Here is a 128647-nt window from a genome sequence, read left to right as displayed (position 1 = left end):
GAGCTTGTTTTTTTCCACTAATGTCTTTATTGATCCTCTTTGGGGCATATATGACGTTTTGATGACTTCTTACTCCGTTTTATTGGAAGATTCTACTTATATATCGCCATTACTTCCACAGCGCTGTACAGACATCGCCACCACTGTCCCCATTGGGGCTCACATTCCCTATCAACCAGAATGAATGTTCAAACCAAGCACAGGGGCTCGAAGCATTATGGCGGCCAAAATATTTACATGCACCTTCCCATCTGCTTGTTTTCCCTCAAGCTCCAGCTTCTCCTCTTCTTTGATTGACAGCTTTGGCTTCATAGAGCAGAGAATAGAGGAGCTAGATGGAGAACAAGCAGGTGGATTTAAAGGGTATGCTCACATGAGCGCATGACTCGCGCGATTATCGAATCGCGTCACCCGGCACAGCCGCATACACTCCTGACAGGAGCTGCGGCTCGGCTGCATGTATTTCTATGCAGCTAACATGCTCCTGTCTGAGGAGTGTGCGGCCGTGTTGGGTGACGCGATACGATAATTGTGCGAGTCATACCCTCGTGTGATTGTACCCAAAGGGTATATCCAGGACTTAAAGAATAAATGTGTATGAGCACTAACAGGCAGCTTATGCCGGGCACCATTCTTCACCGCCACACAACAGTCACAGATTGCTCCTGCTGGAGTTTCAGCTGTTTCTGAGCATCCGTAAGGTGGGACAGCCGACATCACACTGATTGGCAGCCGAATCCTCTAGTTAGGCAGTGGGGAGCCTGCTGTCAATCAGCATGATGTTGGCTGTCCAACCGCCATCTACAGAGCCAAAAAGAAGTCTCCGCTCTGTTGATGAAGCCACGGTATCATTGGTAAGAGCCATATCTGCTTTGCATCGGCGGTGAACGGTGCCAGTCACAACAGGCAGGTAGCAACTACCTGTCTGTTAGTGCTTAGGCACATTTATTTTTTCCCAAAAGTCCCAGATATATTCTTTAAAAATTGCCAGCCCTGATACTTGGATTTAACAGTAATTCTATAATGAGAGAACCTTTAAAGTGTGGGAGGAAAAACACAAGAGAAAACATACACTCTCCTTACAAATGTTGTTGGGGGTATTTGAACCTTGGCCCCCAGTGTTGGCAAAGTAACAGTGCAAACCCTGAGCCACACCTGTCACACACAGAGATAAATCTTTGGCAGATCTGTGGTTGCAGTGAAATCATGGACATATTTTTCCATTTGTACACAGCCACAAACCTGGCACTGATTGTCCACAATTTCACTGCAACCACAGATCTGCCACAGATTTATCTCTGTGTGTGACGGGGCCTTTAGTCAGCTGTTCTTAGAGGCAGGTGCTGGCTGTATAAGGCCGGTTTCACACATCCGGCTTTTTGCCGGTTTGCCGGATCCGGCGCTCTCCAATACAGTGACTACAGTACAGTGACAGCGCAACAAGCGCCGGTCACGTGCTGTCATGTGACCGGCGCATGTGACCCGGAAGTTACAGCGCTGTCACTGTACTGTATTGTCTGTACGGGAGAGCGCCGGATCCGGCAAACCGGCGAAAAGCCGGATGTGTGAAACCGGCCTAACACAGCTGGCATCCACAATGCATGGAACAGAGCACCACAGCTTCATCACACTTTTTAGGATGTCCTCACATGGCTGGTAGATTCTCTCGTGAGCGATCGGATTCACTCACTCTGATCAGAGTGTGAATCGAGTGTCATTTTACTGTGATCTGTTTGTCTTGTATGCGAGAATCGTCTCAAAAGAGTGGTGATGACAGAGAACTTAATTTCTCCACCTTTTCCATTGTGTTGGTGTAAACCGGTCTACACGCGGATGACATCAGTGCAGTGCAATGATTTCCTCACCTCCCAATCGTGCCGGATTCAGCAGGACTGTCCCGATTTGAGAGCTGTCTCCCGTAGTCCTGCTGGTAACTGCTCTTGTCCCGGCTCCTCCTCTCAGTGCAGTGAATAAATAAACTCATTTCAATGCATAAATACAATTCTCCCCCGTTCTGGTTTCCAGGACAGGACTAGAACACATGAGCTTTTTTTGTCCATAGGCAGCAGCTCTACCAGTGAGCCACTGCGTGTACTGTGAGAAAGAGTAGGATTTGGTAATCTTGACCTGTATTTTAGGCTGAGAAGCCAGAAGTAGATTATTCAGCTACATAGAGATATAGATAGATATATATACTGCATCTCTCTGCATATAGATGAAGGAAAAAGTCAGAGTCTTTTGTTCCCATAAAAGTACTATAAAGAAATGAGAAAAAAAAATTACAAATATATATATAAAAAAATCTTTATTTTCACCTGCCCCTGGAGTCAAACCAGCAACTTTCAAATGTGTCCATCAGCCCTAGCTGTTGAGCCACAAGCCCTGATGATGTCAGAGGAATGGTTTTGTATAGATCAAGCTGCAATACAGCCTCTGACTCAACAGCACATCTCACAGGACATAGGGATCCATTGTCCAGAGCAGCATCTCTGTGTCCTGTGTTCTAGAGGGAGAGGAAAAGAGATTTTTTTCCCTTCTAATAAAATTACTAAAACTAATAAAAAAATTGGAACAATGTAATTTTTATTGCGCTTTTTTATAAACTTATAAACATCACAAATCAGTAAATAACATGGACATATCTGGTATCCCTGTAATCGTAACGACCTGCACAACAAAGCATTTAGATTATTTATGGGGATTGGAAAATGGCATAAAAACATGGCGCAATTAATTAGTTTTCTGTATTAAACCCATAAAACATGTAATAAAAATGTATTGCTGACGCCATGTTCACACGTAGCGTAAATGCTGTTTTTCCTGCAGGTGTCCGCACCACACAACGCAATAACAATCCTCTCTGATTATTGCGTGTTTGCTGCTCTTTATATGCGTTTTCCCTAACATTTGATACATACTTGTTGCAGATGAGAATACAGGTTTTTTAATGCTTGTTTAGTACTACAGAAAAGCATTGATTCTGTGTTTAAAAATGCAATGGCATTTGTTTTGCTTGCTTTTTTTCAGGCTCCACAAAGATGTCTATAGAGAAAACCCACCAAAAGCACAGAGTTCAGCAGCATCTTTAGACGCACCAAGGGCGGAGATTTCATGACGTCTCATCAACGCTGCTTGGACATTTAGTCCGTGTTCACATGCTGCATTTTTTTCTGCTGTTTTTTTTTGCACATATATTCACATGTATGCACATACAGTGGAACCTTGGTTAACGAGAACAATCCGTTCTGGGACTGTGCTTGTTAACCAAGTTACTTGTTCAGCAAAGCAAGATTTCCCATAAGAAATCATTGCAAGGCAGACAATTCATTCCACAACTTGTTAAATGTCCCATCCTGGTCCCCTATTGTGCCATTCCACACACGCACAAACACACACAAACACGCATATTATGCTCACCTTACCTTCCGTTCCATCGCCGGCCTCCTGGGACTTGCAGTTCGCCAGTACAAGATGTGTATTGGGTAACCATCACGACCGATGCCGGAACGTCCGCTGACAGAGCGCTGACGTCAAAGGCAGGAGTCACTTGCCTCTGATTGGCCAGCGTGCTGCCTTTCAGTAGCGGCTGACAGCTGTGCAGTGCTAACCACTGAGTTACTGTGCCGCCACTGTACAGTGCTTACCACTGAGCCACCAAGCCGTCCACAGCACAGTTCTACCAAATGAGCCACTGTGCCTTCCACAGTGCAGTGCTAACCACTGAGCCACTGTGCCGCCCACTGCAGTGTGAACCACTGAGCCACCGTGCTGCCCACTGCGAACCACTGAGCCACCGTGCTGCCCACTATACAGTGCTAACCACTGAACCAGTGTGCTTTCCATAGTGCAGTGCTAACCACTGAGCCACTGTGCCGCCCACTGCACAGTGCGAACCACTGAACCACCGTGCTGCCCACTATACAGTGCTAACCACTGAACTACTGTGCCTCCCACAGTGCAGTGCTAACCACTGAGCCACCGTGCCACCCACTGTATAGTGCTAACCACTGAGCCACCGTGCTGTCCAATACACAGTGTCTTCCACTCAGTCACTGTGCTCTACTGTAGTAACATCTGTAAACAGCCCCAGTGTCTGATCTTCAGATGAGTGTGATGTAACGTTCTCCATGGACAATACAATAAACATGTGCTTTTGTTCTTATTAGGTTGTCATTAAAGTTTTGTCATTTTGAATGCTCTTTCCGTTGTTTAAGGCGACGCTACTTTGATTTCCATGGCAACCCGGCAGCCGCAGTTTAAGCCGGGACATACGCTCGCCTGGTCTCGCGCTGCATGCCGGGAAGCCTCTACCTAGGTTGATTAGCGCCTGCGCAGCTCCTCCTCTTCCTTTTCGCGAGCTGATAGTCGGAGAGATGGGTCACCAGCAACTGTACTGGAGTCACCCGAGGAAATTCGGCCAGGGGTCCCGCTCCTGGTGAGTGCGCGGCAGCGCGGGGGGTGGTGGAGGGTCTGCTGGGCCGGAGGAGGAGGCTGAGCATCATGGCGGCGGCTCTGCGGGGAGGGTGTGAAGCAGGCCGCATGGGAGAGCATCATGGCGGCTGTAGCGGCCTGCCGTACTGTGTCCGGGGAGGCCTGGAATGCAGCGCTGGGAGCAGTATACATCTGATTCTCAGTGAAGGGCACTGTACGAGGCTTACTAATCCGCAGAAGGCCCTGGTGTCCTGCGCTCTGGCGGCCGCTGTGTCCATCCTCCCACTCCCTGTGTACAGCTCTGGTGATGGCTCTGTATACAGCAGCAGTATAGACCCTATAGGATCCCGAGCTCCTGACCTGCACTATATACAATGCAGTAGTATAGGCCCCTGGCCCCATGACATGCGCTATATGCAGCAGTATAGACCCTATAGGATCCCGAGCTCCTGACTGTGCTATACAGTGGTATAGACCCTATAGGATCCCACGCTCCTGACCTGCACTATATACAATGCAGTAGTATAGGCCCCTGGCCCCATGACATGCGCTATATGCAGCAGTATAGACCCTATAGGATCCCGAGCTCCTGACTGCGCTATACAGTGGTATAGACCCTATAGGATCCTGCGCTCCTGACCTTTGCGCTATACAGTGGTATAAACCCTATAGGATGCTGTGCTCCTGACCTGCACTAAATGCAGTGATATAGACCCCTGGCTCCATGACATGCGCTATATGCAGCAGTATAGACCCTATATGATCCTGTGCTCCTGACTGCTATACAGTGGTATAAACCCTATAGGATGTCGTGCTCCTGACCTGCACTATATGCCGTGATATAGACCCCTGGCTCCATAACGTGCGCTATATGCAGCAGTATAGACCCTTATGCTCCTGTTGTACACTATATGCAGCGGTATAGACCATAGGCCCCTGCACTCCTGACCTGTGCTATATGCAGCAGTATAGGTCCCACGCTCGTGATGTGCTGCTATATTTTGTGGCAGATCTTCTATGCGGTCACATACTCCAATGTCTAAACTGAATGTCCAGGCACAGGGTGGTGTGAATAATAAAAAAAAGACAAATTTAAAATGTTTATGCCTGAAAGCGTGCAAACATTTTGCAACCTTACAATGTACTTTCCCAAAAAGTGATTTCACACCAGGTCCACCACATTGGAGTAATGTGTATTGGGGTTTACCAATGATCACATTAACAGGTGTTAATATCAGAGAACCTCAGATTTATTCTTGAATTTTTTTACAGCCGCGTTTGCTCTAATAGACACGGACTGATCCGTAAATATGGACTGAACATGTGCCGCCAGTGCTTCCGGCAGTATGCGAAGGACATTGGCTTTATCAAGGTGAGCGCTTACTAAACCCACAGGGTGCAATTCCATCCCATTGTGGAGAACAATTGGCTGCAGTTTACATGGTGGTTTACGGGTGCAGCTGTGTAATCAGTCTGAAGATGGTATCTGGCCATGGGTCTGTATCCGCCCGATAGGATAAGAGGCTGAGGTCAGGTCTGTGGCCGGTCTGAACATTGCACCATTTGGGTCACGTTCACACCACTGTTCAGTCCCAGTGCTGCCCATGAAAACATGCTTCACTATAGACAAGTGTTATTCAGTGAATTTTTTTATTTTGTTTTTTTTTCCCTGATAAACAAAATCTGCCCTTGTTAAAAAAAATAAATAAAAATAAAACAACAAACTGCATCACGTGATTGTTTCTTCAATTTGAATCTATGGGTGCAAAAAGACTGCATAGCATCCAATTTGTACAGATGCATTTTAATTCATTAACATTACAAATTTAAATGCTAGTTTCCTAATTGCAGATTGTATAGATGACAAAATGAGGGTTTGGTTTCCTTTTAAACCCTTTTTATATGCTTGATCTATTCTTTTCTTTTGTTCTGTCTTAGAAAAATTGCAGTACAAAATGTTGACTTTTTTTTTCTCTCCCCTCTTGCAGTTGGATTAAGCAATTCCCCTTTGGAAGATCTGTGACCATGATGTGAGACCCCCTTCTGAAGAATTACAGACACTCACCTGATTGTACATAAACCAATAAACTGGTGCAGTCATTACTATGTCGTGGTCCAGCCCATTTATTAATACCAGTGGCAGTCGGTCTTGCTTCATCAGGGAGAATAAAAGATTCTCTGCTCCATTAAGTGTAAAGGCCCAGTCACACACAACGACTTGCCAGCGATCCCGAAAACGATGCAACATCATAGGGATCGCTGGGAGGTCGCAGGTGAGATGTCACATAGTAAGATCTTACCAGCGATGCAGGAATACAGGTCGCAGTAGCGACCTGTCTAACTATCTCTGCTGTCATTGGGACCCAGTCACACCGTGCCAAACACAGCGATGGGTCCTGCCCAGCAAGACATCGCCTTTGAAGAAAATGGCCTGGACCATTCTGCAACGACTAACGATCTCACAGCAGGAGTCTTATCGCTGGTAGGTGTCACACATAACGAGATCATAGTATCATAGTTTTTAAGGTTGAAGGGAGACTCTAAGTCCATCTAGTTCAACCCGTAGCCTAACATGTTGATCCAGAGGAAGGCAAAAAAAAACCCAATGTGGCAAACAGGTTCCAATGGGGAAAAATTTCCTTCCTGACTCCACATCCGGCAATCAGACTAGTTCCCTGGATCAATACCCTGTCATAAAATCTAATATACATAACTGGTAATATTAAATTTTTCAAGAAAGGCATCCAGGCTCTGCTTAAATGTTAGTAGTGAATCACTCATTATAACATCATGCGGCAGAGAGTTCCATAGTCTCACTGCTCGTACAGTAAAGAATCCTCGTCTGTGATTATGATTAAACCTTCTTTCCTCAAGACGTAGCGGATGCCCCCGTGTTCCAGTCGCAGGCCTAGGTGTAAAAAGATCTTTGGAAAGGTCTCTGTACTGTCCCCTCATATATTTATACATTGTGATTAGATCCCCCCTAAGCCTTCGTTTTTCCAAACTAAATAACCCCAAGTTTAATAACCTGTCTTGGTATTGCAGCCCACCCATTCCTCTAATAATCTTGGTCGCTCTTCTCTGCACCCTCTCCAGTTCAGCTATGTCCTTATATATCGGTGACCAGAATTGTACACAGTATTCTAAGTGCGGTCGCACTAGTGACTTGTACAGAGGTAGAACTATATTTTTTTCATGAACACTTATACCTCTTTTAATACATCCCATTATTTTATTAGCCCTGGCAGCAGCTGCCTGACACTGGCCACTAAAGTGAAGTTTACCATCCACCCATACACCCAAGTCTTTTTCTGTGTCTGTTTTACCCAGTGTTCTACAATTAAGTACATAATCATAAATGTTATTTCCTCTACCCAAGTGCATGACCTTACATTTATCTACATTAAACTTCAATTGCCACTTCTCAGCCCAATCCTCCAATTTACATAAATCTCCCTGTAATATAAAATTATCCTCCTCTGTATTGATTACCCTGCAGAGTTTAGTATCATCTGCAAATATTGAAATTCTACTCCGCATGCCCCCAACAAGGTCATTTATAAATATGTTGAAAAGAAGCGGGCCCAATACTGACCCCTGTGGTACCCCACTATGAACTGAGACCCAGTCCGAGTACGTACCATTAATAACCACCCTTTGTTTCCTATCACTGAGCCAGTTTTTAACCCAGTTACACATATTTTCCCCTATCCCCATTATTCTCATTTTATGTACCAACCTTTTGTGTGGCACCGTATCAAAAGCTTTTGAAAAGTCCATATACACAACATCCACTGCATTTCCCTGGTCCAGACTTGAACTTACCTCTTCATAGAAGCTGATCAAATTAGTTTGACAGGATCGATCCCTCATAAACCCATGTTGATACTCTGTCATAAGGTTATTTTTCTTGAGATACTCCAGTATAGCATCTCTCAAGAAACACTCAAGGATTTTACCAACCGTAGAGGTTAAACTTACCGGCCTATAATTTCCCGGCTCAGTTTTTGTCCCCTTTTTGAATATTGGCACCACATTTGCTATGCGCCAGTCCTGCGGTACCGACCCTGTTATTAAGGAATCTGAGAAGATTAAAAATAATGGTCTATCTATCACAGAACTCAATTCCTGTAGTACTCTGGGGTGTATGCCATCCGGGCCCGGAGATTTGTCAACCTTAGTGATTTCGAGGCGGCGGCGTACTTCCTGCTGGGTTAAGCAGGTAATATTCAAGGGTGAATTTATGGTATCACTGGTCATGTCATCTGCCATGGCATTTTCTTGTATAAAAACCGTAGAAAAAAAGTCATTCAGCAGGTTGGCTTTACCCTCATCCCCTTCCACCATTTCACCAAGACTATTTTTAAGGGGGCCAACACTATCGCTTTTCAGTTTTTTACTGTTTATGTAGTTAAAGAATATTTTAGGATTATTTTTACTTTCTCTCGCAATGAGTCTCTCTCTCAAACTTAGCTAACTTAATTTGCTTTTTACATATTTTATTTAATTTTCTATAATTATATAATGCCTCATCACTACCTACCCTCTTTAATTCTTTTAAGGCTTTCTGTTTTTCTTTTATTGCTTCCCTTACAGCTCTATTTAGCCATAGGGGTTTCCTCCTATTTCTAGCATGTTTGTTCCCATAGGGTATATTTTCTGCACAAGCCCTATTCAGGATGCTCATAAAAGTCTCCCATTTGCTTTGTGTACTTTTATTACTTAGTACATCATCCCAGTTTATTGCACTAAGATCATCTCTCAACCGTTTAAAATTTGCTTTCCTGAAGTTTAGTGTCCTTGTAGCCCCTCTACTAGACATCTTACTAAATGGAAACTGTGACTCAGCAGCGATCTCGTTATGTGTGATGGTATCTTAAAACAGATGTTAATTGGGTGTGAGACCATACCCACCATTAATAATCCCCTGCGCACCCCACCTAAAGTTACATTTATAGCCAACTTGATACTGTTTGCCCCACAGAAATTGATTTATTAAGTCTTATAAATCTGCTGCTGGCCCAGACTCTTATTATCCAATGTCTTGCTTCATCATTTGCTAATTATATCTCTAAAGATGCAGTGGAAATAAAGTTTTGGGTCTTGAACTCCCACTATTGGAAAAACGCGAGATTGGCCTTACCTCCTATAATAATGCACTCTCCACCCCAAAATAACAAACTGTGACCCACTATTCAAATTTATGCTGGTGATTATTAAAGTATTTACTGCTAAATGTGACCTCTGTAAAGAGTCCCACAGGTTTACATTCTCCATACAGGCAGGGTATAAACTGCTGTATTTTTTGGATTATAAAACACTTTTCCTCCCAAAAATGTGGGAGAAAAATGAGGGGAGCATCTTAAAATCCAAATATAGCTTACCAGGGGCACTCTGTGCAGTGTTCAGGCGGCCGGGTGTATGTGGCTGCATGCGGGCCGCTGGGTGTCTGTCCTAGACGCCGGCTACCTCTCTGGGCGGGGGCTGGCTGTGTGGCAGGTGCCCCAGTTTCAAATGATGGTGCCGGGAGTTAGCGTGTGTGCAGATGGAGCCCTTAGATGAGAGCTCGAACCATGATTTAAACCAGGACCGAGGACAGACGAGAATATTCGCCCAACCGCTGCTACCAGCACAACCGCTGCACCCTTTGACCCCACTTCACCACTGCTGCCCCCCTCCAGTAAGACACCAGAGTATAAGACACCCCATTTTTATTTTTTTATCTTTAAATTTAGGGTGTCTTATAAAATGAGAAATATGGTACTTAAGCATAAAGCACAGACTTAAGAATCAATGATTCTGGTACATATGTGCCAGAATCACTGACATACACAGACCCATTGTTATCAGTTGGTCTGTGCATACCAAGTGATTTTTTTTTTTCCTATGGACATGTTTGTACGCCACACAGACATGTCTGTCTTTTCTGGCATCACTGATGTCCCATGGACCACACTCCGGTGTGATCTGTGAAAAGTACCAGAAAAACAGACATTGAAAATAAAGATTTTTATACTCTCCTTCTCCAGCAACGTTCTCTCATATTTATGTATGCAGTAACAGCAGACCCAGAACTAGTTGCAGAGGTGAGACAGCGGCGGCTGGTGAGTTTCTCCATCTGCAATCACAGATGACTGATAACACATCACGGCTTGCACATGAACAACCCATGTGTGCCGTGAATCACAGCACACGGAGGGACATACGAGTTTTTGTCACGTCAGTGAAAAAGTCTCACTGATGTGTGAAACAGGCCTTAAAGAGGTACTCTCGGCTCCAAGATCCTATCTCAATATGTACTAGGTTGCTAATTTGCAAATTGGGATTCTGATCTGGCTTATATATCCTGAGTCATATTGCAAAGGATTGTTGAAAATCCACTTGTGACTTTTAGGATCGCTACTTCCAATAGGTGGCGCTGTGCTAGAGTTTGTCTCCTTTACTGGAGAGACAATTTGAATATGTACTAGGTGTAATAAGATTAGCAAATGCTTCAAATTAGAAATGTTCTCCTGATAAACAGTGTCTTACCTCGTGCAGGCATGGCAGTACCTTAGATATTCATAGTTATGACCACTAGCGACTAATTTGGATACTGGAGGTAAGTGATACAGCTTTTCAGAAAAATTACTATGTTTCTAATTGGAGGTATTTGATAATCCTATTACCCCTACTTCATATTGGGATAGGATCTTTGAGAGAGACTCCTTTTAAGGTTTATGAAGGGAAGAATCCCAAGAACATCCTCTGTCCTGGCAGAGAGGAAAATTGCATAGGAACCCTTACATCTGCTGGAATCACACCAGCCTGAGGCACTGAACAGCGATTCAGAAAGGGCAGGAGCAGAGGCCAACATAGGGCGATGCTGGTAAAGTATAAAGAGGGATGTCATTATCCTGCCACAATACATGGAACGGGTAACACCTGTAGATTCACAAACCAGGCAGGATCCTGGGTACAATAAAAGCAGTATACTTTGATATTTAAGGTCCTCCAGCTTCATACTGCTGTGCTAAAACAAGTGTTACAAACAGCTGGCCGAGCACACTATCAAGATGTGCCGGCCGAAATCAAGACCTATGTCCCCAGTGGTCCTCTCCAAATTAGAAAGGGGAAATTGTGTGTTAAAAAAACCCCCTTCTCATAGTAACACCTACCCCTATAAACATGGCTTATGCAGAAATGAATATTAAAGGGATTATCCACTATTTGGACAACTTTCTCATTCCCCTTGTAAAAAATAAACAAGCCTATACTTGCCTTTGGTGTGGCAACATTCCCAATCGGTGCCGGCTTCCTTCTCCCCACCTTCAGACATTAGAGCAGGACTTCAGCGCAGTGCTCACATCCTACTCAAATGCCCTAAAGCCCCCGTCACATTTAGCAACTTACCAGCGATCCCGAAAACAATGCTACCTGATAAGGATCGCTGGGAGGTCGCTGGTGAGATGTCACACAGTCAGATCTTACCAACGACTCAGTAATGATACAGGTCGCAGTAGCGACCTGTATAACGATCTCAGCAGTCACTGTGATCCTGTCACACAGCGTCGCGTCCTGCCCAGCAGGACATCACCTTTGAAGAAAATAGTCCCAACCATTCAGCAATGACTAGAGATCTCACAGCAGGGGCCTGATCGCTGGTAGGTGTCACACATAACGAGATCGCTGCTGAGTCACGAAAACTGTGATGCAGCAACAATCTCATTCGTGTGTGACGGGGCCTTAAGGCAAGGAGGACACTTGTTATGGTGCCTGTGTGCTCTAAGAATGCACAACTTCAGATATCGTTGGAACCGCGGCCGCACAAGACGAAGTATACAGGATTACCTATTTTCTTCGGCGCTCCATTGGGAGACCCAGACGATTGGGTGTATAGCTACTGCCTCCGGAGGCCACACAAAGCATTACACTAAAAAGTGTAAGGCCCCTCCCCTTCTGGCTATACACCCCCCGTGGGATCACGGCTGCTCAGTTTTTCAAGCTTTGTGCGAAGGAGGTCAGACATCCACGCATAGCTCCACTGTTTAGTCAGCAGTAGCTGCTGACTATATCGGATGGAAGAAAAGAGGGCCCATACTAAAGGGTCCCCAGCATGCTCCCTTCTCACCCCACTTTTGTCGGGTGTTTGTTAAGGTTGAGGTACCCATTGCGGGTACGGAGGCTGGAGCCCACATGCTGTTTTCCTTCTCCATCCCCCTGAGGGCTCTGGTGAAGTGGGATCTTACCGGCCTCCAGACTCTGAGGCCGGGCTCCATCCACAGACCCGGAGATCCTGCTGGATACGGAGCTGGGTACCATCAGGGACAAGGCCCTGCAACATTCAGGTACTCTGTGTCCCCGTGCAGACAGGCACAGACACACTCCAGCGTTGCTGGGTGTTCTAGTGCGCCGGGGACAGTAGCGCTGTGCGCCTGGGTTTTACTCACTGCAGCTTAGCTGAGTGAGTTTATGTGGGGAACTACCGCGCCGGCCGCCATGGAGACAGCGGCGCGGCTGAGACTTGTGGTGCGCCGGGGACTTCGCGCCGACCGTGCTTTTACGACGGCGGCGCTGATTAATCTAGTCCCCGGCTTCTGCGGCCTAGTTACGTTCGTTCCCGCCCCCAGCCCTGTCAGTCAGGGCAGGGGAGAGACGCTGTACAGTAGTCAGCGCCGAGGGCTGGAGTCTTATTTACATACTCCAGCCCTCTCACTGGGCACAGTGGGACGCCAGTTCCCGCTCTTTGTCTGCACACGCCCACGGCCCGCCCCTCTTCACTGGACGCCGGCAGCCATTCCTGCACGCAGTCTGAGCTGGAGAACGGACATAGCCCTGGGAGACCCAGACAGGGGATTCTGGCGACCACACAACCGCTATTAAGCGGGTGGTAAGCAGCACCTAAGTGCTGACCCCACTAGTGCCACAGTGTTGTTTTGTGTACTTTTGTTTGTACATATATATATATATATTGCACTGTACGGTCGCTTCTTGGCTTATACCCCTATATTGCTCTGAGGAGACAACAGCATGTCATCCGCAAAAAGCAAGGGTGCCAAGGCACGGGCTTTATATACTGCCTGTACCGCGTGTGGGGCTGATCTACCGGCAGGTTCCACTGACCCCCATTGTGTGCAATGTTCGGTCCCTGTGCCACTTCGTCAGCCGGAGTCTATGCTAGTAGTGGCCCAGGCAGAGACGCCTGTGAACCCTGCCCCGGTGACGGGGACAGAGTTTGCAGTTTTTGCTGATAAGATGTCTGTGACTATGACAAAAATCCTAGAAACCTTGCAGTCCAGGCCGGTCACTCAGACCATGGGCACTGCTGATTCAATGTTTCCCGGTCCCCCTCAGTTGGAACTAATACGTGCTCCAAGGGGGTCCCAGGCATCACAGGCTGAAGGCTCTGACTCGGACGACAGTCCCAGGCAGCCTAAGCGAGCTCGCTGGGAGAGACACTCGGCGTCATCACGCTGGTCAGGGTCTCAGCGAGAGGATTCTCTGTATGATGAGACAGAGTTAGTTGATCAGGAGTCTAATCCTGAGACTGCTCTCAACCTGGATACCCCTGATGGTGACGCCATGGTGAATGATCTTATAGCGGCCATCAATAGACTGCTGGATATTTCTCCTCCAGCGGAGGAGGCAGCAGCACAGCAGGAGAAATTCCATTTTAGGTATCCCAGACGTAAATTGAGCTCTTTTCTGGACCACGCGGACTTCAGAGAAGCAGTCCAGAAACATCATGCTTCTCCAGATAAGCGTTTCTCCAAACGTCTTAAGGATACACGTTATCCCTTTCCCCCTGACGTGGTCAAACGCTGGACCCAGTGTCCAAAGGTGGACCCCCCAATCTCCAGGCTTGCGGCTAGATCCATAGTTGCAGTGGAAGATGGGGCTTCACTTAAAGATGCCAATGACAGACAGATGGACCTTTGGTTGAAATCTGTCTATGAAGCTATCGGTGCGTCGTTTGCTCCAGCATTCGCAGCCGTGTGGGCACTCCAAGCTATTTCAGCTGGTCTAGCGCAGGTGGACTCGATCATACGTCCATCAGTGCCGCAAGTGGCGTCCTTGACCTCGCAAATGTCTGCGTTTGCGACTTACGCTATCAATGCGGTCTTGGACTCTACCAGCCGTACGTCAATGGCGTCCGCCAACTCGGTGGTTTTACGCAGAGCCTTATGGTTAAAAGAATGGAAAGCAGATTCTGCTTCCAAAAAATGCTTAACCAGTTTGCCATTATCTCAAGACATATAATACAAAGGATAAGGCTGCACATCAAACATAGATAATGGTATAATGCCTCAAGCATATGGAAAAATATTGGAATATACAATGAAAAATGCTACTTGCTAATTTGAACATGTGAATAATGAATTGCATACCTGCTATGAATATTAGGAAAAAGGAGATATTTAGCAATCGCATTGATCAATGTAACTGAGCCCCAAAGCCTCGTCAAGGCATATCTCTATATTGGGGTCCCTAGCTCTGTGACCCTAACTGTGTGTCATCTCATTGCAATTAAAAACTGCTGTGGGTGGAGAGGGGTAACTAAGGACTTTCTTATATAGGAGATGGAAAAAACATGGCCGAAAGGGGCGGAGCTGTGTTCACATTCAGAAAAAAAAACTACATATAACTGAATAGGATAACTGAAGTGAGCACTAATATATATATTATGAGTGCAAGCCAAAAAATACATACTATACAAAGGATAAGGCTGCACATCAAACATAGATAATGGTATAATGCCTCAAGCATATGGAAAAATATTGGAATATACAATGAAAAATGCTACTTGCTAATTTGAACATGTGAATAATGAATTGCATACCTGCTATGAATATTAGGAAAAAGGAGATATTTAGCAATCGCATTGATCAATGTAACTGAGCCCCAAAGCCTCGTCAAGGCATATCTCTATATTGGGGTCCCTAGCTCTGTGACCCTAACTGTGTGTCATCTCATTGCAATTAAAAACTGCTGTGGGTGGAGAGGGGTAACTAAGGACTTTCTTATATAGGAGATGGAAAAAACATGGCCGAAAGGGGCGGAGCTGTGTTCACATTCAGAAAAAAAACTACATATAACTGAATAGGATAACTGAAGTGAGCACTAATATATATATTATGAGTGCAAGCCAAAAAATACATACTATACAAAGGATAAGGCTGCACATCAAACATAGATAATGGTATAATGCCTCAAGCATATGGAAAAATATTGGAATATACAATGAAAAATGCTACTTGCTAATTTGAACATGTGAATAATGAATTGCATACCTGCTATGAATATTAGGAAAAAGGAGATATTTAGCAATCGCATTGATCAATGTAACTGAGCCCCAAAGCCTCGTCAAGGCATATCTCTATATTGGGGTCCCTAGCTCTGTGACCCTAACTGTGTGTCATCTCATTGCAATTAAAAACTGCTGTGGGTGGAGAGGGGTAACTAAGGACTTTCTTATATAGGAGATGGAAAAAACATGGCCGAAAGGGGCGGAGCTGTGTTCACATTCAGAAAAAAAACTACATATAACTGAATAGGATAACTGAAGTGAGCACTAATATATATATTATGAGTGCAAGCCAAAAAATACATACTATACAAAGGATAAGGCTGCACATCAAACATAGATAATGGTATAATGCCTCAAGCATATGGAAAAATATTGGAATATACAATGAAAAATGCTACTTGCTAATTTGAACATGTGAATAATGAATTGCATACCTGCTATGAATATTAGGAAAAAGGAGATATTTAGCAATCGCATTGATCAATGTAACTGAGCCCCAAAGCCTCGTCAAGGCATATCTCTATATTGGGGTCCCTAGCTCTGTGACCCTAACTGTGTGTCATCTCATTGCAATTAAAAACTGCTGTGGGTGGAGAGGGGTAACTAAGGACTTTCTTATATAGGAGATGGAAAAAACATGGCCGAAAGGGGCGGAGCTGTGTTCACATTCAGAAAAAAAAACTACATATAACTGAATAGGATAACTGAAGTGAGCACTAATATATATATTATGAGTGCAAGCCAAAAAATACATACTATACAAAGGATAAGGCTGCACATCAAACATAGATAATGGTATAATGCCTCAAGCATATGGAAAAATATTGGAATATACAATGAAAAATGCTACTTGCTAATTTGAACATGTGAATAATGAATTGCATACCTGCTATGAATATTAGGAAAAAGGAGATATTTAGCAATCGCATTGATCAATGTAACTGAGCCCCAAAGCCTCGTCAAGGCATATCTCTATATTGGGGTCCCTAGCTCTGTGACCCTAACTGTGTGTCATCTCATTGCAATTAAAAACTGCTGTGGGTGGAGAGGGGTAACTAAGGACTTTCTTATATAGGAGATGGAAAAAACATGGCCGAAAGGGGCGGAGCTGTGTTCACATTCAGAAAAAAAACTACATATAACTGAATAGGATAACTGAAGTGAGCACTAATATATATATTATGAGTGCAAGCCAAAAAATACATACTATACAAAGGATAAGGCTGCACATCAAACATAGATAATGGTATAATGCCTCAAGCATATGGAAAAATATTGGAATATACAATGAAAAATGCTACTTGCTAATTTGAACATGTGAATAATGAATTGCATACCTGCTATGAATATTAGGAAAAAGGAGATATTTAGCAATCGCATTGATCAATGTAACTGAGCCCCAAAGCCTCGTCAAGGCATATCTCTATATTGGGGTCCCTAGCTCTGTGACCCTAACTGTGTGTCATCTCATTGCAATTAAAAACTGCTGTGGGTGGAGAGGGGTAACTAAGGACTTTCTTATATAGGAGATGGAAAAAACATGGCCGAAAGGGGCGGAGCTGTGTTCACATTCAGAAAAAAAACTACATATAACTGAATAGGATAACTGAAGTGAGCACTAATATATATATTATGAGTGCAAGCCAAAAAATACATACTATACAAAGGATAAGGCTGCACATCAAACATAGATAATGGTATAATGCCTCAAGCATATGGAAAAATATTGGAATATACAATGAAAAATGCTACTTGCTAATTTGAACATGTGAATAATGAATTGCATACCTGCTATGAATATTAGGAAAAAGGAGATATTTAGCAATCGCATTGATCAATGTAACTGAGCCCCAAAGCCTCGTCAAGGCATATCTCTATATTGGGGTCCCTAGCTCTGTGACCCTAACTGTGTGTCATCTCATTGCAATTAAAAACTGCTGTGGGTGGAGAGGGGTAACTAAGGACTTTCTTATATAGGAGATGGAAAAAACATGGCCGAAAGGGGCGGAGCTGTGTTCACATTCAGAAAAAAAACTACATATAACTGAATAGGATAACTGAAGTGAGCACTAATATATATATTATGAGTGCAAGCCAAAAAATACATACTATACAAAGGATAAGGCTGCACATCAAACATAGATAATGGTATAATGCCTCAAGCATATGGAAAAATCTCCTATATAAGAAAGTCCTTAGTTACCCCTCTCCACCCACAGCAGTTTTTAATTGCAATGAGATGACACACAGTTAGGGTCACAGAGCTAGGGACCCCAATATAGAGATATGCCTTGACGAGGCTTTGGGGCTCAGTTACATTGATCAATGCGATTGCTAAATATCTCCTTTTTCCTAATATTCATAGCAGGTATGCAATTCATTATTCACATGTTCAAATTAGCAAGTAGCATTTTTCATTGTATATTCCAATATTTTTCCATATGCTTGAGGCATTATACCATTATCTATGTTTGATGTGCAGCCTTATCCTTTGTATAGTATGTATTTTTTGGCTTGCACTCATAATATATATATTAGTGCTCACTTCAGTTATCCTATTCAGTTATATGTAGTTTTTTTTTTCTGAATGTGAACACAGCTCCGCCCCTTTCGGCCATGTTTTTTCCATCTCCTATATAAGAAAGTCCTTAGTTACCCCTCTCCACCCACAGCAGTTTTTAATTGCAATGAGATGACACACAGTTAGGGTCACAGAGCTAGGGACCCCAATATAGAGATATGCCTTGACGAGGCTTTGGGGCTCAGTTACATTGATCAATGCGATTGCTAAATATCTCCTTTTTCCTAATATTCATAGCAGGTATGCAATTCATTATTCACATGTTCAAATTAGCAAGTAGCATTTTTCATTGTATATTCCAATATTTTTCCATATGCTTGAGGCATTATACCATTATCTATGTTTGATGTGCAGCCTTATCCTTTGTATAGTATGTATTTTTTGGCTTGCACTCATAATATATATATTAGTGCTCACTTCAGTTATCCTATTCAATTATCTCAAGACAGGCTGTTTGGTGAGCAATTGGCGGAAATCATTAAACAGTCCAAGGGTAAGGACTCTTCCTTACCCCAGCCCAGATCAAACAAACCTCAGCAGTGGAAGGGACAGTCGAGGTTTCGGTCCTTTCGAGGTTCGGGCAGGACCCAATTCTCCTCGTCCAAAAGGACTCAGAAGGAGCAGAGGAGCTCAGATTCCTGGCGGACTCACTCACGTCCAAAGAAAGCAGCCGGAGGAACCGCTTCCAAGCCGGCTGCCTCATGACTTTCGGCCTCCTCTCTCCGCATCCTCGGTCGGTGGCAGGCTCTCCCGCTTTTGCGGCATTTGGCTGCCACAGGTCAAAGACCGGTGGGTAACAGACATTTTGTCTCACGGGTACCGGATAGAGTTCAGTTCTCGTCCTCCGCCTCGGTTCTTCAGAACCTCCCCACATCCCGACCGAGCCGATGCTCTTCTGCAAGCGGTGTGCTCTCTAAGGGCAGAGGGAGTGGTAATCCCTGTTCCTCTTCTGGAAAGAGGTCAGGGTTTTTACTCCAATCTATTTGTGGTGCCAAAAAAGGACGGCTCTTTCCGTCCTGTTCTGGACCTAAAACTGCTCAACAAGCACGTGAAAACCAGGCGGTTCCGGATGGAATCCCTCCGCTCCGTCATTGCCTCGATGTCTCAAGGAGATTTCCTAGCATCAATAGACATCAAAGATGCTTATCTCCACGTGCCGATTGCCCCAGAGCACCAGCGTTTTCTACGCTTCGTTATAGGAGACGAACACTTTCAGTTCATAGCCCTGCCGTTTGGTCTGGCGACAGCCCCACGGGTTTTCACCAAGGTCATGGCAGCAGTGGTAGCAGTCTTGCACTCTCAGGGACACTCGGTGATCCCTTACTTGGACGATCTACTTGTCAAGGCACCCTCTCAAGAGGCATGCCAGCACAGCCTGAACGTTGCGCTGGAGACTCTCCAGACTTTCGGGTGGATCATCAACTTTTCAAAGTCAAATCTGTCACCGACCCAATCACTAACATATCTTGGCATGGAGTTTCATACTCTCTCAGCGACAGTGAAGCTTCCGATGGTCAAGCAGCGTTCACTACAGACAGGGGTGCATTCTCTCCTTCAGGGCCAGTCGCATCCCTTAAGACGCCTCATGCACTTCCTGGGGAAGATGGTAGCAGCAATGGAGGCAGTTCCGTTTGCGCAGTTTCATCTGCGCCCACTTCAATGGGACATTCTCCGCCAATGGGACGGGAAGTCGACGTCCTTGGACAGGAAAGTCTCCCTTTCCCAGACGGCCAAGGACTCTCTTCAATGGTGGCTTCTTCCCACCTCATTATCACAGGGAAGGTCCTTCCTACCCCCATCCTGGGCGGTGGTCACGACAGACGCGAGTCTGTCAGGGTGGGGAGCAGTTTTTCTCCACCACAGAGCTCAGGGTACGTGGACTCAGCAGGAGTCCACCCTTCAGATCAATGTTCTGGAAATCAGGGCAGTGTATCTTGCCCTACAAGCCTTTCAGCAGTGGCTGGAAGGAAAGCAGATCCGAATTCAGTCGGACAACTCCACAGCGGTGGCATACATCAACCACCAAGGCGGGACACGCAGTCGGCAAGCCTTCCAGGAAGTCCGGCGGATTCTGATGTGGGTGGAAGCCACGGCCTCCACCATATCCGCAGTTCACATTCCCGGCGTAGAAAACTGGGAAGCGGACTTCCTCAGTCGCCAAGGTATGGACGCAGGGGAATGGTCCCTTCACCCGGACGTGTTTCAGGAAATCTGTCGCCGCTGGGGAAGGCCGGACGTCGATCTAATGGCGTCCCGGCACAACAACAAGGTCCCAACTTTCATGGCACGGTCTCGCGATCACAGAGCTCTGGCGGCAGACGCCTTAGTGCAAGATTGGTCGCAGTTCCAACTGCCCTATGTGTTTCCCCCTCTGGCACTCTTGCCCAGAGTGCTACGCAAGATCAGGTCCGATTGCCGCCGCGCCCTGCTCGTCGCCCCAGACTGGCCGAGAAGGTCGTGGTATCCGGATCTGTGGCATCTCACGGTCGGCCAACCGTGGGCGCTACCAGACCGGCCAGACTTACTGTCACAAGGGCCGTTTTTCCATCTGAATTCTGCGGCCCTGAACCTGACTGTGTGGCCATTGAGTCCTGGATACTAGCATCTTCAGGATTATCTCAAGGGGTCGTGGCCACCATGAGACAGGCTAGGAAGCCCACGTCTGCTAAGATCTACCACAGAACGTGGAAGATTTTCTTATCCTGGTGCTCGACACAGGGAGTGTCCCCCTGGCCATTTGCATTGCCTACTTTTCTTTCCTTCCTGCAATCTGGTTTGGAAAAAGGCTTATCGCTAGGCTCCCTTAAAGGGCAAGTCTCAGCGCTATCGGTATTTTTTCAAAAGCGTCTAGCACGACTTCCTCAGGTACGCACGTTCCTGCAGGGGGTTTGTCACATCGTCCCTCCGTACAAACGGCCGTTAGATCCATGGGATCTGAACAGGGTACTAGTTACTCTCCAGAAGCCGCCCTTCGAGCCTCTGAAAGATGTTTCACTTTCCCGGCTCTCACAGAAAGTGGCCTTTCTGGTAGCGGTCACGTCTCTTCGGAGGGTATCCGAGCTGGCAGCGCTGTCATCCAAAGCTCCCTTCCTGGTTTTTCACCAGGACAAGGTAGTGCTGCGCCCGATTCAGGAGTTTCTCCCTAAGGTGGTATCCTCTTTTCATCTCAATCAGGATATCTCCTTGCCTTCCTTTTGTCCTCATCCAGTTCATAGGTATGAAAAGGATTTGCATTTGTTGGATCTCGTGAGAGCACTCAGAATCTACATTTCCCGCACGGCGCCCCTGCGCCGCTCGGATGCACTCTTTGTCCTTGTCGCTGGTAAGCGCAAAGGATCGCAGGCTTCCAAATCCACCCTGGCTCGATGGATCAAGGAACCAATTCTTGAAGCCTACTGTTCTGCTGGGCTTCCGGTTCCATCAGGGCTGAAGGCCCATTCTACCAGAGCCGTGGGTGCGTCCTGGGCATTACGACACCAGGCTACGGCTCAACAGGTGTGCCAGGCAGCTACCTGGTCGAGTCTGCACACTTTCACCAAACATTATCAGGTGCATACCTACGCTTCGGCGGACGCCAGCCTAGGTAGAAGAGTCCTGCAGGCGGCGGTTGCCTCCTCGTAGGAGAGGGCTGTTTTGCAGCTCTCACTTGAGGTATTACTTTACCCACCCAGGGACTGCTTTTGGACGTCCCAATCGTCTGGGTCTCCCAATGGAGCGCCGAAGAAGAAGGGAATTTTGTTACCGTAAATTCCTTTTCTTCTAGCTCCAATTGGGAGACCCAGCACCCGCCCTGTTTCCTTCGGGATTTTTGGTTTTTTCGGGTACACATGTTGTTCATGTTGAACGGTTTCAGTTCTCCGATGTTACTTCGGATTGAATTTGTTTAAACCAGTTATTGGCTTTCCTCCTTCTTGCTTTAGCACTAAAACTGAGCAGCCGTGATCCCACGGGGGGTGTATAGCCAGAAGGGGAGGGGCCTTACACTTTTTAGTGTAATGCTTTGTGTGGCCTCCGGAGGCAGTAGCTATACACCCAATCGTCTGGGTCTCCCAATTGGAGCTAGAAGAAAAGGAATTTACGGTAAGTAACAAAATTCCCTTCTTTACAGGGGGAAACAAGGGGAATGAGAAGGGGTTGTCCAAGTAGTGGACAACCTCTAAGTGCTCCACACATCCTTGGATGTTGTTTCTGATTTACAATATTCTACCATCCTATCCACCCTGATGTACCAAACATGACCAACATGTACCTCCACATTAGAAATTGAAATACCAGTAAAAACCTAATGGGGTATTCCCATCTCCAAGATCCTATCTCCATCTGTAGTAGGTGTAATAATAATAGCAAATATCAACAATTAGAAATGTAGTATAGTTCTCTTAATTAACCATCTGATTTCCTCATGTGCAGGGCATTGCAGCTTAGGTATTCATGGTTACAACCACTGTCACTGAGTGATTGTAACCATGGATACCTAAGCTGCAATGCCCTGCACATAAGGTAAGAAACATCGCTAATCAGGAGAACTATACTACATTTCTAATCAGAGGTATTTACTATGATTACACCTACTACATATTGGGATAGGATCTTGGAGGTGGAAATACCCCATTAATTCCTACTTTTAGAGCAATTCAAAGCTGTAATGGGGTTACTGCTATTCTGCCACTTCAATGGCTTGAAAAACAAAAAATGGTGACCACAAAAAGGGTTACAAAATCTTTTTGACCACATATGGGTTATCAGTGTACTCTGGAGACATTACATAACTCATCATGGAGACTATTTGCTCCTGTTACCAGTTTGGGCATACATTTTTCAGTTTCGTGGCTCTACAAGTCCAATAATCGTTGTCATGCGCCCAAACAGTAGTTTCTACCCACAAATGGGGAACTGATGAACTCTGGAGGAAAAAAAAAGGCACAAAAAAAAATTAGGTCTACTTTCTCCCGTTACCTTTGCTTACTTGAAAAATATGGGACTCGAGTAGAATTTTAGCGAAAGACTTCATTTCTTTATCGTTCCTTTGGGAGACCCAGACCATGGGTGTTTAGCTTCTGCCTCCGGAGGACACACAAAGTACTACACTTAAAAGTGTAACTCCTCCCTCTGAGCTTATACACCCCCTGGTAGCCAGTCCTAGCCAGTTTTTTGCTTTGTGTCAGGAGGCATACATCCACACATGCATTCTCATTTGATTTGTTTGACTTTTGGAAAGAGTTTGAAGAAAAGCGGGTACATGTCTGGACCCCCGGCATGTCCCTTCTCACCCCACTGTGTCGGCGGTGTTGTTAAGGTTGATTTACAAGGCTGCAGCCTTACATGCCGCGCTCCTTCACCATCCCTTCTGGGCTCTGGCTTGAAGTGGGAGCCAGCACGGTGTCCATGCCTGGCAAGAGTCCGGTCTCCATCCACAGCCCTTTGAGGATTCTGTTGGACCGGAGCATTCATCCCCAGGGACATGGCCCTTCGTCTCAGCAGCTAAGTACCTGAGACGTTTATGTTGGGGGTCCCAGTTCTTTATTGTAAGGGGAGAGTATGCTGTATGTGATTGTTTTAACTTTTCCGGCGGGTTCTCTAGCTTTTGCCTGAGAACCGCGCCGATGGTGCCTGCTTGTCGGCCTCGCCGCTTAAATTTAGGCCCCGGCTTCGCCGGAGGCCTAGTTTCATTTTCCTGCCCTCACATGTCACTCATGCAGAGGGACAGGTTCGGCTCCTCCCGGTGGCCGTTCTACACAGGGGAGGGACACTCCCCACTGCTGGGGCGTCCCTCCTTCCCTGCAGGTGTCTATAGCCCTCCAGTTCCCGCTCTTTTATAGGAACGCCCCTAGTCCCGCCCCCTCTCTTCGCTCCGGGGGCCATTTCTCAGGCAGAGTTCACTCTGCTCTGGGACATCCTGCATTCTGCATCTCTGCTGAGGTGCTGCGCACTGGGGGACCGGGCTTCGGGATCTGGAGGGCACACAACACCGCGCTCAGCGGTCTGGTAAGCCACAGCCGGTCTCCGGTTGTGGACCTCTGTATATTCTCCCTGGGGTTCATTCTCTGCAAAGACCCCACTCCAGCAGGATGTCTCACACAAGGAGCAAGGCTCCAAAGCTTTATTCTGCATGCACTGCATGTAAGCTCCTGCTGCCTGAGCCGAGCACCTATCCACATTGTGATGTCTGCTCTAACTTGGCGGTGCCAAAGCCTGGAGTCTCACCCCCAGTGGTCTCTCAGGCTGCTGCTGCACCTGTGACTGAACCCCCCGGCCTGGGTAGAGTCCTTTTCTAGGTCCATATCCCAGTCATTTGCTGAGTCCATGGGACTTTTGTCCAGGACTTTGATGAATATGCATCAGCCTCCCTCACAGGGTGCCTCTAATACTCTTGACAGAGGACTCCTATCCTCTGACCTCCGTCCATCGGAGCTCACGGAGGATTCATCATCTGATCCCAGACCCCGTCCTTCTAAGAGAAGGCGCAGGGTTCCCCCCCCCTCCCCATCCCACAGCTCTGTCTCAAGAGCTGACTCTCAAGATGAGGAGGATGCCCTCACTGGGGGCTCGGAGGCTATGTATCCCATCGATTTCTCTGAGGGTGACTCAGATCTTAGTGATTTGATTGCTTCTATTAATTCTGTGCTGGATCTCAATCCGCCAGTGTCAGAGGAGCAATCCTCTCTGGCAGAAAAACATCAGTTTACCTCGCCTAAGAGAGTGAAGAGTGTGTTCTTTAACCACTCCGGTTTTCAGACCGCTGTGACCAAACCCAGGGCCTGCCCTGACAAACGCTTTCCAAAGCGTGGTTCTGATGACCGTTTTCCCTTTCCATCTGAGGTGGTCAAGGAGTGGTCTCACTCCCCAAAGGTAGACCCTCCGGTGTCTAGGCTATCAGCCCGGACCGTTGTGTCGGTGGCTGACGGCACCTCACTTAAGGATTCCACTGACCGTCAGATTGACCTTCTGGCCAAATCTGTGTATGAAGCTGCGGGGGCCGCGTTTTCCCCAACTTTTGCAGCAGTGTGGGCTCTCAAAGCCATCTCTGCTTCTCTAGAGGAGATGCATTCCCTCACCAGGGAATCTATGCCTGAGATGGTTACCTTAACTGCTCAGGCTTCAGCTTTTTCATCCTATGCCATGTCTGCCATGCTAGAGGCTGCTCACCGCACTGCGGTGGCTTCAGCTAATTCTCTTGTTATCCGCAGGATTTTGTGGCTTCGAGAGTGGAAGGCAGATGCTTCTTCCAAGAAGTTTCTTGCTGGGCTCCCTTTTGCTGGTTCACGGCTGTTTGGTGAACAGCTGGATGAAATCATTAAAGAAGCTACTGGCGGGAAGAGTACTTCCATGCCACAAACCAAGACCAGGAAACCCGCCCAGGGTAGGAATCAATCGAGGTTTCGTTCCTTTCGTTCCTCCAACTGGTCATCCTCTAAGCCTTTCGCCTCGTCCGCTAACTCAGCCAAGGATCAGAAATCCAACTGGCGCCCAAAAGCGCGTCCGCAGAAGACCGCAGGAGGTTCTGCCACTAAGGCAGCCTCCTCATGACTCTCGGCCCGCTCCAGCCACGTCCTTAGTCGGTGGCAGGCTCTCCCACTTTGGCGACGCTTGGTTAAAGCAAGTCTCCGATCAGTGGGTGAGAGACATCATATCTCACGGCTACAGGATAGAATTCTCTTCCAGCCCTCCAAACAGATTTTTTCTCTCAACTCCCCCCTGCTCCAAGGCCGCCGCCTTCTCGCAGGCCGTGGCGTCCTTGCAGGCAAACGGAGTGATTGTCCCAGTTCCCGCTCAGGAACGGTTCAGAGGTTTTTACTCAAATCTCTTCCTAGTTCCAAAAAAGGACGGTACCTTCCGGCCCATCCTGGATCTCAAGCTTCTACACAAGCATGTCCTGGTGCGGCATTTTCGCATGGAGTTTCTGCGATCAGTCATTGCCTCTATGACCCAAGGGGAGTTCCTGTCGTCCATCGACATCAGAGATGCCTATCTACATGTGCCAATCGCAGTGTCTCATCAGCGTTGGTTACGTTTTGCGATAGGAGAGGATCATTTCCAATTCGTGGCTCTCCCCTTCGGGTTAGCCACGGCCCCTGAGGTATTCACCAATGTCATGGCGGCAGTGATTGCGGTCCTGCACCTCCAGGGGTTAGCAGTGCTTCCTTATCTGGACGACCTTCTGGACAAGGGTACATCCAGCTCAGACTGTCAGCGGAGTGTTTCGCTCACTCTCGCCACCCTAGCCCAATTCGGGTGGATTGTCAATCTTCCCAAATCCACTCTGACTCCGACCCAGAGTCTCACGTACCTAGGGATGCAGTTCGAGACTTTGCCGGCACTTGTGAAGTTGCCCTTAATCAAACAGCAGTCTCTCCGGCTAGCGGTGCGCTCTCTCCTGAGGCCCCGCCGTTATTTCCTCAGGCGCCTGATGCAGGTGCTGGGTCAAATGGTGGCCTCTATGGAGGCGGTTCCCTTTGCCCAGTTCCATCTGCGGCACTTGGACTCCGTCCGAGTCAGCCCTTTCAATCAATGTGCTGGAAACCAGAGCTGTGCTTCTAGCTCTCCTAGCCTTTCACCACCTGTTGGCGGGCAGGCACATTCGAGTCCAGTCAGACAACGCGACAGCGGTTGCCTACATCAATCACCAAGGCGGGACACGCAGCGGCCTGGCAATGTTGGAGGTCCAACGCATTCTTCAATGGGCGGAAGACTCCAAGTCCACCATATCCGCAGTCCACATCCCTGGCGTAGAAAACTGGGAGGCAGATTATCTCAGCCGTCAATCCGTGGACGGTGGCGAGTGGTCCCTGCACCCGGCAGTGTTTCAGTCAATCTGCCGCAAGTGGGGCACTCCGGACGTGGACCTAATGGCATCCCGTCACAACAACAAGGTTCCGGTTTACGTGGCTCGCTCCCACGATCCTCAGGCCTTCGCCGCGGACGCTCTGGTTCAAGACTGGTCCCAGTTTCGTCTGTCCTACGTGTTTCCCCCTCTAGCTCTCTTGCCCAGAGTCCTGCGCAAGATCAGAATGGAGGGCCGTCGAGTCATCCTCATTGCACCGGACTGGCCCAGGCGAGCTTGGTATCCGGACCTGCTCCAACTGTCCGTGGAGATGCCGTGGCATCTTCCAGACCGTCCAGACCTGCTCTCGCAAGGTCCGTTTTTCCGCCCAAATTCTGCGGCACTCAAATTGACATTGTGGCTCGAGTCCTGGATTTTGACGGCTTCTGGTATTCCTCCTGAAGTCATCTCCACTATGACTCGGGCCCGTAAGTCTTCCTCCGTCAAGATCTATCACAGGACTTGGAAAATTTTCCTGTCCTGGTGTCGCTCTTCCGGCCATTCTCCTTGGCCATTCTCGTTGCCGACCCTTCTGTCTTTTTTACAGTCCGGTCTGCAGCTAGGACTGTCCCTCAACTCTCTCAAGGGACAAGTCTCAGCTCTATCAGTGCTGTTCCAGCGGCGTCTCGCCCGGCTGGCTCAGATCCGCACCTTCATGCAAGGTGCGTCTCATCATTCCGCCTTATCGGCGGCCCTTGGATCCCTGGGATCTTAACTTGGTCCTCACGGTATTGCAGAAACCCCCTTTCGAGCCCCTTAGGGAGGTTTCTTTGTATCGTCTTTCTCAAAAGGTGGCCTTTCTAGTTGCCATAACTTCTCAGGAGAGTCTCTGATTTGGCTGCGCTCTCCTCGGAGTCACCTTTTTTGGTTTTTCACCAAGACAAGGTAGTTCTCCGTCCGACCCCGGACTTTCTTCCTAAGGTGGTCTCTCCCTTCCACCTTAACCAGGATATTTCCTTGCCTTCCTTCTGTCCGGCCCCTGTTTATCGCTTTGAGAAAGCGTTGCATACTCTAGATCTGGTGCGTGCTCTCCAGATTTGTGTCTCGCACCGCTGCGCTTAGGCGGTGCACCTCTCTTTTTGTGCTTTTTGTGCTTTTTGGGAGGCGCAAGGGTCTCTCTGCTTCTAAGCTGACCTTGGCCCATTGGATTAGATCGACCATTTCGGACGCCTACCAGAGTACTCAGGTGCCTCCCCCCGCCGGGGATCAAAGCAGACTCGACCAGAGCTGTCGGTGCCTCTTGGGCTTTTAGGCACCAGGCTACGGCTCAACAAGTCTCTCAGGCTGCCACTTGGACTAGCCTGCATACCTTTTCGAAGCACTACCAAGTGCATGCTCATGCTTCGGCAGATGCGAGCTTGGGCAGACGCATCCTTCAGGCAGCTGTCGCCCACTTGTGAAGTTAGGCTCCGCCTACTTAGTTTTTTCTGTTTATTCCCACCCAGGGACAGCTTTGGAACGTCCCATGGTCTGGGTCTCCCAAAGAAACGATAAAGAAAAAGAGAATTTTGTTACTTACCGTAAATTCTTTTTCTTATAGTTCCGACATGGGAGACCCAGACCATGGGTGTATAGCTTCTGCCTGGAGGACACACAAAGTACTACACTAAAAGTGTAGCTCCTCCCTCCGAGCATATACACCCCCTGGATGACAAATCTAACCAGTTTAGTGCAAAAGATGAAGGAGGACATCCACCCATAAGTAGAGATAGAGTAAAACCCGGAATAACCGGAACCTCTGTCTACAACAACAGCCGGTGAAAACACACGGAACAAGAAACTGCCAACAGGCAACAGGGAGGGTGCTGGGTCTCCCATGTCGGAACTATAAGAAAAAGAATTTACGGTAAGTAACAAAATTCTCTTTTTCTTCATCGTTCCTTATGGGAGGACCCAGACCATGGGACGTCTCAAAGCAGTCCATGGGTGGGAATAAACAGAAAACTGAGAAGTAGGCAAAACCTAACTTCACAAATGGGCGACAGCCGCCTGAAGGATGCGTCTGCCCAAGCTCGCATCTGCCGAAGCATGAGCATGCACTAGGTAGTGCTTCGAAAAGGTGTGCAAACTAGACCAAGTGGCAGCCTGACAAACCTGCTGAGCCGTAGCCTGGTGCCTGAAAGCCCAGGAGGCACCGACAGCTCTGGTCGAATGCGCCTTAATCCCTGGCGGTGGGGGCACCTGAGAACATTGGTAGGCATCGGATACGGCCGACCTAATCCAACGAGCTAAGGTCGGTTTAGAAGCCGAGAGACCCTTGCGCTGACCCGTGGTTAGCACAAAAAGAGAGGTGCACCGCCTGAGAGCGGCGGTGCGTGACACATAGATCCGGAGCGCCCGCACCAAATCCAAAGTATGCAACGCTTTCTCAAAGCGATGCACAGGGGCCGGACAAAGGGAAGGCAATGAAATGTCCTGGTTAAGGTGGAAAGGAGACACCACCTTAGGGAGAAAGCCCGGAGTCGGACGGAGAACCACCTTGTCTTGGTGAAAAAACCAAAAAGGGTGACTCCGAAGAGAGCACAGTCAAATCAGAGACTCTCCTGAGAGAAGTTATGGCCACCAGAAAGACCACCTTCTGTGAAAGACGAAACAACGAAACCTCCCTAAGAGGCTCAAAGGGGGGTTTCTGTAAGGCCGTGAGGACCAGATTAAGGTCCCAGGGATCCAGAGGCCGCCGGTAAGGCGGAATGATGTGAGATGCGCCCTGCATGAAGGTGCGCACCTGGGCCAGTCGGGCGATACGCCGCTGGAACAACACTGACAGAGCCGAGACCTGTCCCTTGAGGGAATTGAGGGACAGTCCTAGCTGCAGACCGGACTGTAGAAAGGACAGGATGGTCGGCAAGGAAAAACGGCCAAGGAGCATGGCCGGAAGAGCGACACCAGGACAGGAAAATTCTCCAAGTCCTGTGGTAAATCCTGGCCGAGGAAGACTTCCGAGCCTGAGTCATAGTGGAGATGACCTCGGAAGGAATGCCTGAAGCCGTAAGGATCCAAGGCTCAAGAGCCACGCCGTCAATCTGAGAGCCGCAGAATTCTGGCGGAAAACGGACCCTGTGAGAGAAGGTCTGGGCGGTCCGGAAGATGCCACGGCACCTCTACGGACAGACGGAGCAGGTCTGGGAACCAAGCTCGCCTGGGCCAGTCTGGGGCGATGAGTACGACCCGACGGCCCTCCATTCAGATCTTGCGCAGGACTCTGGGCAAGAGAGCTAGAGGGGGAAACACGTAGGCCAGACGGAACTGGGACCAATCCTGAACCAGCACGTCCGCCGCCAAGGCCTGAGGATCGTGGGAGCGAGCCACGTAAACCGGGACCTTGTTGTTGTCCCGGGATGCCATTAGATCCACTTCCGGCGTGCCCCACCTGCGGCAGATTGACCGGAACACTGCCGGATGCAGGGCCCACTCGCCGCTGTCCACGGTTTGACGGCTGAGATAATCTGCCTCCCAGTTTTCTACGCCTGGGTGCGGATATGGTGGACTTGGAGTCTTCCGTCCACTGATGCGTTGAATTTCCAACAGGGCTAGGCGCTGCGCGTCCCGCCCTGGTGATTGATGTAGGCAACTGCTGTCGCGTTGTCTGACTGGACTCGAATGTGCTTGCCCGCCGACAGGTGGTGAAAAGCTACGAGAGCTAGGAGCACAGCTCTGATTTCCAGCACATTGATCGAGAGGGCTGATTCGGACGGAGTCCAAGTGCCCTGTGCTCGGTGGTGGAGAAGCACTGCTCCCCAGCCGGATAGACTGGCATCCGTGGTGAGAATCACCCATGACGGGGCCAGAAAAGAGCGTCCCTGGGACAGGGAGAGTGGCCGAAGCCACCACTAAAGAGAGCTCCTGGTCTGTGGCGACAGAGCCACCAGCCTGTGCAAGGAAGAGGTCCGCTTGTCCCAACAGCTGAGAATGTCCAGCTGCAGAGGACGCAGATGGAACTGGAAAAGGGAACCGCTTCCATTGACGCCACCATCTGACCCAGCACCTGCATGAGGTGCCTGATGGAATGACGGCGGAGCCTCAGCAGAGAGCGAACCGCCAGATGAAGGGACTGCTGTTTGACTAAGGGCAGCTTCACAAGTGCCAGCAGAGTCTTGAATTGCATCCCTAGGTACGTAAGTTCCTGGGTCGGGGTCAGAGTGGACTTGCAAGCGTGGCGAGAGTGAGCGAGACACTCCGCTGACAGTCTGCACTGGATGAAGCCTTGACTAGAAGGTCGTCCAGGTAAGGAATCACTGCCAACCCCTGGAGGTGCAGAACCGCAACCACTGCTGCCATGACCTTGGCGAATACACAAAGGGCCGTGGCTAACCCGAAGGGGAGAGCCACGAATTGGAAATGCTCCTCTCCGATTACAAAACGTAGCCAACGCTGGTGTGAAACTGCGATTGGCACATGCAGATAGACATCTCTGATGTCAATGGATGCTAAGAAATCTCCTTGGGTCATTGACTGATCGCAGAGATTCCATGCAAAAATGCCGCACCTGAACATGCTTGTTGAAAAGCTTGAGATCCAGGTCGGAAGGCACCGTCCTCTTCGGGGACTAGGAAGAGATTTGAGTAGAAATCTCAGGACCGTTCCCAGTCGGGAACTGGTACAATTACTCCACAGGCCTGCAAGAATGCCACGACCCTCTGTTTGGCGGGCTGGATAGAATTCTATTCTGCAGCCGTGGGAGATGGTAACCCACACCCACTGATCGAAGACGTGTTGAAACCACACGTCGCCCAAGTGGGAGAGCCTGCCACCGACCAAGGACGTTGCTGGCGCGGCCAGATAATCAAGAGGAGGCTGCCTTGGTGGCAGCAGCTCCTGCGGACTTCTGAGGACGCCGTTTCATGCGCCAGTTGGTTTACGGACCTTGGCTGAGTTAGTGGACGAGGCCGAGGGCTTAGAGGACGTCCAGTTAGAGGAACGAAAGGAACGAAACCTCGACTGGTTCCTGCCCTGGACAGGTTTCCTGGGTTTGTGGCATGGAAGTACTCTTCCTGCCAAAAGCTTCCTTAATAATTTCATCCAGTTGTTCACCGAATAGACTGGTCCCAGCAAAAGGAAGCCCAGCAAGGAACTTCTTAAGAAGCATCTGCCTTCCACTCTCGAAGCCACAGGAGCCTGCGGATAGCGAGGGAAGTAGCCGAGGCCACCGCAGTGCGGTGGCAGTCTCCAGCATGGCAGACATGGCATAGGATGAAAAGACTGAAGCCTGGAAGTTAAGGCAACCATTTTGGGCATAAAGTCCCTGGTGAGGGAATGCATCTCCTCCAGAGAAGCAGAGATGGCTGTGAGAGCCCGCACTGCTGCAAAAGATGGGGAGAACGAGGCCCCTGCCGCCTCATATATAGATTTGGCCAGAAGGTCAACCTGGCGGACAGTGGGATCCTTAGAGAGGTGCCGTCAGCCACTGATACAACTATCCGGGCTGAAAGTCTAGACACCGGAGGGTCCACCCTTGGTGAATGAGCCCACTCCTTGACCACCTCTGGTGGAAGGGGGAAACAGTCATCAGAACCACGCTTTGGGAGCGTCTGTCAGGACAGGCTCTGGGCTTGGTCACAGTGGGCTGAAAACTGGAGTGGTTAAGGAACACACTCCTTGTTCTCTTAAGGTATACTGATGCCTTTCTGCCAGAGGGGGTTGCTCCCCTGATACAGGCGGATTGAGGTCCAGTACAAATATAATGGACGCAATCAAATCATTAGCATCTGCGTCACCTTCGGACAGATCAATGGTACATGAAGTAGCGTCCGAGCCCCTAGTAAAGACATCCTCCTCGTCCTGCGAGTCAGCTCGTGAATCAGAGCTGCGGGACGGGGAAGGACAGGGGACCCTGCGTCTCCATTTTAGGAGGACGGGGTCTGAGACCAGACGAAGAGTCCTCTGTGAGCTTTGCTGAGCGAGCCGTAGCAGCAGAAGCGCCCTGAGAAGGGGGCTGATGCATGCTCAGCAGAGTCCGGGACAGCTGTCCCCCGGAAAGAGCGGATTCTACCCAAACCGGGGGTTCAGCCACCGGAGCCGGAGCAGCTGGAGGGACCACTGATGAGCCTCCAGGCTGAGGGACCACTGTGTTTATGTGCTCGGTACAGGCAGTACGAGTCTACATGCAGTGCATATTAAGAACAGCCTTGCAGCCTTGCTCTGATGTGAGACATGCTGCAGAAGTGGGGGCTCTGTCCAGAATGACCCCCAGCAGAGTATACAAACAGAGTATATAAGCAGCGGCACAACCGGAGGTTGTGGCTTGCCAGACCGTTTAACATACATCTCTGTGCCCTCCAGTCCCTAAGCCCAGGCCCCCATTTGTCACAATGTGGTTATGCAGACATTGAGAACGCTGATAAAATGGCGACCGGAGCGAGGAGAGGGGGCGGGGCCCACTCTGAGAGCGGGCAAAAGAGGTCTACAGGGGAGGGAATCTTTCCTCAGTGAGGAGTGTCCGTTCCCTGTGCTGAACAGCCGCTGGGCGGAGCCGCACTGTCCCTCTGCATGACTGACATGCAGGGACAGTGAAATCGAAACTAGGCCTCAGGCGAAGCCGGGGCCTAGATTTAAACATGCGGCCAGCGTGCAGGCACCATCGGCGCGGTTCTCCAGTGAAAACTGGAGAACCGGCCGGAAATGTTAACACAGTCATATAACACACTCTCCCCAATATAAAAAGTACAAGGGACCCCTGGAAAGACCACTTTCTGTGGTAATAACGTCTCAGTACTTAGCTTGTGAGACGCAGATGCCAGGTCCCTGGGAGGTGAGCGCTCCGTCCGGCAGGATCCTGAAAGGGCTGCGGATGGAGACCGGTCTCCTGCAAAGCAGTGAGAACCGTGATGGCTCCCACTTCAAGCCAGAGCCTCAGGGGATGGTGAAGGAGCACGGCATGTGAAGGCTCCAGCCTTGTAAAATCAACCTTAACAGCACCGCCGACACAGTGGGGTGAGAAGGGACATACCGGGAGTCCAGGCTTGGACCCGCTTTTCTTCCAAATCTTTGAAATCAAAAATCAAAATTCAGAGAATGCATGTGTGTGTGTGACCTCCTGAACACAAAGCATTGAAACTGGTTAGATTTGTCATCCAGGGGGTGTATATGCTCGGAGGGAGGAGCTACACTTTTAGTGTAGTACTTTGTGTGTCCTCCGGAGGCAGAAGCTATACACCCATGGTCTGGGTCTCCCATAAGGAACGATGAAGAAAGAATTTACGGTAAGTAACAAAATTCTCTTTTTTATTTCCTTCTACTTGGCTATAAGGTGACGCTCCTAGAATATAATATAATATTTATTCATTTATATAGCGCTGTTAATTCCACAGCGCTTTACATACATTGGCAAGGTTTAGTTTTTAAAATGGGACATATAAGCTTCTCATTTCAAAAGTGAAATGGTCCATAAAAATAAGATTAAAAATTGCCGCTCAACCACAGTGCCCACCCCATAGATTTAACGGTTCTTTAAAAAACAGCCGGAGTCAAGCAAACTGCTACTACTGAAAAACTAGCGGCATAAAATGCTCCATATTTATCACACCGGCCCCATCTGGTCAAACTAACTTCCAGTTGACACATTATCCAAGAATTTCGAATCCCCCCCCCCCAAAATAAAACCCCACACAAAACAATTTTTTTTTTGTAGGGACCACATCATTTGAAGTGACTGTGAGAAGCCTAGGTGACAGAAAATACCCCAAAATGACCCCATTCTAAACATTGCACCCTGCAGATGCTAAAAACCACATCCAAGAAGTTCATTAACCCTTCCAAGGAAACAAAGCAAAGTGGAACGAAAAACAAAAAATATACACTGCCAAAAAATGTTCCTTTAGCCCCAATTTATTCACTTTCACAAGAAATCGCACAACAAAATAGACCCCAAAATGTGTTACCCACCTTATGACGCACAGATGCGGTCAGAAACCTGTTTGGACACACGGCCAGGCTCGGAGCAGCAGGAGAAATATTTGAATTTTGGAAAGCAAATTTGGCTGAAATATATTGCCGTCACCATGTCACATTTGTAGGGCCCCCAAGGTACCTAAACAGCAGAAACCCCCCACAAGTGACCTCATTTAGGAAACTAAATCCCCCCCCCCCCAAGGATTTTATCCAGGGGTATAGTGAGCATGTTGAACGCACAGATATTTCACAGAATTTGATAACATTAGGTCATCGTATTGAAAACGTTCTGTTATCACAAAAATTGTTGCGTTACAACAAATTTATCACTTTTATAATATGTACAACCAAAACGTGAACCGCACAGTTTGTTACCCACTTTCTTATGAGCAGTGATATCCCACAGTCCAAAAAGTTCTGTTTGGACACGGCCGGGCTCAGAACGGAAGGAGCAATAATGGAATTTTGGCGCGCAAATTTGGCAGAAATAGATTGCGGGCACCATATTGCATTTGCAAGGCCCCTAAGCAGCAGAAAAACCCCTCAAGTGACCCCATGGTGGAAATTAGACGCATCACGGAATTTAGGGGTGTGATGAACACTTTGAACCCATAGGTGCTTCACAGAACTTTTTAAAATGTGGATATGAATATGATAGTTTTATTTTCACCCAAAATTTGTAATTTTGACAATGGATAATAGGAGCGATTGGACCCCATAATTTGTTACGCAATTTCTCCCCAACACAGTAATACCCCATACATGGTGAAAAAACTGTTTGGGGCACATGGCAGGGCTCAGAAAGCAAACTGCACTATTAGATTTTTAGAATGCATATTTGGACAGCATGTTGCATTTGCAGAGCCCCCTGAGGTGCCACAAATGTAGAAACCGCAAGATGTAACCCCGTTTGACAAACTAAAGCCTATAATGAATTAATCTATTGGTATTTTTAACCCACAAACTACACAGAATTTTATTACACTGGTCCGTGAAATGAAAAAATTACGTTTTTTTCTGCTAAAATTGTACTTTAGCCTCAACATTTTAATTTACACAAAAAGGGTAACAGGAGAAAATGGACAGGACAATTTGTAATGCAATTATTACCAAACGTGGCAGTGCCAGATATGTGGCTGTACAGTGTGAGTACATGGCGGGGATCAGAAGGAAAGGAGCGAGACTTGGTATCTAGAACGCAGATTCCGTTGAATCGATTGTGGCCTCCATTAGCCAAGCCCGAGGTGCCAGATCGTCCGAAACCCCACAAGTGACCCCATATTGGAAACACTGCGTAAGGAATTCATCTAGGGGTGGAGTGAGTATTTTGTAGCATCCACCCTACGCTCTTACTAGAAAATGACAAATATACCAGTTTAGTGCCCATACATTGTGTCCCCATATATTATCGCGCCCCATACATTGTGTCCAGCTTCTGCTGGCACGCACCCCGTAAATTAAGCCGCTCTTCTCACTACAATAATGCCACAGACGTCACTTACTGTGGTTTAGGCATAAGAGGCTCAGAAGGAGGGGGGCATTTAGTTTTGGGAGTGCAGCGGTCACTGGATTTTATTTGAGGGGGTGGGAGCCATATTGTTTTTCCAGAGTCTTTTTTTCTACCTGTAATGTGGGACCCCCTGATATTTCCAGTTACAGACCTGAGTGGGGGCTGGGTTTATGCGGCATAATTTTGACGTTTTGTTGGTAACATTTTGGGGTACAGAACATTTTTTTGATCGCTTTTGATATAAGGCTGGGATCACATACTTGTATTCTGCGCTGAGCACTTACATCAAAGTTTCCGGATATCGCAATACCAATTATGTGGAAGCGTTTATTTTTGTTTGAACACAAAACCTGTTTTAGTACCGAAACAGGTTTTCGTGATGTGTGCACTTTATTTCTACACAATTTTTTTTCCCTTAATTTTTACTTTTTTTTTTCTTACATTGTTCATACATGATATTTTATAGAAATTTTTATACATGCTGGATTTTAGTTATTTTTTTTCACAATTTTTTTTATATATACATTTTTTTTTTTTTACACATTTTATTTTTTATACATACGATGTTTTAATTTTACAAATTATATACGGTATTCTATAGTAAAAATATATATAACATTTATATAAATAATGTGTAATAAAAAATAAAGTGTAAAATTATATTATATATATATAAAAAAATTTTTTTGAATTTTACTACACATTTTATTTCCCACTTAGTCCCACTGAGGGACATGATTGTTTTATTACTATGATCACTGATCTCATACTCGTGTGCAGCACCACAAGATCTCTCAGTGATTCACTGACTGACTTCTTATAGCTGGATCTTACAGGCCTCCGTACAGTGGGAGGGGGTCATCAGAGTATCATTGCGGGGGACCGATCCTGCCAAAAAGGAGTCTTTAACCCCTGTTTAATCACTGAGAAACCCCCCCAAAAAAACCAAAACCTACTTAGATGCCTTAATTACTGAAGTTGAGCTTCCAAAACCAGTCGGGGCCGACGCTAGTGGGTGACCGTTATCACCCGCAGGACTTTAATGAGTGGGGCGTCGCTGTTCAATAAATATCAGCGCCGTTTCGTTCCTAGTTACCTAGTCTTATTCTCCCCTCTTTAGTTTCTCTTTAATTTATAAGCTCATATTCCGATATACATAACTTCATTTACTGTATTGTTAAATGGAAATCAATAAACTCTTAAAAATTGAAGAAAAAAAAAATATCAGCGCCGTGAAAAGAAGGGAATTTTGTTTACTTACCGTAAATTCCTTTTCTTCTAGCTCCTATTGGGAGACCCAGACAATTGGGTGTATAGCTTCTGCCTCCGGAGGCCACACAAAGTATTACACTTTTAAAAAAGTGTAACCAGTCCCCTCTGCCTATACACCCTCCCGTGGACCACGGGCTCCTCAGTTTTGGTGCAAAAGCAGGAAGGAGGAAACTTATAAATTGGTCTAGGGTAAATTCAATCCGAAGGATGTTTGGAGAACTGAAGACCATAACCGAAAAGAACAGCCAGCCCAAAGGGCACAGGGGTGGGTGCTGGGTCTCCCAATAGGAGCTAGAAGAAAAGGAATTTACGGTAAGTAAACAAAATTCCCTTCTTCTTTGTCGCTCCATTGGGAGACCCAGACAATTGGGACGTCCAAGAGCAGTCCCTGGGTGGGTAAAAGAATACCTCAATAAGAAGAGCCGAAAACGGCCCCCTGTTGCAGGTGGACAACCGCCGTCTGAAGGACTCGCCTGGCGTCTGCCGAAGCATAGGTATGCACTTGATAGTGCTTTGTGAAAGTGTGCAGACTAGACCACGTAGCTAAAAACAAAAAAGTGAGCCGGAGTATGAGATGGTATACATGGTACTTGTGAGACCATGTTCACACTGGCCATGAGACAAAGAGAAACCAAGGGAAAAAAAAAAATGTGAAAACATACCCTGCTGTAACTAAATAAAAGCATAGTGCATATAAACATAGGGTACTTAGTAAACACTGTTTTTGATCAAAAAAAGCATAAAGCTATCCCACCAAACGTCAAGGTGTACCCAGTTTTTTTCCCTTGGTTTCTCTAGACCACGTAGCTGCCTGACGCACCTGCTGAACCGTTGCCCGGTGCCGCAATGCCCAGGACGCACCTACAGCTCTGGTAGAATGGCCTTTCAGCCCTGAAGGGAGCAGAAGCTCCGAAGAACGGTAGGCCTCGAGAATCGGTTCCTTGATCCACCGAGCCAAGGTCGACTTGGAGGCCTGAGAGTCCATACGCTGGCCAGCGACAAGGACAAAAAGCGCATCTGAACGGCGTAGGGGCGCCGTGCGAGACACGTAGAACCGGAGTGCTCTCACTAGATCCAAAGAGTGCACAACCTTTTCACCCTGGTGAATTGGATTAGGGCAACAGGAAGGCAAGGAGATATCCTGATTTAGATGAAAAGGAGATACCACCTTAGAGAGAAATTCCGGGACAGGACGAAGAACCACCTTATCCTGGTGGAAAACCCGGAAGGGAGCCTTGCATGACAGCGCCGCAAGCTCAGACACTCTCTGAAGAGAAGTGACTGTCACCAGGAAGGCCACCTTCTGCGAAAGACGGGAGAGAGAGACATCCCGCAGCAGCTCAAAAGGCGGCTTTTGAAGAGTCGTCAGGACTCTGCTAAGATCCCAGGGTTCCAACGGACGTTTGTAAGGTGGGACCATGTGGCAGACCCCCTGCAGGAACGTGCGGACCTGGGGAAGCCTGGCTAGACGCTTTTGAAAGAAAAACACGGAGAGCGTGGATACTTGGCCCTAGAGAGAGCTGAGGGACAAACCCTTGTCCATTCCAAATTGTAGGAATGAAAGGAATGTGGGTAAGGCAAACGGCCATGGAGGAAAGCCGTTATCAGCGCACCAGGATAGAAAGACTTGCCAAGACCTGTAATAGATCTTGGCGGACTTTGGCTTCCTGGCTTGTCTCGTGGTGGCAATGACATCCTGAGATAACCGTGAAGACTTTAGGAGTCAGGGACCAATGGCCACCTAGTCAAGTTGAGGGACACAGAATTCAGATGGAAAAAACGGGCCTTGTGACAGCAAATCTGGGCGGTCTGGAAGTGCCCACGGTTGACCCACCGTGAGATGCCACAGATCCGGATACCACGACCGTCTCGGCCAGTCTGGAGCGACGAGAATGGCGCTACGGCAGTCGGACCTGATCCTGCGTAGTACCCTGGGCAGCATCGCCAGAGGGGGAAACACATAAGGCAGTCGAAACTGCGACCAATCCTGGACTAAAGCATCCGCTGCCAGAGGTCTGTGATCCTGAGACCGTGCCATGAAGGCCGGGACCTTGAGAGATCGACGTCCTGCGTTCCTCAGCGGCCCTGACGACTGAAAAAAAATATGCTTCCCAGTTTTCTACGCCCGGGATGTGAACTGCGGAGATGGTGGAGCCTGTGGTTTCCACCCACTGCAGAATCCGCCGGACTTCCTGGAAGGCTTGACGACTGCGAGTGCCGTCTTGGTTCGCGAACGGCACTGCCTCCATAGCTGCAACCATCTTCCCCAGGAAGTGCCTGAGGCGCCTTAAGGGGTGTGACTGACTCCAAAGAAGTGATTGCACCCCCGCCTGCAGAGAAAGCTGTTTGTCCCTGGAGAGTCGCCAGAGCGACGGCAAGGCTTTGTTGACACGCCGCCTGAGAAGGGGCCCAGAGGTTCTGAAGAAACGAGCCGCAGGACGAGAACTGAACTCTATCCTGTAACCATGAGACAGAATGTCTCTCACCCATCGGTCTTGAACTTGTGGCCACCAGGCGCCGCCAAAGCGGAAGAGCCTGCCACCGACCGGGGATGCGGCTAGGGGAGGCCGAGAGTCATGAGGAGGCAGTTTTGGAGGCAGTGCCCCCTGCGGCCTTTTGGGGTCGTGACGTGGGCCGCCACGCATATGAGTTCCTCTGGCCTTTCTCCGGCCTGTTGGACGAAGAAGAATGTGGCTTGGCGGAGGGACGAAAGGACCGAAACCTCGATGGGATTTTTCTTTGCTGAGGTCTCTTAGGTTTGGACTGGGGTAAGGAGGAGACCTTTCCCTTGGATTCCTTAATAATATCATCCAATCGTTCGCCAAATAAACGGTCGCCAGAAAAAAGCAAACCAGTTAAGAACCTTTTTGAAGCCGAGTCTGGTTCCCATTCGCGCAGCCACATGGCCCTGCGAACTGCCACGGAATTAGCATATGCTACAGCCGTGCGGCTAGTGGAGTCCATGACGGCGTTCATGGCGCAGGACGAAAAGGCTGATGCCCGAGAGTCAAAGACGGAACATGCGGAGCAAAATTCCATGTGACAGCATTAAACTCCTTCAGACAAGCCTAGATTGCTTGGAGAGCCCACACGGCTGCAAAGGCCGGGGCGAAAGACGTGCCCGTGGCCTCATAGATGGACTTCACCAAGAGCTCTGTCTGTCAGTGGCATCCTTCAGTGATGAGCCATTTGCAACAGACACAACGGACCTAGTAGCCAATTTGGAGACTGGAGGATCCATCTTGGGAGAATGAGCCCAACTCTTAACGACTTCAGATGGAAAGGGGTAACGCGTGTCAGTGTGACGTTTAACCCAGCGCTTGTCCGGGACCGCTCCGGGTTTGTGGACAGCATCCCTGAAGTTAGAGTGATCAAAAAACGTATTGCGTGTACGTTTGGGGAACCGAAACTGGTGTTTCTCCTGCTGAGAAGCCGACTCCTCTACAGGAGGAGGCGGAGGAGAGCGAACCAGCACCTGGTTGATGGACGAGATAAGATCATTTACTAAGGCGTCCCCCTTAGGAGTATCAAGGTTAAGGGTGAAGTCAGGGCCAGAGCCCTGAGCTCCCCCGTCCGCCTCGTCTTCCTGAGAGTCCTCAAGCTGGATCCCTAGCAGCGTGAGGAAGTCGGGGAAGAGTCCCAGCGAGACCGCTTAGCCGGTCTTGGACTGCGGTCCGGGCAGGAGTCCTCCGCCTGAGACCTAGGGCTCAACCTGGGAGCGCGCTGCTGAGCTAACCAAGCGAGGCCTGGATGAGACAAGCTACAGGGTCAGGGCCTGTGAAAGGTCCGGTCTGGACTGCAATGCCTCAAGGAGCTTAGAAGACCATTTGATCATATGAAAATGACTGAGGGCCAACACCTGTGACTCTGTCCCTGCAGCCTGCTCAGGGGGAGCAGGGGGGTCTACATGAGCAGAGGGGCCCACCAGTGCCCGAGGCTCCGGCTGAGCAAGCGAGGCAGGAGTCGAGCATTGCTCACAGTGAGGGTAGGTGGATCCCGCAGGTAACATAGCCCCACAAGAGGTACAGACCGCGAGAAAAACCTGTGCCTGTTGTCTCCTAGGAGAGTGACCACTGAAGGTAAATGTGATAAGAAAGGGGGATACAGTCTGTCCGAACAGAAATATATATAATATATACATATGTATCCGGCACCCTAGGGGGACCAGTACCGGGTGCTGTGTTCACCCTGAGCTCCCCTGAGAAGCACCCACCGGCAGAATGCCAGAAAATGGCCGCCGGAGCTCTCAGGGGAGGAGTGGGGCCGAGGGCGGCGCCAGCAAAGAGCGGAAGTCTGGGTTCTCCACAGTGGTCAGTGAGGGGGGAGGAAGACATGCAGGATGTTCCAGCCCTCACATCCAACGTCATGTCGGTAATTCCGCCCTTACCCCTAACAGGCAGGCCCGGGGGCGGGATTTTCACGACTAGGCCGCGGTGAAGCCGGGGACTAAATTTGAGGCCGCGTCCGACCAGCAGGCCCGGTCGGCGCGGAAGTCCACCTGCCTCCTCAGTTTTACAACTACCGAGGCTTCCGGGAAGAAGGTGCGCTCCCTGTACAGTCCCCAATGGGGACACAGAGTACCTTTAAGTAGCAGGGCCCGGTCCCTGGGGTTGAAGAGGCTCCGATCCGGCAGGTTCCACCAGGGGTTGCGGATGGAGCACGGTCCCAGCAGATGGATGACCGCTCAGGTCCCACTTCTCCCAGCCGCATAAGGGATGGTGAAGGAGACGGCCTGTGGCTCCAGCTTCCGTACCCGCAATGGGTACCGTCTGGGGTCCCCACAGTGGTCAGTGAGGGGGGAGGAAGACATGCAGGATGCTCCAGCCGTCACACCCGACATCATGTCGGTAATCCCGTCCTTACCCCTGACAGGCATGCCCAGGGGCGGGATTTTCGCGACTAGGCCGCGGTGAAGCCGGGGACTAAATTTGAGACCGCGCCCGACAAGCAGGCCCGGTTGGCGCGGAAGTCCACGTGCCTCCCCAGTTTTACGACTACCGCGGCTTCCGGGAAGAAGGTGCGCTTCCTGTACAGTCCCCAATGGGGACACAGAGTACCTTTAAGTAGCAGGGCCCGGTCCCTGGGGTTGAAAAGGCTCCGGTCCGGCAGGTTCCACCAGGGGCTGCGGATGGAGCACGGTCCCAGTAAATGGATGACCGCTCAGGATCCCACTTCTCCCAGAGCCGCATAAGGGATGGTGAAGGAGACGGCATGTGGCTCCAGCCTTTGTACCCGCAATGGGTACCTCAACCTTAACAACACCGCCAACATAGTGGGGTGAGAAGGGAGCATGCCGGGGACCCCGTTGGGGGTCCTCTTTTCTTCCAACCGACAACTAGGTTATGAGAATGCATGAGTGGATGTGTGCCTTTTCCACACAAAGCATAAAACCGAGGAGCCCGTGGTCCACGGGAGGGTGTATAGGCAGAGGGGAGGGGTTACACTTTTTAAAGTGTAATACTTTGTGTGGCCTCCGGAGGCAGAAGCTATACACCCAATTGTCTGGGTCTCCCAATGGAGCGACAAAGAAAGTGGCGTTTAGGAATAAGGCTTCTGAACGACCAATGTTAAAAGGTGTTCATATGAAATATTTTGAAAATGTTAAGGTCACACTGACTGACCCTTCAAGGTGTAGGGGAAATCACAGCCCCCTTCCTTCCACAGGTTTCATTTCCCTTGAAAAATCATGAGCCTGATTTGGGCTGGTGAGAAAAGCCTGTAAAGAGTTTCTTTACCCACCCAATTTCAACACATCCCCTTTAAGAAATTCACATTAGATTATTTCAGCCAATCACCCAGAGTCTGGATGTAACCCCTTGTGCCACCAAGCGGAGGTGTCTGTGCGACATTTGGGCAGACTGCCTGTAGCCGCTCTATTACGGCTGGAAATGTGCCGTATTTTTCGGATTATAAGACACACTTTTTCCTCCCAAAAATTTGAGAGGAAAATGAGGGGTGCGTCTTAAAATCCGAATATAGCTTACTGGGGAGGTGAATTGGCGGGGGGCTGTCTGTGTGGCTCTGTCTGCAGGCGGCCGGGGGAGTGCCCGTCGGTGCAGGCGGCCGGGGGAGTGCCCGTCGGTGCAGGCGGCCGGGGGAGTGCCCGTCGGTGCAGGCGGCCGGGGGAGTGCCCGTCGGTGCAGGCGGCCGGGGGAGTGCCCGTCGGTGCAGGCGGCCGGGGGAGTGCCCGTCGGTGCAGGCGGCCGGGGGAGTGCCCGTCGGTGCAGGCGGCCGGGGGAGTGCCCGTCGGTGCAGGCGGCCGGGGGAGTGCCCGTCGGTGCAGGCGGCCGGGGGAGTGCCCGTCGGTGCAGGCGGCCGGGAGAGTGCCCGTCGGTGCAGGCGGCCGGGAGAGTGCCCGTCGGTGCAGGCGGCCGGGAGAGTGCCCGTCGGTGCAGGCGGCCGGGGGAGTGCCCGTCGGTGCAGGCGGCCGGGGGAGTGCCCGTCGGTGCAGGCGGCCGGGGGAGTGCCCGTCGGTGCAGGCGGCCGGGGGTGTGCCCGTCGGTGCAGGCGGTCGGGGGTGTGCCCGTCGGTGCAGGCGGCCGGGGGTGTGCCCGTCGGTGCAGGCGGCCGGAGGTGTGCCCGTCGGTGCAGGCGGCCGGGGGTGTGCCAGTCGGTGCAGGCGGCCGGGGGTGTGCCCGTCGGTGCAGGCGGCCGGGGGTGTGCCCGTCGGTGCAGGCGGCCGGGGGTGTGCCCGTCGGTGCGGGTGGGCGGCTGGCCTGCTGGCTGCCATCTCTGTGCGGCCGGGCAGACTGTGATGGCTGTGCGGCGGGTGTCCTAGTCTGTCCGCGGTCCCAACTTCAAATTATGGCGCTGGGAGTCAGCGCGTGCGCAGATACAGCTCTATAATGAGAGCTCCATCTGAGCATGCGCCGCTCTGGGTGCCATTTCTTTAAAGCCCGGACCACGGACAGACACTCGCCGCACCGGCCTGCTCCACCACACAACCACCTTAGCTTCCGCTGATCTGCCGCCAATGCCAGCACAGCCTCTGCCTCCTGTGATCCCGCACCACCACCGCTGCCGACCCCCTCCAGTAAGACAACACCGGAGTATAAGACGGACCCCATTTTTTTTCTCTCTAAATTCGGGATGCGTCTTATAAAATGATAAATGCGGAAATTATATGAGCAACAAAATCCACAGGACACAATATCTGTACATGGGGTTGTGCGGTTTTTATTTTTTTTTGTGTTTTTTTTCTTTTTCTGTTTTCAATTGAGAAATACATCATCTGTTTACAAAATAGCTTCTGAAAAATACAAGGAGAACGGGTACTATAAAACAAAGCAAACTCCAGTCATGAGACAATACATACATCATGCGGAAGCAACAGTCTGATCTTCAGGATGGGGGGAGGGGGGAACCAGAGTTAAAAGTTACAACACAGAAAGTGGGCAAAAAAACCAAAAAAAAAATAAAAATGAGGCCAAACATTGTCCTGGGGAAGAGGGGAAAAGAAAATATACAAACATCTTAGGTCTCTATTAAGCTGTGGACGATGAATCGGAGCGCGGGGGAGGGGGACGTATCCTGTAAACAAATGACTTATAACCTGGTGGCTGGCGTGACTACGTGGAACAGATGATAGCGGTCCTGTTTTGTGGTTTTTACACCTAGAGCGACTGTTAAAATGTAGTATGAGCTGTAAGTCGGAATTATTGCATGGGCTTAAAGGGGTGGTCCTGGACTAGGATACTGGCGACTTATGGTGGGAGCTGATCAGCGGTTTCCAAATATAGTGTACAGCACAGTGCCACCCAATGTGTAGCGGTCATTATTGGGAACTGCAGCATGACCCCTAAAGAAGTGAAGGTGAGCTGCAGTACCTATAAATGGCCACTACATTGTGTATGGCGCTGTAGAGTTCCAGTGAATTTTTGGCTGCTGTACAGGGGATGGGACTCTTCGCCTTTGTCCTAAAGTTCGGGACCATGCCTTTAAAAAAAATGGAAAACTAACACCTATGCCAGAATCACAAGCAGTTTTCAGTGTAGCCGTACAAATACTCCATATCCCTTTAAATCCGCTATAAATAAAACTGCTTGCGTCATTCCAGGATAACAAAATGCATTTGTCTTTCTAAACCCCTGAAAAAAAGGAGACTTGCAATATCACCCCACAACCACTAGGGGCGAAGTTCATTTTTTCCCCCAAAAATCTTGGAAACCCCTATAAATTAAATGCACTGCAAATGATAATGCCAAAGCAAAGTACAGAGGTCAGTTGAAGGAAAACCGAATCGGGGTTAGGGTGCCCTGAAAATCGCCCCAAGAAATAAAAAAAAAAAAGCTTCAGACTTGCTAAATTCTCCACTGATTCATTCAAAGCTACCCATGGCATTGCTACAGATCCCCTTTAATCATATACATCCCCCTTTAGTCATATACATCCCGCACCCTCTACCCATTATAGAGGACAAATCACAGTAGGAAGAGAAGGGGAAAAAAAAAAAGTTGGTTGACTTATTTTCCAGCAGGACTAAACAACTTAACACCACCCCCCTCCCCCCCAAACGTGATCTTACCAAAGGAATCCCACTTAATAGCCACGGCGGGCCACGTGAACGGCACGCACCTTTACTGCAATGCCTTGTCTCGTGAGTGGGGGGTGGATCTAAAGTAAAAAAAAAAAAAAAGGGACCCTCGCGACCGGCCTTCAGAACTCACACAAACCACGTCCTAATGAGATTACGATAAACAGTAACGCTTCGCTTTCATTTTTTTCTTTAATAAAGGTGGGGGGGGATGTCAACGAAATGACAAGTCCAGTGTTGGGATACGACATGCAAGAAAGAAAAGAGAAAAAAAAAAAAAATCTAGCACATGAATGAAACTGAAAAGAACAATTAAAAAGAAACCCATCTAGAAGTTCCTCGCTAGGGTTAAAAAGAAACGTAAAAAGTGCGTCTGCTGAGAGATTTCAGGCCAGATGTCGATTCTGCGAGAGATACATGAGCGGTCGCGGAGTACGGGCGCAGTCATCAGCACTAACTGCTTCTCCCAAGATTTCAGTCCTTTTTTTGGGGTAAATCATTATGGAACAGATGGCAACCAGTGCGTCACTAGTCATCGTATTAACCTGGGCGTCCACAGCGGGGGCTTACAGGCCCAATACAATTATCTAAACTTTTTTTTTTTTTTTTAACTATTAATTCTTTTTTTTTTTTTTTCTTTTAAAGTAACATCACGTCCTCTTCTGCTCCAGCACTTCCAGGAGACCACTGTCCATCTGGCGGAGAGATTGTTTATGGACCCTGAGGTACTAAGACTGAGGGGAAGGGACCTTTACCGGTTCAGTCTCAGTTTTATAGAATTCTTGATAACTGGGATCGGGTTCGCCGGTAGCGCAGGGATATCAGACAGATCGGTACTGGACGACCGCTAGAGGCAAGAGAAGAGTAACGGGTTACAAGAAAAAAATGCTGAAAATGACAAGTAATTTATCATGTACATAAAGACCCTACTACACACAGCTAATCTGTATAATAACATGCAGGCTCATCTAGAGAATCAGCTACAGAAAGATAAAATCTACATAAAAAGTGCAGTCACTGTGTACATACATTACTGATTCTGAGTTACCTCCTGTATTTATACTCCAGAGCTGCACTCACTATTCTGTTGGTGCAGTCACTGTGTACATACATTACTGATCCTGAGTTACATCCTGTATTATATACTCCAGAGCTGCACTCACTACTCTGCTAGTGCACTGTGTATATACATTTCTTATCCTGAGTTACCACCTGTATTATACTCCAGAGCTGCACTCACTACTCTGCTGGTGCAGTCACTGTGTACATACATTACATTACATTACTAGTCCTGTACTGATCCTGAGTTACATCCTGTATTATACTCTAGAGCTGCACTCACTACTCTGCTGGTGCACTGTGTATATACATTACTTATCCTGAGTTACCACCTGTATTATACTGCAGAGCTGCACTCACTATTCTACAGATGCAGTCACTGTGTACATACATTACATTACTGGTTACATCTTGTATTTCACAGCAAAGCTGCATTGCTGAATCCACCACCAGAATAGTGAGTGCAGCTCTGGAGTATAATAGTAAATGTAACTGTATAAAGCTTCTTTTGCCTGACTAAGCGTACTAATGATAGCATTAGATCAAATAAAGAGATTTAATTTAGTTTTTTAGTGATATTTATTAGACAATGGTCGTTACCTGAGAAGATGGCAGAGCTCCAGGAACAGGAGATGATGATTTAATTTCACCATCGTGCTCCTAAAAGAAAAGAAAACCACAATTTAGCAGACTAATCAGTACTATTCATTAGACAGCTGTGAAATGTGTTAGCTTATCCGTGCTTCATCCTGGTGTTGCATGTTAGGGCACATTGTTTTCTGATTAGCCCTATCCCTTTTAATAGTTTCCACCCACAGATGATGGGGAAAGGAGCATCAGGTGTTGAATTTCTAAGGCCAATGGTCCTGGGAGGTAAAGTGCTGCCACGGTTGTGTGGCAGTGGCTTATTTCTCCACTCTCCCATGTATTCTCGGCCAAACCAAGCATGCACGAGTATGATAGTGGGTGGGGCGGTTGAGAGACCTTCCCATCGGTGGACTGAGCACGCAGCACACGGCCATCTAAGCCGTACGTTCGCTTGGACACTGTACTGGTAACGGTCAATTAGAGGTTTATTCTAGAGGCAAATCCCCACAGAATACCGCTGTGCTGCGAGTTATGACTGTTTCAGCTTTTACATTTACCTTTATAACTTCCATTTCAACTTTTTGCATTTCCTCCACATCATTCGCAGAACAGTTATTGAATTCGTCCTGTAAAAAAAAAAAAATAAATAAAATAAGAATCCAATGCTAATTTTTGCAGCTGGACACCATTTTTTTTTGTTGGTGGTCATTACCCACACCATGGAAATAAACCACAAAAATCACAGACAACAAGCGAGCAGCGGGTCTCGGATATCCCACCTCCCCGACTGATGCCCACAGTCAGTCACTGTCACCATATCTTCATATTTGGCAAAATTTAGGAATTGGATATTTGTACTTAAAAAGGAATCTGTCACCAGGTTTTTCCGCCTAATCTGAGGGCAGCATGATGTAGAAACAGAGGCCCTGATTCCAGTCATGCGTCACTTACTGGGCTGCTTGCTGCTGTTTTGATATCACTGTTTTCTCAGTGGTAGAGGACTAGTAAACCTGCTGCCATGTAGCCCTCCATTCTCCTGGGCTCTGTATAACCCTGCCCCAACCCCCACCGATTGACAGCTTTTCTGCCTATGCAGTGTAATAACAGTATAAAGGAAAAAAATATTGTTTCTTCACGCTGCTGTGGATGTCATAAGAGGAGGCCGGATACAGACAGGATATATTGTGGCTTATTGTTGACGCGTTTTGAAGTTATCTAAACTTCTTCAGCACAAAACCAACTGTTTGAAAAACTTCCAAAAGGCTCCGTAATAAATTGCAATATCTCCTGTGTATGTATCGTCTTATGACATCCACAGCGGCGCAGAGAAGCCACGTTTTTTCCTTTATCCTGTTACTATGTGGCCGTTGGTCTGTGGATTCTGCAGCAGCTGTCAGGATACTAATCGGTCTCTGTGGCCTCGCAAAATATCCCTGCTTGTTATCTCTTATTTGGGTAAGACCCTATTGTGCGGTTTCCCATAGTTTTTTTGCTCTACACAGTAAGAGATAAAACAGGGTTTTTTGTCAAAATTGCTGCAAGCAGCTCAGCAAGTGACATGGCTGGAATCAGGGTCTCTGTCCCGAAATCGTACTGCTTTCAGATGGGGCAGAAAAAAATTGGATTCTTTTCTTGTTAAATACATTGGTCTATACTTAATTATGTGAAGAGCTCAGCATGTATTACAGCCATTCTCCCATGGCAGATCTTTCCCTGCGTTCAGACTCTTACTGGCTGCTTAGGGGGCTGGATCATGACTGGCTCCCTGCGGGGGCTCGGTACCCAAGGAGGATCTTAGGGGTCCTGAACACACATAGGGTTATGGCAGTGAACGCATACATTGCCCAGTTGAATGCATAGTATGTGTCAGCCGCATCAGAGGGCTGCCTAGTGGCCTACCTTAGAGGAGACCAGAATAATTGGCTAAAGGGGAGAAAGAATAGGGCCATAGAGGGCACATACTGGAACCAGGAGTGGATACAGAGCCGAGTGCCCCCAAGTTGGCAGACGTAGAAGATAGATAGGCGCCATGAACAGATCTCAGAAAAGAGGGGAATGACAGGGGCTCGTCTCCGCCCAAAGCAATTTGTAAAGCGCAGAGATGGCTTCTCTCCGACTCCTCCTGAGCTGATCAGGTGGGTGCAGGTATGAGAAGGGAAGCTGTGGTTGATGAGCAGATTGTGGACTACCCACGGCAAAGACGGGCTTTCCACTGATCAGACAGCTTGGGAGCGAGACTCAGGAGAGGCCAAGAAGGCAGAGGATGTCTGGGAAAAAAAAAACCCCCAAACAAACTGGACCATAGGAGCCAATTCAGATGATGTACGCGCGCACACAACTCCTCTGAGCTTACATATTTTGGCCCAAAATATTAACTAATATCTCACTGCGATATGGCACTTTGTATCTATTTTTGCAGGATGTGTGGGGACCTTCTAAATTCAGGTGGATAAATGGTGAGCCTGTCATGTGATATGCACCCATATAGTGCTAACTGACCCACCTGACCTAGTGTTGTGCGTCATTTACAGGCCACAATTCAGACACTGGGTATCTTGCGTATCCATGTGAGGTGCACTGATTAGGTTTCATTTATAGGTTGCAGTTCAGACACTGCATATCACTCATCTATATGACGGGCTCCCAGTGCAAGCCTTATCAATGTGCATGTCCTGTGCTAAGCAGCCGCTCCTCCCCTTTAGTGTGGAGATTGTGTGGCTGTATCATCAGCATCGTGCACCTCGGCTGTGGCCACCTTTATGAGGAGGGTCTACCACGTTCTGTGTGTGCCTACATCATCTGAATTGGCTCTTCTGGTCCATTTATTTCTATATAGTTGTATGTGGTTTTTCCATAAGTCTGGAAAGAATAAGGAAACCAGAAAGGCCTTTAAGTGAACAAAAGCCCCCTCAAAAATGGCACCAACCTTGCCAGAAACGCAGGAGTGTGTGAGAGTGGAAAAGCCACATAGAAATGCAGAAAAAGATGAAAATAAAATGGAAGAGGAATAAAGAAGATCCTGAATGAGGTGTGTATAGCCGTGCTGCTGTGCTACTCAATGGTAACACAAAACCCCCCAAAGAGAGGCCATTCTACGCGCACATAAAGCCGATGATAATGTAACTTCTGTCATAGAGAATAGGGTAAGTATGAATATGGATTTTCTGGAATCGCTCTCACACATAAAATAGAAAATACATCCAAAAACAGAAAAAGAGATCCATGTTATATCCATAAAGGAGGTCCTGACGAAGAGTGTGAAACGTGCGTTGAGGTGCTGGGCAGTATGGTTCTACAGGTAGTCGTCATTATCCTGTCTCTGTCTCCCGTTAGTCCGGTGCCCTTGGTCTCCCCCGCTCAGTATGGTAACACTAATGGTGATTGGGGTTAAACGGTTTTAACCATGGGCATTAAAGCACATGGGGAGTTTGAATATTACTGTGCCATGGTTTAGTGTTACTCTGTGTGACTACATGTTAGGCTGCAGTGATGCTCTTTTATATGATTTCTAAAAGTATTTGAGCAACTGATTGTCACCTCTTATGGAATACATGCACTTTAATTATATAAATAATATTATTAATTTAATGGCACTGTCACTTTAAATTTGACACCCCATTGGTCTCATAAAGGTCTTTTTGGCGACTGAGCTTGCTTACTGTGAGAATTTTGTATATTATATTTATTGATTATAACCCTATGTAATACTCTATTAACCACACTGCTCCAGGGTTTTTGTCTGTTTGTAAGGGGTAATTTTTAGACTGAGTTCTGACTTCCATTTCAATCGTGTTAAATTGTTTTTTTTTTAATTATGTTAATAAAAAATGAATATTTTTTATTTTTTTTTGCTGTCTCTTTGATGAATAAGTATTAAGATGCAAGTTAAATGTAGGTTAAAAAGATAGAAAATACCTCTTCGAGTTTGCTTTTCTTGGGACTGTCCTCTTTCGGAGAGGAGGACGCCCGCTTTACGCCGGAGATAGAGGATACCGGACTGGGCAATTTTGCTGCTATGCCTGATAAAGGCTTGGACACTTGGTTCACTAAGCGGGTAGCAGTCACGACTCTCGACACCACAGGCTTCGGTGTGGAAGAGATGGCTGGCTGCATGGCAGTATCGGCAGGAATGCTTTCGTTGAGGTTGCCTGCAAAAACATTTTTAAGAGATTACATGAGAAACCAAAACCTTTATAATCCCAGGGCTGTGAGTGACATGAAGCCTTTCCTGCCTACCCCATGAAGTATCGCAGGGATTGCTTGGTGACGCAATGACGTCTGCAGAGGCTGCGGTGGTGCCTGACGTGTTCACTGGGACCGCTGGACTGCTCCTACTAAAGAAAAGGCAAATATACAATGTAAGTTGTGCAGTCCCATCCTGGACGTGATCATTTCTGAAGAATAGACCGTTCTTACCCCTGAGACAATCCCGAGACGTTCAGGGGACTACTCTTTGTGGCATTAGTTGGAGAAGGCACAGACATACTGTTGTCACTGTCCATCGATAAGTCCAAGCTGTTGTCGTTGAGGGACACGAGCTTAACGTTGTCCATCGAATGCTGCAAAACAAACAAGAAATTGCAGAAATACTTCACTTTCCATATACAAGGGCTGCACAACCTATTCCTTGGTTCTCAACATCAGACGGCGGCAGCAGCATCAATGCCTGTTGCATAGGCTGGAGCCATGGGGTTAATGCCAGAAATGGAAAAATGGACTTTTAAGCTTTGACTTTTTATACCATGAAATCAAGATCTACAGAAAAAAGCCAGTATTGCAACAGGCCACAATAGACCCAGGGGCCCAGACTTTGCCATGGTAAGTGTCGGAACCACACAACCATGAAAGGGTTAAAGAGGAAGCTTCCCCCTCAGTTAACCATTTTGATGCTGCTCTTATTGCCAAAAGCATCTAAGGGGTTAAACGGCCATCATTAGGGCGAACAATGAGGTTGTCTGATATAGGGTAAAGCAGACATCGGCTGCATAGGGGATGCCATTCACTTATTTCGTTCTTAGTGAGCATGCCTTCCAGTGTCTTCAGAGACACCGTTCCGGTCACACGGTGCCATCTTGTGACTAAACTCTGCCTGACGGAAGTCAGAAGTTACGTATCATGTCAAAAGAAAAAGGGCGGTCTGCAGGACTCCTCTCAAGGACCAAGTCCGGGCAAGTAGCCAACATAAGGACACAGGTCCAATATCCAAGGATTCAACCTGGAGTTACCATAGATCAATGACAGCATCCAGCACGCTTGAGAAGCCTACATAGGTCGAAATGTTACACTGTGAGGGTAGGTCTGGGCTATAGGCCGTTTGTCCAGATGTAACAAGATGATCTGTATGTGTAAATCAAAATATAGATGTCGTTGCATAATTATCTGTGTGTCTATATGACAATCGCATAGAAGCTTCATAATATGATTCTAAGTTGTGTGATAAGGAATGTGTTAAATATAATGAAGCCAAATTGAACAATGAAGGAAGAGGTATTCATAACATACTGAGAGAATTCATAATCAGTTGGTTCACACCATGTGGATGTTGACTCCTTGTTCTTGCTCCAAGGTCAAAGTCGAATGTTTTATTGTATAAATTACAAGATTCTTTAATACAGGGGTCAGAGGCTAGCTTCTGCTCAAGCAGTGAACACGTTTCATTGTCTGATTTATTTATACCTGCGCAGATCGATTTGAAATCCATCTCTGTGACCCTTAAAAACTCCATTTGCGGTTTTCCCTAAATTTCCAACCTTGATAACACCATAGCAAAATAAAGAATACAGGATATTTCACCTTTGCTGGACGCTGTCATTCGTCATTGGGAAGGTCAGACGTTACGTCACAAGCTCCCAAGTCTATGAGAGCCAGAGTGAGGCTCTCATCTCTCATAGACTTGTATTGAGTTGTGACCTCCAGCACGTTCCTTGAAACACTGGAGCTGCAGGCAGGTCACAAATCACCGGAGACCAACCGGAGCAGTGGAGATAGAGGGCGAAGATGGCAGAGGGCAGGGGACTTAGATTTAAAGCAACACTCCAGCAGAATAAAATGCTTGGGTGATGTTTTAAGGGAAAAAAAGAAATAAAATGGTCCCCAACGGTGGACAACCCTAGCTATAAGAAATTAATTAAAAGCACTGGAAACTAAGATTGAATATATAGAAAGTGTCTTGTTTGTACAGGGGTCATTTACCTTTTTCTTTTTCGGCAATACGTGCGTTGGCAGGAGCTGGTGCAGTCGCTTCCTTTTCACGTGCATTGCTGCGATTTTCATGTCCATTTCAAACATCTTGCTATTTATTGCCTGCCTGTAAACTGCACAAAACATCCAAAAGTTAAAAGAGGGGAAGAAAAACTTCTTCATGCCTTAGGGTGAGTGCACACGATCAGGGTTTGCAGCATTACGGATGCACCATGTCTTCCTTGTTTGCAAAATGCTGCATTGTACAGCACAAGTACAGTGGATGGTAAGTCTAGAAATCCCACACCCACTGTGCTTGTTTTTTTCTTCCACAGTGTAAACTGACCTGATGCGCAGCTTTCAGAGCCCCAGCATTTATGCTGTGGAGACGCGAGTGTTCTCCGCAGGAAGAATAGAAGGAAATTCTGCAGCGGCCCGAGCCCTGATTGTGGGACAGGCCGCTGAGGTCTCCTGCAGAGAACACTTGCATCTCCCCTAGGAGTCACAGCGTATCCTGATCGTGTGCACATACACTAGGAGCGGCAGGACTAACCAGTGTCTGTGAAGGCCTGGATGTCGTATGTGAGGTCCACACTGAGATTTTCGGAGTTTTCCATCTTTTTGAACACTAGTCCAATAACCCACATGGTCTGGAATTCTTCCCTGTTAATAGGAGAACGTAAGTAAATGTAGAATAAAGGGCAGGGCCAGACAATACTCCCATGTAACGGCAGGCTTACTTTTCTGGGTTTTCTCCAGGAGCTGGGAATGACTGGGGGTTCACATGAGCGAGTGTGATAAATTCATTCTTCTCCAGACTTCCAACGAGGATACGGATCTTCGACTCCACTAAACCCACCCTAGAAGAGGAGGAACAGCAGGGATGAGTGCAAACGGCAGAGGATAGCGTCACTCGTCAACCTATCTCCTGCCCTTGAATATCTGGTCAGACATGGCCATAACTGCCATCTATAACTATAGGGGGCAAACAGTCGCCCCCCCCCCCTCCCTCCCCTCCGGCGACAGACTTACTGCTCGGGCCTATGCTAGCGACTGCAGCCCAAAAATACATAAGAGCGGTTATAGGAAGAGGAGCTAGATCCATTCGATATATGGTAGAAATAATGGCGGGATATTGGGACTAATCTGCAATTCTGCATCTATATAAGAGGGTGAAGGGCGACCAGATGAAAGCACTGCCCGTCGGCTGCAGAATATAAAGGGTTTTTTCTTTATTTTTAAATGAATGCATCAGAACTATCTCTTGAAATGAATCGTGCAAGGTTTGCGCTTTTTGGATGTAAAAGAAAATTGCCCAATTTGCAGCCAGCGGAGATCTTTAAGTGTGAGGGGTTGACATAAAATTTCAATAGAAAGTTTCAGAACTGGTCATTAAGCGACAATTAACCCTATCTCAGATACTGCCATATTTAAAGGGCTATTCTTATCCGAGAACATATCCTAATCTGACACCTCGGCCCCCCACTGACTAGGTCCCACTGACTACACGGCTATTTTGCTCCGCTTGCTCCTCTAAGCTTTCACTTCCGCTGATCCCATTGCATACATTTGCTACTCTCAGGATTGTTGAGGGACGCCCATGAACCAAAGTGATAGGGGTACGAATCTCACTTTTCAAAGGTCACAAGACATTGATGATCTATTGTTCGGGTACATAAAGTCATAGATATCAAATCAGTGGTCCTTTAAGGCCAATTTCACACATCAGTTCTTTGCCATCAATCCGTTCTCTCGATGGATCCTTCGCAGATTGTGGCTAAACTGATGCGACGGATCAGTTTTTTGATGGATCCGACTAACTGGGGGCTAAATAATAATTGGCGCATGCTCAGTTAAAAAAAAAGGAATCAGTCGCCGGATTCTGTCATTTGATGGATGGCAGCGGATCCTGCGCCCATAGTCTTCCATTCTAACAAGCAACGGACAGTGACAAATTCGTCGCTGTCCATTTTTTCAACAGACAAAAAAAAAAAAAAAACACGTTCCTGTGTCCGTTGTCTCCGTCCGACGGACAAATATTTTTTGACGGATCCGTGGAACGATGGATCAATTGTGAGGCCCTCAGTCGCCAATACAAGCCAATGAGAAAAGAAAATGATCCTGTGGCATCAGTCACTGGATCCGTTTTTTTCAACATTCGACGAATTGTGACTAATGGCAAAAAACTGATGTGTGAAAGGGGCCTTATAAGCAAGTGAAGCTGATTATAGCTGTTCCCTTTCTTTAATTAAGGACCAATATTTGGGAGAAAAAGAACCTGACTTGTTGGATGAGGACTTACCATTCAAGATGCTGTTTTTCGGTCGGAGCACTCGCGAGAAGTATAATATAATGCCTTTGAAGATAAAGACAATACTGTTTTATTGCAAAAGTGTAAACAATTAGTTTTCCCGAATCACCCTTCTGAGAGACAAAAGCACTAATGCTGCCAATAGGGACCCCACAGATTGCTGCGGACACCTCCAATGCACTGGTTATATATAATATACGTGTGTGTGTATATGTATATATATATTAATATAATATATATATATATATATATATATATATATATATATATATATATATATATATATATATATATATATATATATATATATAATCTCCTAATTGCAAAGTCACATTCCTGCTGACTGGTAACCCTTATATATCTGTGGCAGAAGCAGGGCCTGTGGCTTCACTAACCGGCCACGGGTCCATCTGCTGAAATAGATTTCTGCTGAGGAAATTAAAAGCTGCTCACAGAATTCTGTAATGTCACTTACTGGGCTGCTTAGTGTAGCTTTTATATAATCACTGATTAATCAGCAGGAGATTATCATTACAGGACTACTTGGCATGCTGCAGGTAGTCCAGCATATTCCTGAGCTAGATCTGCAGCAGAGAAAACATTGATTATATCAAATTTACAGCAAACAGCTCAGTAAGTGGCACATCACTGGAATCAGGGTCTCTACATTATGTTGCTCGCAGATGGGGGAGCAAAAAACCTGGTGACAGATTCCCTTTAAAAGGGGTTGTAGTTAGAAACACATGGCCACTTGCACCCCAAAACAGCACCATTCCACCAGACATGGAAGTAAACAGTGCCGTATACTAGGCTGAAATGAAGGGAATTTTGTTTACTTACCGTAAATTCCTTTTCTTCTAGCTCCAATTGGGAGACCCAGACAATTGGGTGTATAGGCTATGCCTCCGGAGGCCGCACAAAGTATTACACTAAAAGTGTAAAGCCCCTCCCCTTCTGCGTATACACCCCCCGTGCTCCCACGGGCTCCTCAGTTTTGGTGCAAAAGCAAGAAGGAGGAAAAAAATTATAAACTGGTTTAAAGTAAATTCAATCCGAAGGAATATCTGAGAACTGAAACCATTCAACATGAACAACATGTGTACACAAAAAAACAGGGGCGGGTGCTGGGTCTCCCAATTGGAGCTAGAAGAAAAGGAATTTACGGTAAGTAAACAAAATTCCCTTCTTTGTCGCTCCATTGGGAGACCCAGACAATTGGGACGTCCAAAAGCAGTCCCTGGGTGGGTAAATAATACCTCATAATAGAGCCGTAACGGCTCCGTCCTACAGGTGGGCAACCGCCGCCTGAAGGACTCGCCTACCTAGGCTGGCATCTGCCGAAGCATAGGTATGCACCTGATAGTGTTTCGTGAAAGTGTGCAGGCTCGACCAGGTAGCCGCCTGACACACCTGTTGAGCCGTAGCCTGGTGCCTCAAAGCCCAGGACGCACCCACGGCTCTGGTAGAATGGGCCTTCAGCCCTGAGGGAACCGGAAGCCCAGCAGAACGGTAAGCTTCGAGAATTGGTTCCTTGATCCACCGAGCCAGGGTTGATTTGGAAGCCTGTGACCCTTTACGCTGGCCAGCGACAAGGACAAAGAGTGCATCCGACCGGCGCAGGGGCGCCGTACGAGAAATGTAGAGTTTGAGTGCTCTCACCAGATCTAACAAGTGCAAATCCTTTTCACATTGGTGAATTGGATGAGGGCAAAAAGAGGGTAAGGAGATATCCTGATTGAGATGAAAAGGGGATACCACCTTAGGTAAAAATTCCGGAACCGGGCGCAGAACCACCTTGTCCTGGTGAAACACCAGGAAAGGGGCTTTGCATGACAATGCTGCTAGCTCAGACACTCTCCGAAGTGAAGTGACTGCTACTAGGAAAACCACTTTCTGCGAAAGGCGTGCGAGAAAAATATCCCTTATTGGCTCGAACGGTGGTTTCTGAAGAACCATCAGCACCCTGTTCAGATCCCAGGGTTCCAACGGACGTTTGTAAGGAGGGACGATGTGACAAACCCCCTGCAGGAACGTGCGTACCTGTGGGAGTCTGGCCAAGCGCTTCTGAAAAAAAAACACAGAGAGCGCAGAGACTTGTCCCTTAAGGGAGCCAAGCGACAAACCCTTTTCCAATCCGGACTGAAGAAAGGACAGAAAAGTGGGCAAGGCAAATGGCCAGGGAGAAAGACCCTGATCAGAGCACCATGACAGGAATATTTTCCACGTCCTGTGGTAGATCTTGGCGGACGTTGGTTTCCTAGCCTGTCTCATAGTGGCAATGACCTCTTGAGATAATCCTGAAGACGCTAAGATCCAGGACTCAATGGCCACACAGTCAGGTTGAGGGCCGCAGAATTCAGATGGAAAAGCGGCCCTTGAGACAGCAAGTCTGGTCGGTCTGGTAGTGCCCACGGTTGGCCGACCGTGAGATGCCACCGATCCGGGTACCACGACCTCCTCGGCCAGTCTGGAGCGACGAGGATGGCGCGGCGGCAGTCGGTCCTGATCTTGCGTAACACTCTGGGCAACAGTGCCCGCGGAGGAAACACATAAGGGAGTTGAAACTGCGACCAATCCTGAACTAAGGCTTCTGCCGCCAGAGCTCTGTGATTGTGAGAACGTGCCATGAATGCCGTGACCTTGTTGTTGTGCCGGGACGCCATTAGGTCGACGTCCGGCATTCCCCAGCGGCAACAGATCTCCTGAAACACGTCCGGGTAAAGGGACCATTCCCCTGCGTCCATGCCCTGGCGACTGAGAAAATCTGCTTCCCAGTTTTCCACGCCCGGGATGTGAACTGCGGAGATGGTGGAGGCCGTGGCTTCCACCCACATCAAAATCCGCCGGACTTCCTGGAAGGCTTGCCGACTGCGTGATCCTCATTGGTGGTTGATGTAAGCCACCGCTGTGGAGTTGTCCGACTGAATTCGGATCTGCTTGCCTTCCAGCCACTGCTGGAACGCTTTTAGGGCTAGATACACTGCCCTGATCTCCAGAGCATTGATCTGAAGTGAGAACTCTTGCCGAGTCCACGTACCCTGAGCCCTGTGGTGGAGAAAAAACTGCTCCCCACCCTGACAGACTCGCGTCCGTCGTGACCACCGCCCAAGATGGGGGTAGGAAGGATTTCCCCTTCGATAATGAAGTGGGATGAAGCCACCACTGAAGGGAAACTTTGGTTGCCCGAGAGAGGGAGACGTTCCTGTCGAGGGACGTCGGCTTCCTGTCCCATTTGCGTAGGATGTCCCAATGAAGAGGACGCGGGAGAAACTGCGCGAACGGGACTGCCTCCATTGCTGCCACCATCTTCCCCAGGAAGTGCATGAGGCGCCTCAAGGGGTGTGATTGACCTTGAAGGAGAGATTGCACCCCCGTCTGCAGTGAGCGCTGCTTGTTCAGCGGAAGCTTCACTATCGCTGAGAGGGTATGAAACTCCATGCCAAGATATGCCAGCGATCGGGCCGGTGTCAGATTTGACTTTGGAAAATTGATGATCCACCCGAAACTCTGGAGAGTCTCCAGAGTCGCGGTGAGGCTGTGCTGGCATGCCTCTTGAGAGGGAGCCTTGACCAGCAGATCGTCTAAGTAAGGGATCACCGAGTGACCCTGAGAGTGGAGGACCGCAACTACTGCAGCCATGGCCTTGGTGAAAACCCGTGGGGCTGTCGCCAGGCCGAACGGCAGTGCCACGAACTGCAGGTGTTCGTCTCCTATGGCGAAGCGCAGGAAGCGCTGATGCTCTGGAGCAATCGGTACGTGGAGATAAGCATCTTTGATATCGATCAATGCAAGGAAATCTCCTTGGGACATTGAGGCGATGACGGAGTGGAGGGATTCCATCCGGAACCGCCTGGTCTTTACGTGTTTGTTGAGCAGTTTTAGGTCCAGGACAGGACGGAAAGACCCGTCCTTCTTTGGAACCACAAACAGGTTGGAGTAAAAACCGTGACCCTGTTGCTGAAGAGGAACAGGGACCACCACTCCTTCTGTCTTCAGAGTGCCCAGCGCCTGCAGAAGAGCATCGGCTCGCTCGGGAGGCGGAGATGTTCTGAAAAATCGAGTCGGAGGACGAGAGCTGAACTCTATTCTGTAACCGTGAGACAGAATGTCTCTGACTTAGACCGCCATGGATCGGAGTTCCTCTGATCCTTCTGAGGCCTTTTGTACGAGGAGAATTGGGACCTGCCCGCACCCCGAAAGGACCGAAACCTCGACTGTCCCCACCTCTGTTGGGGTAATTTTGGTTTGGCCTGGGGTAAGGATGTTTCCTTTCCCATGGATTGTTTGATGATTTCATCCAGCCTCTCACCAAACAAACGGTCGCCAGAAAATGGCAAACCGGTTAAGCACTTTTTGGAAGCCGAATCTGCCTTCCATTCCTGTAGCCACAAGGCTCTGCGTATTGCCACCGAATTGTCGGCTGCAACCGCCGTAGGCTCGCAGAGTCCAGGACAGCATTAATAGCGTAGGACGCAAATGCCGACGTTTGAGAAGTTATGGACGCCACTTGCGGCGCAGACGTACGTGTGAGTGCGTCAATTTGCGCTTGACCCGCTGCAATAGCTTGGAGTGCCCATACGGCTGCGAATGCTGGAGCAAAAGACGCGCCGATAGCTTGATAGATGGATTTCAACCAGAGCTCCATCTGTCTGTCAGTGGCATCCTTGAGTGAAGCCCCATCTTCAACAGCAACTATGGATCTAGCCGCCAGTCTGGAGATTGGAGGATCCACCTTGGGACACTGAGTCCCGCCCAAGACCACGTCCGGGGGGAAGGGATAACGTGTATCCTTAAGGCGCTTGGAAAAAACGCTTATCTGGACAAACTCGGTGTTTCTGGACTGTCTCTCTGAAGTCGGAGTGATCCAGAAACATACTCGTTGTACGCTTGGGGAACCTGAAACGGAATTTCTCCTGCTGAGAAGCTGACTCCTCCACTGGAGGAGCCGAGGGAGAAATATCCAACATTTGATGTATGGACGCGATAAGATCATTCACTATGGCGTCACCATCAGGAGTATCAAGGTTGAGAGCGGCCTCAGGATCCGAATCCTGATCAGCTACCTCCGCTTCATCATACAGGGAGTCCCCCTTCTGAGACCCTGAACAATGTGATGAGGTCGAGGGGATTTCCCAGCGAGCTCGCTTAGGCGGTCTGGGGCTGCGGTCCGTGTCAGAGACCTCACCCTGGGATCTATGAGACACCCCGGGGGAACATTGTTGTTCCAACTGAGGGGAACCAGGGGGCAATGATTCCACAGTGCCCATGGTCTGAGATACCGGTCTGAACTGCCAAGCTTCTAGAATCTTAGCTATAGTTTCAGAAAGTCTGTCAGTAAAAACTGCAAACTCCGTCCCTGTCACCTGGACAGTGTTAGCTGGTGGTTCCCCCTGGGCCCCCCTTAGCAGAGGCTCTGGCTGAGCAAGTGCGACAGGGGCCGAGCAGTGCACGCAATGAGGGTCAGTGGAACCTGCCGGTAGCGAGGTCGTACATGCGGCGCAGGCAGCATAGTAAGCCTGTGTTTTGGCACCCCTGCCTCTTGTGGGTGCCATGCTGTTGTCTCCCCTGAGCAACACAATAGGGTATATAGCCAGAAATCCACCGTGCACCATACAGTGTAAAGTATAGCCTATAAACATATAATCTATAATTACACTTCAGCACAAGTGGGGCCAGCACCTCAGGTGCTGATTACCGCCCGCTTAAAGCGGTTGTGTGGCCACCAGCATCCCTGCCTGGGTCCCCCAGAGCTTGTCTCCCCGCTGCAGCGTCAGGGGAGCTGACAGGAATGGCTGCCGGCGTCCTGAGGAGAGGAGGGAGCCGTGGGCGTGACCCAGAAAGTGCGGGAACTGGTGCCCCACTGTGCAGAGTGAGGGGGGTGGAGTATGCAAAGCATGCTCCAGCCCTCAGTGCTGCCGTCCTGTACAGCGTCCCGCCCTTCACCTGACTGGCAGGGCTGGGGGCGGGAAGAAAAAGAGACTAGGCCGCAAAAGCCGGGGACTCGAGTTATCAGCGCGGCCGCCGTATAAGCGCGGTCGGCGCGGAAGTCCCCGGCGCACTAACAGTCCCAGCCGCGCCGCAGTGATAATGGCAGCGGCGGTCAGCGCGGCAGTCCCCATACACTAACACACTCAGCGACGCTGCAGTGTGTAATGGCACAAACGCAGTCAGCGCCGCGGTCCCCGGTGCACTATCACACCCAGCAATGCTGGAGTGTTGCTGTGCGCGGTCCCCACGGGGACACACAGTACCTCAAAGTAGCAGGGCCATGTCCCTGAACGATACTCGGCTCCTATCCAGCAGAGTCCTCAGGAGCTGTGGATGGAGCACGGTCTCATGTGCCTGGAGACCGATAGGATCCCACTTCACCCAGAGCCCTAAGGGGGATGGGGAAGGAAAACAGCATGTGGGCTCCAGCCTCCGTACCCGCAATGGATACCTCAACCTTAACAACACCGCCGACAAGAGTGGGGTGAGAAGGGAGCATGCTGGGGGCCCTGTTATGGGCCCTCTTTTCTTCCATCCGACATAGTCAGCAGCTGCTGCTGACTAAGCTGTGGAGCTATGCGTGCATGTCTGCCTCCTTCGCACAAAGCAAAAAACTGAGGAGCCCTTGGGAGCACGGGGGGTGTATACGCAGAAGGGGAGGGGCTTTACACTTTTAGTGTAATACTTTGTGCGGCCTCCGGAGGCATAGCCTATACACCCAATTGTCTGGGTCTCCCAATGGAGCGACAAAGAAATTGCAGTTTTTTTTAGATTCTCTAGACACCATTAGGAACAAAATACAATAAAGGTCACTTTTCCGCCCCGAGAATGACAAGAGGAAGCCTGATGATCATTTTTTCAGTATTCACTATGGTTAAGAATGGACTTAGAAGTTCTTTCTGATAAATGAAATTTCGTCAGTGCGTTTATTAAAGCAGCGGTGACAGCTTGTTAAATGTACAAAGTAATTTTTAAGGTCATTCTAAGGGTGCGTGCACATGTCCAGTATTTGCAGTACGAACAATGCAGCCTTTGTGGCTATTTCCACATTCACTTGATTGGGTGAAAAATGCTAAGAATTGACCTGTTGCAAATATGAAACCACTTTCACTAAACAGCGCGTGTACCAGATTCCAGAGATCTATTCACTTTGCTGGTACGGTATATGATGCGTTTCCTTCACAGCAAAGATACAATGTATGAACATACCCTAGGAGTGAATTCACACCACCGTACACCAATCGAAATATGGTTAGTCCCCTCATTTAGGGGGTCCCCGTGACACAGAGGAGTCCCCCCCCCCCCCCAACACAGAGTGTAATATACAGGCACTATGGGGTCCTACGAATACTCCCAGAAAGGAGTCCTCAGGCAGTTGTATTATGAGATATAAAATTACTAATCTCTAAGCCGGTGGTCCCAAACATTTCCTACCTTGAGAGCCCAATCCAGCTCCTGCCTCGCTCACAGTAGTGACACCCGGGCCCCCATTACCAGTATGACAGCCAAAGCTTTCCCACAAAAATCACACTTGGAATCAGGGGGATCCCTAAATTCAGTAATCTGGCATCTAGCACTTCCTTCCAACACACGGTGGTCACATCCAGCTTCGAGCCTCTCCTGACACAGTATCATCCGGTCTGCAGTTTCCCTTTTAAATTCCGTGTAAACCCCAGGCCAGAACATGGGCATCCAGATCTGCTCTTCTGTGCGGGGCTACTCACATAATTCACCATCTGGAGACCTTCTCTTCACAGCAGTTTGCTAATTCAACAAGCTGGCCGAGAGCCACGAGCCAAGCATCATGGACCCATGAGCCACAGTTTGGGGACCCCTGCTCTAAGCAGACCCCTAAGTAACACCCCCCCCCCCCACACCCCAAGGAAAATGCTACAGTATACTGGGCGTGAGGGTCAGTGCACGTCTTCACGATCCAGGCGACTTTGTTCAGTCCAGACACAAGCAGAGATCATTCTGTCCGACCCGACATCAGATGTAAAGAGGCTGCACCGAGGGACCAGTCCGGCGCGCAGCACAAGTCAGTGTGGATCGGACGTCGGCACCGCACCTTCTGGCCCGGTACAATTTACTTGAGAAATCTCAGAGCACAAAGTAAATATTCCCTATGAAATATTTAAAGCAGCGTCTCCCAAAATGTTGATTAAGCAACGTATACAAGGGACTTATCCCCTATAGAAATGATACCTGTCATAGATTTTAGCGGTGTAGATTCATGAAGGAAAAAAACCCAAAAACATCCAATGACCAAATGAAGAGGCTTTGGTGCACCCTTGCGCCCCTTGATTCACATACTAAGCAATGTCATACCTTGATGACAGCACTCAGGTGAGTACTGCCTAAACTCAGTCAGCGGTTCTGCACCGACACTGCAGGAGCCCGGCCACACTTAGTGTCTGCAGCACAGCACTGAATGGTGATAGTCTGTGAGAGGACGGCTCCTGCAGTGTCGCTGGGGAGGTGCCACGCTGCTGACAATCAAACCAGAAGACACACTGTAACAGATCGCATGTGCAGGGGCCTAAGCCTTAAAGGGAGATCCAGAGGTTATTGTAATTAAATCCCCATCTATTTAATCTAATGTCTAATATGCTTACATTAAAAAATCCCTACTGTTCTCTTAACAACTCTAACTCCTATTGAATTTTTTAACTACTTTCTGTGTGATGATGCTTTGTTTAAAAATGGGATTAGGATCATGCTGGGATAGTTAAAAGGAAGAGCCATCAGGGAACAGGGGCTGTGGTCTGGGTCACAGCCTCTGCTCCCTCCCTGAAACAAAGCGCCATCAGTGACTCATTTCAGGGGTTGGTCTGGCCCCTGCAGTGTTGCCGCCTCAGGTCCACAGAGATGGCAACAGAGCAGTGTAGAGTGCACACCCAACTGACGTCACTTGCGGTGCTGGTCTCTGAGTGCCGCTAGGGACCCTTGATACTGTGCATATCGCAGAGACCAGCCCCTGAAATGAGAGTTAACAATGATGCTTTGTTTCAAGGAGGGGCAGAGGTTGTGACAGTGACTGCAACCTCTGCCCCCTCATGACGCTTTGTTTGAGTATCCCAGGATGCACTGGCATTCTCAAACAAAGCAGGAAAAGAAAAAAAAAATACAATACCAGTTAGGGAACAGCAGGGAATTTGTAATGCAAGCATATTAGGAATTAGTTTAAATAACGGCAGTAAATACATCAGGATTTAGATTAAAACTTCTTTGACCTTGGACCACCCCTTTAAGGATGTACCAATTAAAAGACAGCAGTTATCATAAACCTCATCACTTAATGCTAAAAAACAAAACAAAAAAGCCTAAAATAAAATAAAACACAAGACATTACCATCTTTGCTTTTTTTTTCTCGTTATTTTTTTTTTGTTCATTTTTTTGTTGCATATTTTTTTTTTTTTTTATTTATTTGCTAATAACATACAGGAGATAAAAGTACAAACGGTAATAAATGCCCCCCCAACACACAACCCAACCCAAATCACCAGAACCTGAAACCTGCCATGCATGGGGGGGTAAAGTCACGGGAAAGAACAGGACTGCTGCATTTGTAAAATATACAGTTGTAATAAGCACAAGCGTCTCTGCTCCAGCACGGGGCTCGCTGGACGTCTACAGCACCTTGTACATTGTATTTTTCATGCAAACAATGAAACCAAACAGGGAATGACAATCGATAATTATTTGCAGGTGACAATCTACTGACGCATTCTCTAAATTGTGTGCATTAGTTGGTGTATGTAGGGGAAACCTCTCCAAGACGGCCCCACTTTTCAGTGCAGACTCGGACGGTCGTCTTGAGAAGGTTTTACGGTATTCATTTTATTCACTGACCCTCCCCAATCAGCAATCATTGTGGTTATGCTTGTTGCAGGCCCCTGCTCACACTGCTGCCGAGGACACGACCAGTGGTCACTAATGACAGAATAATACTGCACTCTACCATACCTGAAGGGTTACCCATCCTTACACACACAACTTGTAGAAAGCATGGTCTAACTGCCCACATGCCCCACAACAAGAGGACACTGCCCCAAGTACACACACCAAATATCCTGATACTTATGCACTATTACTTATCCATTAGTCTTGGGTGGGCGATTTCTTTATCAGCCTTCTGCCAGCACTATAGGTACTGGAACTTGCTTTACATCAATTTCCAAGCATTTAAAGCGCCTACCGCTGCCAAATGACTTGCCAGCCTTAAACTAATAAGTCCCGTCCTAAACTTTGGACACAAAAACCCACCCCCACGTCCTATATGGACACAAAACCCCACTCCCACGTCCTAGATAGCTACGAAACCCCACCCCCACTTTCTGATTGACAAAGACCCACCTCCACGTAATCTTTTGGTGTCTCTCTTGCTAGTCAAGAAGCAAAATAGAATTAAAATCTCCCCAAATATTTTACAATACAAGCTACATACAATGCAAAACAGATCTTAGACCTGATGAGGCTGGTGCCCAAACTTTGAAAATTCAGTACACAGACTTAGCTGAACTCAAAATGCTCATGTTAAGATCAGGATTATACAGCTATATGGGCCTGGATTTTCTTCGTAAGTACACCAGCCTCATCAGGATCTATTTAGTGATGTATGCGGCTTGAGTTGTGAAATCTGGTGACAGATCAGGTCCAACCCGCATCTAATCACATAGCTACAGCATCACAAGACTGCATACTCCTCCATACTAAAACCACTACAGCCACCTGATAATCCTTTAGTATCACTCCTTTGATTCAAGTCACCCAAGTGCCACCAACAAAATAAGTGGAAATACGTGTTCTTATGTATGCAACAGGTCACTGATGGGTTAACTTACTGAATGCAAACTGAAAATAAATTATAGTCCACACCTCATTAAAGAAATTATCAATGTTTTTATTTTTAAGTCCACCTCCCCCCCCAAACATGGCCGACAGATTGTAATATACATACTTGTATTTCTGAAAGAAGTTTGGAGCTTCAAAAAGTTTGGACCAATCGGCTTTTCCCAGCAAGATCTCATCTGTGATGGCCAATCCTAGAGGAGATAGCGTATAGATGTATATAAAATTACAAATGGCTTCTCAATACAGATCAATCACTGTAGAGGGAAATATAATGGAGTCAAAGAGAAGAGGAATCATCATATGTTAGTGCATGATCTGAACGTACCTTGCTTGAATTCCTCTACCATGACCATCCGAGTGGAAACTGAGACATTGTAGGTAGAGTTTTGCTGTGGGTAGGCCGGGGTAATGATGGGCATGAGGTGGTAACGATCACTGGGATTCACCTACAACAAAAAAAATCAAAAAAGGTAAAACAGCAAGTCTAGTTCTTTACTGGTGACTTCATAAAGAGGTACTCCCATTCTTAAAACTCATCACAAATGAAGGGAATTTTGTTTACTTACCGTAAATTCCTTTTCTTCTAGCTCCAATTGGGAGACCCAGACAGTGGGTGTATAGCTACTGCCCTCTGGAGGCCGCACAAAGAACTACACTTAAAAGTGTAAGGCCCCTCCCCTTCTGGCTATACACCCTCCCGTAGGAGTACAGATTCCTCAGTTTTAGTACCAAAGCAAGAAGGAGGAAAGCCAATAACAGTTTCAAAAACAAATTCAATCCGATAACACGATCGGAGAACTTAAGAAACAACATGAACAACATGTGCACCCGAAAAAACGAAACCCTAAGAACAAATAGGGCGGGTGCTGGGTCTCCCAATTGGAGCTAGAAGAAAAGGAATTTACGGTAAGTAAACAAAATTCCCTTCTTCTTTTTCGCTCCTAATTGGGAGACCCAGACAGTGGGACGTCCAAAAGCAGTCCCTGGGTGGGTAAAAAGATACCACATGAACGGGCTGTCAGACAGCCTCCTCCTACAGGTGGGCCACCGCCGCCTGAAGGACCTGTCTACCTAGGCTGGCATCTGCCGAAGCGTAGGTATGCACTTGATAGTGTTTGGTAAACGTGTGCAGACTCGACCAGGTAGCCGCCTGGCACACTTGCTGAGCCGTAGCCTGATGCCGTAATGCCCAGGACGCACCCACGGCTCTGGTAGAATGGGCCTTCAGTCCAGATGGAATCGGAAGCCCAGCAGAACGGTATGTGTGAAGAATTGGTTCCTTGATCCACCGCGCCAGGGTGGATTTGGAAGCTTGCGATCCCTTATGCCGACCAGCGACTAGGACAAAGAGCGCATCAGAACGGCGTAGAGCCGCCGTGCGAGAAATGTAAATCCTGAGTGCTCTCACCAGGTCCAACAGATGTAAACCCTTTTCAAATTGGTGAACTGGATGCGGACACAAAGATGGTAAAGTGATATCCTGATTGAGATGAAAGGAAGAAACCACCTTGGGGGAAAACTCTGGAATTGGACGCAGTACTACCTTGTCTTGGTGAAACACCAGGAAGGGAGATTTGCAAGATAACGCCGCTAGCTCGGACACTCTTCGAAGAGACGTGACCGCCACAAGAAAAACTACCTTTTGTGAAAGCCGAGAAAGGGGAACCTCTTTCAAAGGCTCGAAAGGCGGCTTCTGGAGAGCAATGAGAACCTTGTTCAGATCCCAGGGTTCCAATGGCCGTCTGTAAGGAGGAACGATATGACAAACTCCTTGGAGAAACGTGCGTACTTTAGAAAGCTGTGCCAAGCGCTTCTGAAAGAATACGGATAGCGCGGAGACTAGTCCCTTAAGAGAGCTAAGCGACAAACCTTTTTCCAACCCAGACTGCAGGAAGGAAAGAAAAATTGGCAATGCAAATGGCCAGGGAGAAAACCCTTGAGCCAAGCACCACGCTAAGAATATCTTCCACGTTCTGTGATAGATCTTAGCTGAGGATGGTTTTCTAGCCTGTCTCATTGTGGCAACAACCTCCTGAGATAAACCTGAGGCCGCTAGGATCCAGGACTCAATGGCCACACAGTCAGGTTCAGGGCCGCAGAATTCAGATGGAAAAACGGCCCTTGAGACAGCAAATCTGGACGGTCTGGTAGTGTCCACGGTTGGCCTACCGTGAGATGCCACAGATCCGGGTACCACGACCTTCTTGGCCAATCTGGAGCGACGAGTATGGCTCGATGGCAGTCGGACCTGATTTTCCGGAGAACTCTGGGTAACAATGCTAGAGGTGGGAACACATAGGGGAGTCGGAATTGCGACCAATCCTGAACCAAGGCGTCTGCCGCCAGTGCTCGGTGATCGTGAGACCGTGCCATGAAAACTGGGACCTTGTTGTTGTGCCGTGACGCCATCAGATCGACGTCCGGCGTCCCCCAGCGGCAACAGATCTGCTGAAACACGTCCGGGTGAAGGGACCATTCTCCTGCGTCCATGCCCTGGCGACTGAGAAAGTCTGCTTCCCAGTTTTCCACGCCTGGGATGTGAACTGCGGATATGGTGGACGCTCTGCTTTCCACCCACGTCAAAATCCGTTGGACTTCTTGAAAAGCTTGGCGACTGCGTGTTCCCCCTTGGTGGTTGATGTACGCCACCGCCGTAGAATTGTCCGACTGAATCCGAATCTGCTTGCCTTCCAGCCATTGTTGGAAGGCTCGCAGGGCAAGATAGATTGCTCTGATTTCCAGAACATTGATCTGCAGGGTGGACTCTTCCAGAGTCCACATCCCCTGAGCCCTGTGGTGGAGATACACCGCTCCCCACCCTGATAGGCTCGCATCCGTCGTGACCACTGCCCAGGACGGGGGAAGGAACGACTTTCCCTGTGACAATGAGGTGGGGAGAAGCCACCAACGGAGAGAGTCCTTGGCAGTCTGAGAGAGGGAGACAGTCCTGTCGAGGGACGTCGATTTCCCGTCCCATTGGCGTAGAATGTCCCATTGTAGAGGGCGCAGATGAAACTGCGCGAACGGGACTGCCTCCATTGCTGCTACCATCTTTCCTAGGAAATGCATGAGGCGCCTCAGTGAGTGCGACTGGCTCTGAAGGAGAGATTGCACTCCAGTCCGTAGCGAGCACTGCTTGTCCAGTGGAAGCTTCACTATCGCTGATAGAGTATGAAACTCCATGCCAAGATAAGTCAGAGATTGGGTCGGGGTTAGATGAGACTTTGGAAAGTTGATAATCCACCCGAAACTCTGGAGAGTGTCTAGTGCCACCTTCAGACTGTGTTGGCATGCCTCTTGAGAGGGTGCCTTTATAAGCAGGTCGTCTAGATACGGGATGACCGAGTGACCCTGCGAGTGCAGAACAGCTACTACTGCTGCCATGACCTTGGTGAAGACCCGGGGGGCTGTTGCCAGACCGAAAGGTAACGCTACGAACTGTAGGTGTTCGTCGTGTATGACGAAGCGTAGGAAACGCTGATGCTCTGGTGCGATCGGCACGTGGAGATACGCATCCTTGATATCTATTGATGCTAGAAAATCTCCTTGAGACATTGAGGCTATGACGGAGCGTAGGGATTCCATCCGGAACCTCCTGACTTTTACGTGTCTGTTGAGCAACTTTAGATCCAGGACGGGCCGATACGATCCGTCCTTTTTTGGGACCACAAACAGATTGGAGTAAAAACCGTGACCTTGTTCCTGAAGCGGGACGGAGGTCACCACTCCTTCCGCCTTTAGAGCGGCCACCGCCTGCACCAGAGCATCGGCTCGGTCTGGTGGTGGAGAAGTTCTGAAGAAACGAGTTGGCGGACGAGAACTGAACTCTATCCTGTACCCGTGAGACAGAATATCCCTCACCCAACGGTCTTTGACGTGTGACAGCCAGATGTCGCCAAAGTGGGAAAGCCTCCCACCGACCGCGGGTGTGGGAATCGGAGACCGCAAGTCAGGAGGACGCCGTCTTGGCAACGGTTCCTCCGGCTGTCCTTTTTGGGCGTGACTGAGACCTCCAAGAACCTGAGCGTCTCTGGTCTTTTTGAGTCTTTTTTGACGAGGCGAATTGGGACCTGCCCGGTCCTCGAAAGGACCGATAACCAGACTGACCCTTCCTCTGTTGGGGTCTGTTTTGTCTGTGTTGCGGTAAGGATGAGTCCTTACCCTTGGAGTGTTTGATGATTTCATCCAAACGCTCTCCAAACAATCGGTCACGAGAAAAAGGCAAATTGGTTAAGCACTTCTTGGAATGAGAATCTGCTTTCCAATGTCTCAACCACAGGGCCCTACGCAAAACAACGGAGTTGGCTGACGCCACTGCCGTGCGGCTTGTAGCGTCAAGAACAGCATTAATCGCGTACGACGCGAATGCCGCCATTTGCGAGGTCAATGGTGCTACCTGCGGGGCACATGCACGTGTGACGGAGTCCACTCGCGCAAGCCCGGCTGAGATAGCTTGGAGTGCCCATACGGCCGCAAAAGAAGGCGCTAATGACGCTCCAATCGCTTCATAGATGGATTTCAGCCAGAGCTCCATCTGCCTGTCAGTGGCATCTTTAAGTGCCGCTCCATCTTCAACTGCAACCAAGGATCTAGCTGCAAGCCTGGAAATTGGAGGATCCACTTTTGGACACTGGGTCCAACCCTTGACCACCTCAGGGGGAAAAGGATAGCGTGTATCTTTAAGCCGTTTAGGAAAACGCCTTTCAGGATAAGCGTGGGGTTTCTGGATTGCGTCTCTAAAGTCAGCGTGGTCCAGAAAAGTGCTTAAAGTACGCTTAGGGTATCTGAAATGGATTCTCTCGTGCTGCGAAGCTGACTCCTCCACAAGAGGAGCTGGTGGGGAAATATTTAACATCTTATTGATGTTAAATATAAGATCATTAACTATGGCGTCACCATCTGGTGTATCTAGATTGAGAGCGGTCCCAGGATCAGAATCCTGATCAGTTACGTCCGCCTCATCACCCATAGATTCATCTCGCTGGGATCCTGACCATTGAGATGAATGTGAAGGCCCGTCATAGCGAGCCCGCTTAGGCTGCCCGGGGCCATCGTCCGAGTCAGAGTCTTCACCCTGAGGTGTATATGCCCGTCCCGGAGCTTGGAGCTGAGGGGGACCAGGGGGCAATGATTGCACAGTGTCCGTGGCCTGAAGTACAGGCCTAGCTCGCAATGTGTCAAGAATTTGTGACATAGTGAGAGACATTCTGTCAGCAAAAGCTGCAAACTCAGTTCCTGTCACCTGGACAGCATTCACAGGTGGTACACCCTGGGACACGTCCAGCAGAGGTCCCGACTGTGCAAGCGCCGCAGGGGCCGAGCACTGCACACAATGGGGGTCCGTGGAGCCTGCCGGTAGAAAAGTCCCACAAGCGGTGCAGGAGGCATATAATGTCTGTGCCTTGGCACCCTTGCGTTTTACGGACGACATGTTGCTGGCTCTCTGCAATGTGAGAGAGTCTATAGCCAAAGGGCGACCAGCGCTATGCAATACAAAGTATTTGTAGAAACAAAATACTAAGAATAATACTGGCACTAGAGGGGGTGAGCCCTGAGGGCTGCTTACCGCCCGCTGAATAGCGGGTAAGAGGCTGCAGATTCCTTGTCTGGGTCTCCCCGGCTCCCCTCTGCAGCTCAGCGTGTCAGCAGGAATGGCTGCCGGCGTCTGTGGAGAGGGGCGGTCCGTGGGAGTTCCCAAACAAAAGTGCGGGAAACAGTGCCCCTCTGTGCCGATTGTGAGGGCTGGAGTATGTAAAAACGACTCCAGCCCTCAGCGCTGATGCACTGGCCAGCGTCCCGCCCCTCTCCTGACTGGCAGGTCTGGGGGCGGGAACGAACGGAAGCAGGCCGCAAAAGCCGGGGACTCGAGTTATCAGCGCGGCCGCCGTAAAAGCGCGGGCCGCGCTGAAGTCCCCGGCGCACCACAAGTGTCAGCCGCGCCGCAGTCCCAGCGGCCGGCATGACCGTTCCTAGACGTGGCCAGCGTCCCGCCCCTCTCCTGACTGGCAGGTCCGGGGGCGGGAACGAACGGAAGCAGGCCGCAAAAGCCGGGGACTCGAGTTATCAGCGCGGCCGCCGTAAAAACGCGAGCCGCGCTGAAGTCCCCGGCGCACCACAAGTGCCAGCCGCGCCGCAGTCCCAGCGGCCGGCGCGACCGTGTCCCAATAGTGTGCCTGCTTCAGCGAAGCTGAATGAGGCCTGGCACAAGCGCCGTAGCGCTGATGTCCCCCGGCGCACTACAACACCCAGCATGCTGCGGTGTGAGCGCCAAATGCACGGGGACACAGAGTACCTTGAAGAAGCAGGGCCATGTCCCTGATGTACTCCGCTCCATCCAGCATCTTCTCCAGGGGCTGTAGATGGAGCACGGTCTCAGTGCCTGGAGACCGGTAAATCCCACTTCACCCAGAGCCCTGTAAAAAGGGATGGGGAAGGAATCAGCATGTGGGCTCCTGCCGCCGTACCCGCAATGGGTACCTCAACCTTACAAACACCTCCGACATACAGTGGGGTGAGAAGGGAGCATGCTGGGGACACTATATGTGTCCTCTTTTCTTCCATCCGACATAGTCAGCAGCTGCTGCTGACTAAAAACAATGGAGCTATGCGTGCGTGTCTGACCTCCTTGCGCACAAAGCTAAAACTGAGGAATCTGTACTCCTACGGGAGGGTGTATAGCCAGAAGGGGAGGGGCCTTACACTTTTAAGTGTAGTTCTTTGTGCGGCCTCCAGAGGGCAGTAGCTATACACCCACTGTCTGGGTCTCCCAATTAGGAGCGAAAAAGAAAATAGCTTTCAGATTAACAGTGTTTCTCCCAACTGATATCTAAATGCCCCATTTAAGGAATACATTAACCCCTTCACGACCGGCCGATTTTTCGCTTTCCGTTTTTTTTTTTCGCCATTCTTTTTCTGAGAGACGTAACTTTTTTATTTTTCAGTCAATATGGTCATGTGAGGGCTCATTTTTTGCGGAACGAGCTGTACTTTTAAATGAAACCATCAGTTTTACCATATTGTGTACTAGAAAATGGCAAAAAAATTCCAAATGCTGAAAAATTGCAAAAAAAGTGCGATAGCACTATGGTTTTTGAGATATTTTATTCACTGTGTTCACTATATGGTAAAACTGATGTGTGGGTGTGATGCCTCAGGTCAGTGCGAGTTCGTAGACACCAAACATGTATAGGTTTACTTTTATATAAGGGGTTAAAAAAAAATCGGAAGTTTGTCCGAAAAAAGTGGCGCACGTTTTACGCCATATTCCGTGACCCGTAGCGTTCTCATTTTCTTTTTCGCTCCTAATTGGGAGACCCAGACAGTGGGTGTATAGCTACTGCCTCTGGAGGCCGCACAAAGAACTACACTTAAAAGTGTAAGGCCCCTCCCCTTCTGGCTATACACCCTCCCGTAGGAGTACGGATTCCTCAGTTTTAGCTTTGTGCGCAAGGAGGTCAGACACGCACGCATAGCTCCATTGTTTTTAGTCAGCAGCAGCTGCTGACTATGTCGGATGGAAGAAAAGAGGACACATACAGTGTCCCCAGCATGCTCCCTTCTCACCCCACTTATGTCGGAGGTGTTTGTAAGGTTGAGGTACCCATTGCGGGTACGGCGGCAGGAGCCCACATGCTGATTCCTTCCCCATCCCTTTTTACAGGGCTCTGGGTGAAGTGGGATTTACCGGTCTCCAGGCACTGAGACCGGGCTCCATCTACAGCCCCTGGAGAAGATGCTGGATGGAGCGGAGTACGTCAGGGACATGGCCCTGCTTCCTTAAGGTACTCTGGGTCCCCGTGCATTTGGCGCTCACACCGCAGCATGCTGGGTGTTGTAGTGCGCCGGGGGACGTCAGCGCTGCGGCGCCTGTGCCATGGCCTCATTCAGCTTAGCTGAAGCAGGCACACTTATGGGATCGGCCGCGCCGGCCGCTGGGGCTGCGGCACGGCTGGCACTTGTAGTGCGCCGGGGACTTCAGCGCGGCCTGCGCTTTTACGGCGGCCGCGCTGATAACTACAGTCCCCGGCTTTTTGCGGCCTGTTTCCGTTCGTTCCCGCCCCCGGACCTGCCAGTCAGGAGAGGGGCGGGACGCTGCCCACGTCTAGGACTCGGTCGCGCCGGCCGCTGGAATAGCGGCGCGGCTGGCACTTGTAGTGCGCCGGGGACTTCAGCGCGGCCCGCGCTTTTACGGCGGCCGCGCTGATAACTCGAGTCCCCGGCTTTTGCGGCCTGCTTTCGTTCGTTCCCGCCCCCAGACCTGCCAGTCAGGAGAGGGGCGGGACGCTGGCCAGTGCATCAGCGCTGAGGGCTGGAGTCGTTTTTACATACTCCAGCCCTCACAGTCAGCACAGAGGGGACACTGTTCCCGCACTTTTGTTTGGGAACTCCCACGGACCGCCCCTCTCCACACAAGCCGGCAGCCATTCTTGCCAGACACGCTGCGCTGCAGAGGGGAGCCGGGGAGACCCAGACAAGGCATTCTGCAGCCTCTTACCCGCTGTTCAGCGGGCGGTAAGCAGCCCTCAGGGCTCACCCCCTCTTGTGCTCGTAGTATTCTTAGTATTTTGTTGCTACAAATACTTTGTACTGCATAGCGCTGGTCGCCCTTTTGGCTATAGACTCTCTCACATGCAGAGAGCCAGCAGCATGTCGCCCGTAAAACGCAAGGGTGCCAAAGCACAGACATTATATGCTTCCTGCACCGCATGTGGGACTTTTCTACCGGCAGGCTCCACGGACCCCCATTGTGTGCAGTGCTCGGCCCCTGCGGCGCTTGCACAGTCGGGACCTCTGCTGGACGTGTCCCAGGGTGTACCACCTGTGAATGCTGTCCAGGTGACAGGAACTGAGTTTGCAGCTTTTGCTGACAGAATGTCTCTCACTATGTCACAAATTCTTGACACATTGCGAGCTAGGCCTGTACTTCAGACCACGGACACTGTGCAATCATTGCCCCCTGGTCCCCCTCAGCTCCTAGCTCCGGGACGGGCATCTACACCTCAGGGTGAAGACTCTGACTCGGACGATGGCCCCGGGCAGCCTAAGCGGGCTCGTTATGACGGGCCTTCACATTCATCTCAATGGTCTGGATCCCAGCGGGATGAATCTATGGGTGATGAGGCGGACGTAACTGATCAGGATTCTGATCCTGGGACCGCTCTCAATCTAGATACACCAGATGGTGACGCCATAGTTAATGATCTTATATTTAACATCAATAAGATGTTGAATATTTCCCCACCAGCTCCTCCTGTAGAGGAGTCAGCTTCGCAGCACGAGAGAATCCATTTCAGATACCCTAAGCGTACATTAAGCACTTTTCTGGACCACGCTGACTTCAGAGACGCAATCCAGAAACCCCACGCTTATCCTGAAAGGCGTTTTCCTAAACGACTTAAAGATACACGCTACCCTTTTCCCTCTGAAGTGGTCAAGGGTTGGACCCAGTGTCCAAAAGTGGATCCTCCAATTTCCAGGCTTGCAGCTAGATCCTTGGTTGCTGTTGAAGATGGAGCGGCACTTAAAGATGCCACTGACAGGCAGATGGAGCTCTGGCTGAAATCCATCTATGAAGCGATTGGAGCGTCATTAGCGCCTTCTTTTGCGGCCGTATGGGCACTCCAAGCTATCACGGCCGGGCTTGCGCGAGTCGACTCAGTCACACGTGCATTTGCCCCGCAGGTAGCACCATTGACCTCGCAAATGGCGGCATTCGCGTCGTACGCGATTAATGCTGTTCTGGACGCTACAAGCCGCACGGCAGTGGCGTCAGCCAACTCAGTTGTTTTGCGTAGGGCTCTGTGGTTGAGACATTGGAAAGCAGATTCTCATTCCAAGAAGTGCTTAACCAATTTGCCTTTTTCTCGTGACCGATTGTTTGGAGAGCGTTTGGATGAAATCATCAAACACTCCAAGGGTAAGGACTCTTCCTTACCGCAACACAGACAAAACAAGCCCCAACAGAGGAGGGGTCAGTCTGGTTATCGGTCCTTTCGAGGACAGGGCAGGTCCCAATTCGCCTCGTCAAAAAAGACTCAAAAAGACCAGAGACGTTCAAATCCTTGGAGGTCTCAGTCACGCCCAAAAAGACCAGCCGGAGGAACCGTTGCCAAAACGACGTCCTCCTGACTTGCGGTCTCCGATACCCACGCCCGCGGTCGGTGGGAGGCTGTCCCACTTTGGCGACATTTGGCTAGCAAGCGTCAAAGACCGTTGGGTGAGAGATATTCTATCTCACGGGTACAGGATAGAGTTCAGTTCTCGTCCGCCAACTCGTTTCTTCCGAACTTCTCCACCACCAGACCGAGCCGATGCTCTGTGGCAGGCGGTGGCCGCTCTAAAGGCGGAAGGAGTGGTGACCTCCGTCCCTCTTCAGGAACAGGGTCACGGTTTTTACTCCAATCTGTTTGTGGTCCCAAAAAAGGACGGATCGTATCGTCCCGTCCTGGATCTGAAGTTGCTCAACAGACACGTAAAAGTCAGGAGGTTCCGGATGGAATCCCTACGCTCCGTCATAGCCTCAATGTCTCAGGGAGATTTTCTAGCATCAATAGACATCAAAGATGCGTATCTCCACGTGCCGATTGCACCAGAGCATCAGCGTTTCCTACGTTTCGTCATACACGACGAGCACCTACAGTTCGTGGCGTTACCCTTCGGTCTGGCAACAGCCCCCCGGGTCTTCACCAAAGTCATGGCAGCAGTAGTAGCTGTTCTGCACTCGCAGGGTCACTCGGTCATCCCGTATCTAGACGACCTGCTTATAAAGGCATCCTCTCAAGAAGCATGCCAACACAGTCTGGAGGTGGCGCTAGACACTCTCCAGACTTTCGGGTGGATTATCAACTTTCCAAAGTCTCATCTAACCCCGACCCAATCTCTGACTTATCTTGGCATGGAGTTTCATACTCTATCAGCGATAGTGAGGCTTCCACTGGACAAGCAGTGCTCGCTACGGACTGGAGTGCAATCTCTCCTTCAGAGCCAGTCGCACTCACTGAGGCGCCTCATGCATTTCCTAGGAAAGATGGTAGCAGCAATGGAGGCAGTCCCGTTCGCGCAGTTTCATCTGCGCCCTCTCCAATGGGACATTCTGCGCCAATGGGATGGGAGATCGACGTCCCTCGACAGGACGGTCTCCCTCTCTCAGACTGCCAAGGACTCTCTACGTTGGTGGCTTCTCCCCAACTCATTGTCACAGGGAAAGTCGTTCCTTCCCCCGTCCTGGGCAGTGGTCACGACAGATGCGAGCCTATCAGGGTGGGGAGCGGTGTTTCTCCACCACAGGGCTCAGGGGACGTGGACTCAGGAAGAGTCCACCTTGCAGATCAATGTTCTGGAAATCAGAGCAATCTATCTTGCTCTGCGAGCCTTCCAACAATGGCTGGAAGGCAAGCACATTCGGATTCAGTCGGACAACTCCACAGCGGTGGCGTACATCAACCACCAAGGGGGAACACGCAGTCGCCAAGCTTTTCAAGAAGTCCAGCGGATTTTGACGTGGGTGGAAAGCAGAGCGTCCACCATATCTGCAGTTCACATCCCAGGCGTGGAAAACTGGGAAGCGGACTTTCTCAGTCGCCAGGGCATGGACGCAGGAGAATGGTCCCTTCACCCGGACGTGTTTCAACAGATCTGTTGCCGCTGGGGGTCGCCGGACGTCGATCTGATGGCGTCACGGCACAACAACAAGGTCCCAGTTTTCATGGCACGGTCTCACGATCACCGAGCGCTGGCGGCAGACGCATTGGTTCAGGATTGGTCGCAATTCCGACTCCCCTATGTGTTCCCACCTCTAGCATTGTTACCCAGAGTTCTCCGGAAAATCAAGTCCGACTGCCAGCGAGCCATACTCGTCGCTCCAAATTGGCCAAGAAGGTCGTGGTACCCGGATCTGTGGCATCTCACGGTAGGCCAGCCGTGGGCACTACCAGACCGTCCAGATCTGCTGTCTCAAGGGCCGTTTTTCCATCAGAATTCTGCGGCCCTGAACCTGACTGTGTGGCCATTGAGTCCTGGATCCTAGCGGCCTCAGGTTTATCTCAGGGAGTTGTTGCCACAATGAGACAGGCTAGAAAACCATCCTCAGCTAAGATCTATCACAGAACGTGGAAGATATTCTTAGCGTGGTGCTTGGCTCAAGGGTTTTCTCCCTGGCCATTTGCATTGCCAATTTTTCTTTCCTTCCTGCAGTCTGGGTTGGAAAAAGGTTTGTCCCTTAGCTCGCTTAAGGGTCAAGTCTCCGCGTTATCCGTATTCTTTCAGAAGCGCTTGGCACAGCTTTCTAAAGTACGCACGTTTCTCCAAGGAGTTTGTCATATCGTTCCTCCTTACAGACGGCCATTGGAACCCTGGGATCTGAACAAGGTTCTCCTTGCTCTTCAAAAGCCGCCTTTCGAGCCCTTGAAAGAGGTTCCCCTTTCTCGGCTTTCACAAAAGGTAGTTTTTCTTGTAGCGGTCACATCTCTTCGAAGAGTGTCCGAGCTGGCGGCGTTATCTTGCAAATCTCCCTTCCTGGTGTTTCACCAAGACAAGGTAGTACTGCGTCCAATTCCAGAGTTTTCTCCCAAGGTGGTTTCTTCCTTTCATCTCAATCAGGATATCACTTTGCCATCTTTGTGTCCGCATCCAGTTCACCAATTTGAAAAGGGTTTACATCTGTTGGACCTGGTGAGAGCACTCAGGATTTACATTTCTCGCACGGCGCCTCTACGCCGTTCGGATGCGCTCTTTGTCCTAGTCGCTGGTCAGCATAAGGGATCGCAAGCTTCCAAATCCACCCTGGCGCGGTGGATCAAGGAACCAATTCTTTACACATACCGTTCTGCTGGGCTTCAGATTCCATCTGGACTGAAGGCCCATTCTACCAGAGCCGTTGGTGCGTCCTGGGCGTTGAGGCATCAGGCTACGGCTCAGCAAGTGTGCCAGGCGGCTACCTGGTCGAGTCTGCACACGTTTACCAAACACTATCAAGTGCATACCTACGCTTCGGCAGACGCCAGCCTAGGTAGACGGGTCCTTCAGGCGGCGGTGGCCCACCTGTAGGAAGAGGCTGTATGACAGCCCGTTCATGTGGTATCTTTTTACCCACCCAGGGACTGCTTTTGGACGTCCCACTGTCTGGGTCTCCCAATTAGGAGCGAAAAAGAAGAAGGGAATTTTGTTTACTTATCGTAAATTCCTTTTCTTCTAGCTCCAATTGGGAGACCCAGCACCCGCGCTATTTGTTTTTAGGGTTTCGTTTTTTTCGGGTGCACATGTTGTTCACGTTGTTTCTTAAGTTCTCCGATCTAGTTATCGGATTGAATTTGTTTTTGAAACTGTTATTGGCTTTCCTCCTTCTTGCTTTGGTACTAAAACTGAGGAATCCGTACTCCTACGGGAGGGTGTATAGCCAGAAGGGGAGGGGCCTTACACTTTTAAGTGTAGTTCTTTGTGCGGCCTCCAGAGGCAGTAGCTATACACCCACTGTCTGGGTCTCCCAATTGGAGCTAGAAGAAAAGGAATTTACGGTAAGTAAACAAAATTCCCTTCTTTCGGGATCTTAGGCTCAATGACGGCTTATTTTTTGCGTCTCGAGCTGACGTTTTTAACGGTACCATTTTTGCGCAGATGCTACGTTTTGATCGCCTCTTATTGCATTTTGCGCAAAAGTTGTGGCGACAAAAAAAGTCGTTTTGGCGTTTGGAATTTTTTTGCCGCTACGCCGTTTACTGATCAGGTTAATTGATTTTATATTTTGATAGATCGGGCGTTTCTGAACGCGGCGATACCAAATGTGTGTATATTTTTTATTTTTTTAACCCTTTAATTTTCAATGGGGCGAATGGGGGGTGATTTGAACTTTTAGGTTGTTTTGTTTTTTTTTAATTTTTTAAAACTTATTTTTTAACTTTTTTTTTTTATTTTATTAGTCCCCCTAGGGGGCTATTGCGATCAGCATTCCGATCGCTCTGCAGTATCTGCTGATCACAGCTGGAAGGCTGTAAACAGCAGATACGCTGTCTTTCTCTTTTGCTGTGCCCCGGGCACAGCGAAAGTGAAACCAAGTCATGTGTAGTACAGGAGTCATCACATGACCCTGTGCTACCATGACAACTATCGGGAGTCACGTGATCGCGTCACGTGACTTCCGGTTTCGGGCGGTAAGTAAATGCTTACCGCAATCGCGCTTATAATGGCGCTGTCATGTATTGACAGCGCCATATAAGGGGTTAATCGGCACGAGCAGATAACGATTCTGCTCGTGCCTAGCAGGCACACATCTCAGCTGTGAAAATCAGCTGAGATGTGTGCCGATCGCGGCATGCTGCCGCCGGAGGACCGCGGGCAGTAAGATTATGTCATTTAGGACGTAATTTTACGGCCCGCGGTCGTTAAGGGGTTAATGGCCGATTATTCCCAAACACCCCCCTATACACTGTCTATGGGACTGCCGGTGATGGGATCAGCACCCTGTATTTTTTGAGCAGTCCTATAGAGAATGAATGGAGCAGTGATGAGCAAGGACAGGTGATACTTTTCACATAGGGAATACCCTGTAAGGTCATCATGTTAGAGTTGCATTTCTGCTCCATTCAAAGTATCGCACTGATGAAAATTGCCAAATACTGCGATCAGGACTTCAAATGTGGCAGGAGAACACATGGACGACTGCCACGTTATTCATGATATGGCCTCGACTCAATCTACAAAGACAATACCTGCTGAGCATCAAACGGCCGGCCTCGACAACTATCCCACCCAGAGGACAGCAATGTGTCTGCACACTCAATATCATCAGATAGTGGAGGAAGAAGTGCTGCACACCGCCATGAACACACAACTATCCAACCATTCATACTGACCCTTGGATCCCACACGGGCAGGTTAAGGTTACACTCCTCAGGCTGCTTCAGCAGAACAGGATTTGGCCATTCCCTTTAAGAAAAATTGAGAAAAAAACCAAACCAGAGCAGATTAGCATACACTATAGAAACACACAAAGCGATTCTAAACAATGCAATGTGAACAGAGTGTAACGTTACAATTTCTTTTTAACTTACCATTTGGAAAACACCAGGAAAAACTTATGGACAAGTGTGGATGCTATTGCGTTTGGATACAACTGGCATGTTCTTGCCACTAACATCGCCCAGGAGACTCCACCAAGAAATCCTAGGATGTTGGAATATATGTTATGGCCTACAGAAGAGGAGCAGACATTAGTGAGGTTCCTAGGAGGCAGTAAAAGGACATTAAGGGTTAAGTTTGGCTGAGTGACTTACGCTTGGCCCATAGTTTGATTGCTCTCAAAGTTAACCTGAAGTTATCAATGTTCGGTACTAGATGGAGGATTTCATCGGTTACTCTGCAACCTGGGGAAGAGATAATAAAATCGAGACGATGGCTGTGAGGACGCGGGCGACTACAGTCAGTGTGTTCTAGTGGGGTTTACAAAATTGTGGAAAAAAATAAATATTTAAAATATTAATCAATTTAAGTAGGGAAAGGATGAAATTGTAGAGATAAGGCCTCCGGTGCATACACGTACCCAGGCAAAATCTTGTGCCTGTGCAGAGACATTGCCGGCCTTATTGTGGGCAGAGCAGAAAGCATTGGTGCGCGTGCACGAGCCGGCAATGTCTCTGCACAGGTTAGAGGTTTTGCTCAGCTACTTGAATAGCGCCAGAGGAGTCATCCACATCAATCCTCAGAGGAGGACGGCGATCAGCACTGAAAGGAGGCACAAGAGCAGCAAAATAGGACGCCCATCGGACCGGACCCAACGATTAGCATACATGGTGGGAGGAGATTTTATAAAGGTATTTGTGGGGTCTACAGGGGGAGTCCGGGGACAACATGCACCTTTACAGAATGAAGCACAGGTGCTGATAGTTTTGGTTTGGAACACAAAAATCTGGTTCCCTATAATTCTACCAAATAAAACTGATCTGATGTGAAGAATTTGCACATTAACTGCAAGTGCAGTGGGACCTAACAAAGAATTCCCAACAACAGCGTCAACATTTGATTGACAGCTCAGTGCAGCCTCGTCTGTCGCCCCTGACTCAGATCTCGTGCACGGATGCAGACCAGGCACTTGTGTTACATCTCAGTGAGGGGCGGCAGATGACAGAGGCTGGACTGACCTGTCAATCAATGGCAGGAGCCAGGCAGGGAGGGCTGCACTGCAGATAATTTGCATATAACTACAATACAAGAAATGTATGGATTGAATCCGGGTAAAAGTGACTATACAGCCAGTTAGTAGAAATATCTCCTGACTGATTCCCATTAAAAAGTTATTATCTGGTATCTGAAGACATGAGGTCATTGGAATAACCTAAGTCCTAAAAGCTAAATGGAGGACTATGTAGCATATTCTATCACATTAATGTGGTGTTCCCATACTATAAAGTGATGACCTCTCTTGGCTATGTACCACTTTATAATCCGTGGGGGAAGGGGTGTGGGTCCAAACACTGGAACCCTTAGGCTAGGGCCACATGGGGATTACGGCAATCCCCTCGCATGACACTAGGCTCACACTGGCAGTACAGCAGAGCCGAGTGTCATGCGAGTATCCCTGCAACTGAGGTGCGATCGGACCTCAGCTGCCGGGGGCGGGTCGGCACTGAGGAGGAGAGGGAGGGATTTATCTCCCCCTCTCCTCCGTAGACAGCTATTGCCATTCTCACCCTGCACTCGCGGTACACCGGTGGACTGCGAGTTCAGTGCGATTTTTCTCTCGCACTATAGACTTGAATGGATGCGAGGGAAAACAGGATCGCATTACAGTCGCAGCACGCTGCGATTGTTTTCTGCGATTAGGGCTGAGAAAAAAATCGCTCATGTGTGCCGGCGAATATTGGTCCGAGTGGAATGCGATTTTTTTATCCCACTCCACTCACACCGATTTTCATGCCGTGTGGCTTAGGCCCTATGGTGCGTGCCCACAATCAGTGTTTGCAGCATTTTGGATGTAGCGTCTTTTCGCTGCGTCCAAAACTCTGCATTGTAGAGTACAAGCATAGTGGATGGGATTTCTAGAAATCCTGTGCCCACTGTGCTTTTTTTTTTACGCAGCAGACACTGACCTGCGGAGCGTCTTTCCAGACCGCAGCATGTCAATTGTTTGCAGCGGATTTGCATGCGTCCTCAGTAGGGAGAACACAAGCGAGAGACCGCAGCGCACTGAACCCTGATTGTGGGCACATGCAGCTGCGTCTCCTGCGGAGGAGGCTCGTGGCCCCGCAGGTCAGGACCCACTGCGTCCAGAACGCAGTGAGTCCTGATCGTGGGCACATACCCTTATTAGAGAATGAAGGTGCTGTAATACTGTATCCCTGTCACCATTCTTACCCCTTCACTTAATTATAAAATGCTAGAACTGTTTGGTCAATAGTGATGAGTGAGCGTGCTCCCCACAGCTCGTTACCCGATCGAGCCGTGAGCACCCGAGTTTGAAAATGCTTGTGTTTCCCATCGACTTCCATTATACTTGAGTCACGTCTGAGAAACCTGATGAAACTCGATCAAGTAACGAGCACACTCGCTCATCACTATAGATAAATTATTCACCTCAGACGTATTTTAGAACCATCATCTAATATAGAGGACTCACCATTAAGACTCCGTATACACCTTATGTCTAAGTTCTTCAGCAGGCTATCATCTCGTAGGTCCAAGTCCTCAGGAATTGTCTGAAGTGCAAGTCTTGCAAATAAAATATCAATCTGAAAAGGAATAAAAATGCAATAAATCCACAAAAGACAAATTGTACATACGAAACAGCAAAAGATACATTTGTGTCCACACAGCAAGGTCAAGCAAAGACTTTGTGCTGGGATAGGGATAGACATGCAGATTTAGGCAACAAACTGCACCAAAACTGCATCATACGCACAGGGCCTGAAGCTTCAGAACAGTTTTCTAATTACACAAGATCAGAATTTGCTTTTATTATAGAATCACAATAACTCAAGTAACAAACAGTAAAAGTGGTTACCTCTATCCCATCAAAGCAAAGCTTGATCACAGGTACAAAAGCTTCTTCCACAGCCTAAAGAAACAAAAAAAGAAAATACATTTTATGAAGCCATAAAGGTTGCTTGTGACATTAATGGTGACCACAGTCTAATATTAAACGAGGCCAAAAACAACCCGACTGGGAAGCACAACACTAAAGCTAAGCTCATGCACATCTGCCGGTAGCAGAGAAGGAAAATTATTTATGATCATTGATTTACAATGCCGCCACATTCTGTAGGACGCACTCACCAGACGCGTCACAGACAAAGCAGATCGGTCGCCAGATTTCACAATACAAACCGTATACATTATTAAATAGATCTTAGACCTGGAGACTTATACTTCCTTTGAAAATCCATGTCAGAATGACTGTACTATCTGTATTATTAAAATGAGCATTTTGAGTCCAACTAAAGAGCACAACAGCGCAAGCCCAAGTTTTAAATTAAGCACAAAGGCTATGGTTCAGGCCCCCCCAAAACAAACAAAACAATTTGGCCTGATTGTATTTATATTTTGGACTAAGAATAAATGAAGCTTTGAATCTAATATCACCTTGAGGACAACGAGCTCCAATTCCACATTTTTAACTTCCCATCTACTCCACCCAGTCTGACAGACAGCTACAGATTGTACTGAGCAGTGTGAGATGTCAAGCACAGCAGGGAGGAGGGACACTGAGATGTCGTCAATCCCGTTAGGAAACTTGAGAGTAAAGGGTGCTTTACACACTGCGACATTGCTAGTGATATCGTTAGCGATGTAACACGCCAGATTGCACATACGATTTGCCGAGATTGCACATGTGACCTGCGCTACAAAAATGACTTGTGCGATCTCGGCAAATCTTATCTGCAATCTGGTGTTTCACATCGCTAACGAGATCGCTAGAGATGTCGCAGCGTGTAAAGAACCCTTTAAGTCTCAATTAATAGGAATTATACAGTCCTTCTGACAGGAATTTTCACAGTAAATACACTAGTCACATCAGGTCTCAGCTCTATTAATGTATGCAGTTGGTGTCAAATCAGGTGACAAAGCTGCCGTAAAGGACAATCCAGAGTAAAAGAAGAGCCGTTTTAGCACACATCAGGTACTGAGGTGGATCTCAAGCACGCAGATACATTATACACTCAACTGAATCATCATTTGTGAACAATTAAAAGAGCAAAGCTTTAAAGGTCGGGGTCCTATACTTACACGAAGGTCCTTAACTTCATCTTGCAGCTTCAACTTGTCATAGAAGGAAGAAAAAAAGTCGCTTCTGTCTACATGTCTGGGAGCCACACACAAGGCGTCGATATCAGCACCTGTCATCAGACAGTACACAATGATTCAACAAGAACAATACAAATAGTAGAAAACGACATCACCCCTAAAGCTGGTGTCACACTAAACGACAGCAACAACGACGTCGCTGTTACGTCACCATTTTCGGTGACGTAACAGCGACCTTGTAAGTCGCTGTTATGATCGCTGCTTAGCTGTCAAACACAGCAGAAGCAGCGATCATAAGGTCGCTGTGCTACATGTTCAGAGAGCAGGGAGCCACGCTTAGCGCTGGCTCCTTGCTCTCCTGCAGCACACATCGGGTTAATTAACCCGATGTGTGCTGCAGCTACATGTCACAGTTCAGAGAGCAGGGAGCCGCGCTTAGCGCTGGCTCCTTGCTCTCCTGCAGCACACATCGGGTTAATTAACCCGATGTGTGCTGCAGCTACATGTCACAGTGCAGTGAGCAAGGAGCCGCGCGCACTGCTTAGCGCTGGCTCCTTGCTCTCCTTGCTACAGTATACATCGGGTTAATTACCCGATGCGTACTGCAGCCACATGTCACAGTGCAGGAGCCGGCACTGGCAGCAAGAGCGGAGGCTGGTAACCAGCGTAAACATCGGGTAACCAGGGAAAGGTCTTCCCTTGGTTACCCGATGTTTACGCTGGTTACAGCTTACCGCAGCTGCCAGTGCCGGCTCCTGATCGCTTCATTTCGTCGCTCTCTCGCTGTCACACACAGCGATGTGTGTGTCACAGCGGGGGAGTGACGACCAAAAAATGAAGCTGGACATTCAGCAACGACCGGCGACCTCACAGCAGGGGCCAGGTCGTTGCTGGATGCCACACACAGCGACAGCGACGTCGCTGCAACGTCACAGAAAATGGTGACGTAGCAGCGACGTCGTTGTCGTCGTCGTTATGTGTGACACCAGCTTAACACTTTACAGACTTTGCAAATAGGACCGGGAAGATTCATGGTCGGTCTCCAGCTGCAGATACTATGTACAGACCTTTTGTATGGACGCCCAATCTGTATGATCCAAAAGTAAATATTTTGCCGCCGACATTTTCAATTACAGACTGCGGTAAATTCTGGTAAGAAAAAATAAAAAAAGAAAAAATCTTAAGACGCGGGAAACAATTATATATTGTAAAGGTTGAGTAGCTATATGTATAAAAATATATATATATATATATTATATATAAAAATCTCTGCTACTAGTGACTTAATAAACACAATAGGAGGAAAGTGGGAAGGGGCTGCCAACACTGGAGAACACGAGTGGCCTACTTACTACCATAATATAGAGAAAGGAGCAAACATCTCACATTGCTAGACCTCTTACCTTGAGTTCACTGATCTCACGAATCCATTCCTTAACCAAATTGTTCAGTTTCCCCAAAATTAAAATTCTGAAAAAGAAGAAAAAAAAGTTTAATCATGGAAAAATGCATTCACTAAAATAAAATAATCTGGGTGCTGTAATGCAAGTGTGACGGTAGTGATTCCAGGTACTTAAAGGGAACCTGTCACCAGATTTGGTGACTATAGGCTGCGGCCAACACCAGTGGGCTCTTATATACAGCCTTCAAACATGCTGTATATAAGAGCCCAGGCTGCTGTGTAGAACATAAAAATGACTTTAGTACTCACCAAAATGGTCAGTATGGTGCAGATGGATATCTCCGTTGTCCGGGTGCGCCACCTCCTCTTTCGGCCATCTTTGTCCTCCTCCTTCTGAAGCCTAAGTCATGCACACGCGCAGGCATTGAGCTCCTGCGCAGGCGCAATTTGATCTGCCCTGAGCAAAGTAGATCAAAGTATTGTAGTGCGCATGAGTGGGCCCTCAATGCCGGCGAGTGTGGATGACGTAGGACGTGTCATGCACCCAGGCTTCAGAAGGAGGACAAAGATGGCCGAAAGAGGAGGCGCCGCACCTGAACAATGGACACACCCATCTGCACGATAACTGTTTAGGTGAGTATTATAAAGTCATTTTCACGCTCTACACAGTGGCCTTGGTTCTTATATACAGCATGTTAGAATGCTGTATATAAGAGCCCACTGGTGGTTGCAAGCAGCATATAGTCGCCAAATCTGGTGACATTCACTTTAACATAGCACTTGATACCATGTACCGGCATACTGCTGCGTATAAGGCACTGTTCACATTGCTGTGAGGCGGCCACTGCAGTAGACAGTGTTGCTTCCAGAGTTATCTATCTTGATCGGTGGGGGTGCAAAGTGTTGAACCCCCACCATCAGATAAAAGGGATAGATCAAATTAGTCCTGGATGTGAGAATACGGCCTAAATAATTCACTTTACCCTTCTCATTACTGGACAAAGTGGGTTGGAAGGAGGGAAGGGGGTGGTGATGTCCTTGCAATTCAAAAACCTCAAATGTGATCACATTACCATGATTTGGTAAGGTATAAACTAATTACATACGGGATGCTTCCCCTGGCCCATTCTGGTTTGTTATACCAAGAGCGATTATATGTGTATATATATTTTGCTCCTTACCTCCTCTGCAATTCTTCCTCCTCTTCAAAAACTCCAAACGGTTTCAATGTGTCTATGAGCTTGTGGGTGAGGGTGCAATCAGTTTCCTTTGGAGTGGCTAAACTGATTGGGGAGGTGATGCCATAGTTCTTCTGCGCTTGCGGCTGTGTTCCCTGGTTTGTCAGTGGACTAAAGGGGGGGAAAAAAAAAAAAAAAGAAGGATACAGCGATGACCATAGAAATATAAGCAAATAAAAACCAAAACAAACAAAAGCGCTAAAAGACCAAAGACCACAGTAGATGCTTCTGACAATCCAGCACTTTCCTACTACCCTCAGCACATGCAGAGCATTATTACATATTTACCAATACTAAACAATTGATCCTTTGTCCAGATGTTACTTGGATTATATATGCTGCTCGCTGGCCGACTTCTCTGTAAGGACCCACCAGTACAGAGGGGTCCCTGTATGTTATTACACTGGTGATAGACAATAAAGACTGATGATCTGCCCAAATCTAATGCTTCTTTCCCATTACATAGTGAAATGGCGGCACAGTTTTACCCAAGTAACAGTTCGTCCTGTTATCCGGAATCCTAAAGAATGATCCCCCATATTAAAAGTGATCATCTACTCAAAGGATCGGCGATAACTTGCAGATAGATAGTGGAGCGACTACTGGGATCCGGGCCAATCTAGAGAATGGAGCTCTGAGCTGCCCACTTACAAGAGCAGCGGAGGCGGCCCATGTGCGATCCCACTCCATTCACTCTATGGGACGCAGTGCCAGTCTCACAGAGGACGCATGCACGGCTGCCACTATTTCTAACAGCTCCATTCTTGGAATTGGAGGGTGTCCCAGCAGCTGAACCACCACTGATCTGCAAGTTATAACCTATTAGTTGACCCATTAATGACTGCGGGCAGTAAAATTATGTCCTAAACCCCCTAGGGGTAAACCCAGCCGGCTGCTGCGAGCATCCAGTGGAGAACCCCGCAGATGTCAGCGGATTTGAACAGCTGACATGTGTGCCTCACAGGCCTGGGTAGATTTGCAATCCACTCGGGTATGTTAAGGCCCAGTGCCCACGCTGTGTAGTTATGACGCGTATTTTCAGAAATCTGTAGCAAAATCTGCATGCCCATTGTGAAGCCAGAAAGGTCTATTAGAATTCAAACGTGCCGTGCCCACGTTGCTTATTTTTCCCTTGCGTATTTGGTGCAGAAAAAAAAGAAGGGAATTTTGTTTACTTACCGTAAATTCCTTTTCTTCTAGCTCCTATTGGGAGACCCAGACAATTGGGTGTATAGCTTATGCCTCCGGAGGTCACACAAAGCATTACACTTAAAAGTGTAAACCCCTCCCCTCTGCCTATACACCCCCCCGTGCATCACGGGCTCCTCAGTTTTGGTGCAAAAGCAGGAAGGAGGAAACTTCTAAATTGGTCTAAGGTAAATTCAATCCGAAGGATATTCGGAGAACTTAAACCATGAACCAAAGAACAATTCAACATGAACAACATGTGTACACAAAAGAACAACAGCCCGAAGGGAACAGGGGCGGGTGCTGGGTCTCCCAATAGGAGCTAGAAGAAAAGGAATTTACGGTAAGTAAACAAAATTCCCTTCTTCTTTGTCGCTCCATTGGGAGACCCAGACAATTGGGACGTCCAAAAGCAGTCCCTGGGTGGGTAAAAGAATACCTCGGTAAAAGAGCCGAAAGACGGCCCCCTTCCTACAGGTGGGCAACCGCCGCCTGGAGGACTCGCCTACCTAGGCTGGCATCTGCCGAAGCGTAGGTATGCACCTGATAGTGCTTCGTGAAAGTGTGCAGACTCGACCAGGTAGCCGCCTGACACACCTGCTGAGCCGTAGCCTGGTGCCGCAATGCCCAGGACGCACCCACGGCTCTGGTAGAATGGGCTTTCAGTCCTGAAGGAACCGGAAGGCCAGAAGAACGGTAGGCTTCAAGAATTGGTTCCTTGATCCACCGAGCCAAGGTTGACTTGGAAGCCTGCGACCCTTTACGCTGGCCAGCGACAAGGACAAAGAGCGCATCCGAGCGGCGCAGGGGCGCCGTACGAGAAATGTAGAGCCGGAGTGCTCTCACGAGATCTAACAAGTGCAAATCCTTTTCACATTGGTGAACTGGATGAGGACAAAAAGAAGGTAAGGAGATATCCTGATTGAGATGAAAAGGGGATACCACCTTAGGGAGAAATTCCGAAACCGGACGCAGAACCACCTTGTCCTGGTGAAACACCAGGAAGGGGGCTTTGCATGACAGTGCAGCTAGCTCAGACACTCTGCGAAGTGATGTGACTGCCACTAGGAAGACCACCTTCTGCGAGAGGCGACAAAGAGAAATATCTCTCATTGGCTCGAAGAAGGGAATTTTGTTACTTACCGTAAATTCCTTTTCTTCTAGCTCTTATTGGGAGACCCAGACGATTGGGGTATAGCTACTGCCCTCCGGAGGCCACACAAAGCACTACACTAAAAAGTGCAAGGCCCCTCCCCTTCTGGCTATACCCCCCCGTGGTATCACGGGTTCTCCAGTTTTAGTGCCAAAGCAAGAAGGAGGAAGCCAATAACTGGTTTAAACAAATTAACTCCGAATAACGTCGGAGAACTGAAAAACCGTTCAACATGAACAACATGTGTACCCGCAAACAACAAAAAAAATCCCGAAGGACAACAGGGCGGGTGCTGGGTCTCCCAATAAGAGCTAGAAGAAAAGGAATTTACGGTAAGTAACAAAATTCCCTTCTTCTTCAGCGCTCTATTGGGAGACCCAGACGATTGGGACGTCCAAAAGCTGTCCCTGGGTGGGTAAAGAGATACCTCATGTTAGAGCTGCAAAACAGCCCTCCCCTACGGGGATGTCACTGCCGCCTGCAGGACTCTTCTACCTAAGCTGGCATCCGCCGAAGCATAGGTATGCACCTGATAATGTTTGGTGAAAGTGTGCAGACTCGACCAGGTAGCTGCCTGGCACACCTGTTGAGCCGAAGCCTGGTGTCGCAAAGCCCAGGACGCACCCACAGCTCTGGTTGAGTGGGCTTTCAGCCCTGAAGGAACCGGCAGCCCAGCAGAACGGTAGGCTTCCAGAATTGGTTCTTTGATCCATCGAGCCAGGGTGGCTTTAGAAGCCTGCGACCCCTTGCGCTGGCCAGCGACAAGGACAAAAAGTGCATCTGAACGGCGGATAGGCGCCGTGCGAGAAATATAGATTCTGAGTGCTCTCACCAGATCTAGCAAACGTAAGTCTTTCTCATACCGGTGAACCGGCTGAGGACAAAAGGAAGGCAAGGATATATCCTGATTAAGATGAAACGAGGATACGACCTTAGGGAGAAACTCCGGAATGGGGCGCAGCACTACCTTGTCCTGGTGGAACACCAGGAAGGGAGCCTTGGATGACAGAGCTGCCAGCTCAGACACTCGCCGAAGCGATGTGATCGCAACAAGAAACGCCACTTTCTGTGACAGGCGAGAAAAGGAAACGTCCTTTAGAGGCTCGAAGGGCGGCTTTTGCAGAGCAACTAGTACTCTGTTCAGATCCCATGGATCTAACGGCCGCTTGTACGGGGGCACAATATGACAGACCCCCTGTAGGAACGTGCGCACCTTAGGAAGACGTGCTAGACGCTTCTGAAAAAACACAGATAGTGCCGAGACTTGCCCTTTAAGGGAGCTGAGCGACAATCCCTTTTCCAACCCCGATTGCAGGAAGGAAAGAAAGGTGGGCAATGAAAATGGCCAAGGGGATACTCTCTGTGCAGAGCACCAGGATAAGAAAATCTTCCACGTTCTGTGGTAGATCTTAGCAGACGTTGACTTCCTAGCTTGTCTCATTGTGGCTACGACTCCTTGAGATAATCCTGCGGACGCTAGGATCCAGGACTCAATGGCCACACAGTCAGGTTCAGGGCCGCAGAATTCTGATGGAAAAACGGCCCTTGGGACAGTAAGTCTGGTCGGTCTGGCAGTGACCATGGTCGACCGACCGTGAGATGCCACAGATCCGGATACCACGATCTCCTCGGCCAGTCTGGGGCGACGAGTATGACGCGGCTGCAATCGGATCTGATCTTGCGTAACACTCTGGGCAAGAGTGCCAGAGGTGGGAAGACGTATGGGAGCCGGAACTGCGACCAATCTTGAACTAATGCGTCTGCCGCCAGAGCTCTTTGATCGCGCGACCTCGCCATGAATGCCGGGACCTTGTTGTTGTGCCGGGACGCCATTAGGTCGACGTCCGGCACTCCCCATCGGCGACAGATTTCCTGAAACACGTCCGGGTGAAGGGACCACTCCCCTGCGTCCATGCCCTGGCGACTGAGGAAGTCTGCTTCCCAATTTTCTACGCCTGGGATGTGAACCGCGGATATGGTGGATGCTGTGTCCTCCACCCACATTAGAATGCGCCGGACTTCTTGGAACGCTTGCCGACTGCGCGTCCCTCCTTGGTGGTTGATGTATGCCACCGCTGTGGAGTTGTCCGACTGGATTCGGATCTGCTTTCCTTCCAGCCACTGTTGGAAGGCCAGTAGGGCAAGATACACTGCCCTGATTTCCAGAACATTGATCTGAAGGGTGGACTCCTGCGGAGTCCACGTCCCCTGGGCCCTGTGGTGGAGAAACACTGCTCCCCACCCTGACAGACTCGCATCTGTCGTGACCACTGCCCAGGATGGGGGCAGGAAGGATCTTCCCTGAGACAATGAGGTGGGAAGGAGCCACCATTGTAGAGAGTCCTTGGCCGTCTGGGAAAGAGAGACTTTCCTGTCCAGGGACGTTGACTTCCCATCCCATTGGCGGAGAATGTCCCATTGAAGTGGGCGCAGATGAAACTGCGCAAAGGGAACTGCTTCCATGGCTGCCACCATCTTCCCGAGGAAGTGCATGAGGCGCCGTAAGGGGTGCGACTGGCCTTGAAGGAGGGATTGCACCCGTCTGTAGGGACCGCTGCTTGTTCAGCGGAAGCTTCACTCTCGCTGCTCGAGTATGAAACTCCATGCCAAGATACGTTAGCGACTGTGACGGTGACAGATTCGACTTTGGAAAGTTGATGATCCATCCGAACGTCTGTAGAGTCTCCAGCGTAGCATGTAGACTGAGTTGGCATGCCTCTTGAGAGGGTGCCTTGACAAGTAGATCGTCTAGGTAAGGGATCACCGAGTGTCCCTGAGAGTGCAAGACTGCTACCACCGCCGCCATGACCTTGGTGAAGACCCGGGGGGCTGTCGCCAGACCGAATGGCAGAGCTACGAACTGAAGATGGTCGTTTCCTATCACAAAACGTAGAAAACGTTGATGTTCTGTAGCAATTGGCACGTGGAGATAAGCATCTTTGATGTCTATTGAGGCAAGGAAGTCTCCTTGAGACATTGAGGCAACGACAGAGCGGAGGGTTTCCATCCGGAACCGTCTGGCGTGCACATGTTTGTTGAGCAGCTTTAGATCCAGAACAGGACGGAACGAGCCGTCCTTTTTTGGAACCACAAAGAGATTGGAGTAAAACCCTCGCCCTTGTTCCTGAGGCGGTACAGGAACCACTACTCCTTCCGCTCTTAGGGAGTCCACCGCCTGCAGCAGGGCATCTGCTCGGTCTGGATGTGGGGAGGTTCTGAAGAACCGAGCTGGAGGACGAGAACTGAACTCGATTCTGTACCCGCGAGACAAAATGTTTGTCACCCACCGGTCTTTGACCTGTGACATCCAAATGTCGGAAAAGCGGGAGAGCCTGCCCCCGACCGGAGATGCGGAGGGGGGGGGCTGGAAGTCATGAGGTAGCCGCTTTGGAAGCGGTTCCTCCATTTGCTTTCTTGGGGCGTGCGTGAGCCCGCCAGGAATCTGAGACTCTTTGCGTCCTCTGCGTCCCTTTGGACGAGGAGAATTGTGTCTTGCCCGAACCTCGAAAGGACTGAAACCTCTGCTGCCATTTTTTCTGCTGAGGTTTGCTTGATCTGGGCTGGGGTAAGGAAGAGTCTTTACCCTTGGACTGTTTAATGATGTCAGCCAATGGCTCGCCAAACAGTCTATCTCTAGATAAAGGCAAGCTGGTTAAACATTTTTTGGAACCAGCATCTGCTTTCCAGTCCTTTAACCACAAGGCTCTGCGCAAAACTACCGAATTGGCGGACGCCATTGAGGTGCGGCTGGTAGATTCTAGGACCGCATTGATCGCGTAAGACGCAAACGCAGACATCTGCGAGGTAAGGGACGCCACTTGCGGCACCGCTGGATGTATGATAGCATCCACTTTTGCTAAACCAGCTGAAATAGCTTGGAGTGCCCATACGGCTGCGAATGCTGGAGCAAACGACGCGCCGATAGCTTCATAGACAGATTTTAACCAAAGGTCCATCTGTCTGTCATTGGCATCCTTAAGTGAAGCGCCATCCTCCACTGCAACTATGGATCTAGCTGCAAGTTTGGAAATCGGGGGGTCTACTTTTGGACACTGGGTCCAGCGCTTGACCACATCAGGGGGGAAAGGAAAACGTGTATCCTTAGAACGTTTAGAGAAACGCCTTTCTGGATGAGCGTCGTGTTTCTGGATTGACTCTCTGAAGTCAGAGTGATCCAAGAAAGCACTCAATTTACGCTTGGGATAGAGGAAACGAAACTTCTCCTGCTCTGCAGCTGCCTCCTCTGCAGAAGGAGCTGGGGGAGAAATATCCAACAGTCTATTGATGGCTGAGATAAGCTCGTTTACCATGGCGTCCCCATCCGGGGTATCCAGATTGAGAGGGGTTCCAGGATAAGACTCCTGATCACTCTCTTCAGACGCATCACAGGGCGACTGATTGCGCTGAGACCCTGAGCAGTGTGATGACGTTGAGGGTCTTTCCCAGCGAGCTCGCTTAGGGTGGCTGGGGCTATCATCTGAGTCATAATACTCAGCCTGGGAAGCCGGGGACCCCCTTGCAGTCTGGATTAATTCCAACTGAGGGGGATTAGAGGACAGAGACCTCGCCGTGTCCATAGACTGAGCCCCAGTCATGGATTGCAAAGTTTCAAGGATTTTTGCCATAGTCACAGACATTCCATCAGCAAAAACTGCAAAGTCTGTCCCTGACACCGGGGCAGGACTTACAAGCGTCTCAGCCTGGGTCACTACCCCTCCGGACTCCGGCTGGCGAAGCAGCACCGGATCTGAGCATTGCACACAATGGGGGTCTTTGGAACCTGCTGGTAGAGCAGCCCCACATGCAGCACACGCAGTGTACACAGCCCTAGCCTTGGCAGCCTTGCGTTTTGTGGATGACATGTTGCTGCCTCCTCAGAGCGATCTGGGGTATCCAGCCAGGAAGCGACCTCACAGTGCAAGAAATAAATAAATATATATATATATATATATATCTGGTGACACAGTACACCAATGCACACTGAGGCACTAGAGGGGCCAGCTGAAATGCCGCTTACCGCCCGCTTAAGAGCGGGTGTGTGGTCTCCAAAAGCCCCCTAGTCCAGGTCTCCCAGAGCCTTGCGTCCTTCCTCTAGCCAGACTGCATGTAATGGCTGCCGGCGTCCTGGGAGAGGAGGGGGGGCGGGCCCTGGGCGTTCCTGACTAAGAGCGGGAAGCCTGCTTCCCTCTGTGCCTAGTGAGAGGGCTGGAGCATGTAAATCAGGCTCCAGCCCTCGTCTCTGCTGCGAAACAGCGTCTCTCCCCTACCCTGATTGACAGGGTGGGGGCGGGAACGAAGCGGAGCTAGGCCGCAAAAGCCGGGGACTGGATTTATAAACGCCGCCGCCGTAAAAGCGCGGTCGGCGTGTCCCCGGCGCACTACAAGTCACAGCAGCGCCGCCGGTCCAGTGGGGGTCGGCGCTGCGTTCCCACAACACAAAAGTCCCCCAGTAAACTGCAGGAACACCAACTCAATCGTTACGGTCCCCGGCGCACTACAACACCCAGCCAGCCCGGAGTGTGTCTGTGCCTGCCGGGGACACAGAGTACCTGTATGATGCAGGGCCATGTCCCTGATTGTACTCCTGCTCCGTATCCATCAGGTGCTATGGGTCTGTGGATGGAGCCCGGCGTCAGAGCTTAGAGGCCGGCAGGATCCCACTTCCACAGAGCCCTACAAGGGGATGTGGAAGGAAAACAGCATGTGGGGCTCCAGCCCCTGTACCAGCAATAGGTACCTCAACCTTACAACACCATCCACGGGTGAGAAGGGAGCATGCTGGGGGCCCTATATGGGCCCTCTTTTCTTCCATCCGAAATAGTCAGCAGCTACTGCTGACTAAAATCTGTGGAGCCATGCGTGGATGTCTGACCTCCTTCGCACAAAGCTTGAAAACTGGAGAACCCGTGATACCACGGGGGGGTATAGCCAGAAGGGGAGGGGCCTTGCACTTTTTAGTGTAGTGCTTTGTGTGGCCTCCGGAGGGCAGTAGCTATACCCCAATCGTCTGGGTCTCCCAATAGAGCGCTGAAGAAAGGTGGTTTCTGAAGAACCATTAGCACCCTGTTCAGATCCCAGGGTTCTAGCGGGCGCTTGTAAGGAGGGACTATGTGGCAAACCCCCTGCAGGAACGTGCGTACTTGCGGAAGCCTTGCTAGACGCTTTTGAAAAAATACAGAGAGCGCCGAGACTTGTCCCTTAAGAGAGCCGAGAGACAGCCCCTTTTCCATTCCGGATTGAAGGAAAGACAGAAAAGTGGGCAAGGCAAATGGCCAGGGAATAAAACCCTGATCAGAGCACCAGGATAAGAAGATCCTCCACGTCCTGTGGTAGATCTTGGCTGACGTTAGTTTCCTGGCCTGTCTCATAGTGGCAATGACCTCTTGAGATAACCCTGAAGACGCTAGGATCCAGGACTCAATGGCCACACAGTCAGGTTGAGGGCCGCAGAATTCAGATGGAAAAATGGCCCTTGAGACAGCAAGTCTGGTCGGTCTGGTAGTGCCCACGGTTGACCCACCGTGAGATGCCACAGATCCGGGTACCACGACCTCCTCGGCCAGTCTGGAGCGACGAGGATGGCGCGGCGGCAGTCGGCCCTGATCTTGCGTAACACTCTGGGCAGCAGTGCCAGAGGAGGAAAGACATAAGGCAGTCGAAACTGCGACCAATCCTGAACTAAGGCGTCTGCCGCCAGAGCTCTGTGATCTTGAGACCGTGCCATGAATGCCGGGACCTTGTTGTTGTGCCGGGACGCCATTAGGTCGACGTCCGGCTTCCCCCAGCGGCAACAGATCTCTTGAAACACGTCCGGGTGAAGAGACCATTCCCCTGCGTCCATGCCCTGGCGACTGAGAAAGTCCGCTTCCCAGTTTTCCACGCCCGGGATGTGAACTGCGGAGATGGTGGAGGCTGTGGCTTCCACCCACAGCAGAATCCGCCGAACTTCCTGGAAGGCTTGCCGACTGCGTGTGCCGCCTTGGTGGTTGATGTATGCCACCGCCGTGGCGTTGTCTGACTGAATTCGAATCTGCCTGCCTTCCAGCCACGGCTGGAACGCCTTCAGGGCTAGATACACTGCCCTTATCTCCAGAACATTGATCTGAAGGGAGGACTCTGGCTGAGTCCAGGTACCCTGAGCCCTGTGGTGGAGGAAGACCGCTCCCCACCCTGACAGACTCGCGTCCGTCGTGACCACAGCCCAGGATGGGGGCAGGAAGGATTTCCCCTTCGACAAAGAAGTGGGAAGAAGCCACCACTGAAGGGAGGCCTTGGCTGCCCGAGAAAGGGAGACGTTCCTGTCGAGGGACGTCGATTTCCTGTCCCATTTGCGGAGAATGTCCCATTGAAGAGGACGCAGATGAAACTGTGCAAATGGAACTGCCTCCATTGCTGCCACCATCTTCCCTAGGAAGTATCATCATAGTATCATAGTATCATAGTTTTTAAGGTTGAAGGGAGACTCTAAGTCCATCTAGTTCAACCCGTAGCCTAACATGTTGATCCAGAGGAAGGCAAAAAAAACCCCAATGTGGCAAACAAGTTCCAATGGGGAAAAAATGTCCTTCCTGACTCCACATCCGGCAATCAGACTAGTTCCCTGGATCAATACCCTGTCATAAAATCTAATATACATAACTGGTAATATTAAATTTTTCAAGAAAGGCGTCCAGGCTCTGCTTAAATGTTAGTAGTGAAGTGCATGAGGCGTCTCAAGGGGTGCGACTGGGCTCGGAGGAGAGATTGCACCCCTGTCTGTAGTGATCGCTGTTTGTCCAGCGGAAGTTTCACTATCGCTGGGAGAGTATGAAACTCCATCCCGAGATATGTCAGCGATTGTGTCGGTGTCAGTTTTGACTTTGGGAAATTGATGATCCACCCGAACCTCTGGAGAGTCTCCAGAGCAATGTTAAGGCTGTGTTGGCATGCCACCCGAGAGGGGGCCTTGACAAGAAGATCGTCCAAGTAAGGGATCACTGAGTGACCCTGAGAGTGTAGGACTGCAACCACTGTTGCCATGACCTTGGTGAGGACCCGTGGGGCTGTTGCCAGGCCGAAAGGCAGTGCCACGAACTGAAGGTGTTCGTCCCCGATGGCGAAACGCAGGAAGCGCTGATGCTCTGGTGCAATCAGCACGTGGAGATAAGCATCCCTGATGTCGATTGAGGCTAGGAAGTCTCCTTGGGACATCGATGCGATGACGGAGCGGAGAGATTCCATCCGGAATCGTCTGGTTTTCACGTGTTTGTTGAGCAGTTTGAGGTCCAGGACGGGACGGAAAGATCCGTCCTTTTTTGGTACGACAAACAAGTTGGAGTAAAAACCGTGAGCCCATTGCTGAAGGGGAACGGGGATAACTACTCCTTCTGCCTTCAGAGTGTTCACCGCCTGAAGAAGAGCATCGGCTCGCTCGGGGGGCGGAGATGTTCTGAAGAAACGAGTCGGAGGACGAGAATTGAACTCTATCCTGTAACCGTGAGACAGAATGTCTCTCACCCATCGGTCTTGGACATGTGGGCACCAGGCGTCGCAAAAGCGGGAGAGCCTGCCACCGACCGAGGATGCGGTTTGGGGAGTCCGCAAGTCATGATGAGGCCGCTTTGGGAGCGGTTCCTCCGGCGGTCTTTTTAGGACGTGCCTTAGACCGCCATGAATCAGAGTTCCTCTGACCCTTTTGAGGCCTGTTGGACGAGGAGAATTGAGACCTGCCTGAGGGCCGAAAGGACCGAAACCTCGATTGTACCTTCCGTTGTTGAGGTCTGTTAGGTTTGGACTGGGGTAAGGACGAGTCCTTACCCTTGGATTGTTTAATGATTTCATCCAATTGCTCGCCAAACAGGCGGTCGCCAGAAAACGGCAAACCGGTTAAAAACTTCTTGGAAGCAGAGTCTGCCTTCCATTCACGTAGCCACATGGCCCTGCGGACTGCCACTGAATTGGCGGATGCTACCGCTGTACGGCTCGCAGAGTCTAGTACAGCATTCATGGCGTAGGACGCAAACGCCGACGCCTGAGAGGTTAATGACACAACCTGCGGAGTAGCGGCTCGTGTGAGTGCATTAATCTCAGACTGACAAGCTGAGATAGCTTGTAGTGCCCATACGGCTGCAAATGCCGGAGCAAAGGACGCGCCGATAGCCTCATAGATGGATTTCATCAGGAGCTCTATCTGCCTGTCAGTGGCATCCTTGAGTGATGCCCCATCTGCCACTGCAACTATGGATCTGGCCGCCAGTCTAGAGACTGGAGGATCCACCTTGGGACACTGAGACCAACCCTTGACTACGTCAGTGGGGAAGGGGTAACGTGTGTCATGAAGGCGCTTAGTAAAGCGCTTATCCGGAAAAGCTCGGTGCTTCTGGACTGCGTCTTTGAAGTCGGAGTGATCAAGAAACGCACTCCGTGTACGTTTGGGAAACCTAAAATGAAATTTCTCCTGCTGAGAAGCTGACTCCTCAATCGGAAGGGGTGGAGGAGAAAGATCTAACACCTGATTGATGGACGCTATAAGGTCGTTTACTATGGCGTCCCCTTCAGGCGTATCAAGGTTGAGCGCGGCGTCAGGATCAGAGTCCTGATCTGCCACATCCGCTTCATCTTCCAGAGAGTCCTCATGCTGAGACCCTGAACAGTGAGATGAAGTCGAGGGAATCTCCCAGCGAGTCCGCTTCGTCGGTCTGGGACTGCGGTCCGTGTCGGAGTCCTTCCCGTGGGACCTATGAGTCGACCCAGGAGCACTTTGCTGCTCCGACCGAGGGGGGCATGGGTGCAATGAATCAACAGTGCCCGGGGCCTGTGTTACAGGTCTGGACTGCAAAGCTTCCAGTATCTTAGCAGACCATCTATCCATAGACTCAGAAAGTTTGTCAGCAAATACTGCAAACTCTGTCCCTGTCACCTGGACAGTGGGGGCCGGAGGTTCCACCTGGGCCGGGGGTCCCACCAGTGGCTGAGACTCCAGCTGAGTGAGTGTCACAGGGGCCGAGCATTGCACACAATGAGGGTAGGTGGAACCTGCAGGAAGCATTGCCGCACATGAGGTACAGGTTGCAAAGTAAGCCTGTGCTTTGGTACCCTTGCTTTTTGCGGACGACATGCTGTTTCTCCTCTTAGAGCAATCAGTGAGGGTATATAGCCAAACGCTAACAGTGTGGCCGTACAGAGTAAATGTATACACTATAAGCATATAAATATACACTTCGGCACCCAGGGGGACCAGCACCTAGTAACAGGTGCGGCTTACCGACCGCTCTCAGCGGTTGTGTGACCACCAGATCCCTGCCTGGGCCTCCCAGAGCTGTGGAGCTCAGTTTTCTCCCCTCTGAAGTTCTCCAGCGTCTGCAGTGCTGATAGCAATGGCTGCCGGCGTTCAGAGAGGAGGAGGGAGCCGTGGGCGTGCCTGTAAAAGTGCGGGAATCTGGTGCCCCACGGTGCTCAGTGAGGGGGGAGGAGGATACAAAGTATGCTCCTGCCCTCAGCGCTGACGTCCAGTGCAGCGTCCCGCCCTTACCCCTGACTGGCAGGCCCGGGGGCGGGAGTATGCGGTACTAGGCCGCAAAAGCCGGGGACTAAAGTTATAAGCGCGGCCGGCAAACAAGCGCGGCCAGCGCGGTAGTCCCGGCGCACCAACACACCCAGCAGCTGCTGCAGTGTCCATAACACAGGCGCTCTATGCGCCGTCCCCAAGGGGACACAGAGTACCTCAGAGTAGCAGGGCCTTGTCCCTGATGATACCCGGTCTCCTGTCCAGCAGATTCCCCCAGGGGCTGCGGAGGGAGCGCGGTCCCAGTGCCTGGTGACCGGTCAGGATCCCACTTCACCCAGAGCCCCTAAGGGATGGGGAAGGAAAACAGCATGTGGCTCCTGCCTATGTACCCGCAATGGGTACCTCAACCTTAACAGCACCGCCGACCCGAGTGGGGTGAGAAGGGAGCATGCTGGGGGCCCTGCATGGGCCCACTTTTCTTCCATCCGATATAGTCAGCAGCTGCTGCTGACTAAAATGTGGAGCTTGCGTGGATGTGTGCCTCCTTCCACAAAGCAATAAAACTGAGGAGCCCGTGATGCACGGGGGGGGGGTGTATAGGCAGAGGGGAGGGGTTTACACTTTTAAGTGTAATGCTTTGTGTGACCTCCGGAGGCATAAGCTATACACCCAATTGTCTGGGTCTCCCAATGGAGCGACAAAGAAAAATCTGTACCAAATACGCAAGGGAAAAATACTCAACGTGGGAACAGCATTTCTGAATTCTCATAGACTTTGCTGGCTTCACAATGGACATGCAGATTTTGCAGCAGATTTCTGAAAATCTGTGTCAAAATATGCAACGTGGCCACAGGGCCTAACACTTAGATCGCACTGTCAGGGCGATTTTATAAGCAAGGATGGTTGACCTTAGGGAGATCAACATCCAACACCACGGAGACGCCATCACGTTTCTCAACGCAGAGATTCTAGAGGGCGATTTTAAGCGCCACCATGGTAAAAATACACTCATCCGCCGCCACCAGAAGTCACGTGACGTGATCACGTGGAGCCAACTGTTGCCATGGTGGCACAGGGTCATGTGATGACTCCTGTAGCTCACTATTCCCTTCCTGTAACAGGCAGCCGAATGCTGACTATTACAAGAGACAAGCATTTCTGCTGATAGCTGTGATCAACAGTAATGAATGAGCAATCAGACTACTCATCCTTATAGTCCCCTAGGGGGACGAAGTAAATAAAAACAAATAAAAATAATAAGTTCAAATCCTCCCCCTTTCGCCCCAATGAAAATTAAAGGGTTAAAAAAAACAAAAAAACCTTAAACATTTGGTATCGCCGGGTTCAGAAATGTCCAATCAAAATATAAAGTCAATGTGACCGGTAAATGGCAAAAAAAATCTAAATGCAAAATTACATTTTTTGATAGCCACAAATTTTGTGCATAATGCAATAACAGGTGATCAAAACATAACATATGCGCAACAATAGCACCATTAAAAATTTCAGCTCGAGACACAAAAAAAACAAAACCCGGCACTGAGCCACATACCAAACAATGAGAATGCTAGGGGTAGCGTAAACTGTGACACTTTTTTGGGACAAACTTCTGATTTTTTTTTAACCCCTTAGATAAACCTATACATTTTTGGTGTCTACGAACTCATAACGACCTCAGGCATCAAACCCACACATCAGTTTACCATATAGCGAACACGGTGAATAAAATATCCCATAAACAATCATGCAATCACACTTTTTTTTGCAGTTCTTCCGCACTTGGAATTTTTTTGCCATTTTACAGTACACTATATGGTAAAACGTATGGTTTCATTTAAAAGTACAACTCGTCCTGCAAAAAAACAAGCCCTCATATGGCTAGACTAACTGAAAAATAAAATATTACGGCTCTTGGAAGAAGGGGTGGAAAATAAACCCCCCCCCCCCCCCGAAAAAAAACCCCAGAAAGTCATCCAGGGGCTAAGAGGTTAATGGTATATTTGCTGCAATATTTCATTCGACTGTCTTATTTATAAGAATGGGGCATACAGAAATCCACGCTCCCTCCTCAACCTCCCCAAAAAACTAAATAAATAAAATTCAGATGAACGGAAAGGATATTTAATTACCAAGATTAGATGTGTGAATATCCACTAAAGGAATGTGATCTTAACAATGCAGTGGAACCTCGGTTTACGAGTAACTTGGTGTGCGAGCATTTCGCTATACGAGCAAAGCTTGCTGTAAATTGGTCACTCAGATGAGTATTTGCTCACAGCACACACTTCCAGTTCCATACTGGCGCACACACACACACACTATACTTACCTTCCGTTCTATAGCCGGCCTCCTGGTTCTTGTAGTTCGCAGGTACAGATGTGTATTGGGTAACCATCGCGATAATGGAGGAACGTCCGCTGTCAGCCGCTTCTCAAAGGCAGCGCGCTGACCAATCATAGGCAAGCGGCTCCTGCCTTTGACGTCAGAGCTCTGGCAGCGGAAGCTCCGTTATCGGTCGCGATGGTCACATCCTGTACCGGCGAACTACAAGAACCAGGAGGCAGACGATGGAATGGAAGGTAAGGTGAGCATAATATGTGTTTGTGCGTGTGTGGAATGGCACAATAGGGGACCAGGATAGGACATTGAACAAGTTGTGGAATGAATTGTCTGCATTGCAATGATTTCCTATGGGAAATTTTGCTTTGCTGAACGAGTAACTTGGTTTACAAGCACAGTCCCAGAATGGATTGTTCTCGTAAATTAAGGTTCCACTGCACTTTGGTTTGAAAGACCGCATTAATTACATAACTACACGATGCCACAATTAAAGAAGCCCTCCCATTAAACATTTATCTGAGTAACTGTACTGTAAGTGCGGCATTATACTCACCAATCGCCGTCATCTCCCGTTTCCAGCGCCGCTTCGTTCCTCTTCTTACTCACGTGACTTTATTGCGTTTCACCGCCTAAAATAGCGGATTTTCTGAAACCTAAAGTCGCTTTTACAATGTGGGTCGATGGCAGCGTCAGAACAAGGATTCACATTGTAAAAGCGACTTCCAGATCACACAAAAACGCCAGCATGAACCGACGAGTCTGAAGAGAAGCCACGTGACCCAGAAGAGGACGGGAGCGGTACCGGAAAACGGGAAGACAGCGACCGGTGAGCACATTTACATATATACATTGCATATACAAAGGTTTAGCCAACAAAGGGTTTCATGGGCGCGCTGCTTTCAGCTTAATGTTTATAAACAAAGAGGTGAATACACAAAGATCGCACAGACAGACCTGTGCAATTACAGATATATTTACAACTGAAAGAAAAAATTATAAATTGGTTTTAATTTTGAGAACACAAACAGATTGCTGCACCCGCACTGCACCACAAGAACCGAGGTTGCCATTTTTCTATGTTCTATGCACAAACCACAACAAAAATGCCTATAAATACAGTGCTGCCATGTACCACTAACCACACTGTGGGAATATATGCCATATCTGCCCATACTCTATAACCAATCTCAGTTTTTGGATCATATTTTGGATTTCCATGTGGCCAAACTTTTGTTTCGCCTCAAGAGTGGTCTCCAATATGTGGCTACTACAAAACTACAACTCCCAGGGCCCAAATGATTACAGTAATTTATGTCCCCACAGTTTATGCCACCGGTGATTGCTGGGGGTCCGAGTCAAATTGACACAGAGCACAAAATGATGGCAAATCCCAGAAAATATGAAGTCAAGGTTGAGTTCTTGACGACTGAATGAAATCCGCAGAGATGTCACATTGCAAGACGCTGCATATTTGACAAAGTGGATGGGATTTATAGAAGTCAGGCCCACCGCGCTTTATTTTAATTAATGTAAAATGATCTACAGTGTGTGTTACTAATCTGAACGTCATCTCCTGCGGGAACACCGAGTTTTAGGTGCAGATTTTCATACACTTGTATTATATGCAGAAAAAACCCTGAAGATAAAATATGCATGTATTTTTAATGTATGTCTGTGGTGGAAATATGCTGAAAACATATACAATCCGCACATGACTATCAATAAAGTTTTATCAAACAACAGGAATTATCAAAAACTTTAAAGCACAACTTCAAAAATAAACAAAAACCGCAGCATCAAAAACATGATAAAACTCATGAAAAAAATATAGAAAAACGCAAAAAACAAGGGATTAAATATAATAGGTACATAAATGGGCATCGATAACTCACCTAAACCTCTTCTTGAAATAGCGCAGAGCCATGATCCAAGAAACTGTTGGCAGATTTTACCTGGAAAATCTGCAGCTGATATAGTAGGAAGTGTGTGATGAGCATCAGACACCTGAAGGGTCAGATCTCTGAATGGCCAGGACTAACAGAAGCTGGGATCTATATAGTGATGGGACAGTCACAGCCCCATTCACATTGTAATCACCATTGTTAAAGTGTTAATCTACTGCTGAAAGGCAGGTAACCCCTGTGGAGGAGTCTGTACACACAAGGAATTGGTCTGCGGCTCCGAATAATGTGTCTGGGGGTCTCGCATACAAAACGTCAGTATCAGACATACAAATGTCATTGGGTCACATCCTTTGTTCTAATGGTGGAGACACCTAGGAGCAGCTGATTACTCTCACTATCTGTGGATATGGCTGGGCTGGAAAACCAGGGAAAAGCCAAGACAGCCGAAGGGTTACAACAACGAAAATATAGAGCAGCTCACCTTTGGTATTAAATGTGCAGGAGCCCGAACCAGCTATGTGGACAATATACACACATATACAGACACACTAGGTTCACATATACATTAGGTGTAATATATATATATATATATATATATATATATATATATATATATATATATATATATATATATATATATATATATATATATATATATATATATATATATATATATATATACACATACATACACACACACTGAGTTCATGTATACATTAGTTGTGTATATATACACACACACATATATACACACTAAGTTCATGTAAACATTAGCGTCTGTGTGTGTGTGTATATATATATATATATATATATATATATATATATATATATATTATATATATACATACACACCCACACACACAAGCTAATGTATACATGCACTCAGTATTGCTATTAGCTATTAAAGATAAAAATGTAAGGCTGCTTTCACACTTGCGTTGTTTTGCATCAGTCACAGTCAGTTGTGACTGATGCAACGGATGCATTGCAGATAGTGGCACAACTGATGTGACTGATGCTGCAAAAAACAACCAGTTTTTTTCTTTTTTAATTGTTTTACCAGTGGCCGGCTGTTGTGAACAATCAGCTGACTGTTCACAAAGGCGAACGCTGGCCAATCAGCTGATTGTTCACAAAAGGCGACCGCCGGCCAATCAGCTGATCGTTCCGACTGCTGGAACTGAATTTACAGTAGATCATGTTTTTTTACTGTGCGCATGCTCACAGTAAAAAAACGATCCGCTGCACACAAAAAGCGTTACATTCAGCGTAGCTCCTGCCTGACTGTTAGTCAGTAAACTACTGATCCGTCACGCGGCAAATGCAACGCAAGGCCATCAGTCACAATCCATCGCTAATAGACGTTTATGGGGAGAAAACGGATTCCTGCAAAATACCGTATTTTTCGCTTTATAAGACGCACTTTTCCTCCCCAAATTTTGGGAGGAAAATGGGGGGTGCGTCTTATAAAGCGGTAGCGGGGGGGGGGGGGTCCTGTCTGAGGCGATCGGGCGGGTGCCTGTGGCTGCATGCAAGCGGCCGGGTACCTGTACTTGCATGCAGCGGCAGCCGGGTACCCGTGGCTGTGTGCGGGCGGCAGCGGGTGCTGTGTGGGGTCGGCAGCCAGGTACCTGTGCTTGCATGCGGTGGCAGACGGGTACCCATGGCTGTGTGCGGGCGGCAGCCGGGTGCTGTGTGCGAGCGGCAGTCGGGTGCCCGTGCAGGTACCCGGCTGCCGCCCTCACACAGTCACCCATCTGCCGCCCGCACACAGCCATGGGTACCCGGCTGCCACCGCACGCAAGCACAGGTACCCGGCGGCTTGTACGCAGAGTGGGCGGGCAGCCTGCTGGCTGCCACTCTGTGCATGCGGGGCGGGCGGCTGTGCAGCTTACCAGTTGTCCGCGGTCCCACTTTCAAATGATGGCGCCGGTGGAGCTCTTGGATGAGAGCTCCATCTGCGCACGCGCTGCTCCGGGAGTCAGCGCGTGCGCAGATGGAGCCCTTGGATGAGAGCTCCATCTGCGCATGCGTCGCTCCGGGCGCCATTACTTGAATCGGGACCGCGGACACACTCCACCACTGAGCCGTCGCCGCCGCTCCCACCACTGAGCCGCCGCCGCTGCCACCACTGAACCGGGACCGCGGACACACGCCACCACTGAGCAGTCCCTGCCGCTGCCACCACTGAGCAGTTGCCGCCGCTCCCACCACTGAGCCGCTGCCACCACTGAACCGGGACCGCGGACACACGCCACCACTGAGCAGTCCCTGCCGCTGCCACCACTGAGCAGTTGCCGCCGCTCCCACCACTGAGCCGCCGCCGCTGCCACCACTGAACCGGGACCGCGGACACACGCCACCACTGAGCAGTCCCTGCCGCTGCCACCACTGAGCAGTTACCGCCGCTCCCACCACTGAGCCGTCGCCGCCACTCCCACCACTGAGCCGTCGCCGCCACTGCCACCACTGAACCGGGACCGCGGACACACTCCACCACTGAGCAGTCCCTGCCACCACTGAGCAGTCGCCGCCGCCGCTGCCACCACTGAACCGGGACCGCGGACACTCACTGCACCGGCCTGCTGCACGGCTCACACGCCACGGCTGCTGCCGCCACCACGGACCCCACGGATCCTGCCACCGCGGATGCCACCGCGCCTGCAACCACGGACGCCACGGCACCTGCAACCACGGACCCCGCTGCCACTGACCTGCCGCGCCTGCCAGCACAACCTGTGCCTCCTGTGACCCCGCTTCACCACCACTGCTGCCCCCCTCCGGTAAGAGAACACCGGAGTATAAGACGGACCCCATTTTTCTTTTTTTTACCTTTTTTTATGTCTAAGTTTGGGGTGCGTCTTATATTCCAGTGCGTCTTATAAAGCGAAAAATACGGTAGTTAGCACTAGCAGGATACTGTAATTCCTCAAGGCGACGGATTGTGACTGATGCAAAACAGAAGTGTGAACCTAGCCTAAGGCTATGTGCGCACGTGTGCATATTGCATGCAGTTACGCTGCGTTCTGCACCGCAGCGTAACTGCATGCATCCCGCGTCCCCAGCACAATCTATGAAGATTGTGCATGAGACGTGCGCACATGGTGTATTAGAGCGCAGCGATTCGGCTGCTGCCCGAAGCGTGCGTTCTAAGAAGTGACATGTCACTTCTTTCGTGCGGTTTGCATGCTGTCTATAGGGAGAGGCACCATGCAGAGCGCACGAATTCTGCAGGCACCAGGCGCTTCAGAACGGAGCTTTTCAGCTGCGCTCTGAAGCGGACCTTTTGTGTGCGGTGCAGAGCGCACACGTGCGCACATAGCCTAAGGCGCATAGTTGGGCATCATTCACGCGTCAGTATTTTTGGATCAGTCTTTCTTTGCCAAAATCAGAGAGGAAAACTAATGACAGGCTGATAACTGCTCTGTGTTTTACAGACACTCCTGGTTTTGACATAAAAATACTGAGGAAAAATACTGACGTGTGAACGAGGCCTTAGTGTTTTTTGATCACAGCCAACACTCCTATAGAAAAAAAAAGCGCTTTGCAGGCATTTATTTAAAGGAGCTGTCTGAAACGTAGGTAGGCCAAAGTAAGCAATATTGGCTGCTCAGCCCTCTGTCTGCCATTTTACAAGAGGTGAGTGCTACAGCCCTAGTGGTGCTTGGTGGGGGTCCGGAATGCTGAATCTAGAGTCCCAGTGATAAAGGGTCCGCAATACCGATGGTTAGAGGGTTTGCAATACCGATGCTACAGCCCCAGCGATGACTGGGTGGGTGTCTGCCCACAGGATGAAGGGTTCGCAATGCTGATTTGACAGCGCCAGTGATTGTTGGTGGGAGTGTTGAAGGGTAAAGGGTCCGCAGTGTTGATTCTACAGCACCAGTGATCATAGGGGAGGGGATGCGACGAAGGTTAAGGTGTCTGCAATGTTGATTCTACAACCCTCGTGATGACTGGTGGGGGTCCAACCACAGGATAAAGAGTCTGCAATACTGATTCTACAGCCCCAGTGATGATGGGGTGGGGGTCTGCTGACAGGATAAAGGGTCTGCAATGTTGATTCTACAGCACTAGTGATGATTGGTGAGGGTCCGAGAACAGGATAAAAGGGACTGCAATGCTGATTCTACAGCCCCAGTGACTATTGGTGAGGGTCCGAGAACAGCATAAAAGGGGCCGCAATGCTGATTCTACAGCCCCAGTGACTATTGGTGAGGGTCCGAGAACAGCATAAAAGGGGCCGCAATGCTGATTCTACAGCCCCAGTGACGATTGGTGAGGGTCCGAGAACAGCATAAGGCTATGTGCGCACGTTGCGTAAATACATGCAGTTACGCTGCGCTTTGTAGCGCAGCGTAACTGCATGCGTCCTGCGTCCCATGCACAGTCTATGGAGATTGTGCAGGGGCCGTGCGCACGTGGCGTCTTAGAGCGCAGCGCTTCGGCTGCTGCCCGAAGCGCTGCGTTCTAAGAAGTGACATGTCACTTCTTCCGTGCGCTTTGTCGGCAGCTCCTGCTCTGTCTATGGCAGGAGCTGCAGGCAGAGCGCATGGAATCGGCTTTTTTTTTTTTCTCTACGGACATTTTCTGCAGCGATTTGAAGCGCACATGTGCTCTTCAGATCGCTGCAGAAATTTCTGCAGGGCTAGTATGCAACGTGCGCACATAGCCTAAAAGGGGCCGCAATGCTGATTCTACAGCCCCAGTGACAATTGGTGAGGATCCGAGAACAGGATAAAGGGTCCTCAATGCTGATTCCACAGCCCCAATGATGATAGGTGGGGGGGGTCTGCCAACAGGATAAAGGGTCCGCAGTGTTTACTCTACAGCCCCAGTGTGATGATAGGTGGGAGGGGGTCCGCCGACAGGATAAAGGGTCCATAATACTGATTCCACAGTCCCAGTGATGATACGTGTGGGGGGCGCCAACAGGATAAAGGGTCCGCAGTGTTTATTCTACAGCCCCAGTGATATATTGGGGGGGTCCAATCTAGGGGAGCTGAATGATCCACAATGCTGATTCTGGGACCCCTGACCCCAAGGGCTGGTGAACTGTGCGGATTCCAGACGCCTAAACTCCCACACAAGGGCAGAGCCCCCTAAAATCTGTGTATAAATATCACTGTATAATATAACTGCTTGCAGTCAATGAAAGAAAAGCATCAGACAAATGCAGGTGATGCAAAAAAAAAAAGAAAGGAAAAGCCTGCTGCAATAATAGCCTCCGAATAGAAAGCATAATGTAGAGCGGTGTAAACAGATTTCACAATATAATAATCAAGCTTTATTAACAACTGACAAGTGCACAGCGCTTCTTCCTCATCGCCTGGTGACTATTAGTAATGGCCCTTTGTGTACTCTCCGCCATTACAGGCGCCGGTGTACAGGGGAATACACGGTGACGGGCTGAGGCCCCCGGGGACCGCCATGGCTGCTCACCTCAGCGCCGGGTCACCCCGCGCATGACGTCACCCCCGCACATCCGCACTACTCACAAAGGCATGGTGACCTCACTCCTCCCGCCGCCGTCCACCGACCCTGGGCATGAGGAAGCCGGAATCCGCCACGACAAACCCGGCTTGGGAGAACAACAATGACCGACCGGAACCTGCCGCCTAAACGCTTCCCGTCTGTCCCAACATGGCGCCCGCCGCTACCACAGCAACGTTCAGGGTGGGGGGGTGAGGGGACGTCAACGTCGTGTCGCCTGTGCGTCCTCTGCATATGACCACGCCCACCGCCTGCTCTAGGCATCATGGGAGATGTAGTTCTAGATTCGACAGCGACACCTGCCGACCTCTTCAGGAATTAACTTTGCTTTGTTCGATTGTTTTTTAGATTTTTTTTGACATATGAGAATAATGGATGAAACACTGAAATTAAAAATTTACCAAAAATGAGCAATACTTCTCCTTTCACTCTCGTCACCACATAATACCTGCCATTTTTATTTTTCCCCATTTCTCCATACTTGTTTTTTTCCCCCCCTTTGTTCACTATTTTGGAAATGATGGCTTCACCCAAAAGTGCAACTTGTTTTAGGAAAAAAACAACTAATTGGTCTTTGAAGAAGGAGAGGAAACCCCCCCCCCCCACTAACTAAAAATGATCTGATCCTGAAGGCGTTAAACATTAATTCCGAGAATCGCTTTACCCAGTGATGACAATTCACCTAGATACAACAGCGCCACCTACTGTCCACACAGCAGCGCTGCAAGAAACTATCTACAGTATCAGCCCAGATAGAAAAATATCAGAAAATCAGTCTTCAGTGGTTTATGGATATACATGAGAAAATGGCCATCTTAGCCATGAAAAGACATCAAGCTCACCTCCTCCTCCTGTACAATGACTGATAACACCTCTATATACAATAGATAACACAGGATCCACCAATCACAATAGGTGATGTCACAGCTCACCTCCTCCTCCTGTACAATGACTGATAACACCTCTATATCCAATAGATAGCACAAGATCTACCATTAACAATAGGTGATGTTACAGCTCACCCCCTCCCCCTTCTGTACAATGACATAACACCTCTATATACAGGAGATAACACAGGATTCACCATTCAGAATAGGTGATGTCACAGCTCACCACCTCCTCCTATATAATGACTGATTACCCCTCTATATACAGGAGATAACACAGGATACATCATTCACAATAGGTGATGTCACAGCTCACCTCCTCCCCCTTCTGTACAATTACATAACACCTCTATATACAGTAGATAACACAGGGTCCACCATACACAATAGGTGATGTCACAGATCACCTCCTCTTCCTGTACAATGACTAATAACACCCCTATATACAGTAGATGACACAGGATCCACCATTCACAATAAGTGATGTCACAGCTCACCTCCTCCTCCTCCTGTACAATGACTGATAATACCTCTATATACAGTAGATGACACAGGATCCACCAGTCACAATAGGTGATGTCACAGCTCACCTCCTCCTCCTGTACAATGACTGATAACACCTCTATATACAGTAAATAACATAGGATCCACCATACACAATAGGTGATGTCACAGATCACCTCCTCTCATGTACAATGACTAATAACACCTCTATATACAGTAGATGACACAGGATCCACCATTCACAATAGGTGATGTCACAGCTCACCTCCTCCTCCTGTACAATGACTGATAACACCTCTATATACAGTAGATGACACAGGATCCACCAGTCACAATGGGATGGCAGGGGCTTCGAAATTTAAAAGTTTCCCCAACAGCCTGTATATCGCCATCTAGTGTTTGTAGATAGAGAAAAACTTTGTAGTGTTTTGAGAATTGCCGTCACATCATTTACATTGTCATAGTATATTTTTATTGCAGCAAAGGTAAATGTAATTTGGGGAACGATTAATGGTCGTGTCACCAGAGGGGGGTCAGACAGGGGGTCAGACAGGGGGTCAGACAGGAGGTAAAACAGGGGGTCAGACAGGAGGTAAGACAGGGGGTCAGACAAGGGGTCAGACAGGAGGTCAGACAGGAGGTCAGACAGGAGGTAAAACGGGGTCAGACAGGAGGTAAGACAGGGGGTCAGACGGGGTCAGACAGGAGGTAAAACGGGGTCAGACAGGAGGTAAGACAGGGGGTCAGACAGGAGGTCAGACAGGGGGTCAGACAGGGGGTCAGACAGGAGGTAAGACAGGGGGTCAGACGGGGTCAGACAGGAGGTAAAACGGGGTCAGACAGGAGGTAAGACAGGGGGTCAGACAGGAGGTCAGACAGGGGGTCAGACAGGGGGTCAGACAGGGGGTCAGACAGGAGGTAAGACAGGGGGTCAGACAGGAGGTCAGACAGGGGGTCAGACAGGGGGTCAGACACGAGGTAAGACAGGGGGTCAGACAGGAGGTCAGACAGGGGGTCAGACAGGGGGTCAGACAGGAGGTCAGACAGGGGGTCAGACAGGGGGTCAGACAGGGGGTCAGACAGGGGGTCAGACAGGAGGTCAGACAGGGGGTCAGACAGGGGGTCAGACAGGAGGTCAGACAGGGGGTCAGACAGGGGGTCAGACAGGGGGTCAGACAGGAGGTCAGACAGGGGGTCAGACAGGGGGTCAGACACGAGGTAAGACAGGGGGTCAGACAGGGGGTCAGACAGGGGGTCAGACATGAGGTAAGACAGGGGGTCAGACAGGAGGTCAGACAGGGGGTCAGACAGGAGGTAAAACGGGGTCAGACAGGAGGTAAGACAGGGGGTCAGACAGGAGGTCAGACAGGGGGTCAGACAGGGGGTCAGACAGGAGGTAAGACAGGGGGTCAGACAGGAGGTCAGACAGGGGGTCAGACAGGGGGTCAGACACGAGGTAAGACAGGGGGTCAGACAGGAGGTCAGACAGGGGGTCAGACAGGGGGTCAGACAGGAGGTCAGACAGGGGGTCAGACAGGAGGTCAGACAGGGGGTCAGACAGGGGGTCAGACAGGAGGTCAGACAGGGGGTCAGACAGGGGGTCAGACAGGAGGTCAGACAGGGGGTCAGACAGGGGGTCAGACAGGGGGTCAGACAGGAGGTCAGACAGGGGGTCAGACAGGGGGTCAGACAGGGGGTCAGACAGGGGGTCAGACAGGGGGTCAGACATGAGGTCAGACAGGGGGTCAGACAGGAGGTCAGACAGGAGGTAAAACGGGGTCAGACAGGAGGTAAGACAGGGGGTCAGACAGGAGGTCAGACAGGGGGTCAGACAGGGGGTCAGACAGGGGGTCAGACAGGAGGTAAGACAGGGGGTCAGACAGGGGGTCAGACAGGGGGTCAGACAGGGGGTCAGACACGAGGTAAGACAGGGGGTCAGACAGGAGGTCAGACAGGAGGTAAGACAGGGGGTCAGACAGGAGGTAAGACAGGGGGTCAGACAGGGGGTCAGACAGGAGGTCAGACAGGGGGTCAGACAGGGGGTCAGACAGGGGGTCAGACAGGGGATCCGCAGGAGGATGGGAGGATGAACATTCTAGGCGAGAGTCGAGCAAAACCACCGACATAGCTCCAGGAAGGCATAAAATAAGGCGACAGTACAATATACAGTCACAATGAATATGTGCTGAAAAAAACAAAAACAAGAAATCAAAATAAAAAATCATAATATAAACAATGAATAATACAGAAAAATAACAAAGTAGACAATAACAGAAAAGAAGAAAAGAAGTAAAAAATAATAAATGATAATAAAATTAACATTTGAAAATAAAAATATATTTATATATATATATATATATATATATATATATATATATATATATATATATATATATTGTGAGGTAGCACGGTCGGCTGCGCAGCAGAAGACACGGGATCCAGGCAGTAAGGTTCACAGCACACGGTGTTTAATCTCCAAACAAACGTCCACAGCAATATACATGTCTCTCCAGCAGAGAACCCAGGGAGTTGTGATCACTCCCCACATCCGGCACACCTGCCCTCGTTCCTGTTTCCTTTTAACCCTTCCTTAAGCCTGTAGGGAAACAGCATTAACCCTATAGTGGATTTACTTTCTATCATGGAGTGAGCACAACCTGGGCGAGACATACCGGCCGTCATAGATAACCCCGGTCACAGTCTCACATACCCCCCCCCTCAGTTCAAGCGTGCGGGGTTGAACTCCAGCCATCAAACACGGGCCGCGGGACAAGGCATCGGCGTTGCCCTGCAACCTACCGGCCCGGTGTTCAACCGTAAACCGGAAGTTCTGCAGAGAAAGGAACCACCGGGTAACCCGGGCATTCCGTTCCTTGGCGGACCTCATCCAGACCAGCGGAGAGTGATCAGTCACCAAGCGAAACTGCCGTCCCAGCAGGTAATAGCGTAGGGACTCCAAGGCCCACTTGATCGCCAGGCACTCCTTCTCCACTACGCTATAATTCCGCTCGGGAGGGGTGAGCTTCCTACTCAAGAAGGTGACGGGGTGTTCCTCCCCCTGAACCACCTGAGACAGCACTGCCCCCAGGCCGACCTCCGAGGCGTCAGTCTGTACAATGAACTCCTTCCGGAAATCAGGGTTGACCAGAACGGGCTGTCCGCACAGGACCTCCTTCAGGGCCCGGAAGGAGTCCTCGGCCTGCGTAGTCCACCGCACCATGACGGACTTCTTACCTTTGAGAAGGTCCGTCAAGGGGGCTGATAGTCCCGCAAAATCCATTACAAACCTCCTGTAGTACCCCACGATACCCAGGAAGGCCCTAACCTGCTTCGTGGTCAGGGGTCTAGGCCACTTCTGGATCGCCTCAACCTTGTTAATTTGGGGCTTAATCACCCCTTGGCCTATCACGTAGCCCAAGTAGCGGGCTTCCGTGAGTCCCAACGCACATTTCTTGGGATTGGCTGTCAATCCGGCTGTTCGAAGCGCGTCCACCACCGCTTGTACCTGTTCCAAGTGGGTCTGCCAATCGGAGCTGTAAATAATGATGTCATCAAGGTACGCTGATGCATACGCCTGGTGAGGTTCCAGCACCAAGTCCATCAACCTCTGGAACGTGGCCGGAGCGCCATGTAACCCAAAAGGCAAGACAACATAGTGGAAGAGACCCTCCGGCGTAACAAAAGCGGTTTTCTCCTTGGCGGACTCCGTCAGTGGCACCTGCCAGTACCCCTTGGTCAGGTCGAGCGTGGTAAAATATCGCGCCTGTCCCAGCCTATCAATCAGCTCATCCACCCAGGGCATGGGGTAGAGATCGAACTTGGATATTTCGTTCAATCTCCGGAAGTCATTGCAGAACCTTAAGGAGCCATCGGGTTTTGGTATTAGGACAATGGGACTAGCCCATTCACTCCGGGATTTTTCGATGACCCCCAGGCGTAGCATTGTCTTCACTTCCTCTGATATGGCTTGTCTTCGAGCCTCCGGCACGCGGTATGACTTCAGGCGTACCTTCAGGTGAGGCTCGGTGACAATGTCATGTCGTATCAGACTGGTCCTACCCGGCAACTCGGAGAAGACATCGGGGTTCTGCTGAACCAGCCGTCTGGCCTCTCGCCTCTGTTGCTTGGTGAGGGCTTCTCCAATCCTTACTTCCGGTTCGTCCTCTCCGGAGGTCGTTGAAGCCGGGAGTGAACGACCCGAAGAGGAGGGAGATGGGGGAAACTCAACCATCAGGCTTTCCCGATCCTGCCACGGTTTTAATAGGTTGACATGGTATATTTGTTCAGGTTTCCGCCTACCGGGCTGCAATACTTTATAGTTGACCACCCCGACTCTTTCCTTTATCTCGTAGGGGCCTTGCCACTGAGCCAGGAATTTACTCTCCGCCGTGGGGATTAATACCAACACCCGATCCCCGGGTTTAAAGGTCCGCACGGTGGCTTGTCTATTGTAGCGGCCGCTTTGCGCGGCCTGAGCCTCCTGTAAATGCTCCTTTACAATTGGCATGACCGCGCTTATGCGGTTCTGCATTCCTAAAATGTGTTCAATCACACTTTTATGGGGGGTGGGCTCTTGCTCCCATGTTTCCTTTGCCAGGTCCAACAATCCTCGGGGATGTCGCCCGTATAACAACTCAAAAGGCGAAAACCCCGTGGATGCCTGTGGCACCTCACGGATGGCAAACATCAAATAGGGAAGCATCATATCCCAGTCTTTCCCGTCTTTGGAGATCACCCTTTTTAGCATGGTTTTCAGGGTTTTATTGAATCGTTCTACTAACCCATCCGTCTGAGGATGATACACAGACGTACGCAACTGCTTGATCTGGAGTAGCCGGCACAGCTCTTTGGTCACTTTAGACATGAATGGGGTCCCCTGATCCGTAAGGATCTCCTTGGGCAACCCCACCCGGCAGAACACAGCAAACAACTCCCGAGCTATAAGCTTTGCTGCAGTATGTCTGAGAGGTATCGCCTCTGGATACCGGGTGGCATAGTCAACGATCACTAGGATGTGTTGGTGCCCTCGAGCAGACTTTACGAGGGGCCCCACCAGATCCATTCCTATCCGTTCAAAAGGGACTTCTATAATGGGTAATGGTACCAACGGACTGCGAAAGTGGGCCAGGGGTGCGGTAAGCTGACACTCCGGGCAGGTTTCGCAGAACCGTTTTACCTCTCCAAAGACCCCGGGCCAATAAAACCTTTGCAATATTCGCTCCTGTGTTTTCTTGACCCCTAGGTGACCACTCATCAGGTGTTTATGAGCCAAGTCGAGGACCCGCCGGCGATACGGCTGGGGCACCACCAACTGCTCTACCCCCACGCCCCGTATTTCATCTACCCTGTAGAGTAAATCCTGCTTGAGAGCGAAATGGGGGTACCTTACCTGGGCACCGGGCAGCTGTGCCACCCCGTCAATTACTATCACCCGATTCCGGGCATGTATTAATGTAGGGTCCTGGAGTTGGGCTGTCCCAAACGTATCCGGGGATGCCTCCAACTCCGGGATGGGCTCGACCATTTCAGCCTCTCCTGCCAATACCTCTAGGGGTGACCTATCGGGTTCACACTCTGTCCCTATCATGGTGACCCCTACGGCAGGCGTCCCAGATTCAGGATTGTAGGGTTCAGGTCCCGGACTGACCAATACCTGAGGGGACTTAGGGGGTCCCCTCCATAAAGTCCAAAAATAGGGCAGATCCCTTCCTAGGATCACGTCATAAGGAAGAGTGTTCAGAAGTCCCACTTCATGTTGCACCTGACCGCAAGGTGCTGTGATGGTGACCATCCCCGTGGGATAGTCTCGGCGGTCCCCATGTATGCAAACCACCCCCACGGTACGTCCTGTGGCCTTTACTTTAGCCCTCAAGGTGGCTCGCACAAGGGTCACTAAGCTTCCGGAATCCAACAATCCTGTAACCGGACATCCATTCACCTGTATTTGGCACAAGTGGGGCTCAGTCTCTGGGGGAACCAGGTCAGCGGTACACACCACCTGAGCATACATTGAACCCCGCCGGGTAACCCCACAATCCATGGGCTCCGTGGTCAGTGGACACTGGGCTTCCATATGTCCCACCCGCTGGCACCGCCAACATCTAATAGGGAAGGAAACCCCCTTGACAAGTTGTCGTTTAGGGTACAGAGCCTTCCGGACCTCAGGAACAGCGGGCGCGGCCTCAGCCGGGACGGTAGCGGACTCCTGTACCGTTGTCAGCGGTGGGTCCTTGGCCCTAGGCTTGGAGGGGCCGGACCGACGGGCGGTACGCAAAGTCTCAGTGTCCCGTATCAAGTCCTGCGTAGCCACATGCCGCTCTACCAGGGACACTAATTGGTCCAGGGTACTCGGGTCACCCTGTCCTACCCACCGTTGAACGGTGACGGGTAAAGTGCGCACAAAACGATCCACTACTACCCTTTCCACCATTTGCGCCGGGCTCAGAGTGTCAGGCTGCAACCACTTTTTTACAAGATGTAATAAGTCATAGGCCTGGGAGCGTACGGGTTTGGCTTCCTCATAGAACCACTGATTTACCCGCTGAGCCCGTACATAAGTATTCACCCCCAACCGAGCCAGTATTTCGGCTTTCAGGGTCACATAGTCAATGGCGTCCTCGGTACAGAGGTCCAGGTACGCTTTTTGGGGTTCCCCCGTCAGATAGGGTGACAATACCTCAGCCCACTGGGGGGTCGGCAGCTTTTCCCGCTCGGCCACCCGCTCAAACACTGCCAGGAACGCTTCCACATCATCCCCCGGGGTCATCTTTTGTAACGCTTGTCTCACCGCTTTCCGGACGCTGCTGTCGTCACCCGGTCCCGGGGTTGTTGCTGCCGGTCCGGCACGGATTGACTTGGCCAGGAGAACCATCTGTTCTTGGTGCCTTTTTTCCTGCAATATCAAGGATTGCTGGTGTTGTTGCCGCTGTGCATCAGCTTGTTGCCGCTGTGCATCAACTTGTTGCTGCTGTGCATCAGCTTGTCGCTGCTGTTGCTCCAACGTCCGGAGCAGGTGGGTATTCACCTGTTGTTGCTGTGCAGTAGCTTGAGCCAACTGCTTTAGTATGTCCTCCATGGCGTCACTGGGTTTGGGCCGTAGTATAGCTGCTTGAATCCAGGACATGTGCTACCGGGTTACCAGAAAAGGAAGGTACACCTCACCGGCTGGCATGCCCGCATTCTCCACCATATGTGAGGTAGCACGGTCGGCTGCGCAGCAGAAGACACGGGATCCAGGCAGTAAGGTTCACAGCACACGGTGTTTAATCTCCAAACAAACGTCCACAGCAATATACATGTCTCTCCAGCAGAGAACCCAGGGAGTTGTGATCACTCCCCACATCCGGCACACCTGCCCTCGTTCCTGTTTCCTTTTAACCCTTCCTTAAGCCTGTAGGGAAACAGCATTAACCCTATAGTGGATTTACTTTCTATCATGGAGTGAGCACAACCTGGGCGAGACATACCGGCCGTCATAGATAACCCCGGTCACAGTCTCACAATATATATATATATATATATATATATATATATATTAGAGGAAATAAATGAATACTTAAAGAAAGAAACAACCCAGAGAATTACATCATTACATGTTACAATAACAAAGGTTGACAAGAGAAAGAAGATACAAAAGAGCAAATATTGATGAATGAAAAAAGAAGACTCCAGACAGTGGAAGAATGGAAGCAAGAAGGACCCACAACAAGGGGAATAATGTGACAATAAAGAGGATCAATAACAATAAACATTGGCATATGAAGAACAAATAAAGGGTAGGGCAATATGTGATGTAAATGTATGTACAGCAGCAGCTGCAGGGACCTCACATTCAATGCAAATCCCTGTGTATTTACACTTAGAGTCCAGATTATGCAGAGAGGAAAATAAAGGGACTATCAGGAGTCAGGAGGCCCCGCATGCATGATAATATGGAGGAAACCAGGGAGGAAAGGGTGTGCACCTGGAAGATACAGGGAGCAAGATGGTTCCATCACAGTACCCCTAATAGTGCCCCCATCAGATCACCAGTGCCCCCAACTGAGAAAAAGGGCCTAATAATAGAGCCCTATCACAGCAACAGTAGCCGACAATAGTGTCCACGTAAGAGCAACAGTGCCTTATCATAGTACCCATCATAGTGCGCCCATTACAACAGTGCCCCAGAGCAATAGTGGCCTACCATGATACCCCATCACAGCAACAGTGCCTTATCATAGTGCCCCCATTACAACAACAATGCCACATTATAATACCCCCATCACAACAACAGTGCCCGATCATAGGGCCCCCATCACAACAACAATGCCACATTATAATACCCCCATCACAACAACAGTGCCCGATCATAGTGCCCCCATCACAACAACAAAGCCACATTATAATACCCCCATCACAACAACAGTGCCCGATCATAGTGCCCCCATCACAACATCAGTGGCCTATCATAGTACAGTGTTTCCATCACAACAGTGCTTCCATCACTACAACAATGCCTGAGAGCAACATTGGCCTACCATAAGGCCTACGTCAGAGCAACGGTGTCCCATCATAGTACCTCATCAAAACAACAGTGCCCTATCATAATACCCCATCACAACAACAGAGACCCACAGCAAGTGTCCTATCATAGTGCCTACATCAGAGTAACAGTGTCCTATCATAGTGCCCCATCACAACAGTTTCCTATCATAGTACCTCATAACAATAGCAGTGCCCTATCATAGTATCTCATCACAGCAACAGTTCCCCATCATAGTACCCCATCACACTAACAGTACCCTTGCATAGTGCCCCCATCACAACAGTGCCCCAGAGAAACAGTGACTTATCCTAGTGACTATGTCTGAGCAACAGTGTGCCATCACAACAACAGTGCCCCATTATAGTGCCGCCATCACAAAAACAATCCCCTATCATAGGATACCATCTGTTAGGGCCAGATGGACGGGTAGACCCTGGAGGTGGATCCACTGGGCCGAACTCCCGGATGAGGGAAAGGAGTCCGGTAGCCGGAGCACTGTAGGTAGCAGGACAGTCCGTGCACTGGGAGAAAACGGAGAAGTCCCTGGGATCACGAGGTCACTGATGGTGGTCCGGGTGACGGAGCTCTGGTTCGGAAGCCGTGATGGTGTCAGGCGGGGTCCGGAACCGTTGGAGCGAGATGACAGGTCACCGCAGGGATCCGAGATGGTACGGACTGTCAGGATGGCAGATGGGCAGCGTTCGGGGTTCGAGGTACCGCAGGACCGGATGGCGATGCAGGATCGGCTCTAGGAGACAGAGAGGTAAGTATCTCACAGAACACAAGGAGACCTGACTCCTAGCTTGGGAAAACACGAATAACAGGCCCCGCTCCCTTGGACATTAACCCCCTATATACCCTGTACCTGTGTGCATCATTTCCTGTTAATTGACACTGGCCCTTTAAGAAAGTGTCAGTGACCGCGCGCGCGCCCTAATGCGCATGCGCGCGGCCCGGGTGCCAGAAGCCAGGGCAGGAAGCTGAGAAGAGGACGCAGGGGAGCCGGCCAGGGACTGGGAAGCCGTCGGGCGCCGGGAGTGGAGACCAGGGGGCCTGGGAAGTACGGGCACCGGAGGCTGGAGAGCGGGGAGCGTGGCAGGTGAGCCGGGGAACGGAGCAGAGGACCCGGGGAGCGTGACACCATCACAAGAGAGCCTTATCAGTAACAGTGCCCTATCATAGTGGCCCAATCAAAACAATAGTGCCCCCATCACAGCAACAGTAATCTATCACAGTGCCCCATCACAACAACAGTGTCCTATCATAGTACCCCATCACAACAGTGCCCTATCATAGTGCCCCATCATAATAGTGCCCCATCACAACAGTGCCTCAAAGTAACATACCAAAGTGCCTACCATAGTGCCTACGTCAAAGCATCAGAGTACTATCTTAGTGACCCCATCACAATAGGGCCCCCATCACAACAGTACCCTATCATAGTGCTCCATCACAACAACAGTGCGCCAGAGTAACAGTGGCCTACTATTGTGCCTATGTCAGAGCATCAGTGTCCTGTCATAGTGACCCCATCATAACAACCTTTCCCCATCATAGTACCTCATAACAATAACAGTTCCTCATCATAGTATCCCATCATAACAGTTCCCCATCATAATACCCCATCACAATAGCAGTGCCCCATCATAGTACCACATCACAATCATAGTGGCCCCATCAGATCAAGAGTGTCTCCAACACAGATAAAATGGCCTAATTGCAGAGTCACATTACAAGAGTGCCCCATCATAGCAGTCTCATCGGAGCAATAATGACTGACCATAGTGCTCATGTGAGAGCAACAGTGCCTTATAATTGTGCATATATCACAACAGCAGTGCCCTATCATAATTCCTCTATCACAACAACGGTTTCCTATTATAGTGACCCCATCACAATAACAGTACCCTATCATAGTGTCCCATCACAACAGTGCTCTATCATAGTAGTGGTCAATCATAGTATTGCCATCAGAGCAACACTGCACAATCATAGTATCCCTATTATTGCCCCCATCAGAGCAAAGTGCCTAATCATAATAGTCTCATAAGAGCAACAGTGGCCTACAATAGTGCACACTTCAAAAAAACACTGACCCATCATAGTAACCTCATTACAGTAGTGTGGCGCCCCTGACCCGGTCAGGCGCCACTGAGTACTGCACCCATGCTGGGACAGTACTTCCAGGTAATCCTAAGGGCCAGAACGAGGTGTGTACGCACGGACACATAGCAACAAGTTCTCCCGCACCAGTAGATGGGACCCTTGGGCAGACTTCGGAGGGGGCTGGCCTTCAAATCTTGTCAAGGGGTGGAGCGGAGGGGCTGGGAGCTAGAGTGCAGAGGTTGTCAGGAAGGGAGGAGAGCCAGTCTAGTGGTGAGCGGTGGTCACGAGGCGGATACGCGCGCTGCCACTAGTCAGACTATGCACGGGGTAGTAACCGTTAGCGGCGGAGAACGGTCACCTGGGAAAACAGTGGGGTGTTCCTGGTGACTAGGCACACACGGGGTACAGGTCCCTAGAGCAGACTCCAGTTTAACTACCTGCTAAACCTGCCGGTGAGGGGAACTACACGTACCTCACCAACCTCACAGAGTCCGAGCCTCAGCAGTAACGCAGGGACCCATAAGGGGACAGAGCCTGGAGCCATCTCACTTGGTCCACACTGCCGGCAAACGGGCCAAACACAGGGGAGAAAAGGCTGCAGCGACTCCCTGGATAGACCCCCATTGTACTCCATGTCAGGGGGTTATCCGAACACAGAGTGCTAGGAAGGTGAGCTAACAGGTTACCCTCAGACTGGCCTGAAGGATACCCGGTCCTACCTGGTTCATCTCAGCATCGCCCGGGTCAGCTCACCGCAACACACAAAGTGAGTAAAAACCAGTTAAAAGACTTTTGGACTCAGCCTGTGTTATTCCGGGACCCGCTATCCTACTCACCCGAGCCCCTGGGGCCTGCCTCACTCACGGGAGGCTACATCACCTGGCTGCAGACCCCATCAGCCCCAGACACTCGTAAAACCTGCAGCGGCGGTCACTCATATCCCTGACTGCAAGCCGTGAGGGGCGTCACGATATATATAAAAACACTGACATTACCTGTTCACCATATTGAACAAGCCCTGTGGCGTCCCTGAACAGGATCGGCACCCCTGGGGCGTCACAGTAGCAGTGCCCAATTGTAGTACATCCATTAGAGCACTGGTGCACAATCATAGTACTCCTATTAGTGCACACATTAGATCCACAGTACCCTATCACAGTGCCCCATCAAAGCAACAGTGCCTGATCATAGTGCCATATCACAACAGTGTCCCAGAGCAACAGTGGGCTACCATTATGCGTACGTCAGAGCACCAGTGTCCCATCGTAATACCCCCATCACAACAGTGCCCCATCATAGTACCTTATCACAATAACAGTGCCCTATCATAGTGCCCCAACCACAACAGTGCCCCATCACAACAACAGTGCCCCAGAGCAACACTGGCCTACCATAGTGCCTACATCAGAGCAGCAGTGACACATCATAGTGCCCCTATCAGAACAACAGTGCCTCAGAGAAACAGTGGCCTACGTCAAAGGAACAGTGTCTTATCATAGTGCCCCATCACAATACCAGTGCCCCCTCAAAGTACCCCATCACATCAACAGTGCCCCCTCCATGACAAAAGTGATCTATCATAGTACCCCATCATGAGAACAGTGCCTTATCATAGTATCCCATAACAACAGTGCCCTATCATAATAACATTAAAAAATACTAATAATTAATAATAATAATGCCCCATCACAACAGTGTCCCCATCACAAAAATAGTGCCCCATCATAGTACCATCACAACAATATTGCCCCAGAGCAACAGCGGCCTACCAGAGTGCCTATGTCAAAACAACAGTATCCTATCACAGTGCCCTCTCACAACAACAGTTCCCCATAATACTACCTCATCACAATAACACTGCCTTATCATGGTGCCCCCATCACAGCAACAGTGGCCTATCATAGTACCCCATCACAACATTGCCCCAGACCAACAGCGGCCTACCATAGTGCCTATGTCAGAGCAACAGTATCCTAGCATAGTGCCTCATCACAACAGTTCCAAATCACAGTAGCCCATCACAATTACCGTGCCCTATCATGGTGCCCAAATCATAACAGTGCCCCCAACATAACAACAGTGCCCCCATTACAATAACAGTGCCCTATCACAGTACCATAGTGTCCCCATCAGAGCAACATTGTTCAACAATAGTGCCACGGGGGAGCGTTTATAGACAGTATAATTGCCCACTACAATATCATCAGGACCTTTGGGGCAGAAAATGTTATAGGTCCGAGAACCCATTGACCCCACCGCACGGATGATAAAATGCCGCCATCTTAGGACGTGTTCACATTGCTATTGTTTCGCTGCGTTTTGCAGGATTCTTGGCATTAAAGCAATGTGTGAATTCTCGCAGGTATATCAGTCTGATTATTTTCCATTACAGGCGACTTATTTTTAATGTGACATACAGGAGGTAATGAGTCTGAATCCCCTTTTTAGGTTCTGGGGGTCTCCCGGCTGTGATGAGACCCCGCTCCGTGGGCCGGGGCTCACATGTCTCCTGTCACTTCGGGTTTATCTTCCTCTCGGCCCCTGGTTGTAATCACCGCTTCTCCACATTCTGCCCGAGCTCAGTTTGTTTACAGTGAAATAATAACCGCTATCCATTATTCAGGAATATGATGCAAAATGCTCAGGTAGAAGTGATGACAGGAGATCGGCCCACATGAAATATGGATGCAGATGGGAGATGCTATTTTTGTAAAGTGAGCAAATTCTTCAGGGGGCAACTTAAAGGGCCATTCCAGCTTATACCATACTGTATATGCAGTAGATAACACCAGAGGATCCACCATTCACAAAAGAGGATGGCACAGCTCACCTCCTCTTCCCCCTCCTGTACAATGACTGATATCACCTCTATATACAATAGATAATACAGGGTTCACCATTCACAATAGGTGTCACAGCTCACCTCCTCCTGTACAATAACTGATAATACCTCTATATACAGCAGATAACACATGATCCACTATTAACAATAGGTGATATCACAGCTCTCCTTCTCCTTCTGTACAATAAATAAATAAAAATCTTTAATTTTATATAGCGCTAACATATTCCGCAGCGCTTTACATACACCAGGAACACTGTCCCCATTGGGGCTCACAACCTAAATTTACTATCTGTATGTCTTTGGAATGTGGGAGGAAACCGGCGCAAACACCGGGAGAACATACAAATTCCTTGCAGATGTTGTACTTACTGGGATTCAAACCCAGGACCCCAGCGCTGCAAGACTGCAGTGCTAACCACTGAGCCACCATACAATGACTGGTAACAGTTTTATATACAGTAGATAACACAGGATCCACCATTCACAATAGGTGATGTCACAGCTCACCTCCTCCTCCTGTACAATTGCTGATAATTACTCTATATACAGTAGATAACACAGGATCCATCATTCACAATAGGTGATATCACAACTCACCTTCTCCTCCTCCTGTACAATGACTGATAACACAGGATCCATCATTCACAATTAGTGATGTCACAGCTCTCCCCCCCCGGCCTTACAATGACTGATAATACCTCTATATACAGTACATAACACTGGATCCACCATTCACAATAGGTGATATCACGGCTCACCTCCTCCTCCTCCTGTATAATGACTGATATCTCTATATACAGTAGATAACACAGGATCCATCATTCACAATAGGTGATATCACAGCTCACCTCCTCCTCCTCTTGTATAATGATTAATTTCTCTATATACAGTAGAGAACGCGGGATCCAGCATCCACCATTCACAATAGGGGATGTCACAGCTCACCTCCTCCCCAAAAGTTGTTTTTGCTGATTTTTGGAGCAGAAAGTGAATGGAAACTCAATTTGTCCGAGTTGTGGAGGATTCTTTGGAGAGGTTTTGCTACTTTTCTGCTCCGAAAACTCCCTGAAAACCTCCATGTGCGTATAGCCATTAGTCTATTACTACCTATACCATGTAGCAGCTGAAAGGAACATGTAATGTCAGCCTAATATTAGGCTCAGTGGCTGTATTTTTTTTACATATAGTTCATAATGTAAAATGTAAAAAACAGTCATCAAAAAAATAATAAATGCAATTAACATAAAAATCAAATTTAGATAAGAGCCAATTTCTAATAAGGGGGAGGAGATGGCAGCGGCTGGAGAGTGCACGGACGAGAGGAGGCGCGACACCAAGGGGACAGAAATCTCCAGGGGCGACCCATAGGGCTTCTGTGGGGTGTATGTGGAACAAGGGTCCCTGGCCAAAAAAAAGCAAAATAGGAGAGAACATATGGGCTCCAGTGCCACCTAGAGGTCATTACCAACCAGCACAGATCTGCAGCATTTCAGTCCAGCAGCGTATCCCCCCCAAAACATATAATGGAAGTGAAAGATAAAACTCATAGAGCCATCATATTGCCGCTGCATTTTTCTTGCCAAGAGACCGGTTTTGGTGCAGTAAAAAACGCTGCACTAACTCCCTGTGTGAACATGTACTGCAGGTGAATGGGAGGAAACTGCAGGAAGTATTTTACCTAAAAAATCATTTTTATTCACAAATATGCCACAAACAAGGTACACATGTTAAAATAATTTAAAAAATGGTGAGAAGGAAAGGTGGGAAACACAAACCCTTGCTCCTCACCCTTCCTATCATACAGGGGTCGGCGTCCTAAGCTTTAATGACGCCCCTGTTCCTCGTCGGCTGAGATCCTATAATAGCCCTCCACTCACACTAAGAACCGTGTGCCCTAATTCAAAGTGGGTAAAGTGAGACACCCAAGGTAAGGCCCATATAGACAGTGTGTGACATCAATTAAGTCCAGATACTAATTTACTGTCAAACAATGTCATAAATATACTATGGGGGAGTTATTTACTCAGTCGACTGTCAGTCTAAA

General features: G+C 49.3%; 2 protein-coding genes across 2 annotated transcripts; one reads left to right on the top strand and one right to left on the bottom strand.

The window, feature by feature from the left end:
* The first annotated feature begins 4326 nt into the window (after positions 1 to 4326).
* RPS29 (ribosomal protein S29) lies at positions 4327 to 6537 on the top strand. The gene is made up of 3 exons (XM_075330998.1): positions 4327 to 4435; positions 5704 to 5803; positions 6420 to 6537. Exons 1-3 carry the CDS (start codon positions 4374 to 4376, stop codon positions 6426 to 6428), a joined length of 171 nt encoding a protein of 56 aa, XP_075187113.1. The 5' UTR covers positions 4327 to 4373; the 3' UTR covers positions 6429 to 6537.
* A 39963-nt stretch (positions 6538 to 46500) lies between these two features.
* Positions 46501 to 111915, bottom strand: PAPOLA (poly(A) polymerase alpha). Its single transcript, XM_075330542.1, has 22 exons — positions 111743 to 111915; positions 89117 to 89284; positions 87937 to 88003; positions 87601 to 87682; positions 86516 to 86625; positions 85293 to 85346; positions 84909 to 85020; positions 82570 to 82659; positions 82348 to 82486; positions 82150 to 82222; positions 67629 to 67749; positions 67410 to 67494; positions 56452 to 56505; positions 54890 to 55009; positions 54703 to 54812; positions 54162 to 54283; positions 52386 to 52528; positions 52206 to 52303; positions 51885 to 52117; positions 48527 to 48595; positions 47982 to 48041; positions 46501 to 47169 (listed from the first exon to the last, which is right to left on the bottom strand). The coding sequence occupies exons 1-22, from the start codon at positions 111748 to 111750 to the stop codon at positions 47074 to 47076; spliced, it is 2214 nt and encodes a 737-aa protein (XP_075186657.1). The 5' UTR covers positions 111751 to 111915; the 3' UTR covers positions 46501 to 47073.
* Between the last annotated feature and the right edge of the window lie 16732 nt (positions 111916 to 128647).

The sequence above is a fragment of the Anomaloglossus baeobatrachus genome, chromosome 12 (genome assembly GCF_048569485.1).
Source record: "Anomaloglossus baeobatrachus isolate aAnoBae1 chromosome 12, aAnoBae1.hap1, whole genome shotgun sequence".
Classification (NCBI taxonomy): Eukaryota; Metazoa; Chordata; class Amphibia; order Anura; family Aromobatidae; genus Anomaloglossus; species Anomaloglossus baeobatrachus.
Note: the sequence above shows the minus strand (reverse complement) of the source record. Positions and strands in the feature narration are given on the sequence as shown.

What these genes read in the sequence shown, in the direction of transcription:
- RPS29 (XM_075330998.1), top strand. Translation starts at nt 4,374, where the DNA reads ATGGGTCACCAGCAACTGTACTGGAGTCACCCGAGGAAATTCGGCCAG. An exon ending in GGCCAGGGGTCCCGCTCCTG is followed by an intron (nt 4,436 to 5,703) that starts GTGAGTGCGCGG and finishes ATTTTTTTACAG; the next exon opens with CCGCGTTTGCTCTAATAGAC.
- PAPOLA (XM_075330542.1), bottom strand. An exon ending in TCCCTGCGATACTTCATGGG is followed by an intron (nt 52,118 to 52,205) that starts GTAGGCAGGAAA and finishes ATGTTTTTGCAG; the next exon opens with GCAACCTCAACGAAAGCATT. An exon ending in AGAAAAGCAAACTCGAAGAG is followed by an intron (nt 48,596 to 51,884) that starts GTATTTTCTATC and finishes TTTTTTTTACAG; the next exon opens with GACGAATTCAATAACTGTTC.